Here is a 144,179-nt window from a genome sequence, read left to right as displayed (position 1 = left end):
GGGGTCACAGGGTGGACAGCCATGCCTGGCTTTCGATGTTGGTGCTGGGGAACACAACTCATCCTGATGTTTGGACAGCAAGCACTCTTATCCACAGAGGCATCACCCCAGCCCCCAAAATATTTTTTAATTGGTGTAGGAAATATTATTCACACTGGATGTATACAGTAAATTTTCTGATTTAAAATTGATAGAAAAACCAATCTAAACAACAAAAATGAATCTTACAGAAATAACAGCTGTGCTGAGTAAGCCTCCCTGAGCAAAGCAGATATCCTCTAGAGGCTGATTGGTATATTAAAAAGAAAAGTCAGAAAAGCATAAACAGGGCCGGAGAACTGGCTCTGTGTTCAAGAGCACTTGTTGATCTCATGAAGAAGCAGCCTCAGTTCAGCACCAACGGTGACTGACAACCATCGCTAACTCCAGGTCCAGGGAAATGGTGCTTTTTCTGACCTCTGCAGGAACCAGGCACGGATATGATGCACACACATACATGCAGGCAAACATTCGTACACATGAAATAAAACCAATCTAAAAAAAGAAGTCAAAGGCATCATATAAAACTTTATAGTGCCATATACAGTAGATAAAATGAACGTTTTGCCTGTAAGAAACACACAAAAGATAAAACAGAAACTTACAAAATCAACACAAATTCAGTTCATGGGAACACATCCATAAAGGTAAAGTCAAAACAAAACTCTTCTGAATGAAGCTTGGTTTTTGGTTTTCACTTTCATACAACATAAATTTTTACATATATAACAAAGTAGAATTAAATCAGAAACCTGGGGGAAGGAAAACTCAGTAAAGTCAGAAACCATTCTAACTAACTTACTAACTATATAGATATATATGCATATCTATGTATAATTAGTAACAATCACACATAGAGGAAATAAACCCACACAATTAGAACACCGTGCTAATGGACAGAGTGTCAGGACAAAGAGAATCGTAATGTAATCTTAAATTTGATGGGCGTATTGTAGTTATTGGTTCTGAAAGTGCGATGTACGGTAACTAGGAATAACATAACAAATGGAAAGACACTGTTAAGAACCAGAGGTTCCAGAGGCTCAGCAAGTGAAGAGGTTGTTGCTTAAGCCTAGAACCCACATTTTTAAAAATGCCAGACTTGACAGTGCATGCACTCATCTGAAAACCCAGCCTCCCTTAAGGGCGTGTGAGGAGAAAGAGAAGGATGGCCGAAAGCTCATGCACCAGTGAGCCTGACACAGGCACAGTGAAGTACACGGAGAGACCTGTCTCAGGCGAGGGGCAGTAGAGGGCTGACACCTGAGGTTGTGAGGTTGTCCTCTAACCACCACAAGCTCACTGTAGCATGGGTGCGTACCTTCATATACACATGCACACATGCATGCACATACACACTCATGAACAAGAAGTTCCAATGTAAAAGAAAAAATACATATAAAATGGAATGGGCAAAGGGGGAAAATCCTTTATGTTTATTTTAATTAGAAGTATCAATATGACTGATAAAAGTATAATTCTAGCTTAATTTTCTATTGAAAAGGTCTATAACACTCACCATTCAAAGGAGCAGCACTCTGGATAAATAACTGGTTACCAGATTTGTATCAGTCTTGAACATTCACCAGCATGAATGAGTTCCCACAGAGATGAGCTTTGGAAGTGAAGCACTGGCTGCATATAGAAGAAAATAGTAATGATGGCCATGGACTTCACACAATCAAAGAATACCAGACACAGACGCTTTGGAAGACAGCATGCCTAGACTATTCCAAGCAGTCATTGGCAAGAGCAGTGGGAAGCAGAAGATTGTTCTAGACTGGAGGAAGAGTACAGATATATTCAGAGAAACAAAGAGATAACATAAGAATATCCAAAAAGTATCTCTTAGAAAGGGTATCAAGTTTACTACATTTATATGATCCTCATGGAGGAAGCACAGCCCCAGAACCTGAATTTCATTCTTGGGACACACATGGTGGAAGAAGAATCAGCTCCCCCCACATCTAAAGGGCTTTTCAGTGTGCCATGTTAACTCTGTGGGTTTCTGAATTATGTCTGTGAGGTTGTCAGTGCTGGAATGAGCTAAACTGGTCACATCATCCAAGAAACCCTCCTCGTTCGTTAAGCTAAGGGCTCCAGAAAAATGTGTGTGTTGGGTCCAAGTATCTGGTGGGAAGCAACATAAACTTGCCCTAAGGAGTAGAAAATGGGATTGCTGAAAAATGTCTGCCAGGAACCAGCATGCAGTCGTCAAGAACATGGGCAGAGCATGATGCACGCCTGTGATCCCCACACGCAGGAGACTGAGCCAGGAGAGCCAAGTGTTCAAAATCAGCCTGGGCTATACAGCGAGACCTTGTCTCAAAAACATCAAGATGTTGCTCAGTGGCAGAACTCCACTTCCCTGCTTCCCTCACTAACTCAGGATTTACCACAAATCCCACCGGCCTCTGGGCTCACCTGCAAGAAGATTCTTGCCATAACTTGTTGAGAATTGATATATATAGAAGGAGGCAGTCTCCTTCTATTGACTGATTGACTGATTGACTGATTGATTGATTGATTGATTGATAGGCCTGAATGTCCTATAGTTTAAGAAGCAAATGAAGTAACTCCCCCACCCCCATCCTTAATTGGAATCTGCTTTAAGACCTAATGTTGGAGTCTAGGAGATTAAAAAGTCTCTAGTTTTCACCTAGAGTTTGTTTGCCTTCTGTAACAAAAGACATTTGTTAAATTGAGGAAACCAGCCTGTTGCTTTTGTTTACTAGAAGCAGCAAAGGAAACCAAGAAGTCTGTTTTTAAATAATTGTTAGCAAGCTGTATCTAAACATAAGCACACAGGATACAGATATTAGATAAATGATTAAACGATTTGGTAAGTTAAAAAAAATCACTTGAAAATTAGAGGTGAGTTCATATGAATGTCACAATAGTGTTCTTGTAACTTAGGGGAAACATGGCAAGAAATAGTCTCCTTTGGGTCTTTATGAAGAAGCCATTAGTCCCGACAAATGACCATATGGTGCTATAAAACTGATTTAATAATGTTTATTTGATATTTTCTGGGTTTCAAGTGCCTTTAAAAAGCAGGGTATACTTTTATTTGGGAAATCAAAAATGCAAAAAGACCACATCAAGTTCCCCAGTCTGAACCAGTTCCCTAGTCTGAACTGCATAGCCAATATTTTCTAAGTGGGATGGGGGAGGTTGGGAGAGTGGGTGAGTGATCGGGCTCCCTGCACTTCAAAGGGGGTGCTGGGAAGCAGGTGGGCTGCCCTGTAGGGAAGGTGAGGGACAGTTGCTGTGTTGGAATGCACATGTGGCCAGGCAGCAAATAAGGGTCCAGGAGATCAAAAGGAAACCTGAAAATCACAAGTCACCCCAATTTGTCCCTCTCAACTAGGATTACAGCAGCAGGCAGCTGAGAGCTAGCACCTGATCCTTTCAAGGTCAGGAGCCAGGACTCCAGTGTGTCTGTGAAGGATCCAAGGCAGTCAGCTTCACTGCTGCCAAGTACAGAATCCAGGGCAGCTGGAGAGATCAGCTCCAAGAGCTTCAAAGTTCACAGAGGAAGCTGCATTCCACAGGCTTCGGGGCTTGTCTGAGCATCTCTGTAAGCCCTGTTCACTTACTAATGCTCACCAACAGTAACGGATGTTTTCCCAAACTAGATTGTCAATGCCCAGGTTGAACCAGGTCAGCTTGTGTCCTTCTGCCCTAAGCACAGTCACACACACGCAGCAGAAACATTTATAAATCCTTTTGTGTATAATGGGATCCAGTTCCAGCACCTTACTTGTTAAGCCCTTGGTCTCTTTCCAGACATGGAGGAGATGACAAAGGGGGGTAGCCCTCCTTAGGTTGATTTAGATTTAATTTCCCATATGCAGCGTTAGCAGAATCAAGAAGTGAATGGTCACCAAGATATAGCAAAAGGCCTGGTGGGAACTATTTCCTTGCACCTTATGAAAAGAAAAAAAAAAAACCCTAGTCATTGATTCCTCTAATTAGCTTTGTGAATACAAGCAATTCATAGGGTACTCTGCCCTCTGGTTTCTCCCTGTTTAAAAGCTCATACTCCCACTGGTGGAAATGAAAAATGTTGACTAGGTCAACCCAACGTCTTAAATGGTGGCTCAAGGATTAAAGAATCAGTCACTGTTTTGTTCATGTGTGTCTTAATAGATCCCATTTCCAAAATTAAATTTTTGATTGACTTCTACAGTTTTTCTTTAACTACTAACATGGAAAACATGTAAAATGTAGTCACAGTTTGGGGTCCCTCGAAGCAGAGACCCTCCAGGCTGAAAATAGTTATTTTCTTTGAGCTGGAATCACACTTGTGTGAATAATATGAGCACCATTACACAGGCCTCTTCCTCCTCAGCAAGTGCTAAAATATCTGGATGGGTTAGAGTAAAAGTAGACTTAGTTCTGGGGCTAATGTGTGCGGTTTATTACATTTCATATCACATCTTGTGTGGTTCAGTGTGTCCATGAGCAAAATTTCACAAAACAACAAATCTAGTCTAATCTAGTGGTTAAGTCATATTCTCTCTGCTCCAATCTCTAGTAATGTTTGCTTATTTGATTTGATTACAAAAGAGAAAATCCATAAAATACTACTACCAGAAAATTTCAAGCTGTGATTGCTCAATAAATGTATTCATTCAGTTGTCAGGAAACACAGCAAATCATCTGGCAGAGAATTTATGTTGTCTGACTTGTGGGGTTGAAGGTGAAGTCACAGCCAATGAGGAGGAGACACCAGTCCTTGGTAGGGAAACCCCATCACAGGATAATCAAGCTTGCTGTTGGTAATGTCTAAGATTTGTCTTTAAAGATAACAGGGTCTGAAAAAAATCTAACTCTGTCACAAAGATCTCTATGTGGGGGTTTAAGTGCCACTGACTCTTGGTGACTTTCATAAAAGGATTTTAACTAGGAAGATCTCATCATTAAATTCATAGGGTGGGGTGAGGGGCTTGGCAGGGACAGCAAAGGTGCGAGGTGACACAGTGTCACAGTGACATCCCTGCTGGCCATTGTGTCAGGGACTTGACAGCACTCAACCTGTCGTGGTTTCTACCCACATTGTTCTCCAGTATTCCCATAGACTCTGTTAGGCTTAATGTGCTTCTGACAGATGCCATCCCTGCTTGTTTACCATGTTGCTCATGACTACCCTGACAAGTACAAAATATGGCCAAGGAAGAAATATGTCAAATACAGCAACATAAATGGGGATCTGAGTGGGAGACTGGGGAGGAAGTGAAACCGCTGGGAACTGGCTACTTAGCTCAGGAGGTGGTGCAGCAGCTGACTAAAGAGCACAGTCTTATAGCTTGGGGTATGAGGCTAACGCAAGCAGGAAATGGAGAAAACTTATTATGTTGGCCTATGCTGCATAAGACTGTAGTTACACACACACACACACACACACACACACACACACACACACACACATACAAAGTGTCTGTGTGTGCACATGTATGCATATATCTGAGCAAGATGGTATCTTGTTTGAAAGAAGATTCCAGTACCATTCAGCTGCTAAATGTAATATTTCTGGGCTTCCTCTGTACCTGTGAAATCACATCACTCACTTAGCATCCTCTTGAGTCACTGGCGACTTTTCTTCGCATCCATTTCAACAGAGCACTAAGGAACTTGAGTCCCCATCTGAGTACTGGATATGTATCTTGTTGCTAAAAGGAGCATGTGAGGAGCCTCCATTCTCTGCTCTCTCCTCATAGGAACTGGGTTTTCTTGATTCAAATCACGAGCCCTGGCACTCAAGTGCTGGACAGTCTAGGTATAACCACCTGGTCCCTCACTTTGGTTGGCACTATCAAAGTCGATGTCATAGCCTCTTACTGCCCGCCTTCCTTTGCATTAGCTTGGAATGAACAACCCCACAATGCTTTGCCACTCACACAGTCCAGCTCACCTCAGTTCTCTCTAACTTTCCCAGTGTCATTAAGACAAGAGCAGCTGGGGCTCTAATGGTCAAGGGTGTGCCCCCAGAAGTGCTAAGACTAAGCAAGGGATTTTTTTCCTCAGAAAACCATTTTCTAAAGCTTGCTAGCTCATGTGGCCTTTTAGCAAACAGCCTTTGAGACAAAACAGCCAGCTGCATTGGTATCAGATGGGAGCTCGCCCGAGGTGCCCTGCCTTGAATGGCTCTTGGCAGAATCATTCCTAGTCCCTCACCTGTACTTCTCTGGATTGTTCTCCCAAACAAATACATTCAAATATGAGTTTTGCTGGCTATATTCCCTCCAGAAACTGACCTAAAATATCCCTAATATTTAAAAATACATTATGCCCAACCTTCATCTTAGATCTCAGCCTTACCTCTTAACTTCCCCCACGTTGAAGATGTCCTACACATTTAAGGTGTATCTGCCAGCTTGAATTCATACTGAAGGAGGATAGGATTGCTAACCCATGGTTCCATTTTGTTTCTCTATGCCTTGTTCTTTCCAGGGCTGTTCTTCCCTCAGTTTACCATGGAGTCCAGGATCATTGGTCTGATAGGCCAACATTGGGAAAGGGTATTTTCTCAGTTCGTCCATACTAAAATTAAATGGGTTTGGGTCCAGATTCTCAAAGATGTGCCATACAGGAACTGTTTCTACTTGGAAAGCCCTTCAGTATTTACAAACTGCCTTTTCAGCCCTGTACTTGTGCATATGTTGACAAATTTCACTCAGGTTTTGCCATGACACACGCAGCTTGGTTGCCAGAACCATGGCTAGGGGTAGTGAGGAAATGAAGAATGGACAGACACACAGATATGTGTGAAGCTGGGAACCGATGGGGTTCTTCTACCACTACCATCATAATGGGGAAGCTCAGTAGCTGCAGCAGAGCGGGGAGGTTAGGTGGTCTTGGAAGGAGGACTCTCTGGGTGAACAGTCTCAGGCTGTAAACATCCAGGAGGAAGCTGCTGTAGCTATCTTGCCTGGCCCACAGTCAGGACAAATCTCTCTCACCCACCAGTCCCACAGCCGCTCAGACCCAACCAAGTAAACACAGAGACTTATATTGCTTACAAACTGTATGGCCGTGGCAGGCTTCTTGCTAACTGTTCTTATAGCTTAAATTAACCCATTTCTATAAATCTATACTTTGCCATGTGGCTCGTGGCTTACCGGCATCTTCACATGTGGCTTGTCATGGTGGCGGCTGGCAGTGTCTCTGACTCAGCCTTCCACTTCCCAGAATTCTTCTCCCCCTTGTCCCACCTATACTTCCTCCTGCCTGACTACTGTCCAGTCAGTGTTTTATTTACTAACCAATCAGAGCAACACATTTGCCATACAGAACATCCCACAGCAAGCTGCAGTTGCCATTCTTTGCACATACTGGTCAGTCCTCCATAAACACTCAGATTGGAACGAACGAGTGCCTTCTCACCCCTCCTCAGTCTGACTGAAACTGGTAATGGCTTTGTCAATTGTTCCACAGGTCTGAGGCCTTTGGAGTGCTATGCCCATATCAACATGCACATTCACTCAGGACTTCACTCACTTGGGGACTTCCTCCTCCACACCTCACCAAGGGTTGATAATGGCTTCCAACTCTCAACCCAAGAAGAGACTGCAACCTTTGAAACCATATCTGTCTTTGGAACTCATCCTCTAAAAAATCTCATTTCTCTTGATTAATTGAATATTAACTAAGGTGGTTGACAGTGGCAGATTCATCCCCATAAGGCACTATGCATCTAGAGCCTGCTGACTTTATGCAATTAAGAAGAGATGCCTGCAAATGTATCAGACACTGCTTCCTCTCATCATCAGGAACATTTCCATTTTCCCAAAGTATTGATGAAAAATAATAAGGAGAACAGAGTCCATGCGAGTTGGCTCTTTTATTATACATGTACTTTTTGTCGCAGGGGAGATAGTTACACTAAAAACTAATCACATGCCCACAATCTGGCACTGGGTTTGCCTACTTTTGTCTGGTTCCTACTGCTGTGATGAAACACCGTGGCAAAATGTCACTTGGGGAGGAAAAGGTTTATTTGGCTTATGCTGCCACATCACTGTACAGGAACACAAGCAAGTAAGGAACCCGGGGGCAGAAGCTGATGTAGAGGCCATGGAGGGGTGCTGCTTGCTGGCTTGCACTGTATGGCTTGCTAAACCTGCTGTCACAGATAACCCAGGGCCACCAGCTCAAGAGTGGCACCACCCACAGTGGGCTGGGCCCTCCCCCATAGATCACAATTAAGAAAATGGCCTACAGCCCCATCTTATGGTGACATTTTCTTAATTGAGTCTTCTTCCTCTCTGATGACTCTAGCTTGTGGCAAGTTGACATTAAAAACTAGCCAGCACAGGGCCATTATGGAAGACCCTGCCTAAAGTCAGTCTGAGCTGTATATGGAATCCTATCTCAAAAGTGCAAGGTCTGGGAATGTGGCTCAGCATTAGTGTACTTACCCACCACACACAAAGCCCTGGGTCTGCTCCCCAGCACTGGAACATGACGACAAAGCCCTTATCATGCTTTAGATCTTCTGTGCCAGAAATTCACACAAGTCACATGAGCATGCCCATGCTTGCCTAGATTCTCAAGTCTGAGGCTGTCACGTGATCTTGCAGTTACTTACTGAGGCCATTATGCAATCAGGGTGCATTTGATTGAGGTCCAGATAACACGCCTTTGTCCTGCCTTATCATGCACATATTTGAACCCAAGGACATAGCAAGACGGAGGAGAGTACAGAGAATGATGACTGTGCAATCAGCCATTCATGCTGTGCATTTCCTGCATTTGAGCAAAGTGATGTCCATAGCCAGTGAACCCCATCCACAAGAGCTTGCCCTCTTGAGAGGTTTTCATCAGGCTAAGAACACACTGCAGGTAGATTATTGAGAATATACCTCTCCTCTCCAATGGAAAGCAATGTCCATCCCAGACTAGACTGCTGAGAGCAAATAAAAAAAATAAATATAAAATAATTACAGAGACGATCCAAAGCAATTCCTCAGTAATTTATGATATGATTGGTATGGAAAAGTCACATACAGACTCACAAGGTTTACTTCAGAATATCTGCATCCCTGCCAGGGTCCTCAGTTCCCTGTTTAAACTGGAAATAAGGCAGTTTCATAATCTGGTTTTTCAATAACAGAAACCAACTATTTTGTATTAAGCTGTCTTGGTGGGCCAAAGCCGGGGATATATTAGCCCTTAATAATATATACAAATCCCATTCACTTCAGTGGAGATAGTTCTGTTTGTGGAATAGTTTACAAAACTGTACATCTTTTTGATTGTCCCAATAACTAGGGAGCTATACTGATAGCCAGTGAGAATAGCGACTCTAGACAAGCTGACAACACAAGAATGCTGTGGAATAATCCTTTTGGACACTGTGAAAATGTGTTGCTCTAATTGTTAATAAAAAGCTGATTGGCTGATAGCTAAGCAGGACTTTCAGGGCAGAGAGAATTCTGGGAAAAAGGACAGAGTCTTGGGAGTCATGAGCACATGCAGAGAGAAGCATGATGAACATGCCGTGTTGAAAGAAGGTACTACCACATGGCAGAGGTTAGATAGGAAATATGGGTTAATTTAAAAAATAAGAGGTAGCTAGTAACACACTTGAGCTATTGGCCAAGCATTTATAATTAATAGTAAGTCTTTTGAGTGGTTATTTGGGAGTAGCTGCTGGGACACAGAGAATCTCCACCTCCACAGAAATTTGTCCCATGTTCCTGAGAATGTTCAAATATTGATCCACTTCCATGAATAAGCAAAAATACCCTATATTGCAACTGTCTATAAACACTCAAACTGGGATCTATTGCTTTTTATTTATAACAACAATGCTTCTTTGAAAACTCAGAAACCTCAGCGGATACGTATCAACTGAAATGGGAACACCAGTATTTTTACAGCCGCTAGGTCCAGATCGGTACAAACTAGCTAAGGCTCTCCAGTGTGCCTCTGCTTTATTGGGGCACCAGGAGTCTCTGGCTCTCGTCCTTTGCATTGGTGTTCAGAATAGAAAGCTTTAGTGCTGAAGGTACAGAGGCCTTTCCATGCAGGTCTTAATTCAACATCTCGTCGTGCATTAGACTTGACAGTTTGGAAGCCACCGCAGAACTTACTATCAGACTCACAAAGCTTTCAGGATAATGAATTTATATCATAGTTTGTAACCTATAATTAAGTTGTCATTTCTTTTTATACTAATTCCTAGCAGAGTAAGTGGATCACAGAGATCAAATTTTCCATCAGAAGGGTAATTACCAGAGTCAGGGCTAAACATTCATTTTAAGTTTTATTTTAAAATTGAAAAATTTTCACCTGAATATGTAGTATGTTTTCCACAGTACCTAGCTATAATACACATTTTTTTTATATTTTGTGTATATATGTATGTATGTATGTACATATGTATATATGTATTTGCATGCTCCAGTGCATGTGTAAAGGTCAAAGATCAACATGCAGGAATCAGTTCTTTCCTTCTACCATGTGTGTTCAATGGAAGGAACTTGAGTAGTCAGCTTGGCAGCAAACTCCACATGTGCTGAGCCGTCTTGCAGGCCCAACATACTATACTTTCAAGACTCAATATATAATCCATAGATGGTTGCGAAATATCTTCCACTTCAATAAATCTACTTACAAGACCACAGTTGTACATTTCTTAGCAATGGTCACTTCAGAAGACTCTGTGGTCTGTCCAGTGGTCCTCAGACATCCACCTTTGTCTCTCTGCACTGTTACAGTGACTCTGAGGCATTCATGTTGCCAGTGTCCTGACATGGAAAGCAAAGTGGACAGTCCCATCTGTTTCAGCCTTTTCAAACAGGACCTCTCAGAACACAATTCCATGAGCAATGATTTCCCTGTCTTTAGCCACGTCTCAGGATGGTGATGAACCCCTAAGCCCAGACAGACCCAGTACCCCTTGTTCCTTCTCTTGACAGCTCAGTGGCCTATGCTATCTTTAAGGATTATTAAAATAGTCTGACTTTTTCCTGAAAAATAATGTTCTCGTTCTAAGTAGGCAGGCATCCTTAAAGCCTGGGTAGGCTTCTAGTCCCATATTAATCCCAAGTGAAGAACTCCCATCCCAAGTTCTTTAGCACAGAGGTGCAATGCTCAAAGGAAACCCTCAGAATTCCCTCAGCAGCAAGAGGTGTTCTTTGGTGTGTGGTCTTTGATGAAGGCCTCTGGTTGGAGAGCAGAGCACACTCAATGTTTGAACTGTCACTACACACTCCTACTGTTAAGTGTTCTATTCTGTCATCACTGGTTAGAGCTGCTAGAAGGAGGTGACAGAATGGTTGAACTCCTAACATTAGCCTTCAAGCTTAGGGACTACTTCCTGTGCTCCACCCCCAACCCCAGGTGAGGCCAACAGGCTCAACACAATCAAATCCTGAGTGCTACAGGCCTTGTGCACCAACAGGGTCCTCTGGGTGTGTGAGAAGAAACGGGTTTACAGTAATTTGCATGCCTATGCTTTTTAAAGAAAGTGCAATTCTCAGTTTTGTCAAACTCTCCAATCACAGGGGCAAAGGTGAAGATGGGCAGCAGGGTCACACTATGAGCAAAGTGCTGGGACTGCAAATGAGCTCTGTTTATTTATGGATTTCCCAAGAGAACCTTAGCGCTGTCTGCAGGGAGGAAGACAGCTGAAAACAGAAGACAAACTCACACAAGCAATAGGAAAGGGCAGTTAGATGTGTGTGTGTGTGTGGGGGGGGGTGCCAGGCATATTTTTATAGTTAGATGTCTCATCAACTGGTATTATTTCTGTCAGTTTATTTAAGATGTTTTCTTAATCCTTCCTAAAAGCCCACTTAACCAGGAACAAAGATTTGCCCTTTCCTGTTTTCTCCAGATCAAAGTATTTCTCTCTAGCTACAGTGTTACTTTGTAGCCCAGGCTGGTCTGAACTTGGGCCCTTCTTACCTGGGCCACCCTTTACTGGGGTTACAGGGGTGCACTACCATGCCTGGTGAGGTGGGGTGGGTTACAGGGGTGCACTACCATGCCTGGTGAGGTGGGGTGAGTTAAGGGGTACACTACCATGCCTGGTGAGGTGGGGTGAGTTAAGGGGTACACTACCATGCCTGGTGAGGTGGGGTGAGTTAAGGGGTGCACTACCATGCCTGGTGAGGTGGGGTGGGTTACAGGGGTGCACTACCATGCCTGGTGAGGTGGGGTGGGTTACAGGGGTGCACTACCATGCCTGGTGAGGTGGGGTGAGTTAAGGGGTGCACTACCATGCCTGGTGAGGTGGGGTGGGTTACAGGGGTGCACTACCATGCCTGGTGAGGTGGGGTGAGTTAAGGGGTGCACTACCATGCCTAGTGAGGTGGGGTGAGTTAAGGGGTGCACTACCATGCCTGGTGAGGTGGGGTGAGTTAAGGGGTGCACTACCATGCCTGGTGAGGTGGGGTGGGTTACAGGGGTGCACTACCATGCCTGGTGAGGCAGGGTGTGTTTCAGAGCAAGATTACTTCGACCTCAATTCTTTCCTATGCTAACTCACTCCTTTCTCTGAGAATCACTAATTTCTGTCTTGAGTGTGTATACCCAACAGAAAAGCAGAATATTCTCCATTTAATATCTTGAACATAGGGAGAATGGTTCTTGGGATGCAAGGTTGGGCTTTGAGAACTCTAGACTTTCTGTCAGAGAACACTTCCTAGGCATTTTAAGTGTGTGTTTTTAAAAAAGCATAGTAAGGCTTATAGAACAGATTATATTTTGATTTTCGCTTCAGAATAATTTTAGAATTACAAGGCAACTACAGGACAAAAGCCCATGTTGTACACTGTCCCGTATACTCAATTAAGGTCACGAACGCCACGATCTTTACTTCTATAGGCCTTTGGACACTTGTGCCTTTGCAAGGTCTGTCTGGAAAGCTTCTACCACTGAGCTACCTGACCCCCCACCTTCTTTGTATTTTTAATTTTGAGACAGTAAATTGGCCAGGCAGGCCTTGAGCTTGCAACCCTCCTGTCCAGTTTCTCTTAAATCTTTTGTAATAATTACTCTTGGAGGACACAGGAGGATGGGGGCAGAGAAATGGGCAATTACATGAACATCAGTGAAAACTATATTATGTGTTGATTTGGTTTACAATCTTCAAGAGAGATGTAAGTGGATTTTATTCTTCAGGTACCATGGTGACTGGCAGGAAGTTATAAAGCTGGTGACAGGTTTATGAGACACCACATATTAGTAGTAGCCCCAACTACAATTTATGTAAAATTGTCCAAGTCTATCTCTATACATAGGTCCAGAATCATGGCACATTAGCACTGAGTGCATTAAAGCATACACTAGTACTTTGGTGAATATTTAGAATATGTTTAAAACTTGATATTATCATAACTGATTTACTTTGAAGAAGGAGAAAGAAGCCAGATATGACATAGCTGTAATCCCAGTACTCAGGAGGCTGAGACAGGAGGATCTTGAGTTCAAAAACATCCTGGGTAACATAGTGAGATGGTATCCAACAATGGCTCCCTGAGATACACTCCATGCACACATCAGCCTGCTGCTTCCCAAGAGTTCTAAGGCCAGGAAGAGAACAGCATGCCCTGGAGCCCCTTAGTCAGCAAAGTCCAGAGACCTACCAGTTATTTACCAGAATCTCAGGCTTCACCCACCCAGCTGACAAAAGCCCCATGGTGTGCTGCTTTTGAACCAGTATACCTGGAGTGCCAAGGTGTCTGCTGTTTCAAGAGGGTCATCAGGTGATCCTGAAATACATCAATATGTCAGTGCATCTGGACCAGTACCCCAGGACATGTCCTCTGTGATGCACTGGGGCTTTCTATGCTCTGAGCATCAGCCTGTTTCCTCATCCTCAGACCACTCCTCAATCAAATGGTGAGCCAGAGCAATATATTTTATTGGCTCCACACCAGGCTTTAGAACATAGGTTCCACATTAAAACCACATCTGGCTACCTCTCTACGCTACAAAAACTTTGGAACATCACAAATACTGCAGTCAGAATCCAGGCTTTGGAGCTGATGACGGCTTCTGAGTATTGGCTTCATCATTAGCATGCTGTGGCCATCAGTAAATACAGGGACTTCAGCCATTAAACTGTTACATTATCCATTTCACAGTATTAATTTTTTATTTTAATAGTCTTATTGTGATTTAGCTACATATGGCATGATTCAAGCATACAGATTAGGGCTTGCAAAATGGCTCAGTGCACAGAGGCTCTTGCATGCTGGTCTGACAACCTGAACTCAATTACCAGACCCCACAAGGTGGCAGGAGAGAACCATCTCCTGAGAGCTGTCCTGACTTCAATGAGCACTTTGACATGTCTGTCCGTCTGCTCCGAGGCTTGATTTCATGTCCCTCCCACCTCTCTCCCATTTTCTCACCTAAACAATGAATAAAATGAATTAAAAACTCAGTTTAACAGCATATTTACAGAACTACATAATTATCACCATTACCTAATTTTAGAATATTTTCCTCCAAAAAGGAACTTTGTATCCATTAAAAGTTACTTCCTGTTGCTTTTCTTGCACAGACTCTGGACAAGACAACCCACCTTGCATCTCCGTAGAGTTCCTCCTCTGGAAGAGCTCACTGAAACAGAACCGTGCCTTGGCTGGCCCCTGAGACTGCCTTCTTTCACTTAGTGTTTTCAAGACTTTTCAACACTGCTGAGGAGCATCGCACTGTGTGAGCGTACACCTTGTGTACCCACTCGCCTGCTGACATTTGTGTCCCTTCCATCCCTGTGCTATTATTACAACTATAGTGTTGGAAAACATATTCGATCCAAGGTTTTACGTGGAGGCAATCTTCACTTATCATGGTACAAACCTAGGGACAGAATTACTAGCTCTTAAGATAATCCTCACCAAACATTTTGAAGAAATGGGCAAATGGTTTTCCAGAGCAGCATTTCCTAAGCCCACTGGCAGCCTCTCTCTCTCCCTCCTTGTTAGTGTTTATTAGACATGTTACTGACTATAGAGCAGTTTGCATGGTGTTTTCATTTGTGCTCCCTGTAGTGTGGACCATCTTCTCATGCATCCTATTTGTATGTTTTCTCCCTCTTCCTGCCCCACCTTGAGAAATATCTATCTAGACTCTTTGCCTATAGTTTTGCTGGGCAGTTTGTCTTTGTCATTACTGAGTTGCAGTTCTCCACAACTCTGGACACAAGTTTCTTAACATACATATGTCTTGCAAATACTTTCTCGTTGTAGGCTAGTGGTTCTCAACTTGTGGGTCATGACCCCTTTGGCAAACTCTATCTCCAAAAATATTTAAAACTCATGAGAGTAGCAAACTTACAGTCATGAAGTAGCAATGAAGTAATGGTATGGTTGGGCAGTGGATCAGCACATTAGCAGGCTCAGGACCGCTGCTGGAGGCTGTCCTTTTCCTTGACAGTATTCGCTGAGCCACGGCATTTTTACTCTGATGAATTGTTTACTTCTTTTTCCCTTAACTTCTTGTGTTTTTAGTGCCATATCTCAGAAAACGTTGCTTAGTCAGGTTAAGAATGACTCCCATGTACTACGGAATTCTGTTGAAAAGCGATGGGACGAGTGTCTATGAAATCTGATAATGTAAATGTCAGCAGAAAGTAAGCAAGCATAGCAATCAATACTATCATTCAGAAACTTCCTCCAGTTCTGCCCTCCAGCTCTATCTGGGTGGTTTGGGTTCCACACCAATGTGCTCTTTCAGCTTTTCCCCTGGTTGAACTGGCTGGGTCTTTGATTTTAGTTAAGACTATTCTTAACCTACTGTCTCTGGATACCACAGAATCTTTAGAGAAAGCAAGGGATCTGTCTCCTTGCTTGTGCTGGGTTCTGGACTGCCCAGAAGAGGGCAACAGCTAACTAGAAGAGCATCCCCTGGAGAAGAGAGCACTGGCCAGACAATGCACATCATCCCCTGTGAACCTGTTCCCCTGTGGATGCTAAGTGTTAAAGGGCACAGGGTTTTCAATGAACTTAAGTTTTCTCAACATGTGGTATATCATGCTGTTACCAACTTCCCTTATCTCCCCCAAAAAGTAACAGAAGTGGCTTTCCTGCCATACTTTCACCAGAATCAGATCTCGAGAAATTACTACCCTGGGCATGGGGTTGTATCTCTCTTCAGATGAGACTTTCAAGTTCATATTTTACCTACTTAATTCTATAGGTCACTTGCCTTTTGGAAAACAGCAGTAATAAGAATCAGGATTAAATTCACTGCGTATGGTCCAAAGCAGAAAGTCCAGATAGCCCCTAACTTATGGTTCTGCTTTACAGTGGTACAGAAGCAAGATTTCAATAGAAAGCAAGCTCAAAAATTTGACACTGGACCCCTTTCCTATATAGCACCATGCAGTAGTACATGGTGATGCTGGGTGGCAGTGCAAGGCACACCCACAGGCCAGTCACACGGTTGCAATGACCAACAACACTCTGTGCGATGGGAACATTAATGTTTGGGAGGTCAGGTGATTAAGCACATTTTCAACTCACAATTACTTCAACTTAGAATGTGTTCAGTAGGACACAACCCAATTTAAACCAATGACTATCTATGTACTACCTGTCCATCTATATCTACTTGGCATTGTGGGAAAGCTTAGGACCCAAAGCAAACTTTCTATATACCTATGTTTGGGTATCTGATGTTAGCTCCTAGGGTGTGGTGGTATTGTGTTCCCCAAAATATTGTGCATGCTAATGAACTTATCTGGGGTCAGAGACAGAAGAGCCACAATATTAAACATAGAGGATAGGCAGTGGTAGCACACACCTTTAATCTTAGCATTCCAGAGGCAGAAATCCATGTGTTCAAGGATACAGCCAAGCATGGTGACTCATCACACCTTTAATCCCAGGGAGTGGTGGTAGAAAGCAGAAAGGTATATAAGGCGTGAGGACCAGAAACTAGAAGCATTTGGCTAGCTAAGCTTTCAGGCTTTGGAGTAGCAGTTCAGCTGAGACCTATTCAGATGAGGACTCAGAAGCTTCCAATCATAGGAAACAGGATCAGCTGAGGAATTGGCAAGGTGAGGTGGCTGTGGCTTGTTCTGCTTCTCTGATCTTCCAGCATTCACCCCAGTACCTGGCTCAGGTTTGATTTCATTAATAAGAACTTTTAAGATTCATGCTACACCTAGGGTCTTCCCACATTCTCCAAAAATTACATCAATATTGCAGCTCATGAAGGCTTTGCTAATCAAGTCAATTTTCATATTACAAAGGCCAGGTATGTAGCAAAGTATGAAAATTTGCTTGCATTTAGAAGGCCCTAGGTTCAAACCCCAGAACCAAAAAGGTAGGTGGGTAGGTAGGTAGGTAGGAAGGAGACTGACTACTCACAGTGAGCAGCTCGTCATGGGCCACTTTTTGACCCTAATGTCCCTTATAAAAACTCTGAATACAAATGTCCTGAGATTCTGAGCTTTGCAGACTCCACATAAGATTCACCGTCTCAAGCTACCAGTGCTGGCATAGGGCAGGGAGTGCTCGTGCTTGCCCCCAAAGCCTTGGTGTAGTTTGACCAGTGCTCTTGGCTTAATCCTTAATCCATGTTAAACTGCAACATCCCCAGCATGCCCAGCTGGAGTGAGTGAGGGACTTCTCTGTCTGTCCGTCTTTCTCAGCCTGGACAGCTGGGCAGACAGGGAGCCACAAACAAACAAAGTTAGAAGATGTAAAATGTGGTGAGAAAAATAAGATGTCAAAAAGAGGTGCCGAAGGGCTTTGCTCACAACTCATCAGTTTCAGTTCTTTGTATGGGATTAGCAGCTTGCGACCACAGGGCACAGTTCATGTTTATTTGTTCCTTTGATGTCTCGGAAAAAAAAGAAAAGAAACAGCAGCTGCTGCTGAAACTCTTCCAAGACAATCCCCAGTGTAACTATTCCACACCAGGCAGAGTCCTAGACCTGGGCTTTTAGAAGATCTTCTCCGAAGATGGCTGGACAGTGTAATAGTGCCTACCGTGGTCTCACTTGTGAGGTGAATTATCTACCATTAAGCCTTAGCTTTCCAAATAGCTTGTCCCAATCTAGTTATCTCTCAGATGTCCTGATGATTCATAAATTCTGAGGCCACTCTGAAGACAATTCTATACCATGCTAGGCCTTGCCCATGCCACCTGCAAACAAACACGGGGTTGCCGTATAGCCATTTGGGGCTGGCGGCTCTATTTATGCCTCAGATTTTATGCTGTATTTACGCCTATGTGTTATTATAACTGTTGATTGTTCTAGGAAGTATCTCTGCTTCCTGATCTTCGGAGCTGTCCATTTTCTCAGCGTTTCCTTCCCTCCTCACCTGCTCAGGCTTGTGCTGTGCTAACGGCTGTAGGTGGAAGTTTCTGTCCTGCCGGGTCCTGCAGCCATTCCATTCCGGTCCTGCAGCCATTCCATTCCGGTCCTGCAGCCATTCAGTTCCGGTCCGGCAGCCATTCAGTTCCGGTCCTGCAGCCATTCAGTTCCAAGAGGCTTATATTGATTATAAACTGTTTGGTCTCAAGTATCCAACTAACTAGCTCTTACACTTAAATTAATCCATAATTCTTGTCTATGTTTAGCCACGTGGCTTAGTATCTTTTCTCAGTCCAACATTTTCATCTCACTTCCTCTATGTCTGGCTGGTGACTCTGTCTCTGCCTTTCCTCTTCCCAGCCTACTCCTACTTCCTGCCTACACTTCCTGCCTGGCTACTGGCCAATCAGCATTTTATTAAACCAATAGCAGTAACAAATCTTTACAGTGTACAGGAGCATTATCCCACAGCAAACAGCCATCTGTGGGATGTCCAAAATGGCTTCCAGGGAACTTGCTCTCCTTCCTCTACCTAACCTCAAACTTTTGAACTTACGATCTCTTTGTGCTAGCCCCTTAACTTTCTGACACCATATGTTCTCAGCATGCTGGACCGCTTCTTCATGACCTCTCCACTATAGCCCTCACCTTTTGGATTCAAAGCAATAGGATTTGAAAATCATCTAATGAGCAACAGGCACCCCACTCCTCTCTTAGTGGTCTACCATGCTGAGTCCCCTTCCTTCTCTTGGGGCATACTCCAGGCTCTTAGTCCTCATGCCCTGGGAGTTCAGCTCTGGCCTGTCTCCTCACTCTATCTGTCCTCTCAGTCCAGCTCAGTCCCAAACCAAACATATGTTGATCTTCTGTTCCTTCTTCTGTTAGTGAACCAGCTTGGAGATTTTGTTTCTTCTTGAAACTGGAGTTCTAAATGTATAATCTTCATGGAAGTGACTCAATAGTTTCACCTCTGACAATTATTAGAACTTGCTTGATTTCTTTCCAAATTATTGGAATGCATTAAGAACTGATAGTACAAAGAACATGATCCATCCCTGATACTTCCTAGAAACAGGCCCACTAATCAATCAATACAAAGCAGTGATGATATCACGGCCCTCAGAGCACTATGGTATCAGCTTCATAAAACAGCCAGATACTGACGTTCCTCTCTCATAGCCTAAACAAACTTTACTGTCCTGAGTTTATCCAGTGTTATTCAAAATCCAGTCTTTTTCCTTGCAAGATAGGGTTTCAATGTGGTAACACTTTACACACTATTCACCGGAGTCATGAGAACCACCTGGGATTCAGATCCACCAAGTCTCAGCATCGCGACTTTGCAGACTGCGTGCACTGCCTCTATTCCTAGCCTCTCTAACTGCAGAACAGAGTAACACTAACCTTCACCTCATGGTGATGAGACATGCAAAGCATTTGAATGTCAAAACTCATACCATCCAGTATTACTGACAGTCATGAAAAGATGATCCATCATCAATCACAATTCTAAAGAGCCACTCTAAACTTGCATTAGAAAATACAATGCTATTCTTATGAAATGCAAACGGAGTCCTACAAAGTTTAACCTCCATGATTACACCTTAATAGAAATTAACTGACTCTAAAAATAGAAGGCTAAATCATTGCACTCATCTCTACACCAACACCAGACAGTGGCCTCTGTGTACTGGCCGGCAGGAGGACTGAAGGGAGACATTTAAAAAATCTTACTACTTGCAAACTAGATATTATTTTACCCATGTAAGAAAATGGCCCAAAGTAACTGCATAGTCAACAAAAACTGAAGAAATCCAGATAGCTCTGCAAAGGATACTGCAAACATGACTTAGAAATAGAAGCAAGTCAAGCATGGTAGCACATGCCTTTAATCCCAGCACTTGGAAGGCAGAGCAAGGCAGATCTCTGAGTTCAAGGCCATCCTGGTCCATAAAGCAAGTTCTGAAACAGTCAGGGCTAAACAGAGAAACCTTGACTCAAAAAAATTAGAGAGGACAAACTAAGAAAGAGAGGGAAAAAGAGACAGAGAGACAGGAGACAGAGAGAAAGAGAGATGAGGAAAGGAGGGAGAAAGGAAAGAAAGGAAGGGAGGGAGAGAGGGAGGGAGGGAGGGAGGGAGGGAGGGAGAGGGGGAGGGAGGGAGGGAGGGAGGGAGGGAGGGAGAGGGGGAGGGAATACTCACAAGACAGCCATCTCAGGCTGACAGAAGAATGACTCCTGGAGAACAGGCAGAGAGAAGGGTCAGGCCTGCATACCTAGAGACTCCGTGTCTCAGGCTGTGCTCAGTCAGTGACTCACAGCCACTCAAGGTGTGCTCTTGTCCAGGGACCTGGCACAGCGAAGGCTCCTGCTGGTGAGAACTCATTTTGGCCCCATCTCTGGGCAGCTCCTGAGTAACTGTCCTGTGGCTAAGGCTTTACAGCGTGGGAAAGTCTGTCCTGAGACAATGTCCCCACTATTCCTTCTTTCTAATCACCTGGGCAATGTGGTGTGGCACGTCCTCTCTCACTCACCTTAGGGATTTCTCTTCTAAGAACATTCTAGTAACCTCTGCCTAAGAATGATTCTTTTCAGTGACCAGAGTCACATAAGTGGTCAGAGAACACTCTGTGATGAACAGCAGAGTCCGACTCTTCTGCTCTTTTTACACTTGGTGCAACTGCTTATGTGAACTGTGAATCACAACCACAGTTAGGAAGGGATGAGGTCTCAGCACCACTAATAAAGGAGTAGCTTTCTCCAAAATTACCCAGTCAGCAGAGGGGATTAATTAGTGAATTTCCCCCCAAGACAGGGTTTCTCTGTGTAGCTTTGCGCCTTTCCTGGATCTCGCTCTGTAGACCAGGCTGGCCTTGATCTCACAGAGAACCACCTGCCTCTGCCTCCCGAGTGCTGGTATTAAAGGCATGTGCCACCACCACCCTGCACTTAATTAGTGAATTCTTAAAAGCATTTTTTTTTTTTTTCGGTCCAGCTCTAGTTTGTCACCTGAAGTTAGGAAACCCACACATACTTTTGTCCAAACTGTAGTTCACCACTGGAGGTAGGGCACACATGCACACTCCAGAGGCAGGGGTTAGCCATTTGAGATTGGGAGCACTCATACTTCAGCCACAATTCCAGTCATTTGAAGTCTGGAAGGGCATCCTGATTCTCACCCCACACCATGTGGCTCAGGGTATCAGCCGAGCACCAGTCCCACACTCAGTCCCCACCCACCTTTAGTTCCTCTCTATAGCTCTTCCTCATTTACCTAACAGCAAGGAAGGTCCATGCAGCAGACCCGGTCAACTTCCTCCATATCCCATCGTCTTTCCTGGGCCTCTCCCAGGTTACAGTGCCTGTGCCTCAGCCTCCTGAAAGATGAGATTGTTCTTTCCATTGTTTGAGTTCCTACTTGACCTCTCTCTTCAGTCCACCATAAACTAAAACTTGTATCTATCTCACCCTTCCTTTTTGCTTTGCTTCTACCATTGTTCCTCCTGTCCGGCCCCCTCCCCTAGTTCCTATCTAGCATCTCAATACTGATCTTCCCACTGTGAATTTTTCTTTTTTCTCATTTTTTTTTAAACTCATAGTCACAATAAGTGATATACTAAGCAGTATACACAGTGTTATCCACATCTTCCACACAACTGGTGTTTAAGAGATGACTGTTTTGTGCCGGGCGGTGGTGGCGCATGCCTTTAATCCCAGCACTCGGGAGGCAGAACCAGGCGGATCTCTGTGAGTTCGAGGCCAGCCTGGACTACCAAGTGAGTTCCAGGAAAGGTGCAAAGCTACACAGAGAAACCCTGTCTCGAAAAGAGAGAGAGAGAGAGAGAGAGAGAGAGAGAGAGAGAGAGAGAGAGAGAGAGAGAGAGAGATATGACTGTTTTATAGTCAACTATTTTCATAGAGGATAGACTGCTCAACAGTGACTTTTTACAGACAGTCCTCAGCCTTCAGTGGGTGCTGGAGATGATAGAGCCTGGTGCCCTAATAGTCTAGGAGAGGGAAATATCATCTCATCCCTACTACAACCTAGTCTTTCATGAACATTGTAAACACATCCACTAAAAGCTTAATGGTGACCTGGAAACAACATTCTAATCCCAGCTGGGCTGGTCCCAATGTAAAGACATCAGGAACATGGAAAACCAAGGTAGTCTGTGTCCTCCAAAACCTACAAGCCCACAGAAATGGCCCCCAATGAAAATGTACCTAGACAAAGTTTCAGACACACAATTCAAAAGAATAGTTATAAATATGTTCAAACAACTCAGCCAAGAAGGATATATATTTGTTAAAGTTGCTTACTGTAGCGTTATTGTGACGATTGATATAATCGATATGAATCTAAATGGTACTATCAAGCTCACAGTGCTCATTAAGAAGTCCATGCTTTACAATGCATTGTTTGTTCCACGTGCCTTGACACATCACTACCGACACGTGTTCACCACTATGATTTCAAACTGGATCATTTTATCATCCTAAAGATTCAGTGTTTCATATAGTCATCATTCCTTCTATCTTACCAAATCCCCAGTAACCCTCTGAAAGTCTCAGCAATTAACGCCATTTAGAATCAGGCTAGGTGCGTATCAGTAGATGAAGTGATGTTCAGGTATTTCTGTGGATGTTGATTTATTAGAATTCTCCAGGGATATACCCAGAAATGGTATCACTAGGCCATATGGTAGTTCTATAGTTAATTTTTTGAGGACCCTCCATATTGATTTCCATAAAGGCTGAACCAATTTGCATTCTCATCAGCAACTGACATCAATATCATTTGTTAATGTTTGTTTTGCTAATGATAGCCATACTGACAGGGGTGAGGAAATCTCTAGGTGCTTCTAACTTGCATTTCTTTGATGGCTAAGGATGCTGAAAACTGTTTTCACACTTATTGTTCATTTAAATATGAAGACACAGGTAAGTAAGAATAAAAATGCTATACCACTCAAACACTAATTAGGAGAAAGCTGGATTTTATCTGTTAACCTAAGACAAAGTAGACTTTAAGAGAACCAGTATCATCTAGATAAGAGGCCTAGTAAGCTACAAATGTGCCAATTCATCATACAGACATTATGAATAAAAACTAAAACATGGATGCATCTAATAAAGAAGTATCAAGGACACTATGATGCATAATCTGATGATAGAATTACATGGAGACAGAATGACACCAGTAGGGCTGGAGAGATAGCTCAGTAGTTATATACTTACTGTTCTGGTACAGGACCTGGGCTTGGCTCTCAGCACCCATATCAAATGGCTCACCACCATCTGTAGCTCTAGTTCCAGGAGACTCAATGCTCTCTACTGGCCTCCAAGGGCACCTACACACTTGCGGTGCACATACTTATGTTCAGATACTCATGCATGCACATAAAACAAATACATTTCCAGAGTGACAACTGTAGTTAGGTAATTATTCTTTCTCAGTAGTTGTAATTCTGAGCATTAGCAGGGATGCAGAATTAATGCATCATAAACTGCTGGCAGGAATATAACATGCTAAATCTACTTTAGAAAGTTAACTGGTAGTTGCTCTTTAAATTATATAAGTATTTGCACATAATTTAGAAACACTACCCTGAGAATTTGTCAAAAAAAATGCACACATATGTCCATAGACTTGTATATGAGTACTTATTCTGACATCACCTGGTATACTTTAAGACAATCCTGACACTAACATGAAAGCTAGTCTCATACTCTACAGGCTTAAAACACGATCCAACCAAGACTTATCTTTATGTCTGATGCCAGCTTTACTTGTTAGTAAACAGGCCACCGGAACTTTGGGTCAACTGGCTATAAATCCCACAACCTTCTGAGGGGCACTGAAAGTTCAATAGAGTGAATCCAGAATTCAGGAAAACACCATGTCTATGACTGTAGTATTACTATAATGGAAACAATCAGGGCCAACCAAAAAAAGAGGTGGCCTTGGAGGTTCTGCAACACAGAGTTCTATGAGACTTTCTGTGGAATCAGGCCATTATCCTTGTTGTAGGAAATGCAGCAGGGCCCAAAGAGAATTACATGTGCTAAGATATTCCACCACCAAACTGAAACCTAAGCTGTTTGCTTCTGAGAGTTGATCTTCATAGAAATGAGGAAAGACAGCTAAACCAAACAAAGTCAGCAAGATTGTGTTTATATCTTAAAATGGCCAGTCCACTACTTATTTAATCCTACCTCTACTTTCCCTGCCTATAAAACTTCCCTGATCTCTGTAGTTCACCAGGAACTCCTTTTGATTTTGCAGACAGGATGCTGCCCGATTCATTTTTTAAAGAGTCAATTCAATTGTGAAACTATTGAAATTTTGTTCTTTGTATCCACTTTGCACAATTAATGTGTTCTCCACTCAGGAAGTACAAACAATGCTGGGGTATCCAGACTTCTGCTGTGTGATATCTTTCTGTATGCTGTGCATGTGTTGCTCTGATTGGTTGATAAATAAAGCTATTTGGCCAATGGTGAGGCAGAATAAGGTTAGGTGGTACATTCCAACTGGAGAGAGGAGAAAGGAGAATGGGGCAGACACTGTGAGCCGCCACCAGGGGAAGCAAGATATGCAAGTACCAGTAAGCCCTGAAGCCATGTGGCAATGCATAGATTCATAGACATGGGCTAAGTTATAATAGCTAGCTAGCAAGAAGCCTGAGCCATAGGCCATCCAGTTCATAATTAATATAAACCTCTGTTTACTTGGGACCAAGCAGCTGCAGGATGTGGGTGGGAGAGATTTGTCCCGACAGCAGGGCCTGGTAAGACCAGAGAAACTTACTACTACCAACTTCTTCTTGGGGTTTCATTTTCACTGGCGTAGCTGGATGGTCATGAAGGTCATCCTTCACCCCTTTCATGGTTTATCTTTCTGAAGAGTAGTTCCATCATACATCATCACATGAATAACAGACGACTCTTAATATCCAGGAAAATCTCAGGATGTAGAGTTCACTCTTATACTCATGGCAGTTTTATTCATAATCATCCAAACCTTAAAAATAACTCAATTGTCCTCCAACTGGTGAATGGATAAATGAACTGTGATGCATCCAAACAACACAGATGAAAATGTTTCTGTTAACATTACTGTTAAAGTCACTGGGGAACTGGGAGGGGGTGTCATATTCCTCTTTGGAAGCTGCTGGTCAAGTTGTTCTTGCTCAGAGAAATAAACTCCCTCCATGCTCATGCAAATGGCCTAATTCAATTCAGTGGCCAACCAACAAGCCATAAAAACAGAAGGGGGGGGCGGTTATTGGAAAGAAAAGGGGACTGGCAGGAGTAGGAAGGGTGTAAGAAAGAATCATGGTGAAAGGGTATCATCAGATACATATGACAAGAAATACTGAGTCTAGAGGTTCTCAAATGTTCTGTGAGACTGGAGGGAAAAGTTATTGAATACATTAAAAAAGTTTTTACATTACCAGAATTTTAAACCTTTAGGGAAGATAAACAAAAACCCTTCCTTGAACCATTTAATCAACATAGAGAATTCAGTATTTAAAAATGGGCTTTCCAACAGGAAGAAACAACCAAGTTTCACATGACTAGAAACTTTAATATTGCTATTTATTCACTTTAGGACAAATGCCTATCGTTATTTTAAATGGAAATTATCAAACCCATATAATTTATCCAAGCACTCTGTTTAGTATTACCTAAGCTTCTTTATATTTACATATCAAATTATAAAGACTTTGTATTTTATTTTAAAAACCAAATGCTATTAGCACTCTTCTTGCAGTTATTTGATAACATACATATCCAGCCATTGAGACCAATAGGTGGGCTAGCAAACTTACTCACTACTGTTTTTGTTGTTTTGAGTCCTAAAAATCATTTGGTTCTCTTAAACTTAGAGCAATTCCACTTAAAGTGGCCCATTTATGTTTATCTGTCTCTGTCAAACTTAAGACAACCTGCTGAGTGTGTTGGTACATACTTGTAAATGGAATACTCAGAAGGCTAAGGCAGAGAGGTTGTGAGGTGGAGAGAGACCAACCTGAGTTACATAGTGAGAGTCTATCTCAAATATTTCTTACACATGATAAGAGTTTTAGCTGAGTCTTGAGTTTCCTAGAGATGCTGGGTGAGTTTAGTGATGGGTGCCTTCCTATTTCAGGATATATGAATGTTCTGCTTGTAACACTAAGCATCTGCCCACAATCTGGTTCATCTTTTTCCTTCTGAAAAAAAAGAAAAGTCAAACTGCTCAACAGACTACAGGTTAATATGAAGTCACACAAGCTAGCAGCAGTCTCTCAAATGTGCCAGCTCATTCCTGATCACATGTACATTCTTAATGGAGTCATTATAAAACCAAGGACAAGTGCCCCAAGTCTTCAAAACTACAGGAAACAAATTGCACATTTTTTTTTGTAAATCTCTATTTGCATCCTTTTCTACTTAATAGTTAGTCTGTCTTTTCAGATTATCTTCAGTAGTGCAGAGAAATGACCAGTTTCTGTACCTCATTAAGAGGCTGAGAGACACTGAGTGGGTCTGGCGGCTGCAAACACAAGGTCAACAACTACCCCTGTAAAGGCTACTTTTCCAAGGACAAAAAGCCTTTTCATTTACATTCACATGTGCAAACACAAAACTCACTGACACACACACATGCACTTTTACAACTTCACCCATAAGTCAAAAATCCAAGAACAAACTTACCAATTTGCAGGAGATGAAAGAGCATGGAGCTACTTGTTTTCCAGCAAACATAAAAAACACTTTTCTTGATCAGTTTTTAAAGTTCACAGTACTTTCTATGTAAGGCAAATAGATGATTTAACCACATATAAAAAAAAAAAAAAACTGCTACAGGCTGAAACATCAACAACTAAATCCTGTGGGTGAGACCAGCTGTTGTCTGAGATTATTAGCCCTCAGGACAGGCAGAAGAATCAGACAAACGGTTGCTTGATAAGAGGATCAAACCACAAAAATTGGCTCTGAACCCTCCTCTACCAAGTAAGAAATAAAGCAGCTTTGCATTAATCAAAACCGGAGCCAAGTTTACCAAGACCCAGGGAGACACAGGGACTGAGTGATGGAAAACAGAGTCGGCATGGACTCGTCACTGGGGACAGCTGTGCCTGGGGCCAGTGAGGGCATTTTGTAGTACCATCACCTCACATCCCAGGAGGACATCTACCCACCAAAGGAAAACTCAAAACAGAAGCATTTAGGAATGTGTTTACATGCAAAGAATACAGCAAAGGAATTTTCAAGCTTTAGGACAGACTCAAAACGTAAAGGCTACTAGGCATTTGAAAAAAAAAAAAAAAAAAAAAACAAAACCAACCTTCTGTAAACACCAGTTACTCAGTTATTAAGTAGTAAGCTATGGAATAAACGATCAATTTTCTCTTGTAACTTTGTGTCTCACACTTCCGTGGACCTGGAAAGCCAGCATATTTTTTTGTGCCCTGTTCTCCCAGTGTGGAGTGGTTATGATGTGAAGGTAAAGGAAAATGCTTGGTGCTTCTGCCTTCACCACCCTACTCAAGGCAGTTAGGGATTCACTTACCTTTTGTTAGGGAAACCACAAGCTCTCAGCCATAGCCCTATCCATGTTGCCAGGATGCCTGCCACAAGTATGGAAACCCGGAATGTCCAGTGCCGGTACTGACTGAGAAGCCAGACCATCGGGGGTTGGCTGCTTTAGTATTTCCCAGCTGCAAAACAAGCAAGTCCTACCTATAGACTAGAGAAGACAAAACTGCACCTGTACCTTGTAAGGCTGCTGACACCATAGATTAACTGTTCGCTCTGGTAATCTTCATTGGAAATAAATGTCATTCTTCCAGTTGCTTGGACTGCAACAGACATCAATTTCATCTTCATGTAATTTGTTTCTGCCATGTTTCCACTTGAGGGTGTGGATGCTCCAACACTGTACAACTTCTCATCCCTTCCTTGGAACAACTGCTAACGAGGTGGTAGAGCTGGTCTGGCTGTTGCCCTGAAGGAAGGGCTGCCGGTCAGGCTGACCCCTTCTCCACTGTCTGAGAACTTTTTGTTGTAGGAATGGTCTGACTAATAAAACAGCTCATTAAACCTTGACTGTATGAAAACCATAGTCCATATAGAGCAAGTTTCCTTTGAGTCTGGACTTTTGGTAAAAGTCAGGAAGCAAGGAATGGGATGGCCTTAGGCACAAAGTCTCAAAACATCTCACATTTTGTCCTAAGTCCTTGCTGGGAGAATTAAGTGCACCTTGTGTAACTTCCCTGAGAGGAACACTGGCAATTTAAGCTTGTCACTCTCATACTTCACGAACAGCTTTGCTTATCTCTTGTCTCGTTTACTTACCACATTACTGTGGTCTGAGGCTTCTAGTGAGAACCATGGGGACTTCCAACACATGCTTCTATTGTTTTATTCCATTCTTAATATGTAAAAGATCACCCCAGCTTAAAAGATCACATTTAATATATTTCTCATATACTACATTGATAAGCTTGACTTGAGAAGTACAATTTTCATTCTGAGCTCCTACAAAACTTCCTGAATCCAGCACATTGTCATTATATACATGAGTTAACGTCCAGCACAAACATTTTAGAAATCAAAATGTGTGTTTTCCTTCATGAATTTTCTGGTTACTACTAGCTTGATTCTAGCAGGACAAAGAATTCTATGGCAAGCACCTTTCTCATTTTCTTGAGGAAACAGTCAAGCCCCCTTCATTATTCTGGTACTCAGCCAAATTCCACTTTAACATCTGCTGTCCAATCAGCTCTTTATTTATTTACCATATTTTGTTTTCTCTCAAAGACTGGGCATTTTACAAACAATTTAAAAAATTATTATGTCCCAAATCCACATTTTTTTGTTGTTCCAGTACAATTCACATTTCCTAAGCAAAGACACTACAACTCTCCAGTGACTAGCCTAGCTCAACATTGGGAACATGATCCTTAGCTGCTGATGTCAGAGACTGTGTGATCAATGGGAAAGGGGTAAGCCCAGGGAAAGCTTTCAGAGGCTCTCTCAGAGCCTGGTACAATGCTCTGAATGTGACTACTGCAGCATTCTGTAGAATACTATGGACAGTCCTGTCAGAGCACATCTTAAAGGGACTGATATTTAAAGTATTGTTCTAAGGAATATTACACCAATTCATAGTGAGGTAATAGGTATTTATTTGATGTCCAAGCAGTCTGTGGATCTAGACCAAGAGGCTATACAAAACCAACCAAGCACTGTCTTTAGAATAGAACATGTCTAAAATACCAGTCAAAATGTGAATTTCAAATGACATAAAATACAACTTGCTAATGGATTACTATTTCTCCACCTTCGTCTTTTGGAAAAAATCACTATATAATTTTAGGTGACAGGAAAAGATAAAGTTTCTTGAAGACTGTATAGCCAATGGTTTACCTCATAAAAGAAAAAATTAAATCCAGCTAGTTTTAACTATTCAGTAGCTCATCTATATTCCTGGAACTGGACTGCTCAATTTCCAAATTGAAATTAAAGAATAGAGATTGTAAAAACAAGACTACTGAGCAAGCATTTTTAAAAATAGCACATATTGCCAAATAAACTCAATGAAAGTGTTTGTTAATACTTTATTAGTATTTTCTAATGGACAGAACATAACACAAACCAAATCAAAATTTTAATCTTTGTAGTTAATAAAAATAACTGACATTCTGATGATTTCCCCTTTGTTAAGGAAGGAGAGCAGTGATAGAGCAGTTAGGCACAATTGACACTTATGTACAGTGATATGCACAGGTAATTTTCTAACAGTTAAAACCCTAAAGTGTGCTCTGTATTTCTCCCTTATCATACAGGAGCCATGCTCCCATAAGCAACATTTTATTAATAAAGAATCTGACACGAGTGACAAAGACTTTTAAAACAAGTCCTTAATTAAGGTGCAGCAACAACAAATCAAGTTGTTGGATTAAGAAGACACAACTATATTTCAAAACATTAAAAATGTACTTATTTTACAATTACTCAAATAAACATGCATTAAATGAAAATATTGCACAAAATTAAAACTTTAGATTGTGAAATTTATGTTGTTCTTAATTTTTAAAAAATTGGTACACTTTCAGGTCACATTTAACTGATTTATTTCCCCCCAAATATCTGCAGTACAAACTCATAGTGATCAAACTGAAATATTCAAGAATTTTTGTTTGTTTGTTTTAAATTAAGGCTAACGAAGTGCATCCATTGGTCAATGGCACAATTGTTTCCAGCAACTACATGGAATACCCTAATGATAAGAAATAGTCATCTGAGTGCTATGTTTAAGTTATACAATCAATCAAATTTTAGGTGAATAAGCTGTGATGGTTTCTAATTAGTTACACATTACCTGGAAAAAAAAATCAGAAAACCCAAAAGAATGATTAATTTTGAAGGTCCTTGCCTAAAGGCACCACTGACTTAAAAGCATTCAGAAACTTATCATCAGAGGACATAAAGCTTCTTCGTGTATCTGCTCTTCACACGTGCAATAAATGCACGGCATACAACATCATTAGTACATGTGGCCCACCGCATTTGGCCTCGGGTTAAACACTCTGCACAGCTGGACCAAGTCACTCAGCAGGTTACCTGCAGCCACACCACGGCCCTCCTCTCCGCTGTGCAGACATTTCTGCTTCTGAAATATAAACTCTTCTCAAAAAATTACTTTAAAAACATTTACTCAAATGGTGGTGTTTTTACTCTCTGTTCTGTTTTGGTATGATTGCAGTTGTCTTGCAGGGCTGTTAGAATGTGCATTTTATATGACCTTTTGTCCCCCTGGATAACAGTCAAGTTTTCTCACTTTGTATAGAAATGTATTTCACATGTACACACTAGGCTCTTGCATGAATCCTTCTGTATATACTTAAGATTTATTCATGTAAAAATATAATTGAAACGGGCAGGGATATGATGTATGAACATCACTGCTGCTTGTGGCCATGCTGATGCTCCCTACAGATGTGTCTGACACATCCAATTAAGCCTGGGGCCTGGGGTAGAGGGAGGGGCTGGCAGGGCAAGGACAGGATATATGGCGAGTACAAGAAATAGTTCTTCCACCAGAGAAACAGAATCGTTTCTTACTTGCAAGTTGCAAGCAAAAGATTTTACTTACGTAATTCTGAAAGACATGCAACACATGCTGAATATATGCATACTACAAATATGCACAACAGCACTGATAAACATCATAGAGGTTTACAGGAAGGCTTCCCTCTGTTCACAGGCTTTCCTGGGTGGGAAGGATCTAAGTGAAGCAAGACACGAGTATCTTGCTCCAATCTTAAAGCTCCCAAATAACTGGGATATCAGTACTCTGTCCTTTACTGTGAGCACCCAAACGTTCTTTTAATACCAGGATACTGGCTCAGTGGTCTGAAAAGTAGCTTTACTATTTTAAGGTTTTAGTGTTTTAAATATTTTTAAAACAAAAAGAGCTAATATATCCAAACCCTTAGTCATTGGAAGTATTTAAAAGTACAGAAATCCTGCATACATGGGATATGAAGACTTCTTAATGGACAAAATGGGGGAATACTAGGAAATGTAAAGGCTTCAAAACTAGAAAAGGTATTTTGTTTCACTGATATATAAAATTATATTAGGGAGTTAAATGTATACACCAAAGGGTTTTGTGTACTAGCTTTATTTAGAATTTTACATTATGCGAAATATAAATAAAAGCATATTTTAAAAAATAGTACAGTTCTGTTTTCATTATTTATTTTCATATATGTACACATAGTAGAATTAGGCATTTGTATGTTTACATAGGACTATAAGCTCATTAATCCTTTGATTTGCTATGTCGGTAGTTACCTAAGGCATGTCTAGATCATATGATTAAAGTTATCATATGGTAACTTTTAATAGAGTACTGTTTAAATTTCCAATTTTTAGGACAGAATGTATTTGGCAGTTCTTACAATAAATAATTCCCCTTCTATATAATCAGTAATCTGTTAAAAGATTTAAAAAATTTGAACTTAGAGCTACCACATGCTTCTTCTGCACAGAATGCCAAAGGAAAAGTAGAGAGTTGAATACCTTAAGAGCAAGCTGAGCCCTTAAAGCACATAAAAATCAATGAAAATTTATACCAATGAATAATAAATCCAATCAAATTCTAGTTTTGATTGGTTCTATTTTATAGTGCTTTACTTTACACAACAAAACTGTAATTTTGGGAAAGGGTTATTTCCTACACTGAGGGCATTCTGTCACTTTTCCCAGACCTTGAAACATCTGTTCTAAAGATCATTCACCTGCTGACCCACATGATATCAAAATGCTGACAACGACCCACAAGATCACCAAGGGAAACAGACCTCTCCCAATCACGTACTGCAGTCTCCAACTATTAACCAAACTAGTGACCTCTGACCCATTGCTCTGTGCTTCCCTTCGCATTCCCACATATACTCTGGCACTTCGTCACTGGTAGAGAATGCTGATTCGTTTGGAACAGAAGAGAGCAACTCCATTCTTGAATGAGATGGGGGCAGTATCCTCTCAATGCTGCAAATTATGCACCAAATCATTTAAGACACAGGAATCTCTCTTGGTATTGGCTGGGTTACAGATGAGAATGAGAAGACCCAGTCTTATGGATGTACTAGTGATCTGTTTTGAGACACTGAAAGACTGTTGTAGACGCAACAGTATGTGAGTTACACCCCGAAGAGCTGTCCACACCGTCAGTCCTGGACAAGAAGAACACCAGCTTTATAGGCTGGAGTGTCACCTTTTCTGTAAAGAAGGCGCTTGAGTACTTTGAAGTTTCTGTTTATATTTCTGCATCTGCTTTGACCTTGAATGAAGTTTGTTGAAAAGTTCACGGAATTTATACTGTGGAAATAAGGTTTCTAAAAAGCCTTCTAAGAAGACATACACCATTCTCCTATTTAACTGGTTGTGCTGAAACATTTCAAAAACACGAAGAATACCTTTCCGTGTTGTTTCAGCTCCAATAATGTGCTTCAGTTCATCTGTAGAGAAAAATATACATATTCATTCTTCAGAAAAAGGAAATACATGCCTAAATGATGACCATAAATCAAGACTCTACAAAGCACACAGCAGAGCAACTCATAAACAGTAGGTATCCAGTTAATGAGCTATGTATAACAGTCTTAAAAGCCTCTGCGAATCTGCATCTAGCATCATCTACCCACTAACAATAAAGACACAAAGACAACAAGACAGAGCAAAGTTCAGAGCCATACTCCCAGTTCTCAGTTCACAGTCACAATCCTATCTCTTCTTTCCCATGTACTGCTCACTCTCCCCACCAACCACTGAACGAAAATTTCTAATAATCAATATCCTTATAGCTATACAGATTTGTAAGACTTTAGTAAGATGTTCACAGTGTGGAGATGTTTACAGTGAAATAACAAGAAAATGTCCTTTGCAGAAACAATGACTGCAGTAGATTTTGTTACTTGGACAAGACAAGGATGGGGAGAAGGAAATTAAGGATTATCCCTGGTAAACAGAACTTAAAAAAACAAATCAGAAGTAAATAAAAAGTGGTAAGAAATGAGAGTAGAGAAACGTGTCTGAAGTTTAGAACTCCTGTACAAGAAAGTAAAGAATGGAAAAGCTGCCAGGTGGTGGTGCCCTTTTCCCTTGAATCCCAGCACTCTGGAGGCAGAGCCAGGTGGATTTCTGTGAGTTCGAGGCCAGCCTGGTCTACAGAGTGAGTTCCAGGACAGCCAGGGCTGTTACACAGAGAAACCCTGTCTCGAAAAACAAAAACAAACAAACAAAAATAATGGAAAAGTTGTCATGACTATGAGGTCAAGTAAGTGTGGGGCTTACATGAACACCACCAAAGTACCACAGACAGAACACTGGATAACTGCATATGAGTGTCTTGGAACTATTCATAAACGCCCTAAGAATAAAACAAAGCAGTATTTTGCTGTTAAAAAGAAACAGAAAAATTTAGCAGTTTGCAGACGTAGAATGTATAATATTAAATAAGCAAGGTCACACAATCACAGAGAGAGAAAAAAACCCTGTATTATCCCTCATACGTGGAATCTAGTCAATAATGTATATATACGTAAACAAAGGTACATGTCTGTATTACCTAACATGTAAAACAAGAAAGGCTAAATATTAGATGAGGAAAGATTGAAAGCGGGTTACAGACATGAGGTATGAAAGATGATATAAAGCTGTTTTTCTAGTTCTAATTCTGCTGTGGATTTTTCTTTTTGTGGTAGATAAATGCATAAAAACATATTCAATAGTGAAAGAACAGCTATTCTAACTGTACAGAAATTCAATGAAATGTATAGACTCTGGATCTGGTTAATTTTGGTGTATGATGTTTACTTGCAAAGTTTTTAATATTAAGTTTTTAAAAACATACAAAAACTTGTAACTCCCAAAAGGTCTGTATCTAAACAGAGATACACTATAATTTAGCACAAATATGTGACTCTAATACAAAACATAGGATTAAGTGTACATAAAAATCACAGTTTTCATCTACCCTCAACTTCTTTAGGTCTTTGCAGCAAGGCCTTCCCTGGCAATTCTCTCTGCAGCTGAACTCACCTGCCGTGACCTCTTCTCTTCTGCTGTATTACTGTTCTCTTTAGATCTGATCACTAACACACTATGTTTATTTCTTTGTTTTGTTTGTTGGTTCCCCCTCAAAGAACATAAGCTTTAGGAAAGGAAAGCAATGTGCACAAAGCCTAGTACGCAATGCGGCCCAGGTCCAAGGCGTACCATGTGACTGAGAGTTCCTGCGGCTGGTCGGCCACAGCACAAACTGCTGCTTTATGGGGACGCTGAGGAACAGCCTGTGTGACTGTTTCTTTTCACTTTTCCAAAGTGCGGTTTCTTTACTTTATGCCACCATATTTAACCACATATGGGAAAGTAACAGCAACGTGGCAGATTTCTAACTTAAGATAGAAAACTAAACACTGAAAATCTAATTTTAAGTCATAAAAAAGTCAGGCATACTAGCTGATACTCGTGTCTTTAATCCCAGGACTGGGAGGCTGAAGCAGCATTACACTGAGGCCAAGGTCAGCATGGACTACACAGCAAGTATCAGACCAGCCTGAGTCACAGCATGAGACTCCATTTCAAAAATAAGAAAATGAAGGAAAGAAACAAAGTAAAATTGTAAGCAGAAAAGCAGGTAACAACAGATGAAAGAACTTATAAATCCATCTTGTCCATTCCCTATATTCACAATTAAAACAGAGGTACAATATATCTAGGCATTTATTTACAGCTTTGCATTTTTAAAGATACTCGTGACACAGGGACAAAACTACCATCTCCTTCTCCAGGCCATAAAAGCCCACTGGTCACAGGCTCGACAAGTAAACCTATGTTAATACAGTATCACAAATAAATACTCAAATAAGACCAACAGAACACTCATTTCAGTTATGAGTTAATAAGGATTAATAATTGACCTATCAGTTAACTGCATGTAAATGGACATGCATTCTAAGTTAAACATTCTTTCTCAAAAATTCAAATTTCACTTTGTTTTTAAGTTGGGGTCTCATGTAAACCAGGATAGTCAAGTGTTAGGAGTCAAAGCATGTGCTGTGATGCCTACTATATGCAGTGCTGGGGATCTCTACGGCTTTGTGCATGCTAGGCAAGCACTCGCCAATGAGCTACATCCTCAGCCATACTCATGCCTTTCTTTAAAACAACAACAGAAAAAAGCAACAGGCTGTCCCCTAGGCCATGACCTACTAGTCCTAAGTCACACTCATATTTGCATTAGTCCATCCATCTGTCATGTTGTCTTTACATAATTTTCAAAACATTTCAAAGCAGCAGAGTAAGCTTTTTATCATTCGAAGATGAGTCAGAATTCTGATACTCACTAACTATAAATCTTGGTGGGTGACTTGGAGCTGTTTCCTTATACACAAAATGACAAAGTTACTAGTGCCTGGTTTCAAAGGGCTGTCAAGAGGATTTGTAAGCAGGTATGAGAAATGCCTGGCATAGTGCCCAGTAGGTAGTAAGCCATCATCTGGTAGTCAGTATAATAACAAAAATGAGCTAAACTAGCATAGTGTCAATGTCAAAAAGTCAGAAGAAATACAAATAAATCAAATTTTAATCAAATGTGTTCACTTACCTGGCATAACTGCAAATAATTTTGTTTTTCCTGCAATTCTTGTTCTCATTCGGATAGCTTTATCTCTGCATGGAACAGTCTCTGCTAAAATGCCATTGGGCCAAAATGCATCTCTATTTAAGAAAAATTAAATAATATTTGTAAGTAGTTTCATTTTCTAATGATAATAGTTGACAACTTCATTATAAACTGCTAAAAAATAAAGTATTCAAACCAAGATGGCATTTCTAAAATTTTACATAGACAATAACAAACATTATCTAAGAGCAGTATTCAATTTAGGCATAAAAGAATATAGACACAAAAAAGCAGCAGATAAATTCTGGCTCCCTAGTACTTCACAAACACTAATAAAATGGAGTATGTGGATCAACACATGACAGACATTTAAACTCCAAAGTGGGCGTGTGCTAAGTCAACATCTTATTCAAATCCACCCACAGCGCCCCAAACTTGGAAAGCCTAGCAGCTTAACAGCTAGTCTCTCTTAGCCATGCCATTCCAATCCCCATCTAACTCAGCCAGCATGCATCTCAAGCTGATGCCTATGATGTATGCCACACAAACAGCATATTCTCCATCTTCCAAGGATTTCAATCCTGCTTCTTGCTGTCTGGCCCAAGGAGACCTGGATTGAAAAAGAGAAACAAGGCTCCCTAGAAGACCAGAGTCCACCTTTGACCCTGAGGCATCCTGTCGATACTGTCTTCTACAGATATACTAAGCCCTGCCCATCGCTATTGGACATGCCTGCAGAGAAATCATCCTAATGTGCACTAGAAACACCTCGGCTGTAAGGAGATAAAACCACCTTTGTTGTGAAGACCTTCTACCTGTTAAGACAATCCAATCAGCTCTAGAGAAAGGATCCACATGGGGTTAAACTTCCCCAGCTGAGTGCAATCTACACTCAAGGCTGAGAATCACGGCTACAGGAGTCACTGGCCCTAACTACATGAACACACCAGGGCCGGTAGTCCGACTCTGGAAACGATACCGTACAAAAGGGAGAAACTTAGCCTCTGATCAGAAAGGAGATTCCTCCTTTGCTCTGCCCAGAGCCTTTGGGCAAATACTTCCCTTCTCTGACCCTCTACTGTCCCTCAGCAAAGTGAAGGCAAAATGCACACCTGATGAAAAGGATAGGAACCCTGTGCACTGCCTGTCTTCACACTTACGGAGGGCTCACTTCTCTATTTGCTTTCTGTGCTCTTCTGAAGAAACTGCATCTTATCTCTCCCTCCTCAGTGACTGACAGAATGCTCTGAATACATTTTGCAATATAAACTTAAAAATTACTGTGTCAATGTTGTTTTATTTGTACTGTCCTCAAACATTAAAGATTAATGTGTCAGATACAATTTTCTAAACTCTTCACTTAGTGATTTCTATGATAAAAATGTTAAGTTTTTGAAACAGGGTTTTCAAGTGCCCAGGCTGGCACCTGAATTCACAACAGAGTCAAGACTAATCTTCAACCTCTGATCCTCTTGCCTCTACCCCAAATCCCGCCAGGCCCAGCTTTCTAATACTATTTCAGTGATCTTAAAGCTGTTCTATGTGATAAAATCTCACCTATCATTTTAAAATGCTCCCTCTGCATCTCTGCTAGTCTAGTTTAGAAAAGCCAACAGCTCCACAGAACAGAGGCTTATGCGTTCTCACGATCGTGTGTGCGCGTGCATGGCAGGTACATCTGGGGAGTGGGCACAAGGGCCACAGCACACAAGGAGGTCAGAGCACAGATGCAGAGGAGCAGACTCCTCCTTCACCCTTATGTGGACTCACAGGGTCAAACTCAGGTCGCCAGGCGTGTGCCAAGCGCCTTTACTGTCCAGATTATCTCACCAGCCCCAAATATGTATTATAAGCTCCTAAGTCTTTGTTCATCCAAACCAGTGTTAAAACCAGGAAAGAAACAAAACCATGAAGTTAAAAGACAAGTACGTATAGCAATGCTAAACTCGGTACTACTATGTCTTAGGATATACCTGAAACGCTTCACCGAGTCAGCTACTTGTTCGGGTGAGGTCATCCAGTCAACATGGTCAACTATTTTTCTGAAAGTTAAGAAATTTGAAAGAGTAAGCTTAAAGTCTTAGCAGGCAAATACAACTGACACAAGTCTCACAGTAACACTTTGAGTGGCGATAAGCTTCTTCTAAGAAGAGGAGAGCTAATGATCTTTAAAAGCTCCAAGGAAAAAGTGCCTGGTAACACTGGGCCATTCACTCAGGGAAGCGAAGTTCACGGACAGTCACGTGGGCTCTAATGGAAGCAGACAGCTACCTGTTAATAGTGTCACCATATGTGGCTCGAATAAGCTGCTGGAGTAGGTTCTTGATATTCCTTCGCAGCCACTGGTTTCTCTCTTTTAAATCAAACACCTCATCCATCAGAAGAAGCATTACCCTAAGTGGAATATTATCATCCACCTGGAAACAAAATGAGACATAAAAATCAGGATCACTGTTTGGCTTCGTACTGTGGAAGACCATTTGTACTGAACAAACAGCAACCACCTAAGATGTCGGAGAGTACATGACATTAGAGTCTTTGGATTTTAATTCAGGAAAAACCTGTCTAACAGGTACTTTTATAGAACACAGAATTTTACAACCCTGCGATGTTAAGTAAATTCTAAGGCTGTAGTTTAAAAAAACTTCTCAAAGTCGATTCATGATGATAATCTTACAGAAATATGATTTAGTTCTAACTTTTAGCACTCTGGTAACGTATTATTAAAATAGATAATCATTTTCTGGTAATTTTTTTTCATAAAATAAAAAGTATTTTGGCTGGGCGGTGGTGGTGCACACCTTTAATCCCAGAACTTGGGAGGCAGAGGCAGGTGAATCTCTGAGTTCAAGGCCAGCCTGGTCTACAGAGTGAGTTCCAGGATAGCCAGGGCTACACAGAGAAACCTTGCTTCTTAAAAAAACAAACAAACAAAAAACAGAATAAAAGTATTCTTATTATCTGTATTTAAACAGATGAAACAAAGAATGTTTTGCTTAATTAAGATGTTTTGTGTGCGCGCGCACACATATACAACTATTTTCAGGGAAAAAGAATTTAAAGTATAACCCATTAAGTAATTAAACTATCATTATAAAATGAACAATTTTATGGAAATTTTATGCTTCAATTGGCACAGTTAATATTATGTTATTAATATTAGTATATTTTATATAATTGGTATAATTAATTAGTGAATACGGTTAGCAAACCTAGAAGAATTTAATTAGTACACCTAAAGCTACTATAATTTTTGCAGACTTTTTACCACATATTGCTCTGTTTGGGCATTTTTTATCTTACTGACCTTTTGCTTGTGGTTTCTAATTTTGTGTTTTTATGGCTTTGGGGTTTTTTGCATGTGTGGGTTTCTTGTGTTTTTTATTTTTTAAAAAATTCTGGGTTTTGTTTGCTTGCCTGTTTGTTTTCTAAAGAAAGAAAGGGAACATAGCTTGTGGAGTTGGGTGGGTAGATTGTGGAAGGACCTAGAACAAGTCGGGGGGGGGGGGATGGGGAATGGGATACATGATCAGAATATGTTATATGGAAAGTTTTTATCAGTTAAAAAAGAAAAAAGAAATTAATATACTTTAATCATGAAAGCCTTCACTCAATAGTGCAAAATAATAATAAAAACCAGCTGGAATGCTTTTATGTGAAAAATTATTCATGCCAGTAGAAAATAGTTACTGATTTAGAACTATATGTAATGGCTGATCATTTTATAATTTTTGATACTTTGATACTCCTTTCCCTCAATTCTGTAACTTAAATAATGAAAAAGGGCATGGGTTTTAAAGTTTTACTACTATGTTGCAAGCATTTGATTAGTATAGTTTTTATGCCATGAATGGACAGTTTATAACTTAAACACACACGGGGGGGGGGGGAGGGATATGATTGACTCATTTCATTATTGTGGTAGAAGAAATAATGCTCAATTATGTGATTAAAATAACAACATAAGTTTGCTAACAAGACATTATGAAAAAAAGTTAAACTATAAAATCCACATAAAAGATGCTTACAGATATTGTTAAACTCATGAAATATTCTAAAATGACCTTGAAGAAGCAAAAAAAAAAAAAAAAAAAAAAAGACAGTTTATTGTAAACTAATCTATCTGGAAACTGAGAAAGGAAATTGTAACTTTAAGATAAATCTGTCTAAGAGACCAGAGCCAAAACAGATTCAAAAACACATAAAAACGGAATCACACATATAATATATAAGATAAGGAAAAAAACAAAACAGTGGCTAAGATGGACTTTCAGGAAATGGTGCTTAGGCCAGCTGAATGCTCATCCAATCTACACATACAATGAATCACAGATAGGGTGCAAACTGAAATGCTGCCATGGTAAATCGAGAGGGCCTGTAAAGGAAACCACAGGGCAGCATCACTGTGACCCTAAGGTAGGCCAATTTACATAGAGTGCCTTGTGGGGGCATTTCAGATATACACACATACACATGCACACATAAAATAAAGAAAACTCATACTCAGATTCTATGCAGCATCCACACTAATAAAACACACAAAGCAAAGACAGCTGAGCCAATAGGAAAATGAGTAAAAGATTTGGATATCCATAAGGCCACTGCATGAATGGCCAACATACATGAATCCATGAAGCACAACCACAAGAAAGAAGGCTGAGTTACAGAGATACAAATGTTGGCTCTCGGCAACAGGCAGACTATGAAAACTCTTGTGTGCCGCTGGTGACAACGAACGCGGCACAGTCGGTTCTGGAAGAGTATTTCGTAGCAGATACTAAAGTTTAATCTACAGAATTTATATGTATGTTCTGACTCAGGTCTTGAATTTCTAGGTAGAAGGATGTGCATTTATCTTTTTTAATTTTAAGATATGGACTAAAATGTTTATAGAGTTCTATGCACAATCCGACATTCAAACTTACCAGATTCAATACACATATTAATAAAGACACAAACACTGAGAGAGACAACAACAGGACACGGCATAGAAGACCGTCACAAAGCTCAACAACCACCAACAGACTAAGGGAGGGTACCCTCTGCAGTTTCCTTCACAAGTACAAAGTGTGAAGACCAGGGGAAAAGAGTGGTAAGTCCATGGCAGAGAAGAAGGTTAGAACAGCAAGGGAGGGTTTGGTTCCTAGGGCCCTGGTAATTTCTGTCTGTTTGTTTGTTTTTTTAAATTAAGAGCATTGATATCAGAAACATGTTCAGTCCATAAGAATTCACCATGTTTAACCCAATATGGGAACCCGAATGAATGAAACATGCACAATTATTTAAAAAAATCTGCCAAACATATTAAAATAAAATTACAGAATAAAAATTAACTCACATTATCATCAAGTTGAGCTGAGACTCGACAATGTTCAGGATCTGAATCAGTCTTCGTAATTAAAGGAGGCACCTATACATTTAAAGAAATAAAAAGTTAACACACTAGCACAGTGAAATAACCTAACACCACCATAAACCAAAACAAACACCAGCATTTGATTTGACTTTTGGTGCCACATATTAACAAAGCTTAACATTCTAAATCTGAAACTCAACATGGCCAGGGGACAGTGCTGCAGTGTGCTTCTACTTTAAGACCTCGTGAAAGTATGTTAACAGGTTTAGGCAATTAACCAGTTATTTGATGAGCAGGAAGAAGGAAAAACCAGTGTTAGCTGAAAAATATCTGGAAACAGACCACGTGTTTTCAAGCCCGGGAAAGTCGGTGATGTTTTCTGCCCCAGGTCATCTGAGGTAGGACCAGCAGAAGCAGTACTGCCACTCATTTCAATGTTCCCTTTTCACAGACACACGTAAGGACAAAGTACCACTGAGAGGACAATGTGAACACAAAAGGAACTCTAACATTAAGGAAAATCTGTGTTCAATAAATATGTGTACATGTCATTCAGATTCACATGGAATTAGATTTTTACCTATGTTTACAACAACTCAAGTGTTAGGTTTATGCTTTGTCTTTTACAGCTTTGATAACATCCTTAAAAAACAACTACGTCAAAATTATTTTAAAACTGTAAGTTAAAAATGCAACAAAGGTATTCATTCAGTAGAAGCCCACTGTCTAGGAATGTAATAAGAAAGCTTCCTGTCACTTCTGTACCGCACAGAGGTATGCACATGAGGACACACCCACACACTGACCAGGGGAGGACCTCCCTTGACTTTGATCTGATGGTTCTCCACTGTTTGAATCAGGAGAAATTGAGTGAATATTAAGTATAACTTATTTACAAGTACAACTTATCTATTTGCAAAGAAATCTACACCATTAAGAATCAAAATAGTTCAGTGTAATAAGTTGATACAAAATATTAACTTTGTTAATTTTAAATATTTATTGCAAATGAATTTTTAAAAATCTACTACAACAGATTGATTGAAAGGATTTTTTAGTGTCAGTTTCTGACATAAATTTGCCCCTTTAGCTTTTCTTTTTTATAGATGTATGTCTGAAAATTTGGGGAAGTAGCTCAATACATTTTAGCTGACAAACAACAATTTGCTTTACATACCACTGGGAATCCTCTTACCTTAAAGAATGACTGCTTTATGTCTTGACCTAACCTCTCTGACATTCTGCCTACGTTGTCTGACATTTTTGTCACTCCCTCAGCCAAGCTATCAGGAAGGGATTTTACTGCATTTGAAACATTCCTCATAGAGTTGCGAAGTGGATTTACAAAAGTGTCCATCTAAAGCGAAAAAGAAATTATATTCAGATCAGTTACACAACTCAGAGGCAAAGAAAATAGAGAGTGCAGCCATGGGAAGATGAGACAATTTTCTAGTCAATGATATGCCATTCACTGCATTTAAAAAATTATACACACACACACACACACACACACACAAACCGTTGACTTAGTGCACCTTAACCTATATCTAATAATGCATGTACATGATTTTAAAATGTGACTGGGGAAGATAGGGTTAGGACAGGAATTTTAACTTAAATTTATACTTCTCATTATGGGCAAAAATGATTTCGCATCACAATGTAACAGTAGAAAAAAGGTACATCTAAGTGAAAGAAAGGCTGCTTGGCAATTATTCTATTAATCGTTCTACAGATTTTAAAAAAAAAGAAATAGGGAGAAGTAATAGTCTCTAAGATACTTCTTAAGTTGTGAAAAGTCTCTCATAAAATGCGTATAGATGAATCTAATGGCTACTTAGGAGAGTCTTTAGACTTTATTAATAATTACAAATATAAAGGCAATTAACATATATGTACTACTGCTGATTATTTAAAAAGACGATGTATATTGAACAAAATTTCTTTTATCTCGGAAGACTTATCAATTCTTTTGTTAAAATTAAAATAATCCTAAAACGGAAAATACCTAAGAGAAGACTGGAACACATCCCTATTAACATTTAAGGTTGGATAATGAATGCAACCACTCTGCAGAAAGAGTATGAAAATATGCACATGCATATATGTATGTATACACACACACACACATACACTTTACTATTTTAAAGTCTATATATAGAATTTATTTTTAAAACATTCAACTTAGGAATGTTAGCACCCATTATGTTGTAGTTTAAAAAAAAATGGCACTATTAGGAGGTACAGCCTTGTTGGAGTGGGTGTGTGTGTGTGGCCTTCTTAGAGGAAGTGTGTCACTGAGGGGCTGGGCTTTGAGGTTCTCTTTACTCAAGCTATGTTCAGTGTGGCACACAGTTCACTTTCTGTTGCCTGTGGATTCGCTTTTTCTCCAATCCAATGTCTGCCTGCATGTCACCATGCTTCTCATCATGATGATGATGGACTGAACCTCTGAAACTGTAAGCTACCCAATTAAATGTTTTCCTTTTTGTTTTTTTTTTTGTTTTTTGTTTTTTTTTTTTTTTTTTGGTTTTTCGAGACAGGGTTTCTCTGTGTAGCTTTGCGCCTTTCCTGGGACTCACTTGGTAGCCCAGGCTGGCCTCGAACTCACAGAGATCCGCCTGGCTCTGCCTCCCGAGTGCTGGGACTAAAGGCGTGCGCCACCACCGCCCGGCTCCTTTTTGTTTTTTATGACAAGGAAGGACTTGGAAGGATGATAGGAGATTTTCTGTTTTTATTTTAAATTCATCAAAGACTTCCAACAATGTGCAAAGGGTTACTGCATATCTTCCTAAATTCTATTATTTCTGCCTCTGCTCTTATAATTAACTGCAAACATTTATTAGTTATCTGCAAGACATGTTTAAACACAGAATAATATCTTACTTGATTTATGCCTTGGCTTAAAATAAAGAGTTACATCTTCATTTCTTGAGAAAACTAAAGTAGCAAAATGAGAAGGAATACCATGAAGGTTGCTAGCAAAGAAGGAACAGGACTTTGAAGGCCTGTTTACAAGGCTTCTGTTCATACCACAATACATAATTCCAAAAACAGGTCTGGTTTCATATTTTAAATGAACTAAAACACTTTAAATAATAAGCATTCCACTCAGCAGGTAAAAATATTTTCAGAACACATCCTATTTAACATTTTTTTCTCATCTTTAATTCAAATAAAAGACATTTCCTCCCTATAAAGAACATTTCCAACTCAAAAAATAAATAGCTTGTAACCTATTTTAGGTTTTACTTTAGGTTTCCTAATGGACTAAGTTTGTTCCCTTGGTTTTCCTTCTTTCAAGCTCCACTAGATCATAATGTGAGTTTGTACATAAGGTAAGAGGAACCAGTCTGCCTGCGTCTTAGGCTTGAAAGTCATTTTATAGTCAAAGACAAACTAGGCTCATTCCTGTTTTGATAAAATCTGTTTCTCAAGGACTGGCTAGGCCCCACCTGTAACTTAACTACAAATGGTTCTGTGCTCCTGTTGTGGGAAATGGCAACTACATCTTTTTTACAAAAAGTTGTTACAGCCATCTTGCAACCTTACCTTTGTTTTAAAAGGTTGTCATGACCACCTTACAGTTAAGTTTTTGTTTCATGCTGATGTCTCCTCCTGTAATCCCACCTATTTTGCCCACCAAATCTGCCACTGGAAACTCCCTACCCCTGAGCAATAAAAACCTCTTCCTCACATCCAATGCTGATCTCTTGAACCCCACTTCTGGGGAGAGACAGCCAATGTACACAAATAAAAAAGCTTGCTTTAATGAACCACTTGAGTAATTTGGCCAGGATGATTTGGATTGGTGGTCTTTCTCCTCCTGTCTTTGGGATTAACAGATCCTCCAGGCAACAGTGCAATGATTGAAGACACCATGCCAAGATGCACTTAACATATCATTTTAAAACACGTGCAAATCTGTAGTTTTCCTTTATCAAAAGGGAACCACGAAAGAGTATCTGTAGAGGAGATTCAACAGCATACTTACCTTGCGAGCAAAGTCACCTTTCCCTTTACTGTAGGCTTTGTTCTCAAGGAAATCAAACACACAGTGAGCCAAAGCTGGGGATGCCTTCATCATCTCAGGAGCTAAGAGTAACTAACAGGGAGAGGAAGGGAGGTTAAGATGGCAGGGCAGTGGAAATGATTTTTTATAATTTCATTTTATAAAAAGTGAAGACTATAAAATACTTTAACTTGACTCTATTTTCTGACTCTACAACTTAAACACATTAGAAAACTGTGTTGTTTATATAATAATGCTCAAGATTAAAGTTAAAGAAAATAGAATTTTAGGATACACATAAACAAAAACATAAAAGTTCAAAACAAAATATTGCTTACACAAATGCTAATGAACTTAATAATCTAGCTTTGATCCTTCTACAACACAAGTTGTGATACAGTGAGTTCAGGAGCTAAAAGTACACAGTAGAGCCACTTTTAAAAATAGACTTATAGTACCTCATTTGGGAAAAGTCATTTTATCAACTATACAAACATAACTGATAGGGATCTTACTAGAACTAAAATTGACTATTGACTATGTTTGAAGCAAAATGTCTAAGAACAGCTTTAGAAATGTAGCATGTATGCCTTCAGCTTTGAGCTGGGAGAAAACAAAAGTCAGCAGCCACACCTTTGCCTCCTTCTCTTCCTGTCCTTTCAGTACACATAACAAGGAAGTACAACTGCAGCTTTAGAGCCAGTCACAGGTGGGGATATTTAAGAGACGAGATTAAAAAAAAAACACTTCTAAACTAATTATTCAGTATATTAGCTTTTAAATTTCACTAGATTCTGAGGGAGGAATTTACTAAGTCTTTTTCTAAAAGAGCCATATAGTAATTATGTAGGTTATGACCACAGAGTCTCTACTATAACTATTCAAATCTCCTGCTTAAGAAAGAAAGAAAGAGAGACAGAAAGAAAGGAAGAGAGAGGGAGGAAGAAAGCGAGAAAGAAAGATTAAGAGAAAGAGAGAGAGAGAAAGAAAAGAAAGGAAGAAAGGGAAAGGAAAGGAAAGGAAAAGAAAAGAAAAGAAGAGCGCCAGGCAACAGATAAAAATTCCTGGTCGCAAACAGACACTTATCTGTTGGCTGCAGTTTGCAGACTCCTCCTGCAGAAGACAGGGAGCTAAGTAGTGGGACACTTACTATCAGCTGTAGTGATGCCTTTCTGAGACATGCAGAACAACGCATTACAAACACTTGCTAGGATGAACTGAAAAGACTCATTACTCCACTTGGGTAATTCCTGGGTATTCAGGTGTAACACTTTTCTCTCTGGGCATTCTACTAGCCTGTGCAATATGTAACTTGTAAAATATGTTTTGTTATTTCCTAGGAGGAAATTTTATGACCAACATGGTGGATCCAAGAAGCATCTTCAGCTATATTCCTCTCTTGAACTATTCAGAGAATAAAAAAATGTCCTGGTTTTTGTGGTAACCGGAAAAGTGACTATGTATTGAATTGGGAGCATGTAACTGTTGGGTATACCATTATGATATATCTAGTTACAATAATCTGAAAAACATGTTACACATGCTCATGTAAACATAAGGAAACAAGTATTGAGTGCTTAAAAGAAAATATCACTAAATATAAAAATAGTTAATAAACTATTAAAAAGACTACATGTCACATTTGATACACTCCTCAAAATTGGTTATCAGTCCACTACTACAGCAAAATACTCAGTGTGGTTTTGTTCTCACTGCTAATAAGGCTGGAATAGAGTCAGGGTCACAGGCATGCTAAGCATATGCTGCACCAAACATAACTCAATAAAGAAATCTACTCTACGTGTGTATCATAGCAAATGAAACCGGTGGGAAATAACAAAATGCCCTTACCTGCAAATAGGCATTTAAATCCTTTTTCCTCTTCTCTAAAAAGTCTCTGTCCATGTTGTTAAAAGTCTTTTTACCAGGGAGCTTCAATATGCTGGACAGATTTTCAAACTAGAAAAGAAAATACATTCAACATTTCTTTTTTTTTTTGGTTTTTCGAGACAGGGTTTCTCTGTGTAGCTTTGCGCCTGTCCTGGATCTCGCTCTGTAGACCAGGCTGGCCTCGAACTCACAGAGATCCGCCTGCCTCTGCCTCCCGAGTGCTGGGATTAAAGGCGTGCACCACCACCGCCCAGCGAGGTTATATTTTCTTACATAAAACATCACAAAAACATTGCCCCCAAAGCCCAAAATACAGTTCCCCTTCTTTATCATGATGAAGAATAACAAAGGTAGGTAACTGATGAAAAAGGACATTCAGCCATACGAAGTTTCATTTTGGTGTTCTAATTGTCAGATTATTCAAAATTTCATAGAAAAACAGTAATACCTTTCTTAGCAACCATTTGACTCATGAACAGAGTATTAAAGATTTAAAATTTTAATCAAAGTTATGATATTATGGCTTGTTAAAATCTAAAAGACTAATTTAATATTAATGACAATAAAATAATCACGGTATTATATTTATAAAGCAGAAAAGACAAATTACTAAGTATAGACATCAACTATATTAAACTCTGTATACATCTCTAATAAGCATTAATAATCTTTCCTCATCACCATATGAAAAATAAGCTCATGGATTACACTATGAAAAAAAACCTAAGAGTCACCGTCATGTTAAAGCAATACAGGAGTCTAGCCTCACAGACTTGGTGTTTAGGTACATCTGAACGGTCCATGACAGTAACCTCCTACACCTTCTCAACACAAGCTGTTACTACAGCGGTTGCTCACATGGCCTAAGGGCAGGGACTTTACTAGGACGGGGCTGGTCAACTGCCAGGACCTGCAGCCTTGGGCAGTTTCTTCCCACTTTCCATAGTAAACACACTGAAGCAAGCAAAGCTTTTAAAACCATCCTTTGTTTAAAATATATTATCTCTACAAAGAAAACCAATCCTTATTGCAGAGGGGGGCAGGTGTTCAGAATCATGTGGATCTTCAACACAGTGAACTAGCTCACCTTTGTTTAGAGTGAAAACATGAACAGGTTCATTGTAAAATAATTCTTTTCCTTTAGTCATTATCAAGAAGAAAAAAACAGGCAGGAGCAATACATTGAAAGTACTGTGTAGTAGTGATAACTCACAAATCTGGTGACATATAAAGCCAGAAGAAACAAGTCTTCATTGAATATACTAAGTAAAATAGACTGTCTGGTTCAATGAACCATCCCCCTTTTTTAATAAAAAATTACAAAGTGGAAGTCAACATCCAATGCTGTTTTAAAAAACTGACAATTTCCTCAAATATTATTTATGTGTATGACTCTAACTTACCCACTTAGTTTCCTTTCTTACCAAAGAGAAAGGGTCTGAAACCGCATTTCTCAAGCCCACTTGCTGAAGGCCTCACCTCTAGTACCCATACTGTAATCATATAGACCAGGTCTTTAGTGAGGTAATTAAATTAATCCGAGACTTCTGGAGCAGGCTGTAAGTCAGCCTGACTCTGTTATCCTCGTAGGAGGACAGCACACATCAGGAACGCACACATACAGGGAAGAGGCCATGTCCTTGTCTGACGACTGAGAAGCCTTAGGAGAAGCCAACCCTGCCAAGCCTGGACCTCAGGCTTCCAGCTTTTGGAAAGATTGTCATTGTGTGATTTACCCAGTCTCAAGTATTTTATGAACACAAATGCCAGTTGTCATTAAAATAAGAATTTCCCCATAAACTTTAAAATGTTAAGAAACTACAACAATAACTTAACATCACAAAATAGAAAGTCTGGATTTTAAAGACACAATCCTTTGTGAGTTAACTGCCTGTACATCAGTATTCTAAAATACTGTCACGGGAAAAGGCGATAACTTTTATATAGCCTATCAATACATACAGAAATATTTTAAAGAATGAGAAAAATAGAAAAATGTCCAAACAAGTAAGAATTGGTACATAGTAAATCAGAATGTCCTCTAAAAGGACTCACATACTGAATATAAATCATAGACACTCTAAGCCCAAAGAGTTTATCTTTCAACATTAAACATATTGGGTTTAGATTCTTAATACAGTTCTAGAAATTTGATGAAGCAGGTTTGAAACTATGCTATGAGAAATTCAAAATGTGTAATACTCAAACACTTAATGATCGTATTCATTTGTAAAATGAATATTTAATAACATCATTGACATCAGTGTGTGCACTCATCCAGACTTCACTCAGGGAAACAGAAATGCACAGTATCTACAGGAATGTATATTCCTAGAGTCAAGACACTGCCTGCCTGGTTCACTGTTATTTTCCTAGAACTGAGTAGAGTCAGGCACATAAGAAAAACTTAATAAATCTTTTTAAAATAAATGGTCAGTTCAAGCCATTTTTAAACGCATATAACATTCAATTTTTAACTCTTAAGTGTATCAACCTTCTCCATAAATGTAAGACTATTTATTAAAGTCTTTAAAGAAAATAAATGATAGTTCATTTACTTAGATTTAGAAAAAACATTATTCACTAAATTAAGCAAACTGACACTAATTTTAAAATCATTTATTTCACTTTTAAGCACTACTTATTTATTTGTGTTAAGAGAAAAATTGTAATTATTTGTTCACAGAAAAATGTTCTATAAAACCAAATTCCCATTAATTTGCACTAAGTGAAACTATTCTTGGCCATTAATAATTTTTAAAAAACTTATAATTGGTTCAAGTGCATGACAGAGCTACATGAGCTGCCTGCTTTTAGACACTGATCTAATATATAAAAAGTAAGCAGTTTTTCCTCCAATGTGAGCTGTAGAGTCCTTCATAAAAGATTCTTAACGTAGAAAAATATAAAGGAAAAGACATGTCCAAAGACAGTTACTTATTTCATTAAAAACAGTCCTATTAGTGATGTTCAGAAGTTGATCAACATCTCCTGTTTTTAATCATTTCAAATCTCTAGTTTATCTTCCTGTATCTGCTAAATATTTTAATGAGATTATCATGGTACCAACCATATTTTTCCAAATACACTAAATGAAAAGGACATTTTCTGATTGCTATAGTACAAAGTCATTTGAAATCCAATTAGGTGTTATCTTTATTTTACTGGCTTGATATTACTTAGATAACTAAAATTCTGAATCAATCAAAGACTTTCTACAGTGAAAATATGCTCCACAGATTACCTATTCCATCTCTTCTGGTATTGTTTTTTTCTAAGTCAAGGAGAAGAAAAAATAGCTTTTCGAAAATAATGAAGAAAAACAGTTTTGTTTTCATTTAACTTTAAAAGTCTTTATAGTTATTTCTACAAAATAAGATTAAATTTATTAAGAATTTAAAACAGTATTTGGTTAATGTCAGGTTCATTTTAGACTGTGGTTCAAAATAACTTAAGCAGGTTTTAGCAACACTGTTGGATGGAAGTACCATTCAAAATAACTATCGCTTTAAACTACGCCTCCAGAAACCACCACTGTGTTCAAATGAGTCTCCTTCCCTGCGGCAAAGCAGCCCCTCTGCAGAGCACAGGCTCTCCTCCCTCCCCCCATCCATCCATATGTTTTCCCTCTCAGGTCAGAAATGACATTCACTTAACTCCTCCATTTTAAACTACCACTGGTGCTTTGGTATTACTCCACAATGAGCAGACTGGTTCAAGTTTCCACATCTGATTTAGTGGCTCATTGCTTAAAATCATGGCAATTATATAAAAAATCAGTACCTTATTTTCTCTCATTAACTTTATTCACTGTGAACATCCTTAGAGAAATGTAGATCCAAAGCTGAACCAAGAAACAGTATAAGGGCCACAAGTTTTACAAACCTCATTACCTGCTCAGTGATTCTCATGTGGAAGTCATGGAAGTCACTGTACCGCCGATAGGTTTTCCACATCTCCTCGGTGTTTAGACTGCGCCGGTGGACAGTGATGGCATATAGCGCATATGTCTTGCCATGATCATTACAAACGCCTGCCACAGCATATGGGTCATAGTCAGCATATACTAGTCATTTCAAACAAATGAAGAGGAACAAAAGACACAAAAAGGAGGGAATGAAGAACAAAAACAAACAAACAAAAAAAGACAACATGAAATGAAGACTTTGAAATGACAGACAACAGAATGGTAGCAATGATGGAAGAGATTCCAGTCCTCTGTGCTCCCATGACTATGGTATTATAAGCAATGACTACAACACAACATAAGACAAGTTAAGTCTGATGATGCCACTGGCCACTGGAATCTCTTCTCAAGAGCTTCTATTCATTTTTAAGAATATTGTCACAGTACTATTCAGTATACCAGGAACCCAGAAACCAAGCAATAAGCTTTTACTATTTATTTATAGTTAACTAAAATCTGTTCAACTAAAGAACAACAAAAAGCCACGGGGTAAAGCTTATCTCCTGGTAATTCTTTTCTCAGAATTACCAATTACATTCAACAATTTACAGATACGGTTTATTCTGGGAAGTTAGCAACAACAGCAGCAATAAATAAATAAATAAATAAATAAGGTCTTCATCCTTCTGACTTTCCACACACCATACAAGCCAGGGGGCCTTTAAAGGTGAAATCTGTTTCTACTTTGTACTAATCTTAGATAAAGAGAAGAACTCTTAATCATGCTCTTGTCTTTCTAAGCTTACTGTTTTACTCTAGAGCAGTGGTTCTCAATCTTCCTAATGCTGTGACCCTTTAATACAGTTACATTGTGGTGACCTCCCACAATAAAATTACTTCACTGCTACTTCATAGCTGTAATATTGCTACTATTATGAATCATAATGTAAATGTGATATACAGGATATCTGATATGTAACGCCCAAAAGGGTTGTGACCCACGGGGGTTAGGGGGTTGGGTTGAGAACCACTGTTCTAGGTCTCCAAAACTTTATTACTTTCTTTTCATGTTTATCTAGTGTGTATCTACATGTAGGACTGCAAGCATGTGTGTACATTCATACAGAAGCCAATGATAAGCATCAGATATCCTTCTCAGTCTCTCTACTTTTTGTCTGAGCAGGGTCTCTCACAGAACCTGGAGTTAATCACAGATTTGACTAGACTAGCTGACCAGCAAGCCCCAAGGATACTCTTCTCTCTACCTGTCCAGCCCTGGGTTTCCAGGGGCATGCTGGATGATCTAAATTCCAATCCTCTTTCCATGGATGCTGGAGATCTAAATTCCAATCCTCATGCTTCGGTGGCAAGCACTTTTCCAACAGAACCATCATTTTTCCACATAGCCTACGGCATCTGTAAACTTTTTTTTTTATCCGTTTTTAAAATATTGCCATGTGTCGCAGGCATCAAGGCTGTTTAGCCCCTCTACTCCAGTTCTTAATTGGGTACTCATCTTAATTACAATCATTGTGTTTTTTTATTTTACATTCTTTTCTTGGTTCTTTTCATTCTTGCCTTGGGACTTATTCTTCTATTTTTCAACATATTCAAGTACTATTAAGATGATAACTTCTGATTTTTCAAGTATACAACTTTCCCTTATTGTGGCTCCTATTTCGTCCCGGAGCTGCTTTCTGAAATTCACCTTTAAGCTTAGGCATCTGGGTGCCCTGGCTTATGAAAGAATGCACCAGGAAAGCTGTTACCACTATAAGTGGTTTTCACACAGCTGGCCCTCTGTATACTTAAATTCAGCCAACTGAGCATTGAGGATAGTTTTTAAACATGCTCGTACTAGTATGTACAGATTATTTTTATCCTTATCCATAATCTCTAGTCAATACAGTATATCAATTGTTTATATAGCATTTCATTGCATTGGATTATCAATCTAGCAATGATTCACAATATATGGGAGGATATGCACAGGTCACTGCAAATACTCTATGACTTCATAAAAGAGAACAGAGTATCTGTGGATTTTGCTCTCTGAAGAGGTTTGGGAATGAATATGCCATGACTCTCGAAGGGCAACTATAGCTCTCTCTGGATTGATAGACTGGCATATATAATAACTAGAGAACAGTGAAATGCAGATACACTCATGTAGGCACATAAACCAAGGCTTCACTTCTGGGGGGATATCAGATATCATTCCCTATGATGACCTTCGCATTCTCAGTCTTTACACTTGAATCTAAACTAAGTTTTCCTTGTTCTTGTTCACATCAATCTGTCCTTTCTGACACTGAAAGGGCACAGTTCTGCTCTCCCTAAACTAAGGGTACAAAAATGCCAACTGAGATACACCATCTTATTTTGTCATTTAGACAACAGGACAAGTGTTACTCCTTTTTTCCACGGAGAAAACAGACTCAAGGATTCCAAATGCAGGAGCCGAGCAAAAGGCTCTTTATGTTACTGTGAGCCTCACTAGGCGCCACTGTGTCTTCACTGCCCAGAGCCTGCTCTTCCTCATGGCTATGGCACCGTATACTTTTCCGTACTTTTACAGCACTGCCGTGTGCGGAAGGCATTGTGGCAGTTCAGACTACTACATCAGCTGAACTCTAACACATAATGATCAATTACAATGACCCGTAATTGTGAAAAAAGAAAAGAGAGGTTTTAGAGCTGACTAAATGTTTTACTGTCTTTCAGATCATCTAGCAAAGGAGTTTCTGTGTACCTTCTTAGTAAATTATTTCAATACCATAAAGGTAGATAGCTATATTGGCAAATATACATGAACAAAGCCTCAGTCTAAGCTTTTTACGATAACTTTTCTAAAATTTGCACTTCCTACTTAAAATTGTCTTTCCTCCCCTTTACATATATTACCAATATTTTTATTTGACCAATTTAAATTATACTGATGATAATATTAGTAATAGAAATTCTTTAGTCATCACATTCTACATACACATTTTTGCAGTATGCACTGCTCACATTTTACCATCAACTTTCTCTTACAGACTCAGTCGTATCAAATAGATGACTTTTCCAGTAAGTTAAAGATTCAGCATTTCTAAACACTGTTGCCAGATCAATAAAGGATTGGCTTTATCAATTGTGTTCAAGGGATATTTGGAAAAGATAATGTAGAAGCCAATCAGGCAGCTCATCAAAACCAATTATAAATTAAGGAGAACAGCAAGGAACAGAAGAGACAGAACATGTAGAAAAGTACTTTTCAAAGGATAATCGAGATTTGTCACAATTGTTAGGGAAAAAAGACCAGCCAGGTGCATGTACAGCAACAAGAATAATGAGGTTAACATTTTTAAATTTCAGAAAACAGATAATCTTGATTTAAGAAAAAGAAAACAGTAGAGGTCATGGACCAGTCTTAGAGCAGCAGAGCAATGAACTTCAGCTTTATGTTCAATAACAGAAATGTTAAGGACATGAGATCATGGATCAGTGTCCAGTTGGAAAAATAAATACTGAATAAGCATCCATATATGATGCCTGTCACACATAAGTAATTACTAGTAGTTAGTTACACTTATAGCTATTTCATGAGATAGGCATTTCTATCAAGGTTCCACTTGACAGGTGAAGAAATTCCAGTAGCTAGAACTGAAGCTACAGAGTGAAGGTCTGAGCCAAGCAACTGGTCAAAGCTATGCTCGTAACCCCACTATATGATATTGCTTTCCCAGAATTTCTGTATGTTTTAGTGAGAGAAAAAACAATTTATTAAAAATGTTTTGCCTTATGCTTTCATGCATTTCAAAGAATAAGATACTGTTGAAAAAATAAACAACTGATTAAACAACTAGAAAATCAGAACAGCCTAAAGAGAAATATTAACATCAGAGACATGGACATGAATGTCTTCTTCTAGACATAAAATTTAATATTTCTAAGAAATAAAAAAGACTATTACATGAAAAGACATCCTTAAATTTAGAAGACAAGCCAAGAAAGAATTTGAAGACTTTCTTTAGTTTTTTAAAAACTGATGGAAGGAAAAGGAGGGACAAATGCTTCAACAGTTCAAAGGAAAAATAACGAGACCTCTACTTTAATCGACAGTGCGCTCTCCAGTGATGTCTAAACGGAGAGGAACAGATGTATTCACTACAGGTGAAAGGTGAAAAAACACCTGACACAACTTATTCCAGAAATCTAGCAGATGTGAGGATGCAAATGAGTCTTTAGCTCCACTGATAATAAGAAAGCAAAGCCATACTTAAAAATGCAGATCATTACTTTTCAAACTAGATTATGTATCAAAATCTCTTTTTAAAATCTAAAATGTAAAGTAAATGAAATTTGAGACAGGTATCTCTGTATAATACAGCATTAAGTACTCCTGCACTCTAGGCACAGAGAGACACCAGGGAGAAAACTACCATTTCTTCGTTTTATTTCTGTTTTTTTTTTGTTTTGGTTTGGTTTGGTTTGGTTTGGTTTTGGTTTTTCGAGACAGGGTTTCTCTGTGTAGCTTTGTGCCTTTCCTGGATCTCGCTCTGTAGACCAGGCTGGCCTCGAACTTACAAAGATCCACCTGCCTCTGCCTCCTGAGTGCAGGGATTAAAGGCGTGTGAAAACTACCATTTCTAATACTCATCAGCATTACTTGTGACTGTCACAAGGTCCTAGGTGGCTCAACCCATGAAAGTATCTGTGAGGGCCTTTGAGGAATGTGTACAAGTTCTGTCTATCCAATTATCTCTGCCAACTCTTAAGTACAAGAAAGCAAATACAGATTGGAGAGTTCTGCAACAAAGAAATAGAAATTATGAAAGGGATTACCAGCAAGATTCAAGTTCCAAGAGGAAAAGACTGGCTCTAGAATTTCTTTGAAATGATAAAATGCTTAGAAAGTAAGCATTTTCAAATGGTAACAGTGGCAACCTTAGAGAAGAAAAATAACCAAATACACAAGCAACCAAACGTCACAGGACTTAGTGAAGAATTTATTTCAAGACAACAAAATCAGAAAATATGATCATAAAACATGCTGAATGGAATAATAAATGTGAAAGTAACAGGGATGTGACAACTGACCGTACTTAGGAGTAGTTGCAGCATGAGGCTACTTACCAGTGTCAGAAATGTAGGCATGAAGTTGTGCAGAATCATCAGAGGACACATTGGAAAGGTCATCTAAAGACTGGAAGAAAAATTAGGGGATAAAACTTTACAGGAAGAGTACTTAGAATTCTCTGTCAGAGTATACCACTCCTATCTCCTCATGTCCATTTCACACTATGTGCATGGCCAACACCTGGACCAGGATGCTCTGCGTTTACACTGAGAGAGCTGATGAGGACGCTAAGCTCCTGAGTTCCTGGAACTTGGGAGACTGAGGCTGTAACCTTGAGTCTCAAATTGAAGCAAAAATAAAAAAAGTAACCATAAAATCAAACAATTTAGTAACAACATATCACGATAGCCTCTTCAACACTTATCCACATACAATAACTTATTTTCAGTTATAGACAATATAAAGGAAGTTAAAAATAGGAACTCTTTACAATAAAAATTGTAAGGTGAAATACACTACAGACAGATTTATATTTGTTACCACTGTTGTTAACAAATAATCAGTTAATTTAGATTACTTAGCACAAAAGGAGGGTAATTACACCTGCATCATGGAGTATGTGAGATTAATGAGAACACATGTAAAATATTTAGAAAACTGCCTACTATAATAATTAGCCATTATAACTATTTACCAAATGGAAGCAAGTCCAGACTAAGACTTTTGTTAGTAAATTTATAATTCTACAAACAAAACCATTAATGATTGATCAACAATTAATTTAACTATTAAACTAATTGAAGTTAAATTTTAAATCCCTTGGCCACATACACATGCACCCCCCCCCACAAGCATGTCACCAAGGCAGACAGGGCACACAGACAACCAAGCAAGGCAGCCCAAAGCTGCTCTTCAGACCCTGCCTGCCAGGTTCTCCTTGGATGCCAACAAGGACGGCAGGGCTGGGGTGTCGCGCCACTCTGATATGACTGCTACACTCTATCTAAAACCGTCCGTACAATGTGCTTATCATCAACACCTATTTTCCTACTGGGCACAGGATTTGGTATTTAGCAGGTAGAACGTGCAATTTGCCATTTGGCTCCTACAAAAACTCCTTTGCACTTAATCTCTGATAAGATTTAATGCATTAATAACAATGCCACACATTTGTGAGGACATAGAATAAGTGAAAATATTTTGGAAAGAAGTAAAACACATATACTTTAAGTGTTCATGTGGTGCACACAAAAATGTTTCTTTAATAGAAACAGCACAATTTAGATATAAGATTATTTTACACATCCAATATCTACCTATAATTTATAAACTATAAGTTCTTTCAATAACACAGCACAAAAAAAATCACAAAATAATTTTTCAAAAATAAATATAACAATCTTCTTACATATCATCAAAAAATGATAAAAATCTTAAATATTGTTGCAAATATCATGTACACATAAATATAAAATAGACTATAGCTGGGCGTGGTTGCGCACGCCTTTAATACCAGTACTCGGGAAGCAGAGGCATGCGGATCTCAGTGAGTTCGAGGCCAGCCTGGTCTATAAAACAAGTCTCAGGACAGGCAGAGATTCTACACTGAGAAACCCTGTCTTGAAAACCAAAAAAAAAAAAAAAAAAAAAAAAAACTAGACTAAGAAATTCCAAATGATAGAACAGTATTAACTCCAGAATTACATTCAATTTGGCAATTTGGAAAAAGTAATGTTTGATAAAAGAAAATTGTGATTTTTTTAAAACAGTATGTGAATATTGTCCTAAAATAACCACAGTTTATAAAGCAATCCTTGAGATAACATTCTTAAATTTCTTACAAAGAAAAGAAAATGGTTCATTTGTTTGTTTGTTTTCTAATTTTATGTTATGCCAACATTTAAACAGAATTTTTTTCTCCCTCTTCACTGTTTTTACAGACTGCTATCCAGGTTGACAAAGAAGTCTAGGATTCAAATGATCCTCTTGCCACAGTCTCCAGGCGAGCTGGGCATATCGGCAAACTTTCTTTGTCAGCTCAGCGAACACAATTACAATGTCACTGGTAGAGCTAGCAGGAATAATGTATCCGCTAATCTCAACAGGGTGATGTGTCAAATAATCAATGCATTAAGTATCTTCACTGCTTAGTACATTGCAATTAACAACTATGTTCAGTTTATAATTCTATTTAAAATTCAGCAAGTCACTAAAGTTTTATTTCATATCATAAAACAAATCTGAGTGACTCCAGCTATATAAAAGCCGGAATTTAAAAGATTTATGAGAAAAACAAAACACAAGTAAATGACTCCCAATGTAACTTTTGATTTAGAGATTTTTGGATTCCTTTTAACTTCTAAAAGCACCTACTTTAGACACAAAGAAAAAAAAACTCATTTTACTGTAGATGTAACCAACCGTCTTATTAAATAAGAAACACAGAGCCAATACAGAGATAAAAGCCGAGATGTCAGAGCAATAGCTAAGAGCTTAAAACCTTACCCTTCACTGTCACTGTTGCCCTACCTCTCCAAAAGAGACCTACTTCCTGTGTGTCTGTCTTTTCATAGTGTTTCTGTTCTGCCTTCTCATTGGTCGTAAACCCAACCACATGACCTCCTAGTCACTGCCTGTCTGTACAGACCTCCAGGTCTTCTATGGTTGGTATTGAGATTAAAGGCTTGTGTCTCCATGATGGCTGTATCCTTGAACACACAGAGATCTGCCTAGCTCTGCCTCCCAAGAGCTGGGATTAAAGGCGTGCGCCACCACCGCCCAGGTTCTGCTAAGGCTTGCTATTTGCTCTGACCCCCAGGCAACTTTATTTATTAACATAGGAATCACATTTTAGTACAAATAAAATATCACCATATTTCTCCTTTTCTATTTTAATAAAAAGGAAAAAGATTATAACTAACATAAAAAAAACTATATACAAAAGTACAATAACTATATACAATATATACAAGTAATAAATACCTAAACAATGTCTAGTCCATTCGTATTTGACAAATTCAGAGAAAATAATTCCATTACCTATCCTATTTTGGTAAGTCCAAAATGTACCTAATTCAATTTCTATCCTAACTAATCTTCAACTATAACTAACTAATCTTCAACTCCCTCAGAGACCCAAGAAGGAAATAATATTACCTAATAAAAAATAAAAACAGGAAGTGCGTGCAAGCAGCTTCCAAAAAAAAAAAAAAAATGTGAGTTGACAGAAACAGCCAGCTGCCTGGACAGTCAGTCACCTGAGGTTTCTCCACAGTGTTGGGGCATCATCTTCAGCCTATATGCTTAGCGTATCTGACAGACTCATTTGTGAAGTAGGATGTACACAAAGTCAACAGTTCAACCTCACATTGGGTGAGAGCAGTCCATGTACCAGAAACACCTGAATTCCACTAGTGTCCTGTCATAATTCAGGATTTTAAATTCTAGAAATTGTTGATGGTTTTTTTTTTTTTTGAAAACTCTAGCTACAGATATGGCCTCACTATATAGCCCTGGTTGGCATGAAACTCACTATGTAGAGTAGGCTAGCCTTGAGATCACAGAGATGCCCTGCCCCTGCCTCCAATATGCTGAGATAAAGAAATTGATTCCTTTATAAAATTCAACTGCAGCTTTGTAGGTGTGATCTAATCCTCATTTCTTAAAAAGGAAGATTCAAAGTCATAGATGCCTCACAAACTTAACATTTCTTTAAAAGCATAACAATGTCCTTTCATTCTATAGGGCAGCTTGAAGCTTCTTATGTATTAAAAGCCTGTCACATTATTTTCAAGTTATTTTACTAATTAAAGTACTCATAAGTAATACTTACCAAATTTATGCTTCCTGTAGGAGACCCATTAAAAGATTCTACAAAAGGAAAATAAAGCATAATATGCAGCAATCCAGCTGAATATACAGCAAAAATGTACAAAGCTGTTGCTTTATGTAGGTTTAAACATTAATAATGCAGCTCATATAAAAGCAGGGCAACAATGAAACTGTTTTACACTTCCAAATACCTAACCTTTTAAATCTCCAACTATCATGTAATTAGACATTTAAATGAAAATACGCATACACCTGACAGGCGCACACAAACAAACTCACATGTAAGTAGCAAGTAACAGTAAGTAATCGTTTTACACCTTTGCTCATGTATCACATGGCGCTGTTTAATGCAATGCAAGTAACTCAGAGTGAAGACCATTAGGTAATTACAGAATTATTTTCTTATTTCTGTCTCTGAGTATTAAAAAAAGATATAAATAATATCACTCTTCAGTGTGAGATACAAATACATGGATCTTAAAAATATCTAATAATCCATTGTTTCCTCATAAATTCAGCATAAAACATTACCGTTTAGATTCTGAAATCACTGTATGCAATGCCATTTAATTAAGCAATAATGATGAGAAAATAATTTTGTAATGAATGTTAGGAAAGTATATAGCTAGGCTTGATGATGGATGCTTACAAAGAGCCAGAGAAATCAAAAACAGAAAAGGAGAAAAATGTGCACAAAAATGTCGAGACTCACAACTTTGTATGCTGACTTAAAAAAAAAAATTTTAAGCCTTGGAGGAAAATGCAAGTGTTAGAATGATAACAAAAAATGTAAATAAATGTTAGCAAATAAGTCAAGCAGAGATTAATAACACTAATGACTAATAACAATAATCCCTTCTTTGCTCTTGGGTTTGCTACATATCTAAGCAAATGAAACTTTAAATTACAGTGTCTCTGCTATGGTAAAATACTACTCACCCACAATTTAACGTTCATGTACCTTTTCCAGACTTTACTAATGTATAAATGTGACTAGTTCAATGAATCTTCAATTAGACTGCATTACTTGTACAGTTCTAACTAAGAGGAGCAGGTGGTATTGTCTTCTATCCTAAATAACTTGCTATACAAAGAGCACTTCTTAGTTTCCCAGACTTCTGATCAAAAAACAAAATGGGAAACTTCATCTAGAAATACTCTTTGGTTCATAAGCAGATGATTCCTACAGCAAATAAATATGCTGACTGTCCTCCTTATATGATTAACACTTCCTACCCTTCTGTGGTCTGGCAATCTCTTAAGCCTTGTGACCAGAGAAAAGTCTCAAAAATAAGTAATAGTACAGAGAGACATAAGCAGTAAGAACTCAATGTGAGAATGCTAGACCTATAATCTGAAATATAAAAGACAATAAATCTGACAGACATTTAAAATTATGTTGCATATTATACTATCTCTCTAATATCATTTTAAAACTGGCTTTCAAAACTGAATATTTTCTGTGTGTAAAATGCATAAAAAAATATCAGTTAAGACAATAAGGTATTAGAAAGCAATGAAGCATTATTCTAAAAGGACAGACACATAGATGTGGGCAAATAGATGGCTTAGCAGATTAAGGGCAATGGTTGCCCTGGCTGTTTGAAACCAAGAACTCACAAGGTGAGAGGAGAGAACTGACCTGCAGGTAGTACTCTGACCTCCACATGTGTGATACACGCACACATACATGCGTACCCATGCACGCACACACCCCATACATGTATTTTACATATACATAATTACAAACTACAGCAGTGATTTAATCTGAAGTCACTCAGTAACTGATATATGAGAGAAGTCTATTTATTTTAGAACAAAGCCAATTAAAAAAATCTTAACCAAATTTATATTTAAAGTAAGTAGAAGATTTGGACTGACTGGCGGGAAGGGTGACTTGAGACAATAAGCCAATCCTACTCACAGAGAGCATGTAGGTACTATCAGCATCTCAAATCATAGAGCACTTAGGGTATTTGATCATGATTCAATTTATCTTGTTCCATTCTGGGTTACACAACAGATCCACTTCAAAAATATTAAGAAAATTTCCAAATGGATGAAATGAATATAAGCGGAACACTTTACAATAGATATTTTAGCATAGTGAGCTGAGAGCTGCTTTTTCAAATCTCACAAAAGGATCTATCATTTCCAGCAGTAATAAGAAATACAGATAAACTGTACAATCTTGCTATGCCTCTCCTCTACAAAGCACAACATTTCAAGAAATAAACTACTTCCTTAACTACACAATTATAACTAAAGGGTTAAGCACTCCTAGTAGATTAATGTATCTGTTTTCAAGTGATCTTGTCCCAAAAGCCTATGGATAAGTAAACGGTATAATCAAAAGATGTCCTTGAGGCAATTAGTTCTAAATTTTCCAATTTACTTTATCTTTACATTGCTTATTTATTTAGAATATCCGAGAAAGCTGTTCAAATCTTAACAAAGCCCCAGAATTTTATCACAGTAAAATGACCGCTGGATGGAGGAATTCATGTTTGAAGGCCTCTTGCTCCATCATGACATGTTAGTTTCCACTTACACAACCTTTACGCCTGTGCTTTAACTCAAAAAACATTTCACACAGAGAATTCTGTTTAAAAATGATGAGTGAGTTATGCTATGATGATGAAACATTATTCCAGATTTACAACTGACAAAAATGAATTAAAGCAAATCAACTATAAGACATAAGCAGTAATGAGGAGAATGAAGGTAAAAATCTAAATAACCTCTGACTCTTCCAAATGCTTATCATACTAGAACATGTCGCTCATTCTCAGTATCATCGTTTAAAAAAAAAATAGAAGATTGAAATAAATTACTTGGGTATCTCTAGGTAAAAAAGCACCCTTAATGTGTAAGCTTTAGAAAAGGACACAATTAAAGGAAACAGCTACCACACTGTACACTGCTTTATAGCCTGGGGCCTATGCTCAGCGGCATTACTTCTTTCCTCATTTACTCTTCACAATAACCTCACCTGTCACACAAAAGTATCACTTCATCATCACTGATCAGCAAAATAGAAATCATCATAAAAATATTCTGGATGACCCATATTAAGAAAACATTCTTAGTCTCACATTCCCTTATATCCTTTAAAATATATTACAATTTACATTTGGAGTTTAGAACCATCTTTTATCATGTTTAAAAAGGTCATTCTTTTGGTAATCAGAATGCACACTGAGACACCCCCCACACACACACACACACAAACACACCTTTTTATCTTACCTCCATCCCCATCATCTGATCCTCTGAAACTAGGATCTTTTAACATGTCAAGCTCGGCTAACATCCGTACATACAGTGCATTCTGCCTGAAGGAAGGATAAAACCTTTCATCCCGTAGCATCAATTCATATACCTGTGGAAATAATTGAGGTATTCAAAACTTAATACATATTAATTAATGATTTTGCTACATAAAGTATCACAAAAGCTCTATTCCTGTTTTTCTATAATGTATCATTATTTAAAAGGTGTCAACAATAAGACAGTTTAATAACTAATATGATATTCTAGACCTTGCAGTGACTAAAAGGTTCCTACCTTAATATAAGTTATGTGATATTATGCCATTTTTATGCTCTGGGAAGTAGTGTTTTCTAAGGAACAAATACATATATGAAGGTTTATATTAAGATGAATTTTGAGGCACGCTTTTTTATATATAGATATCTACATACTGAATTCTTTTTTTTTCTTTTCTTTTCTTTTTTTTTTTTTTTAAGATTTATTTACTGTGTATACAGTGTTCTTCCTGCAGGCCAGAAGAGGGCACCAGATCTCATTACAGATGGCTGTGAGGCACCATGTGGATGCTGGGAATTGAATTCAGGACCTCTGTCTGGAAGAGCAGCCAGTGCTCTTAACCAGTGAACCATCTCTCTAGCCCCTACTTACTGAATTTTTAAATGAGTATCTGGCTGTTACTTCAGATTAAACAAAGCAACACAAAATAAGAACTTTTCTCAATGGCCATTCAATGAAATAAAAAAGTCATTTACATTCTTGCAATAGGAGTTATTACAACTCTAATATCTTTTTAGCAATTATTCTACTTAAAAAAACCTATATGTACACAGAAATACTTTTTCAAGAAACATGAAATATTAATACCTTTCTTTGAATGTCATCAAAGATTTCTGGAGTTGGATCTTCATGATTCAAAGTATCTGCTAATTTTGCTACTAAATAATCATCAACAATAACTCTTGGAGATGCCTAACAGAGAAAAAAAATTAATGATCTTTGTAATTTCTAAATACAAGTAAACAGTAAAAAATTGGAGTTAATAACAGACTCCTATAATTTAGAGTAGCTGGTAGGTAAGAATCACTGGTTTCCCAGTGAGACACTGCAGTGTTTAAGAGAGCTAAGACACAGCCAGAGCATTTGTTCATCCTGTAGACTGCAGGACACTCACACAGGTCTTTCCGTCTTTTTGAAGAGTTGTTTACTTTGTGTGTCTAAGTATTTCTTCTGTGTATCACATGTATTCCTGGTGCCAACAGAGTTCAGGAGAGGGTGCTGGACCCCGGAACTGGAGTTCCCGGTGGCTGTGAGCTGCCCTGTGGGTGCTGGGAAGCCACCCAGGTCCCCTGGAGAGCACTCAGTGCTCTCACCTGGTGAGCCAGCTCTCTAGCCCTGGCAGACAGACTTAATTCTTGAATTTATGGAGCAAATTTCATCTTTGTAGGCCTTACTCCCAAAATTTAAAAAAAAAAAAAGGAGATAATTCTACATGAGGCTATCAAAATCACTATTAAGGATTAACAAAGATTTACTTAAGGCATAGTTGTATAGTGTTTGGCACACAAGATACACTGTATCAGGAGTTAAATCAGTCAAGCAATCAGTAGTTATTTAAGTACTATAGGACTAATTTGACACCAGATAACCTTCTGAATAGCTATTAAAAGACTACCATTATCCTAAACTTATTTTAGTAACCAATGCTGCAGCAAAGCTCCAATGTGATGTGGGAACAAAAGAAATCTTGAAGATGAACGTGTTGCTAGAATTTTCATTTCAAAACATATGCAACCGATGCAGAAACACAAAATCTGATCTTTCTTTTTATATGGTACTGGGCCTGAGCTGAAGGCCTGTGCAAGCTGGACGAGCGCTGAACCGCTAAGCTCCACCTGCAGCCCTCTGCTGCCTCCTTCTGCACACCCCATCTCTTTTATCCTTCTGATTTCTGCCTATCAGGTCCCCGAATCCCAGTCTTGACTTGGTCATTTAGTATTTCCATGAACTTACACATACTAATTAGATTTTATAAAACTGATTCCTCCCTTGGACAATGAGAATAAATATACACAGGAAGCCTGTCCTTAGGATTAAATAAGGCAAGGTCACTGAAGCCATCACACCCAGTATAGTAAGTATCACAGAGTATTACGAATAATACTACCAAAGACAGAAAACAGGGACGACAAGAGACCCTTACCTTCTCAGACAAATACTGTTCGTAGATTCCAACAGCGGCTGCTCTTAGCAGGCCTTTGGTTTGGTTGGTCTGATGTTTTCCATCTCTCTGACGGCTTGACAGAACCTCCAGCTGCTGCTGGGCTGTAACCCGGTACCCTTCCACTGTCATCCAAAAGAAGAGGTGAGCTTGACCTCCAGTTTGCTGCATATAATCTACCAAACCAGAGTCACAGCAACAGTTATCAACGTCACACTTTTAGGTTCATATTACTGTATGACACATAAGAAGAGTTCCAGTTTCAAATACCCAAACTCTGTATTTCACATACTAAAGTGGACCAGAGAAAGCCCATGAGCCCTCAACCCTACAGAAAGAACTATGGGCAACAAAGAGATTGGGAGACACAGTCTTCCCCAGGGAAGAGCACACCACCTGGTCATCCAATACTAAATGGTCAGCCCAGAAAACACAACTAAAAGTAATATTATACATAAGGAATAGAGTATTCCTTATGTATTAAGGAATATATCTGTATATACACATGTGTGTGGAAGAACAATTAATAAAAAAAGAGGTCACTGATTTGACAGCAAAGTGGGGTGTATGGGAGGGTTCAGAAGGAGGGAAGGAGGAAATGATGGAATTATACTAATCTCAAAAAAATAAAGAAACATAAGCAAGGGGTTTAGTAAATCTCTAATGTCAAAAGGTAAATGTAAATTGGTTAAGCTAAATAAAACAGGAGAAAGCTTTGTGTAATTGTTTTTGAGATAGAATCTCACTAGCGGTTCAGGCTGGCCTGCAACTTAAGAGCTTTCTACCGAATCCTTCTGCATATAGGCATAAATCACTGTGCCCAACTTAAAGCTTTTTAGTATCATGTCTTGATGATAAAATTCCTAGTGAACGTGCTACATAAACTTTATATAAGCAACTACATAATCAACATTCAATTTTTATTCTGAAAAAAGATTAGCAATAACATAATTGTATAGGTATATTAAAATTACGTTTAGCATTGTATGAAACCATATATGCTTTGTTCACATAATGATTCAAAGATTTAAGAATACTGGAAATGTCTACCAGATAAAAGTAATTTTAATGTGGTATTAACAAAATAATATGTAAGTACTAAAAAACCCATAAAAACAAAGTATCTCATTCATACATGAATATGTTATTTTACATATCATGTGTTCCCAATAAAGTATGATTTTTTGTTTTGAGACAGGAACTCCCGTAGCTCAGGTTGGCCTTGGAACTGCTATACAGCTGAGAAAAAGCCCTGTTCTCCTAATCCCAATGTTTCCACTTCCCAATACTGAGCCAATAAAGTACTGTTTCTCAATGAATTTAATTCACACTAAACTCTCCTATGGTTTATTTTTAAAATAGTTTGGCAAATGTTCATTAGTTATGAAAAGCATTTATTTATTACCAAAAAAATAAAATGTCTACCTCTATGGTTTCTAGAGGAAAAAAGATAAGCTGGGTGGTGGTGGAGGTGGTGGTGGAGGCAGCGGCGCACGCCTTTATTCCCAGCACTTGGGAAATAGAAGTAGGAAGATCTCTATAAGTTTAGGGCCAGCCTGGTCTACAAAGTGAGTTCCAAGACAGCCACGACAGTTACACAGAGAAACCCTGTCTCAAAAAACCAAAAAATAAAAAATAAAAAGAGGGTGGGGGAGGAGAAGATGAGCTCAAATTGGAATGCAAAATAATAACCATCCAAATTCATTAATATCTTAAACTATTAAGCTTCAAGCAAGGTAGCAGAGTAAGAAGCCAGCAAACTCTACAATGAAGTACAGGCAGGGTCTGTCTAATGGAACTCTGAAATGAAAATTCTGAAAACCAGGCTAAAGATGTGGGGAATTAAACTCGCTGAAGTGTAAAATAGGACAATCAGTGCAAAGTAAGTATAGTGGTTCTTCAAAAAAATGAGTAAGAAAATTATGATTCACTAATTCCACTCACTGTTATATACCTAACAGAATTGAAAGAAGAATCTCAAAAGGCTGCTTATGCATCCATATACATTGTAACCTCATTCTCACTATGGACGCAACCCAAGAGTGCAGTGAGGACGAATGGATATGCAAGGATACTGGGGGAGGAGAGGGGAGCACACAAGCACACGTGTGCGTTTACGGATGTGACAGCCTTAAAAAGGAGGGAAACTCTGACATATGCTGTAACATAGAAGAAACCTGAGGATATGCTAAAAAATTAAGTCCATCACTTTAATAAGTACAGAATTCTGCCTTATAACAGAAGAACCATTTTAGAGAGATAGATGGGGGATGCTTCTACCTTAATAATGTATTTAATATCACTGAACTATACACTTAAAAGTATTAAGTTTTAGAATTTTTGGGTTACTTGTATTTTACCACAAGTTTAAAACCAAAAAAATTTAATGTCAATATTATTTAAATAAAATTTTACCTACCCATAAAAAATTGTAGTGCAACATTGTCTACAAGAATGCTGTCCAAGGGGACTGTACAAAGTTTCCCAAAGTTTGCTGCTAGCTTCACAGTATTTATTTCCTACAGACACAAATGAATACAAGTTAGCACTTTAATCACCAATCACTAGGGCAGGATGTTCATATAAATATAAGGAAAATGCAACATTCTATCAGAATGTGACAAAGACGAAGATTCCCCTTTTCATGCATGTTGGTTTCCAATAAAATACTCTGCTGAGTGACTCTAAATCCCTACTCATTTTAAGAAATAGTTATCAAATAATCATTTAAAATATAATAAGAATTCATTTCCTCTAATACAAAATAATCTATAGCATTGTATTTTCATGTATTCTCTATTTCCACATATTCTAGTGTAAAACAAACACTACAGGAAATAAAGACAAAAGAATATGCTTGAATGCTTCACTTATTCAAAACCACTCATTACTTTCATTTTGTTTGGCATTTATCTAATAGGAAAACACTTCCAAAGAGCAATGTTGCTTTTAACAAAGTAAAACCTCTGCTACTGATAGAGAAATTTTATTTCTTTTCAAATATAAATAGTGAACTACACAGGCAAATCAACCGAACAAGATAGCTACCTACAAAGAGAACTTTGATTAGAGAAAAGGTTCAAAATGTAAAGAGCATTAGTGCCGGGCACTGTGTTGGATACATTCTACACAATGCCCTGCTGGGTACGATCACCCCTGACTGTACAGACAACGGAAGCAAGCATCAGAGGTTGGTTTCTGTCTGCACTGATGGTCCACTGTGGGCAACACCATCACAAGCGGGCTGAGGCTACGCTGTGTAAGAAACTAGCAGCAGTGAGCAGAGCAGGTCGGGAAGCAGCACTCGCTCATGGTGGCTTCTGCCCCAGGTCCTGCCCTGCCTGCCCCTCATTGTGGATTGTGGCCTGGCAGTGTCAGACGGAGTCTTCCCTTCCCTAAGCTGTTTTATCCCAGCAGCAGAGCCAAGGGAGACGACCCATGAGAGCACATGGTGGCCATCAACCCGTCCCTTCTGCACTCGTCTCCAGTCCCCTCCAATCGGCCTCCATGCCACCTTACTCAAACCCCGTGAGCTGGCAGCAGAGCAGCCCACGTGCTGTAGTGTTACCTGGCGGGACAGTCTTCACATGAGATGCTGCAGTGCGTGTGCTGATGCCACCACACACACTACCAAATCACTCTCGAACTGCTAAGCAGTCCCTCAAATCAAATCTCCACTGCTTCTGACAGCCATTACCATTTGGGTGATTTGTACTGATTTTTGTGCTAGAACCTCAAGTGTTTCTGAAACAGTTATCACTTTCACCGTCTTGTCATTTAAATTTCACCTACTATCACTTAAAGCAGACCTTATTCCTGACAGCTTTAACAGCCCACATCCTCTAACACCAAGACCCATGTCCATGGCTCAACAGAGAGCTGCAGGCCAGAGCACTGCACGAGGAGAGCACTGCACAGGGAGACTTCCAGGCAGTGCTACCACCAACCTTCCTGAACTGCTTTACGACGAATCTGTCAAGCTCTAGCACATGAATCTCTTTGGGACTGAATATGCTCAGTTGGCAAAGTGCTTGCAAGCTTCAGAACCCGAGTTCAGATCCCCAGGATCATATAAAAATTCCAGACACAGAAGCTTGTATCTGCAACCCTCACCCTGGGGTGGAAAGCGTAGAGACTGGGTTATTCTTAGAGCTCAGTGGCCAGCTACTCTAGGTGGCAGGCAGGCGAGCTCCAGGTTCAGTAAGGGATCCTATCTCACTAAGGTAGAAAGCAACCGCGGAAGGCACCTCTGGCCTCCACGTGTACTTGAGCATGCGCACACACTCTTCTGTTTAAGTCCTGTTGTAAATAGTTCCATTAATTAATATCCTATTTTTGTCACACGCCAGGATTTCAGTCACCATGAAGTTTACAACTAGGTGTTATTTCAAAAGTATTTTATACTTACTTTGCCTGACTGTAACCGCTGTATTCTTGAGTCACATACTTTCTTTACAAATAATAAGCTATTTATTTGATTTTTAATAGTGTTAATATCTGAAAGAAAAAAATTCATTATAAGCTAAAAATTGTAGTTTTTCAGAAATACTTAACACACACTTACTATAATTCAACAAAATAATCAAGACAGCAATTTTGCTTTAATAAAAACTATGAAGTTGCTTCATAAAATTATTCATTGACTTTAAGTCATACCTACTACCTCTAGGGACAACTGCAATCACACCACCTTCACGTTTACTCTAAGAACATGTTAGTACAGTAAGGAAGACTTAATCTGAGTACTGAAAACCAGACATTTCCGGTTTCACTTAGGCAATGGAAAGCTTTCCTAAGGTAGACGACAGTCCTCGGAGAGCACTGTCGGAAGAGTCACTTGCCGTCACCAGCTGTGTCTAAGGACCTAAGGTACTGGAGCTCTTCGGCCGCCTTATCTCGGACTGCTTCCAACTCGCCGACATTGTCACTCAATTTAATGATGTTCATAAAGGCCTCGTAGTTACAATTTGAATCACGGATCTAAAAGTAAGGTTTGAGAGAACAGATAGGAGAAGGTTACTTCCTAAGAACACACTTCAGCACTGCATGACAGCTATGGGCCAGGCACCCAAAGGAGACAGCAGTGTGTTCAAGCACTTACATTAAAATGGATCACACCAACAAAACACATCAAGCTAAACACATTACATCCCGAAAAGCACAGACTCATGCTCAGAAAGAGTGGTGATAGCAAGGAAATCAAGGTGGCTGGAGCTAAACCAAGACGACCTGGACACCAGAGGATGAGCAGCAGGAATGGAGTAAGAATCCTATAGTATAAGGGTTTGAGTGTCGTACTCTGAAAATCAAGAAATCCAGTCACTGGGTTTAAACTACAAACAGTGTGACAATCCAGTAGAGAGGAAAAGGACAAAGTGTGGGAAAACATGGCAGCAGCAGTCATGGGGGTGTGATAAGGAGGGTCATAAAGTTCCCTGTGCAATGGTTTACAGTTACATCTTTTACAAACAGTATCAAAAGAACTGGCTAACATAACAGCTGAAGTGAGAAATGAAGAGCACTAAAACTACCCTAAAACGTGTGGCCTGAAGACCAGGACCAGTGGAGCCACCACCAAGCAGGACAGAGACAGCACTGGAAGAGCGGGGTCAGGAAGCTCTGAAGCATCCAAACGTAAACATAAAGTTTGCTTTTTCATAGGAAAGGCAGGGATTCAGGAAAGACTAGGCAAATACGTGATTTTCAAGTCACTGACACCGAGGCAACACTTAAGACCATGAAGCTGCAGGGGAAGCACAGAGAACAAGTGTGGATTGAAAGAGGAGCTATCCTAGATCGAGCACACTCAAAACAGCAAAAGACTAAGAAAGGCCAAATTTTAAAATGGGGGGAAAAAAGCGTGGTGTCATAACCAGCCAAGTGTTGACACTTCCTCCAAAGAAACATCACCTCCAGGAGGGAAAAGGTGGCTTGTGAGCCTCAGAAGGTAAGTAAGTCCCATGCCTGGGAAAGCTGACCCTTGGAAGTTCTCGAACCCCCCCCTCTCCCCCTGCCCAGCTTTAGGAGCAGGCTGGTTGCTGGGAGAGGACAAGACTAGTCCAGACCAAGAGACTTTGCAGATGTGCAGAGCTGCCTCTAAGACCTGCAGTTGTTTGAGTCATCCACCATGTTGGGGTGGGCTGTTCAGTTATCAAGAGCTTTGAAGTCACCCCTGTTCCTTCTAAGTCACCCTCTGCCCACTCCCCTATTAGCAGTTCCAATAATAATTCATTGGTTTCTTTTCTATAATTATTACTTTGGTCTGCCATGGGTTCCCTGTCTGAAGTAGACATATGCATGTTGTGTCTCCCAGGAAAGTTTCCCACACAACACCAAGACAGTGTTTTGTAAGGGTGGAAGTGATGGAAATATAAAAACAGGAAAAAATACAAAGATTTCAGGGCAGATTAAGGATACAGATGAGATGAGCAGTCATGAAGTTATAATGAGGGTAGATGCCCCCAGCACAAGCACATTCAGGAACTACTGGGGAGGAATGGAGAGTAAGATTCTATTAGACTTAATCATGGCTATCACACGGTGAGTAACAGAGCACCACTAAACGATAATCCCAACCACTGTGACTGATAAAACACTTTCAATGAGGAAAAGCAACCGAGCTGTGAAAAGGCAGCAGACCGTCTGAGACGCTGTCCCTCTCACAGAAAACCCAACAACGGGGACTGCAAAGGACAGACCTCAGAGACAGGCACAGCCACGGCACGGACACTCGCTCTCATTAGAAACCAGACAGCAAGTAGACAAACTGACATTTCCAACCACACATCTTTACAAGTACTAAAATAAAACTGTCAAACACTCTAGAGAAAGTGAAAGTATTCTGGACTCTTACAGTAAAACATATTTTACGACAAGCTAAGGCTCAGTGAGCTTGAAGACACTGATGCCCATAAACCTTGAAAATTATACAGATCCTACAGGAAATTGTTCAGAATAAAATAAAATAAGAGCAAACTGATATTTAGAATTATAAAAAATTAGGATTATTAAAAATGACACATAAGAGTTTATTTTTCCTTTGGTGTTTTTTTAAGAAATTATGATACAAAAAGCCTAAGTTGCACTAATGAAGAAATGATATGTGTGTATAGATATATAAAGGAGTCCGCAGGACAGGGAGGTGGATGATCTTCCTGGCAAGGCTCGCAATGGATATGAGGGAGGGAAACAGTGTTCCATGCATATGCGGATGAAGTGGTTCATTCTAATTTTTATAACAACCACTAAAACAGCAATAGTTACAAAAGAGAGGAGGAAGAAATATTAGCCATTTGGGCTACTAAATCAAATACTAAGTATTATAGTTAACTAATAAAAAGCAAGAAGTGAACCCAGAAAATCAGCACATTAAAGGCCACACACTTTTAGGGCCAGCAAGATGGGTGTCCTCAACATTTCATATAAGGAATATGCAACCTGTATAAGAATTGTTCAAATTACTCATCTCAACATATATAGGCAGTGAAAGCCACAACTTTAAATAGTAGTAACACCATAATAGTAAAGAAGGTACTAGAAATGTAGAGAGTACTTTAAAAATAGCTTTTCCTTCATTTCTTTAATATACTGTTGGTTAATCATTCTGATCTCGAAACTGTTATTACTGCTAAAAACCTGTTTCAAATACAAGTCACAACTTCAAAAGGTACTTACCATCCATATGACATATTGATTAATATAATCAGGATCACTGAGTTGATTTATTAATGGAAGAAGAATTCCTCGTGCAAGGATTTCCTAAAAATAAATTTAAAAATAGATAGCTTAATCGTCTTCTCCAATCTACCACAGTGTAAGCTTCCCTAAACAACAGTAGAGTTATGATACACATGGAGTCACTGCAGCCTAAAAGGCGAGCCACCATTCCCATACATTAATGAGATAGAAGTATCAATACCAACTGAAACATATTTCTATGAGGCTCATACCACAGGAGGGAGCCCATGCCTGACACTGCCTGGAGGGCCAGCACCCAGAGACCTAGGATAGAGAACCAAACACAACTGGCCAAAAAATAAAAATAAAAAAAGTCAGTGAAATGATTCCTAATGACATTCTGCTATACTTGTAGACCAGACAGAGCCTGGCATAATCATCATCAGAGAGGCTTCATCCAGCAGATGGATGGGAGCAGATGAAGAGACCCACATACAAACATTAGGCAGAAGTAGGAGGGAGAGACTGCGAGGAGTGGAGGGAAGGGAAACTGAGGTCAGGATTAATATATGAGAAAAGGAAGGGAGGAAGGAAGGGAGGGAGGGAGGGAGGGAGGGAGGGAGGGAGGGAGGGAGGGAGGGAGGAAGGAAGGAAGGAAGGAAGGAAGGAAGGAAGGAAGGAAGGAAGGAAGGAAGGAAGGAAGGAAGGATGGATACAGATAGACAGGCAGACAGAGCAAGCCACATCTCTATGAAACCAGAGGGGAATAAAAATTAATAAAAGAATACCTCTGGAATACTAGTATTTGTGTGAATTTTTAAAAGACAAAATATTAGCATAAAGGTGTTTTTGGATCCAAGCATCTATATTAAATGTATTTAAAAAGAAAAGAACACACTACTTTCAGAACTGTCCACTTCAAGTGATGAGATGGAGCAAGTACCATGTACTATCAGCAGCATGGGCTAAACCTGGGTAGCTGGTATACAAATGTCGCCTCTACCTGACTATTTTCCCAATGAAAATGGGAAAAATTAATAATAGTATCAACTCATATACTCTAGATACTGTCCCACTCTTAGCAGTTTTTATGCTCTTATCTACTAAAACTCTGCCCCCCTTCTAATGTTTTACTCAAGAATCGAATATCCTTGTGTCTTTCCCATCATGCATCTCCATCCCATTCATTTCCCCATCCCTTTGTATCTACCCTCTGCCCTTGCAACCTCCCCTCCACAAAATAATTTTTTTTTAAAAAAAGGAAAAATCAATCTCGTCATGGAAGCTGTAGTGTGACACAGTGAGTCTTACAGTAAACCCTTCTATCCATACATCTTTACTTTCAAGTGTTCATTGCAAAGAACAAATAAAAAGGAAAAAATAAAAACTTAAAATTTGCATGTTAAAAAAAAAAAAAGACTCAGGGCGGCTGCAGGATATCCCAGAGGAGTTCCGGTGAGGATCCAGTGATGATAGTGAACCAGAAACCAGAGATCTTGAGCCAGACCAGTGACTACTCACTGAAGTGAACAATGATAGTTACACTGACTGGAGGAAAGGTACACTGTGTGACACACCCGGGGCTCCCCGTGCTACCAGGATGGGGAAAGAGCTGCTGGAGAGGGGAGATGGAGAGGGGGAGATGGAGAGGGGAAGATGATGGAGAGAGGAAGATGATGGAGAGGGGAAGATGATGAAGAGAGGAAGATGATGGAGAGGGGAAGATGATGGAGAGGAGAAGATGGAGAGGGGAAGATGATGGAGAGGGGAAGATGATGGAGAGGGGAAGATGGAGGGGGGAAGATGATGGAGGAGGGGGAGATGGAGAGGGGAAGATGGAGTGGGGAGATAGAGAGGGGAAGTGGAGAGGGGGAGATGGAGAGGGGAGATAGAGAGGGGAAGTGGAGAAGGGGAGATGGAGAGGGGAAGATGATGGAGAAGGGAACATGGAGTGGGGAGACGAGAGGGGAAGATGATGGAGAGGGGGAGATGATGGAGAGGGGGAGATGATGGAGAGGGGAACATGATGGAGAGGGGAAGATGATGGAGAGGGGGAGATGGAGAAGCAAAGACAGTTTTTTGCTTTTTGTTTTGTTCTTGTTTTTGTTTGCTTGCTTTGTTTTGTTTTGGTTTCTTTTTTTTTTTTATTTTCTTGGGGGGAGCACTGCAGGGGTGAGGGGAGGATTGGGAGGACTGGAAGGGGAGCAGAACTGGAGTGCCTGATATGAAATTTCCAAAGAATCAATAAAGAGATTATGTTTTAAAAAATCAATTGACCTATCAAGTATGCCCTGATCCTTTCAGCTGAAGGCTTTTCCACTTCCAAGTTTAAAATGCATCTGTGCCTGTATTTACAGAATTTGTCTCTCAGTGGTTTTGCTGTTGTTGTTATGTCTTACATTTCTCTTACACAATAGCACTACCGAGAAACCCTTGGTGTATAAGTGAAATTCCTCAAATGACCTAGTCATTTACACATCTTTAAAAGTACTTACTACTCCTCTAGGCTATTTAAGTCCAAGATGGGCATCTACTTACATGAATAGAAATGAAGGCTTAAGAACTTAGAACTGATACTGCTAACATAGAATTTTTTTAGTGGGTATTAACCATCCCCTGATGCCTGTGATAGCTAAAGATATCAAAATTCATTTTTTGAGAATACTGGTAATGCTAACTTAATACAATATATTCACTTCCTAAGTAAAAGACCAATTGATTCTCTTGGCAAATCTCTTATTTATCAGTACCATTTGTTTTCATATATATATATATATATATATATATATATATATATATTCAAAGACCTCTTTTTCTTTCAAGAAATATTTTGTATAATCCTGCATGAATAAAATTTTGCTGACAACTATTACCTCATGATAAATTAATATATTTAACAAGCAGTAATGCAGACACCAGTACTTTCTAGAAATTGGGGTTCTTTGCAGTTCTAGATTATAAGGAATATAGTTAATTTCTAACTTTATATTTATTTATTTATTTTACTTCTAAGACAGGGTCTCAAGCAACAAAGGCTGGCTTCCAACTTCCTATGTAGCTGAAGATGACCCCGGGTGACTAATCCTCCTGCCTAACCCTCCTAGCTCTTGATGTTACAGGCATGAGTAACCACACTAGGCTTTCTAACTGCTTTTAACATTCTTATTATATTTGAAATTCCTTTCTTCAAATTCTGTTTATGACCCATGTGTTCAAATTTTAAATGTACTTTGTAAGCAGAAAATCCAATCCCCAAAATCATTTTTCAGAGTTGTTTTTTCAAAATAAAAAAACACATAGGAAATAACTGTGATTTTAGGTTTATTATTTAATATAATCAGCGGATAAGTCTTAGAAAATTACTCTGCTCTTCTAATTCGCTCCATAGAGTCTCTGGCTGTTAAAAGGTTCATCACAGGACTCTATTCACCACAGCAGGTAGTCTCTGGCTTGCAATTCTGAGTTTAAGACCCCCAATTCCTTTCACATTTATTACATTTGTGGGCGCGCGCGCACACACACACACACACACACACACAACTCAGCACTTGTGAGTTCAGAGGAAAACTTGCACGGTCTCCTTCCATTGCTGGGAGTTCCTCCACGCAACAGAACAACAATGAAATCGATACAACAGAAAGAGCTCTCCACCTGTTGTGTAACCTAAGCTAAACGTCTGCTGTCAAAATCTGAATCTAACTACTGAGACGAGAAAACTACTGACACAGGACTAAAGTGCAATGAATGAAACTGACTGGTTGAATGCAGCATTGTAGTAGACTAGATTTGACCAAAAAGGATGAAATAGGGCCAAAAAGCACTCTATCGTGAGACAAATCGGCTGAGCATCCTGCATCATTTTAAAAAACAGCCTCACTTCACAAAGCGCAACTCCATTCCTGGCTCTGCAGTAGCGTGTATGTCAGTCACACCAGAGAGAAGACCAACAGACTTTCATCCTTCATCACAGCAGAGTCGCTGGTCTGTACCTGCTACATACCACATACTGTGTTCAACACTACACTCCCAACAATAGAGATGATAGCAGTTAACAGTTCATTATGGAGAAAAGTACCAAGTCAACAAACAATAATATATTTATCAATCACTTTGAATGTGGTAAATACTAAGAAGGAAAACTACTGGGCACTGTCTTCAGTACAGGAAAATACAAAGGAACTTAAAATTCAGTGGTCACAAAAGAAATCACTGATGAGGCATATTGAGATACAAAAACTGAAGATGTGGCTAAGAGAGTAACAAAATCATTCTGAATAAGATGAACGAAAGTATCATCAACTATCAGTGAGTGGGGGAAAATAGTACTTCTTGGGGAGAAAACAAGTGTTAACTAGAACTGACTGGTGACAGCTTTTATCCTCAACCAAACTCTAGTCAGTTACTAGAACTCTCTTCCAAACTAGACCTCAACCTTTCTTCATCGTTGTATCTTACATTTTAACAGAATCCAACCAAAGGTGTTTCGCTACAATGCTTCCACCCTCTCACTATGGGATCAAACTTCTCATCCTCACTCTTTGTATGCGATCGTCCTGGCCTACCTCTAGCAGGAATCCTAATGAGGGTGTCTCACTACAGCCACCCCTATATTTCATATGCCTCTGTCAGTTAGCTTCAGTCGTCAACTTGATATAAACTTAGAGTCACTAGGGAAGAGGGAAGTTCAACTGAAAACCATCTGAATCAGACTGGCCTGTGGCCATGTCTGTAAGGCATTTCTTAACTGCTACTCGATGTAGGAGGGCACAGCCACCATGAACAGAGCCTGACCTATAAAAACAAAGTGAGCTGGCATGCTGGTGAGGATGTAAGGTAAAGGGAACATTCATCCACTCCTGGTGGAGTGCAAACTTGTATAGTCACTCTATAAACTGGTGTGGCAGCTTCTCAGGAAGTTGGGAATAGATCTACCTTGAGATCCAAAAATCATTCTTGGGAATATACTCGAAGGACTCTACAGCCTCCTACAGACACTTGCTCATCCATGTTCACTGCTGCTCTATTCCTATAATAACCAGAAAGTGGATACAGACTAGTTGTCTACCACCAGATGAATGGGTAATGAAAACATAATGGTCAAGCCATTGACTATGAATTTCCACTTGTTTTTCCTATCCTCAGAACTGGTTCTAGTTCTATAATGGAGCTTTATTATTTCCCCTACTTTACCATTCCTGAATATAATACCTTTTTGGAGCTTTACTACAGACTGGGTTTTCTGTGATATTATGTCATAAAGGCCAGAGATAAAAGTTACATCATATAGGACCTCCAGAAGAACCCCAGATTTGAAAAACTTGCTTAATAGCTACATTATATTCAAAAAAAAAAAAGATTAAACTGCAGACATAACATAGAATCAAGAATCAAACTTCCATTCTGATGATGGGGATTTTTTTCTTTTTATGTGTACATGTGCCTTTATGTGTCTGCTACATCACGACTGTGGGTACCCTCAACAGCTTAAAGAAAGTACTGGCTACCCTGGAACAGAGTTACAGGTGGTTGAGCAGCAGATGTTCTTAACCATGAAACCATGCACTTTCATTCCGAACACTTAGGAGTTTAAAAGGTAACTTAGTTAATCAAATAGCTATTTCACATGAGAAGCGATTCAGAATGACATGGAATTCAGATGAGAAGTTTGGGCTAAAGATACAAAGTTAAAGCTCATAAGCACTTGGACGTGTTTGAAAGCACAAAATGTGTAAGTGAGACCAGGGCTTGGACTGGAGAACTTAAATATTTACAAAATTAGGCAGAAAAGTTCAAAAATAATGTAGATCTGACTCTAGTAACAGACATGATGAGAATGAACCCCCCTTTGGAATGATTGGCCCAATATTTGGCTTTTACATGAACAGTTTGCCCTATCACACTCTTCCCATGAAAACACGCCACTCCCTTCCTATAACTGTCATCCACACACCTGGGAATTAATAAAACCAAGCTACATAGATGCTGGAAACTGCGGTACAGACTGAACAGCAATATAGGCAGAAAAGCAAGGTTGCAGCTGCTGTGCACTTGGCAGGAGAAAGGCTAAGGGGTTATGAGTTTGCACGTTAGGAAGATGCACTTTCACTCAACCCCCGCTGACAGGATATGCTCTTCTCATTTCATTCATAAGCAGCAGCCAAAGCCAGATATCTGCATTTATGCAGTCTTACACAAAAGACTTAAATTAGAGAATACAATTTAAGAGCCTTGCTCTCATCTTAGTCATGCTCCAATTGGGAAAAGCCAATTCTATTTTACAGTTTCTGTCTCAAAATGTTACATCTATCTAAGCTAATTTAAGAAAAGCTGTAGAACTGAAGAAATTTTTTAAAAGTCTATCTGTCTTGTTGGCCAACAGGTCCTCATGGAATGCCCTAAACATCACAAGCCAGGGCTATTTGGTGCTCAACACAAACTGATGGTAAGGACCTATTGTTGAAGACAACACTTAATTATGTCATCAAACATGAAGAGTTAAGCCAGTGTCCAACTAGAAGCTTCCCCCCTAATGACTAACATTCAAAGTGCTGGAAGGTATTCTGCAAGCTACTGGAGAAGGACCGTGACACTCAGTGTCACCCACTGCAAACCCTGGGACTTACAACAGTGATGTGCATGCCTGCATGAGGAGATGGCACAGATGGCACAGGTGTAACCAGTCACTTTCCACCTAGATTTAAGACGGACACCGGTAAATGGACAAGAACCTGAGAGTAGATAGATCACGACGTAAAGGAAAACCTACTACTATTCTTCTGCTAAAGGAACATAGCAATAAGGTGACTCCTAATGACATACTGTTATACCCACAGATCTGTACCTTGCTCAACCCATCCCAGAGAAGATTCTTGTTGCAGTAGAATGGAATTAGCAGAGACCACTACTGGATAATGTGCAGAGACTGAGTCTCTGGATCACTCATTCCTAAAGTGATGCATTCACCAAACCCTTCCTCTCGGAACTAAGGAAGCTATGCAAGGGAGGAGGCAAAAGGATTTTAAGAGCCAGAGGTGATGGATGACTTAAAGGAAACACTATCTTCCAACCACAACAGGATTTACATATACGCTCAGAGACTGTGGCAGCATACACAAAACCTGCACAGGATCAAGAGACAGGGTCCCAGCACTGTAAGGGGGAAGTAGACACAGAGTCCCACCTCTAACCAAGAAACTATGTGTAACTGATGCCATTGGCAAAGAAAAAATCAGTTTTCTCCAATGGAGTCTCACTGGGTATAATAACCACACTCCAAGGAAGGCCCCATGCCTAGAGGGTGTTGAGCAACACAAAACACACTCAATGGTATTTTGTGGACATTTTGTTTTGTTTGCCATGATTTGTCATGATGGACTATTTTGTTGTGGTTTTTCCCTTTTTGGGGATTTTCTGTGTTTCTTGTTTTTTTGTTTTGTTTTGAGAGAGACGCAAAAAGGAACATAAAGTTGGGTGGGTAGGGATGTGGGGAGGGTCACAGAGAGAAAACATGATGAAAATATATTGTATGAATATTTTTTTCAACTAAAACAAAGTCTGTCTGTATTATAACCAAATATTAAAGCATCTAGCTCTAAGGCAGTTCTCAAAGTATTGGCCAGTGACCCCTAGGGAATTCAGAAAAGGGCCCCAAGATCATTTCTCCCATTCAAATACTAACCAGGCCCAACCCTGCTTAGCTTATGAGATCAGACAAGATTGGGTGAGCTAAGGGTGGTATGGCCACAGACCAAAATCCTTTCTCACAGAATGAACTGAGTCAGCACCCATTTTCCTGATACTAAGACCTCACTTACGTTCTCACTCTCACTCTCTAATAAGCATACAGGAAGATTTTAAAACGGACCAGATGGCATGTCACTCATCTACCAGCTAATGAATTTGTACTTACATGCTCTTCTGTTTCAGCATTTTGTTTTTATATTTTATGATACATACATATTATAGATGAAGAATTCACATTTTAAAAGCTCCTTAATGCTTCAATAATTCTGCAGTTTAACTGGATCTTGAGGCCAAAGGTTTTGAGAACTACTGCTCTCAGTCCCTTTAGGTCATGATTTGGTACGAATTTACGCTTACCCTGACAAAGTATCGCATGATCTTGTTCTGGAAATCTCCAGGAGGTAGCAATAAATATAATAAAACCTCACACAAATCCCTTAGGAATCCTAAAAACAGAAAAAGTAGCCATAATAACATTAGAAAATCTAAAGTCTCTACCTACTTTTAATACAAGAAACATTTTTAAAAGGTTCATGTTCATAAGAGCTTCCCACTTTCGTACCTGCACACCGGTGTTCACTGCTCTCCAAATCATTACTCTTCGTTAATCAAACTCACATCAGTTTGAACCAATCTTATTAATCATAAGAAATTTTAATGACAAAGTTGTTTTCCTCTAAGACAGTTTCAATACACAATGTACTTTTTACTTCTATTATGTATTATCCTTGTATAATTAAAAGGTTTTGTGCACGTAAAGATAACCTCTATTACTTATTTCAGGAAAAAAGAAACACTTCTACAGTATCAGCACGTACTATCAATGCAGGGCTACACTCTTCTCGTCTACTGATGTTAAGAAAGCGCTCCCATGCACATACCTCACTCCATTGTATGGACTTGTTATTTAATTGTTATTTCACACAGTACTAAAGGCAGTGAAAACTAAAAATAAAAAGTATAAACAGGAAAAAAGAAAAAAATGGGAAAGAATAAAATCATAGAAAAGGCAAGAGAACAGTTTAGCATGTCCTCAAAACTGAAGAAAATCACTTCCAGAACTACCAATGCTTCTTTGTGGTTATTCTCACACAGACACTTCTTAGGAAAAAATTCAACAGCTAATCCCATGGGTAAAATTACATTCCAAATAGTAAATGTCTAACTGTGAGACTAAACTGAAATAAAAATAATAATAATAATAATAAACCTCTGGTTAAAACTTGTCTAACATCCCATCAAGTGAAATTTTACCTGAACATCAAGAAACACTTATTGCAGTAACTAGTCAAACAAATAAAACAGCACATAATAATCTAAATATTTTATTTGAAATCAATTAGAAAAGAGTTAGGAAAACAGGTATACTCTTAGGGTAGAGATAATAAATTGAAGAACAGAACCTACTATAGTTCTTAAAATGTTCAGTGTTCTGCCGTTTAAAGATAACCTTCAGAATGAGAAAAGCATGCAGAGGCTACAAGTAAGAGTTACAATAAAGTCATGTCTTCTCTATGCAAGCTGTCCTATGCAAGAACGATGCCACCTAAGATTTGCTCTGCTAACTTGTCTCTAACCTGAGACTGTTTGCAAAAGAGTTATATTAAAAATAAAACCTTCTTCATCTTTCGGAGAAGTGCACACAAGATCCCGGCAAACATCCTTCTCCATTTCAACTTCAACTTCAAAAAAGGTTTCTACCAGATCCTCTGCTGTACCTAGAACAACAAAAACAACTGAGAATGTACAAAGAGATAAAAGATTCTGAAATCCTAACTTGAAATGAAATAAAGTCAGTACCTTTTACTTGATCATCTTTTTCTGTTGCCCTCTGTTGAGCCTTTCTGAATACTCGTAGGTGAGTGCCAAAGTCATCTACAATGCGTGTAGTAAAATAAGGCTGCCAGTCTATTTCTTTTGACCTTATAGAAAAAACATTATATCATTATATAAATGCTGACATGAGTCCGATTCCCTGGAGCTGGAGTTATGGGCAGCTACAAGCTGGTACTCGTGGTGAGAATTGAAGGTCCTCTGCGAGAACTGCGGGTACTCACAAACACAGAGCACCCCTCCAGCTCCTCCAGTTAGATTCTGTTCCTTAATTATTTTTATATCTTAGATTTTACTACACAAAACTCTAAGTATATCAGCTCTTATTTCACTTAGTCTTATGACAATATATTTTAATTAATATCCAAAAGCATAAAAATACAATTTACATTCTTAAAATTGGTAAATATAGTAAATTTTTCCAATTAAACCTGAAATAAGCCTGCCCATGGGTACATCATGTAATTTCTCAGCCCAGATACAAAATACCTGAGATATCCAGAATGTTTCCATTTGCTTAAGAGTATTTCAAACACTTTGTGGTTTCTTCTGAATCCATTCTAAATTTTCCACTCTTTCTTTTAGTTACACAACCTATGTTCTGAAACCAAATGTCTAGGATAAATTATTTCTTCTTGCATATACTAGCACTTGAAACTTTGACCACTAAATAACAAGACATACAGAACCATTAGGCTAAAAGATGATGGTAAGTATAACATATATAAAACTCTTCAGAATATAAAATGTTGAATATTAATCTTATGAAATCACCTAATATTCTATCTCAACAGCAACAAACTTAAAAAAATTTCAGTAAAACAAATAAAAACAGCACATAATTCTGTTAACACTTTCAGGAGCATATCTAGAACGAACAAAAGTAAGATATGCTCCTGAAGAGGCTAGGCCATGAGAGAACCCAGGGCCATGGGGCCAGGAAAGAACACATTCGTTGACCACTGACAACAAACATACAATGAACAACTTGTGCACATGTTCATTTCACGGCTGGCCCTGCTTATTTCTTTTCAATCAGAGGCTTTGCAGTATAGCAAATAAGGCAGTCTTGACAAAGAAAGAAAAGGCAGAGATTGTGAGGCCAGGGGGTGAGTGGCACAGACAAACGCACACTCTGCCTTTGCTGGTGTGCGGCTTCCCCAGCAGCCTGCCGCTCACAAGGAAACCTCCATAACATCCACATCCAAACATAGCTGCCACGAGGAACACTGAAGAGCAGTGATGCACTGAGGAAGTACAGATTACCTTCCAAGACAAACCTCATCTATCCTTGACAAGGCCCTGCTCTAGTCTGACAGACACGGGAAGACGAAAAAACTGCATCTTTAGGAGCTGAGAAAGGATCAAGGCTCAAAACACAAGCACATGTTTAAGCATGCAAACCAACCTGGCAGCAATGTTATGATGCTCTATAAAATCTAAAATCAAAAGTTAAGCCCAGCAGTCACCAGAGGTCCTTTCCCCATTGCCCTTATTTAAAGAAGTGAATTTAACTCAGTCATGTTGACACACATGGACCCAAAGCAAGCAAAGCTGGAGGCTCTCAAGTCAGCTGGGGCTACACACTGAACTACAGACCAGCTTTGACTACACAGTGATATGCTGGCCTTAAAAGCCATTTAAATCACAATCTATGTGAGCAAGCTTCAGTTCTGTAAAACAGTGAACTCAATTATTCCATAAAAGGTTCCTTCTAACTATTTTGTAAGAGAAAATAATATATAATACTTCATATCTGTTTTCCTTTAAAGAACAATGCCATTTATTAATTTACTGAATTGTTCCAAAATTAGAAGTCATTTCAAAGCCATCAATTCATTGGAACATCTGACATATAAAATTAGTAAAACCATCAAGTAATGTAAATATCTATTCAAACATTTAAATCTAGATTTCTGTTTTTCAAAATAGAAGTATGATGAGGGTGAAAAAAACAGTACACTACCTCTGTTTTTACTTTCTTACAATTATATGCAAAGAGAAATTTGAACTCCAAAGAATACTGTAAGAAGGACAATATCATTGTTTCCCATATAGAAACAGGAGGCCATACTAAAAATGTTTATTATCTGTCTTGACAAAGGCAGAAAACAGTTTAACAATAGAGTACTTTTTAAAATAGTGCATGATAAATATGAAAGAAATGAGATATGAATATTAATAAAAGCCATTCAGCTATACATTCATGACTCAGCTTCCTAGAGAACTCCTATCAACTGCTCTAAAGTTATGACCAACGCCAAAGCTCTGTTCACTTTGTTTACAATGCTCTTCCACATAACACTGTGCTAAAAAACACCTGGGTTATTATACAGCAATCTGACTAATGCTGTTACTTATTAGGTAATAGTCCATGAATTTAAAAGAGCATATTTTCTCTCTTTCTCTCTCTGTATCTGTCTCTGTCTGACTCTCTCTCTCTCTCTCTCTCTCTCTCTCTCTCTCTCTCTCTCTCACACACACACACACACACACACACACACCACACACACACGCACACAAAACACAACCCCCCCAAAAAAAACCCACAATGTGCCCTAACATAAAGAAACAAGTACACATGCCCTAGCAGCTTATATACTTGGCCAAAATGGCTGCAAAAATAAGGAAGTTACCAAGCCTTGAAACAAGATGATGGTATTTTTACTTCAGCACAATGCCAGAACCAAATGACATCACTTTGCATGCCCTCATCTATGTCTCCAATGCTACAGTCTTACTCCTCAGCACTGCTGTTTCTAGGTCTCCCACACCTATGACCTCACAGCTCCCTTCCACTCAGTCTTCCTACAGCAGTCAGTGTTATCTTTATACATACAGATATACAAATAATAATAGAAAATGAAAGCCTTACAAGTTCTCCAAGACACACCCCTTATTCCAGTGGGTACACATGAATATAGTCTCTCCAATCTTGAGGACCTACACCCTTGCTTACTTCGTCATCTATTCCAGTTTTCCTCTCTGTCAGTTCTGTAGACTGACAGGCTTTCCCTGCAATTCTCAAACTTCAATGGATTCTTCAAATACGTCTAGGTGCCACTGAACAAACAAGTCCCTCTGCTTTGCCCATCCCTAACCACTCTCCACATGTGTCCCTTTGCTCTCCCACATCTACCTGAAGAGCCCACTCCCACTTCACACAGAGCTATCTGAAATGGCAATGCCCCATGTTCACTGACTCTTACCTGCTCCACTTACATGTTCTGCTAACACCACACTTTACATTTCCTATTGTACAAGCTACAGTTAAATGTTTTCATTGTTAAACAAAAAAAATCTCAGGAACACAGAGTTTAATTAATCTCTGTGGGCTTTATTTACAGTTGTACCCCCAGTGTCTAGGTAATATGCTCAACATTGGTCCTCAATATATAATGACTTATTGATCTTTCTCAGAGCCAAAACACTGTAACAGGTGCTTGAAGAATGGCCATATGCAACACATGAGCACTTGCCTCTTTCTTCTTTAAGGTCTAAAACAGCACAAACACTGAAAAACTCTTTTTGCACTCAAGCTACTTAATGGCAATGCCTTTAAAAGAAAAAGAATGTCACTGAACTGTCGGCTGTATGGATGGCATCAACCACTCTGCTTGTTCTGTCAATTCTAAGCAGGGTTAACACAAAACAACACCAAACCTATTATTTTTAGAAAATATTAGACTGGCACAGATAGCCTTTATTAAAGACTCACCAATTTATTAGCTATGAAATTCTGTACACTAGATCACATCCCAGGATCTGTCTTCTCTAAGACTTATAGTTTTGTACCTATAATTATACCAACCAAACAACAGCCCTGTAGACCAAAATGGCTATCTAAATAGTGTACCATCGCATAAGGAGTCAGTTCTACACTGTGAGATCTGGGTTTTCCGAAGGCCTTGGATCTCCACACAATGAGCGCAGTCCTCAGATGAACGTGCACAAGGCAGCAGTGCCCATAGGAGCAGCAACAGCAGAGAGCATTAACCAGGCTCTACACAAGCAAGGCATGAACCTTAGGCTAAAGTATACCCTTCAAGGTAAATGGGATGAAGTATAAAAACCTGAACTCAGGATATTAACTATGTCAATAAACAAAAGTTTTATTAAAATTTACCTGTGAAGTGAAACTCAGTCTCAATGAATACATATTAAAACTTTTTGTAATAATTAACACAGAATTCACAAAAGAAAATTTAAAAAAATGACTTTAAGGACAAAATATTAAAAAATTAGTTTCCAAATCCCTCTCCAAACAATAGCAGCAAATGAATTGTTCTTAAGGAAATATCAAGTGTGGTGGTGCACTCTTGCTGTACCAGCACTTGGGAGGTGGAGGCTGGAGGGTCAGGAGGTGAGCATCCTCCTCAGCTACAGTGATCAGAACTGGCCTTCCTCAGCAAGATGGCCTTGGTGGTTTGGAAGAAATGACTCCCAAAAGAGGCGGCACTGTTAGGAGGTGTGGCCTTGCTGGAGGACGTGTGTCACTTTGAGGTCTCTTATATGCTCAAGGTATCACCCCATGTCTCAGTACACCTGCTGCCTTTAGAACAAGATATAGGACTCAGCACCAGCACCATGTCTGCCTGCATGCTGCCTGGCTCCCCACAATGACCGTAATGGACTATAATGGAGCCACCCCAGTTCGATGTTTTCCTTTAGAAGAGTTGCTGTGGTCATGGTGTCTCTTCACAGCAATAGAAACCCTGACTAAGACAATGGTCCAGTGGATAAAATCATCTTCTTCCAAGACTAGACCTGAGTTCAAACTGTTACCCATATAGAGAGAAATGACTGTTCTCTGGCCTCCACATGTGCACTGTTCCATGTGAGACACACACACACACACACACACACACACACACACACACACACACACTACACTAGAAATGTAATCTAAATAGAACATCTGTATTACTCTCTTCCCCAAGGCTTGGGGACCATCAGAGAGGGAGCAGGGCAATTTTAAGACCAAGGGTAGGAGGAAAGTCTGCAGTAGACCAGTGTCTGCCAGAAACGACAGAGCAGCAGCACACACGGACCTGGAGCTCCAGGACTGTATGCACAGGACCTGCTCACATCAAGCCAGCCACAATTTTGTCTTTAATTTTAAAAAAGGATAGAACATAAAAAAAATCATCTTGGATACTCTTTATTACTGATCATCATATGTTTAATTGCCTATCTACAGCTATAAAGGAAAAATATCTGATTTATAAAATGCAATTTTCCCCGGGCGGTGGTGGCGCACGCCTTTAATCCCAGCACTCGGGAGGCAGAGCCAGGTGGATCTCTGTGAGTTCGAGGCCAGCCTGGGCTACCAAGTGAGTCCCAGGAAAGGCGCAAAGCTACACAGAGAAACCCTGTCTCGAAAAACCAAAAAAAAAAAAAATGCAATTAATTTTCTTCTTTAAATTTCTTGAATTAGCTATATTTAGCCAGAAACTGAAAATCCAAAGATCACTGTCAGTATTTCCTGCATTTATTTTTAATGTTACTGTTATACATATTTACAAAAATAGTTGAAATTATACAACCCACACTATTTTGTAAGACCTTCATTTCAATACATTTTCTATATAATTAATGTTTATGAAATGTCTTAACGGTAGAGTTGGAGAGAAGGCTCAGCAGTTGAGGGCACTGACTGCTCTTGATGACCAGGGGTCAGTTCCCAGAACCTACACAGCAGCTCACCATTGTCTACAACCCAGTTTTAAGGGGATCTGCTGTCCTCTTTTCGCCTCCCCAGGTATCAGGCACATGGTGCATATACATAGATGCAGGCAAAACACCAACACACTTAAAAAAAGTTTAAAAATGTTTAAATGCCTCAATGGTGACCAAGGTCAAAGGTGAAGTAAACTTCTTTTTTAACAAGACAAATAAAAAGTATTAATACGGAATGTCCTTCACCTGTGTCACAGGCAGGTAATTACACCAATTAATTACAAAACTGTGAGAGAAGTACAGAAAAATGAGCAGAACTGTCCAAATGCAGACAGGCTCTCTAGGTCTACCTGGCTGACCTGGAATTCGCTATGTAGACCAGGCTGGCCTTGAACTCACAAAGATCCTCCTGCCTCTGTCTCCTGAGTGTTGGGATTATAAGTGTGCACCACCATGTCTGGCTTCAATATTTATAAAGCAGAAGGCAAAGTAGAGCCAGTAATAAAATACAAGTAACCTTACTTTAAAACAGAGTGAGGGTATGCCTAGACACTTCCTTAATGGTGATACACAAATGGCTAGTAAGTACTTGAGAGGATGCTCAAAGTTAACGTTCAGAGAAATGCAAGATAAAGCCAAAATGAAATGATATCTCACTCCTACTAGGTAGTTATAATTAAAATTGACAGACAATAACAACTATTGACAAAGAAAAAATATGAAGTTGGTAATGAGAATGTAACACAATGCAAACAGTTGGAAGAAATTTGCATTTCCTCAAAATATTAAGTACATCTATCTAAGAGAAATGGAAATATTTATTCATGTAAATAATATGTGATGAGAATATCCCATGGTAATAGTCTACTATTCTATTTACCTTTTAGTTAAAAATCCCCTTTCATTTGAAAGCTATTTTTCCTATCGTAATACACGACATATCTGAATTTTTCTGTATAACTATAAGCAGCAATCTTACCTAGTAGCAAACTGAATGAGTGCATTTTGAAGAGTTTGCCTAATTTCAAGAAGGAAGGACTCATCATCGCTTAGTGTGTAATACCAGTACTGGACATAATCCCTCAATGAAAACTGTATAACCTACAGCAAAACATTAGGGGAAAAAACAACTTTTTAGGATTTAAAAACTTAACAGCAGCAAAAACCAAACAACAACAACAAAACACTAAGACAATTACTTGCCAACTTATATTCCGCTATACATCTTAAATTGTGATAGTAAATTCCTGTCTTCACTACCTCATGTTAAAAACTGTCTCAAAATGATGTTTTGATACCGCAGCTCACGACTTCCAGTTCTTAAGGAAAACAGCATCTATGACTCAGGTGGACAGTGTGGAAAGGGAATGCACTCTCAGCACTGCAAGGAGTGTGAGGTGAGACGTAAGCAATGCTGGTGGACATTATCGTGAAGAGGTTTCTGAGGACTCCCCCCCAGGTCCACTGTGGCTGACTACAAAACTAACGACTCTCTGTCAATACCTTTGATGCAGCCGGTATTGCTAGTCCACAGCATCGAGATTATGATTTACACAAGTCATATAAATTAACTACAGGTTCAAAGTATAAAGTACATGATCAGAAAAAATCTGAGAGGGAGTATCTTTACCTACTTCTAATTAACACTTTTAAACAAACCAGAGATAAGCATCTTTAAAGAAATAAAACTAACTCAAAAGTCTAATTTATCAAACCACTGAGCTTGATCAACAAGACTGTCACATTAATATTTTAAATTATGAAATTACTAGACTATCAGATGTCAGCAAAACTTTTTTCTAATACAGATTAGAATAATGGCTATCATGTTAAATAAACCGCCTCATTATAGGGACCCAATAAATAGAATTATTAAGTATAAAATTCAAAGACAGCATTATCATAAAATTTCAGAACATTAAATAGCGAAGAGGTACACCTTAGTATTTGCAAAAGAAATATATCTCAACTACAATAGTGAAACTCACTTGCTGGAGAGGCTCATCAATTATATGGGCACCCGTCAGTCGTCTGTCGATCTTAATAGTCCTGGCTTCTCGTTTCATTTCTTCTAAGCACTTAAGGAAAACCATAATATGTCACTGAGTATTTCCTTGACTTCAAATATCTCCAGTTTGCTTCAAATTGATTTCTTATTACACTTTCCTGTATTTTCCAGCCAATAAATAATTTGCTAATATAAGTATAAGCCAAACTTGATTTCTCAGGGTAACATTATTAGATATCCAGGGAAAAAAATCTATTACCATTTTCTACGAATTCGACAGGTATAGTAATTGCTACTGTTCAACCAACCCTCCAAACTAAGAAGTTAATGTTTCTGATCTGTCAATTTACTATCTTTACTAATATTCTCCATGTTGTTCCCTCTCCTTTTCTAGGGATCAAGAGCATATTAACTATCAAATGAATTCACTTTAAAGTTGATTTTTAATTTGAGACAATTTTAAACAACAAGGAAAATGTAGTTCACTACTTTTAGTAGTCATTAGACTGACCATTAACCTGAGGATATGGAGAAAGGAAGAGAGAACTCTTAAATAAATCTAAAGATCAATACATAGTCCTGTAACAAATAACACGCCAATAATTGGGTCCAGGCAGACAATATAGTTTAACATTATAATGAAGCTGAGAGTCCTTTCACCTAGTGAAGAAGCAAAAGAAAAGGAAATCACAGATGACATGAGAGATTAAATGCTGTGGATATCATTCTATATAAATAAAACACTGATGGCCAGTGACCAGACAGGAAGTATAGGCGGGACAAGGGGAGAGGAGAATTGGGGAAACAGGAAGAAGAGGGAGAGACACTGCAGCCACCGCCAGGACAAGCAACATGTAAAGACACCGGTAAGCCACCAGCCACGTGGCAAGGTATAGATTTATAAAAGTGGGTTAATTTAAGATATAAGAACAGTTAGCAAGAAGCCTGCCACGGCCATACAGTTTATAAGTAATATAAGCGTCTGAGTGATTATTTTATACGTGGATTGTGGGACTGTGGGGCTTGGTGGGACCTGGAGAAAAGCTCTCCAGCAACAATTAAAAAAAGAAAAAAAGAAAAAAACAAAACGCACAGACCACTTACAGCCTAAGATTTAGCAGGAGTTTTTACAGACTTCAACAAGCTCCCTTAAAAATCTTGAAAGTAAGAACCCAAACACTACAATATTTTTATTAGGCCACCTCATTCATTCATTCATTCATTCATGATCTCACTATATAGTCCTGCCTGGAACTCACCACATAAACTAAACTAGGCCTCAAACACAGAGATCCATGTGCTTTGGCCTCCCAAATGCTGGGATTTAAGGCAATTAGAGGAATGTACCACCACAAAAGGTTAGACCACATTTTTGCTGTTTCATTTCACAGTTTAGATGTGCAAATACTTATTTTTGCTCTAGAGTGGTCACAGTACTCAGTATAGAAACATATTGAGCTGTCAGCTGCCTAGAGATGGAGACAGAATCACATACCCTAGGTATGTAGTAGGCTAGATCACCTAGGTTTGTCTTACACATTCCATGGTACTCAACCGATAAAATGCCTTAATTAATAAGAATGCAAACTTATTGTTAATGTGTAAGTATATATAAAATGCATGTTTTAGGTATAATATGAACCAGTAAGTTTTCTTTCATAGACTATATTTTCAAATCATATGTTTTAAATAACTAGTCAAAACTATTTTGTATCATTTATGAAAAATAGATTATAAATATATGACTAGTCTTGACGTTATCACTATATAAAATCTTAATTCTTACAATGCTTTCTAGTCTCTGTTATGTATCTTCCAAATGAATGAAAACTATAGATGGCTAGGAAAGAAAAGGCCTAATTCCTTAGAGAGTCTTGTAAACAAAATCAAAGAATATGTACTAATGGAAGTTCTAAAGAAACAGGAAAAAAAAGAAGAAGTTTAGGTAATTAAGAAAGTTGTAAGTATTCCATCTAGCTGTACCACTCCATGGGATTTGCCTTCAGGAAGCTGCGTCAGTATTCAGAGATGTCTGCGTAGCCATGCTTACTGTAGCATTATCCAAGATAAAGTCAGGCTACACATGAATGACTTAGAGTAGACGCGAAAGGAAGTATTACTGCACATAAAACAGAAGAAAAGCAGGCCATTTGCAGGAAAAAAAATGGACAGATCTTGAAAACAATGTATTAATCAAAACAAGGCAAACACAGAGGTCTTTCTTGTATGTGGAAGCAAAAGACAACAGAGAGTGCAGAGAGACCATGAGGATGAGGACGGGACTAGGAAAGAGAGAAGAGTCCAAAGAGCGGACGTGATCAAAGCATGCTTCTATAGAAATTTCACAGTGAACCCACTAATGTATATAATTCATATGCATGAATAATAAACAGGATGAAGAAAAATGTTGTAATATGTATTTCTGAAATACCAGTTGATTAAAATAAAATACTCAGAATAGAGTGGAATTCTTTCATTTCTATAATATAAACTAATACTGTACACGACTTACTTCTTCAGCCACATTTAGTAGTGAAGTGACTTTAAGGTTAAATTACTGGCATCAATTTCAAACCATTTGCCTCGCCACAGAAAATGAGCCCTCCATCACACAAAACTTGAAGGTATAGGAACTATGAGGCCTATGTAGCCACAGGATGCAATACCTACTTCATTTATAAATTAATACTTTAACAGAAAAATAGCATTATTCAGCATGATAAAAATAAGACCTGAGTTCTTAAAACTATAAACACTGTATAGTTTAATCGCAAACTATGCTTTTCGAAGTAAATAAACAAAAAGTGTACATTTTTCTGATTCTTATTCAATTTACTTCTCTCAAAACAAATATTCATTGGCATTCTTACAAATTATATAAATGACAGTTTGATATTGAGAGGAAAACAAATTAAACTAACCAATTTCTATCTTTCCCTCAAAATTACATTCCCATTTGTTTACATATAACACTAAGAAAGTGTTCAAGATGATGTTTAAGCTCTCAGGAAGTTCTCAGGAAGATCAAGCAGCCCCCACGAGTATGTGAATGACAGCCTTGCTGGGCCATCCAGATGGTAACATTGCCGCCAAGAGGTGTGCTGTGGCTTTCCCATGCCTGTGCGTGACCTACCTTAGGGACCCCAGATGATGTTGGAGGAAGAAAGGAGTGTTCACACTGCTCTAGGTATTTTTCTGAGTTTGTTTTCCCATACAGGAGAGTAACCACTAAACCCCTAGAGGGAAAAATAAGTACAGATTAAAAAAAAAAGTGTTTCTATACTTTATTATACTTATTACTGAATATACTGATCAGACTTTATGAGTTACCATTTCTTAAAATTAAGTCTAGAAATTTAGAAAATCAAGGTTGACAAGTTTTGTTAGGCTCTGAAGTTTAGAACAGCCAGCAATAGTGAATTATATAGTGTTTTTTGAAGTTGTACTGAAATAACTTTTATTTAAAAACCCCAGGTAGGCAGTGACAGTGCACGCCTGTAAGTAATCCCAGGACTCGAAGGGCAGAGGCAGGTGGATCTCTGTGAGATTGAAGCCAGACAGGACTATGTAGAGAGACTCTGTCGTGAAAACCCAAAACCAAACCAAGGGCAAAGGGGAGGGAGTCAACACAGAAGGAGAGGGAGGGAAGAGGGTGAAATAACATGGACGCCATAAGAAACCATATCATTATTTATTTACCTAAAATGACATATCATACATTCCAGTCTCTGTGTGTGTGAGTGTGTGGGTGCATGTATGTGTGGGTGTGTATGTGTATTTGTGTATGCATATGTATGAGTGTGGGTATGTATGTGCATGAGTGTGTGTACTGTGTTTGTGTATGTATGTATGTAGGAGTGTGTGTATATATGTGTGCATGTGTGAGTGTGCATGTGTTTGAGTGTGTATGTTTGTGTGTGTGAGTGTGTGTGTATGTATATGAGTGTGTGTGTGTGTGTGTGTGTGTGTGTGTGTGTGTGTGTGTGTGCATCTTCAGAATTCGCAATACATATTACCTGTGGAATGGCAGATATTTTTACTAAGATTCAATATGGTCCTGTTTCAGTTTAATCTGATTATTAAAAGCACTTACAATAAAGTAATTATTAAAACTTGTATTCTTAAGAGCATGACTGATAAGATACTAATCTTAGCCTATGATGCAACAGTAAGAAAGCAAGTTCAAAGAGCACTTGTGATTACAAATAACTGGTTAATGCTTGTATGTATGATGTTTAAATAAAACTAGAAGCTACAACTGGCTGGAGAGATGGCTAAACCATTAGAGGCTAAACGCACAGTCAAAATGTAGGGCTACAAATGATTCAATAACCCAACTAGCTCGGCATTGTGGTTCATGCCTTTAATCTCAGCATTTGAGAGGCAGGTAGATCTCTGAATCTTAGGCCAACCTCGTCTACAAAGTGAGTTTGAGGACAGCCAGAGCTGTTAAATAGAGAACGCCTGTCTTGAAAAGCCAAAATAAATAGATAAATTGATAAATCTACCCAATATATATAACAAAACGTCCTGAAATAATAATGTACTGACAATTTCCCATGATTTTTTTTTTAAAAAAAAAGCATTGTGCTTTTCTCCCCAAAAGTATTTTTCTTAATATTTGTAAATGAAAGATTAGCTTTAACTGTCTATATCACCATCATTTTAGACAGGTAACTACAGGACTTTAACACTTGTTGAGATTTTTTTTTAATCAAAGAGCAGGATGGGTTGTCCACAGGAAAATATATTCCTGTCAAACATACACATTAAGTAAATAACAAAAACACATCTTTAAAAACTTAGTAAGAATTTAGTTAATAAAAAAGCAGAGTCAAACTAGCAAACAACTTTGAATTTATGATATGTCATCACTTGACTTTAAAAAGAATCTATTTTGTTGCTTAAATTTACAATATATTGAATGATACAAAGTTTCACTGAAGGGACAATCCGTCCTCATAATCAAGGCTACAAAAAGGGAAGATCTAATTCAAAAGATTATGAACTTGTAACCAAAACTGAGCATTTCTGAGAATGTCTGATGAGCTAATCCTCTCCAACTGGGTTACAGAAGAAACAAAAGACCCTGAGGACAGGGCCCTCAGGAGGTTCAGCGGGCCCATAGAGAATCACACTAATTCATGGCACAGCATTAGCCAGGAATTTCAGACTCCATCCTATGATTCTAAGCATTATCTAAAGAGGTTTTACTAAGCTCGCCACACCTTCCAAAAATCTATCTTTATCTAAAATATTTATAGAATTCTAAGTATCCAAACTATTGTTGGAAGTTATTCCTTGATAAATTAGCAAATTCAGAAAGGGGTCAATAAAACTTCTAGTAACTCTGTAATGAGTAGACAGTCACCCTTCTGTCTCTCAAATCCGTCTTTAATTTATTGTTAAGAAATCCTGGTGGAGGTAGTGTACACCTTTAATCTCAGCACTCAGAGGCAGGCAGATTTCTAAGTTTGAGACCAACCAGAGTGAGTTCCAGGACACCCAGGGTTACACAGAGAAACACTGTATAGGAGAAGGAAAAAGAAAAAAAAAAAAAAAAAAAAGACAGAGAGAGATCTTGTCTGCCATCTTAGAACTCTCATCTTTGTCTCTAAAGCTCAAATTTCCTCTCTTTTGGTGGTGGGAAATATTTTGAAATACTTTCCCTTCAGTCTTGAAAAAGAACTTAATTAATAAGTTAGAAGAATCTCTGTCTTTTAGATTCTAAAATTTAGAGACGCATCTCTTTAAGAAAAAGAGTCTTTCCAGTCAGTAGAAGCAGCCCTGACCCTGAGGGAAAGGACAACTGTTCAAGTCAGTGTAGCAGAGATCTCCTCCAGCTTTGGACCTGCATATTTGGTTTCAAACATTCTGTACCAATGTTTTCATTATCAATTAAGATATTCTCACTCCTGTGGTTGAAATCGATTTATTTAATTATTTCAGTATAAAACACTGTATCTAGACAATTACTAAGAAAATACTGAACCTAAGAAACTACAGTTTTGTGGAGTCTGTGACAGAACTGCACAGTAATCTCTAGTGTGCTACCCAGAAAATGACCAAACATGACTTTCAAGCCTCAAGCCTGAAGGAGGTGCTGGGTAGTAGGTGCCATCAGAAGCCACCTCTTCAGTGTCTTACAGGCTCTTATGTCATTGTTGACATGTACAATAAGCCAAAGCACCTGAAACGCCAAAGTGTTTTGCTCAGAAAAACTGGTCAGAAACTCCTCCAAATGTTTGGAAGTTTCAAAAATATTTTCAAAAAAGACACAGGAAGTGTACATCATACACTAATTACATAAAAATGGACTTTCTAAACACGCACATCAACAACAAAATACTCATCCAGCTGAACTGCACTGGGCAGTGTTTCACAGGCGTGCTACCATCTCCATCTAGAGTCTCCTTACAATTCTAGTCTACACCAACTGTTCTGTATACAAAGCTTAATAAAGAGGCATGTCACCATCCAGAGTCTCCTTACAATTCTAGTCTACACCAACTGTTCTGTATACAAAGCTTAATAAAGAGGCATGTCACCATCCAGAGTCTCCTTACAATTCTAGTCTACACCAACTGTTCTGTATACAAAGCTTAATAAAGAGGCATGTCACCATCCAGAGTCTCCTTACAATTCTAGTCTACACCAACTGTTCTGTATACAAAGCTTAATAAAGAGGCATGTCACCATCCAGAGTCTCCTTACAATTCTAGTCTACACCAACTGTTCTGTATACAAAGCATAATAAAGAGGCATGTCACCACCTAGAGTCTCCTTATAATTCTAGTCTACACCAACTGTCCTGTATACAAAGCCATAATAAAGAGGCATGTCACCACCTAGAGTCTCCTTATAATTCTAGTCTATACCAACTGCTCTGTATACAAAGCATAATAAAGAGGCATGTCATCATCTAGAGTCTCCTATAATTCTAGTCTATACCAAATGTTCTCTATACAAAGTCATAATAAAGTTTGTCTGGAACCATCTTGGTAAAGGTTTATCAATTCAAATGAAATCTTAAACACTGCAAACCAAGTAACCATAAAGAGAACACTATAAAAGCAAGTATTTATCTGAACTGTCTGGATCAAAGTAAAAACATTCATCAGAGGGTACCATTATTATTTGACATCTAATCAATGAACTAGTATCTCCTATAATGTAAAACTAGATGTGTATCTCAGCTGATCATAATATCACAATTTTATCTTTAGTCATTGAAACTTCATTTTTAAAGATAACCACCACCACATACAAATGGGTATCTTAATTTTACTTGTTTTTTTAAACTTTAGTGAACAAAATTTGATAAAATAGCATTCATGTATAAATCATACTCTGAGTTCTCATTTTGTTTCAATTTTAACAAAATAACACATAAATTATAAAATCATCGTTGTGTATACTTACCCTCCCACAAAACAGAGGATATAAAATGCCAAATAAAATATTACAAAGGGTCCAAAGGTTACTAGGAAAAGGACGACACCAAGGCTTCCCCATCCCCATATGGATAGACTGGCCTGAAACAAAGCAAAGGAACAAAAGTGGGGAGAAGTTAGTAAGAGCCAAAGAAAGAACTCTTCATTTGAGTCAGAAAAACTTTTAAGTTGTTTGTAATTTCTTCTTTTAAACACTAATGAGTCTACATTTCTCTCTTATACATTTATAGTATCATTACAGAATGTATTAAAATATTTACTTTTGGAAATATCATATATCAATACACAAGAGATTTACAGAGCTCATCAACAAATACTGAGAACAAAAAGTGATAAGAGATAGTTATACAAATTACTCAATGAAAAACTTGCATGAGAGATCAATTATTTATAAAATAACTGAATATTTATATTTGCAAAAGCATAGAGAAAAGTTTGAGTATCAGTCATTATTATTAATACTACTTTAAAATTCAATCCCAAGAATTATAACACAAAGAAACATTTTAATTAAAATTTCAATGTACATAATCTATCTCACTGAAAATTATGGTATCTTTGTTTTATCTAAATGCTACACAGAAATTTATGAAAATGTACTTGAGAAAATTGCCCCACCAAAGCTAGCCACAAGTCTAACAAAGCATTCCCAAAGTTTCCGGCCTTTAAAAAGAGAAACTAGTCATCGAGAATCACCCTGTTCTATCTAGTAAAAGTATTCCTTTGTTAAGGGCAAACTGGATTTCAGCAATTTAAGTCATAATGAATAAATAAAGACATTCAATTCAAAAAGTTTCTCCATCAATTTGCTGTGTACTGTGATGTACACAAAGATGGCATTTGTCTCCTGTTATCAAGAAGCACAGAGAAGAATGTCTTATAAGACAAAACAATTAGACACTGAACCAAGAAAAAAAAGGGATAGAAAGCATTGCAAGATGTTACACTAAACAAAATTTAATGACAAAACCCAGACAATATGTATTATGGACTGTGAATGAAAGGGTTGATGCCTTCATCCACCAGCCACTGACTGCTTCCTATGTGTTAAGCACAGTTCAAGGAGCTGACACAAAGCTCAGACTTGTCAGAACAGCACAGCCTTCATGTTCATACACGGCCACAGATTACACTTCCAAGGGAGCAAATGCAGACAAGCGAGCACACAGTCCGTCAGCTGGGATAGCTCCTCCAGAGAAACCACCAACTGTGACCGGCTCAGCAGCTCTACTGACTGGAGAACACACGAACAGAAAGCTTCCCCAGGGCTTATTTAAGGGACAGTATTTCCATTTATTCATGTCTTCTGTGCTCTTCATCAGTCTTTTTGCCATCACCACTGCCCTGCTTCCAGAAGTAGCACAACTATTGCTCATATTTATTTATTTTTATTATCTGCATCCTGGCCACTGATATCTTTAACCAGAGCCAGAATGGCTGTTAATTAATTTTCTGTCCCATCTTCCCATTCTCTTCCTTGACTCAGATGGGAACAGAAGTGGTCACCTGTCCTTCCTCCTAAGAACTCAAAGTAGGACAGTAATTGGAAATAAAGCAAAAAGCAGCCTGGTACCTCTGATCATCACTGAGCTTGGCATATAACACCTACACCTCACTGCAGTACCGCCCGATGCCCAGCAACAGCACACAGCACCTACACCTCACCTCAGTAACACCCGATGCCCAGCAACAGCACACAGCACCTACACCTCACCACAGTACCGCCCGATGCCCAGCAACAGCACACAGCACCTATACCTTACCACAAGTACCCATCAAAAAAAACCAGTTTCCCAAGGTCCTCCCAAACTCTGTCCGCAACCTCCCCCAGGAGCTCTGATAAGCTCTCCAGAAAGGTGAGAGCAGACATGGTCCAGGCACTACCCAGCCCACCTTCTCTAATGCAATCTGACTTTATGTTAGCAGTATTACCCCTTCTGTTTATAGATTTATGCTTGCTCATTCCAGAGCTCAATAACTTGTTGATTAACAACATCCATACATTTTTAAAACAGTGAAATGGCTGTCACAGGACAAAAAGGAGCCTGTAACTGGAGGACAGGAGAACCTTCACACATACTTCTTTACCAGGTTATTTGGTTCTAATTATAGAAATCTATTTAGTCTTACGTTTGAATTAGATCTTCCTCAATTAAGCAAATTTCAAGGGGCTGGCAAGATGGTTCAGTGATAAACGTTCCTGCTGCCAAGCCTGAGGACCTGAGTTTTATCCTGGGATGCTCAAGCAAGAAAGAACCAACTCACACATGCTGTCCTCTCCACATGCATGCTGTGGCATGTTTGTACACACACAAAACAAAGAATGAAGGAATGGACAGATAAAAATGCAGTATCTGATTTTTTAAATAAATTTTCAAAGAAGTAACCACAATTAATTGGTATGACTATACTCAAGTCAGGCTGCAAACTAGCTATGCGTATGGTCCAGGCTGGCTCCAACTCTGAACAACCCTCCTGCTTAGCCAACTGAGGGATGGAATTACAGGGAAGTGTGTAGCACTATGCCCTCAAGTTTTCATCCTTCCAGGTCTCTAACTTCTCCTTTGAAAGACAGCAAATCATTAAAAAAAAAAAAAAAAAAAAAAAAAAAAAAAAAGCCTTCTCGTTCATTTAAACAAATTTTGAGAACCACTATAATGTACAAAATTCCAGCTATTTAACAGTAAATTAATGATACTATATACACATAAAAAGTCTACAAAGCAATGCTTTGCTTAATTAAGGAGAGAAGTTTTGTCTTGTTTTTATTTATTCTTTTGCGATTTCCTTGTGTGTTTGTGAGTATACTTGGACCTCACCCTCTGCCCCCACACTTCTTCTACCCTAGGCAATCACTGTGGAGAACTGTAACCCCAGACCCAGGGAAATCTAAAACCCTAGAGACTAACAGAACTAAGCATGTCCAACTAAGTCAGTCAAGTGATCATCTGCTTTGGTGTTAATCACTTACAACTATCTAAGAATTTCCAATTAAAAATTCCTTATTGAAACATCAGAACAGAGCATTGTCCACAAAAGACTGTCACTGAATATTTTATCTAATGCTAGCTAAAATTTTAATTCTAATTATTTCCTAAAATGATCAAGGATAATGAAATTTAGGATAATTTTGTACTATGTCAAAAACCTTCACAAATTCAGACAAGTATTACCTAAAAATTAACTAAAGTGAATGCCAAAAAATAGAAATAAATCTACAGGGCTCATTTACATTAAAATAATCCTTAATATTTTCCCTTTTTTGTTTTCTACTAAACACAGAGGTCAACCCTGAAGTCTCTTTGCTGGTTTATCTAGAAACCACTCAGCTGTAATCTGGAAACCTTTGAGGTCATCCAAGGCTTCTCAAGCTTCAAGTACATAAGCTTCAACTCACAACATGGGAGCTGAGGCAGGTCCCAGTGTTTTTCCAAACCTGTCAGAATGGTTTGGACTTTAGACCCAATGAGATTATATAGTTACAAATCTTCCTAAATTTAGTCTCCTCTAAAATCTAAAAGGTTCTGGAAATCAAAACTGTACTAAGCACTCTACATACTACTTCATTTATTCCTTGGAACAACCTAGAAAATAGTTAAGTAGATGCATATACTGCGAAAAAAAATTTATGAGCCCCAGAGTTAAATGACCTAAGTTCAAATTTCAGCTTCACTATTGATTAGCTGTGTAATCATCACATGCTGTCATTTCCCCATCCAGGTTACACTGTTACTGTGAGGAACAAATGAGTCTGTGCTCCACTGGTCAATTTTAATGCAATCACTATTCTTCTTTCTAGTGTAACAATATGAGTGGTGGTAAATTTGCCCAGCACACAGGAAATCATGGAGATGATCCCAGCACAGTTCACAAACAGGTGAGGTGGTATACACCTGTAATCCCAGCACTCCAGACAGGAAAGCAGGAAGGTCCAAGTTCAAAGTCACCCTCAGCTACAGTGAGTTCAAGGATAAACTGGGCTACATGAGGCCATGCCTCACTTTTAAAAGAAAGTGTGACATGCATACATATTATTTTTATGGGTGTTTTGCCTCCATGTGCATCATATGTGTGTCTCATGTCCACAGAGACCAGAAGAGGGTGTCAGATCCTCTGGAAACTGGAGCTACAGACAGTTATGAGCTGCCATGTGGGTACTAGGAATCAAACCCAGGTCCTCTGAAAGAGCAGCCAGTGCTCTTAACTTCTGAGCCATCTCTCCAGCCCCCAATGTACATTTTAATACATTAAATGAAGAGGGTAACCAAACAGACAGGGCCAAGAATCTTAAAATTTATACAAATTCAATGCCAACCTTAAATTATACATAGTTCAACAACCAAAACAGCACTAAAAATGGCACTACCACAAGCCTAGTCTGTCTTCCTCCAACCTTATTTTATCTGTAGTAAGCTGGAAGCTATTCTCTAGGGATTTAAATTGAATGTTATCTTGACAAGAGACCCAATCTTCACTTAAGATTATAATGCAATCAAGGTCTGGTATATACAGGCCAGTTCACTAAATGTTAATCCATTCACCAGCAAAAAGGAAAAACAGACTAGAGGAGAGAAAACAAGGGACTGAATATGGAGACAAAGTATGAAAAGAGATCCTACATGGAAGTGCTCCTCTTCACCTGACCATATGGCTTCAAGCATCACACAGTCCTGCCAGGACAACCCATGCCAACACTCCACATCTCCATCCTCCTCCTCCCCGGGGAAGAACACATAAAAATAGTAGTGATCTCTCAGCTAACTCCACATACTCTGGCACAACCTAGCTAACTGCTATGCTTTTCGGGGGCAGCCACACAAGCATCTTAGGTACTGATACCGAGTTAACAGCCAATCTTCTCTTTCCATGATCAGTAACAGAAGGACAAACATCCTCGTTCACTGTCCCCATTCAAGGTACCTAGTGTACCTCTGGAAGGCTGCCTAAAGATGGTGACTTGGTACCAAGTTTTAGATACCGCTGTGGAGTAGGCAGGGACAGAGGACAAACATTTTGGTCAGGTACTTTCATCTGAATACCCTTGGATTTTCTCCTTACCAACTGGAGGGTAACCACAATAAGTAAGTTATACCTTATACATATACTTTGGTTCTTTGGTAATAGAACTACTTCCTTTATACACTTCTAAGACAATTACATTCATACATGTAGATGACTTCCAAGTCTTTACTATTTTTATTAAAAAGCAGTGACAATAAATGATCTCTCACAAGCTAAGAGGGCTCCAAGAATCTAATAATAAAGAAAATATGAAAAACCGAGCTGCTATGAATCAGGGGGTTTTTAAGAATGCATTTAGTATTGCTGTGTGTGTACCAGATGTGTCCGTGCACAGGGTCAGAGGACACTCTGTGCAGGGGACATTTTTCCTCCACCTTCGCATGGGTTCTGGGGATAAACTCAAGTTTGTACAGCAGTACCTTTACCCACTGAGCATCAGATCGGCTCAAATTCTGTGTTTTTTAAACTAGAGTCTATCAGTTTTAGAATACCTACACCGAGTGTAAAGTTATAGCAGGTAAACCATACTGTATATTATTCATTCAAGATACAAACTAGGTTAGGCTTCATTCTTCTTCCTTGCTACCACAATGTAAGCAGCAGAATCAACAAATTAGGGAGGGACCAGAAGCAACTACAGTACTAAAATTAAATTAGAAAATCACATTTCCTCAATGCTTTCTGCTGCAGAAAGAATCTTAAAACTACATAAAATGCTTATGGGGGTGTGTAGAAATAAACAACCCCGACCGACTTCCCACAAACACTCTTTAAGTCAAAAATGCAAAACTGTTTGCTACCATCCTCTGGACTTCTGACAAGAGGCTTAACAGACAGTGGGGTACAAAACACACTGACCAAGAAACTACTAGAAACCTGGCGTGGTGGTGGTGGTGGTGGTGGTGGTGGTGGTGGTGGTGGTGGTGGTGGTGTTGGTGGTGGTGCACGCCTTTAATCCCAGTAATCGGAAAGCAGAGCCAGGTGGATCTCTGTGAGTTCGAGGCCAGCCTGTGCTACAGAGTGAGGTCCAGGTCAGGCACCAAAACTACACAGGGAAACCCTGTCTCGGAAAAACCAAAAAATAAATAAATAAAAAGAAAAATAAACTACTAGAAACCTATTTCTCTATCATAATAACTGTCAATAAAGACTTTTTAAAATAAATTTTAACACTCAAAGATTTTTTTTTTTTTTCAAAATAAATTTGAGGACTAGAGAGATGGCTCAAGGGCTAAAGGCACTGGGGGTCTTCCAGAGGAGCTGTGTTCGAGGGTTCGATTCCCATCTCCAATACAGTGACTCACAACCATCTATAACTAATTCCAGGGACTCTGACACCTCTCTGCAGCATGAACCTTAATAGGCCTTAATAAAAACAAATCCGAGGCCAGGTATGGGAAGAATACTGGAAGATCAGAGAACAGAACAAGCCACAGCCACCTCACCTCGCCACTTCCTCAGCTGATCCTGTTTCCTCAGACTGGAAGCCTCTGTGTCCTCATCCCAGTGGATCTCAGCTGAACTGCTTCTCGAAGGCCTGAAAGCTTAACCTGCCTACTTCCTGGTCCTCACGCCTTATATACCTTTCTGCTTTCTGCTTTCTGCCATCACTTCCTGGGATTAAAGGCTCACTTTCTGGGATTAAAGGCGTGAGTCTCCACGCCTGGCTGCTTCCAATGTGGCCTTGAACTCACAGAGATCCAGATGGATCTCTGCCTTCCAAGTGATAGGATTAAATGTGGGTGTGCCTCTATTTTCTGCCCTCTGTAATCTAGTGGCTTTCTGTTCTCTGACCCCAGATAAGTTTATTAGGGTGGACAATATTTTGGGGAACACAGTATCACCACACCTCTGGCTTCCCTGAACATCAGACGCGCAAATGGTGCACAGATATATATATACACAAGCAAAACACTCACATACATAAAAAAGTAAATACATTTTTAAATTTTTACTTAATGTGCAACAGTGTTCTGCCTGCATGTATGTCTGAGCGAGAGTGTCAGATCCCCTCAAAGTGGAGTCACAGATACTTGTGAGCTGCCATGTGGGTGCTAGGAATTGAACCCAGGTCCTCTGAAAGAGCTACTCTGAACTGCACAGCTCTCTCTCCAGCCCCATAATTTTTTTAAAAAGACTAAGTTTTTTAACACTCTCCAAAAAACAAAACACACACACATAAAAAATGATGACGCCCTCACCTCTATGTTATGTCACAAACATTAGTAGATGCTACTAAAAAAATGCTTACTTAGTGGTGGGGTGCTAATCTCCAGTGTGAGTTAACTATGTGAGTTAACAGAACCCATCATACCAAATGATGATGATGATAATTGATCTTATTTTGAATTAACTATCTCTATCAGAATATTTATTCTAATTATTTCCCTAAATAAAATTGTACACTCATAAAATACGCACAGCTATCAGTCATCTAAAAAGAGAAACTTACAAATGCTCCTTCTTTAGAGGTCGTGATAGACGGGTTCTGTCAGACAGTGGGACACGGGGACAGATCTCAAGACAATACAGTTCTACAGACAGGACCTGGCACAGTACCAACACTTCACACACTTATGAAAACCACACTCAGTGAGGATAATCACACTAGAGAAACTCCCTCTGGTGTTTTCACAGCACGGTACACTAATGATGGATCTTTAGTGGAAAAATATCCGAAGAATGGCAACCAAAACACTTCTTTTGAAAGAACCTTTAAGTATTTTATCTTTCAGTAAAAAGTAATGCTGGCAGGTCCAACCAATACATCAAGACTGTCTGACTCAGAGTCTAGGGTAGAAATATTTTTAGACCCTTCAAGCACCAGAAAGTTACTGAAGACGCATGGAGAGGACTCAGAAGGCAAGCTGAAGAGCCCCTGGCCCACCAATGGCACAGTTAGAGCATTGGTTGTGGTGATTGGATCCCAGTGATCTGGATCCCAGTGATCTCTTCTGAACTGGCAAACAATCCTGTCACTATTCTTAAAGAATAGTAACAATTTTTTAAAAAATTATGGGGCAGGAGAGAGTTAAACAAACACCAAGGCAATCAATGTTGATGAAAATACAGGTTTTTAAGAAATATTTTAGATAATGATGGATGCACTGTAATTCTTAATGAAATACATGTCTAGCAATAATCTAGCTGTTAACCCTTGGGAGAAAAAGCAGAAACAGACGCCTTGTGGAATAAAGCTATACAGATATCACTATCTGTAAAAAGGTGTTACCGGAAAATGTCAAGTCAAACCTGAACCTTACTTTAAAAATGCAGAAAACTGAGACAATGTTACAGATGCCACGGAGATGAATTCAGAAAGGGCAAAAATGGAAGAAAACAAACCGTTTCTTCAACAACTGAAGCTCACGGGAAACAGAATGACAATGGACTAAAGAGCAATTTGTCGATAAAAACAGCAATGTGCTGACATGACTCAAATAATCAATCGTAAACAAGCACAGTGGAAGGAGGAAGAGAAAGAAACGCGAATCTGGGAGTTCCAGGCACTGTTAGAATGATGACATTAATAAATTACTACTTATTTTTAGTTAGTATAATGATATTACATTTGTTTTACCAAAAGAAATTTTTAATGTATTTTCAAGATGAAATCAAACACCTAGAATTTTCTTCAAGATAACCTTCAAGGTTCTTAGCGGAGAAAAAGTACAAGGAGGAAGCTACACCAGGCCATGGCTGGCAAGTGCCTAAGCTGGCGTGAGCTCAGGTGCTCAGTACACTATTTTTTCCTACTTTTCTGTGTAAAATCTTTCACTGGAACATTTTTAAAACACAACAATCATAACACTCATTTGGACAATTAAGTACACTTTTTCTCAAGTAACCACTGCAGGGAAATAAATATGTTGCATCTTTACAGCCCAGGAAACTCGATTTGGGTTAGACATTTCCTATGATTACTTAATAGTGGTGCAACATACACGAAGCTATTCAACTAAGAAAAAGATGATTTTAAATGCAGAACTGTTGGGCGTAGTGGTGCAACCTTTAACCCCAGCACCTGGGAGGCATAGGCAGATCTCTGGACAGCCTGGTCTACAGAGTGAGTTCCAGGACATCCAGGGCTACACAGAGAAACCCTGTGTGGAAAACCAAATAATAATAATAACAACAATAATAATGGCTGAGTACTGAGTTCTAATATCTTGTTTTATGTATAAGAAAGAAGACATTTCATCTAAAAACTACTGTCTTTCAAAAGATTGTTTTGGAGGTTTCAGACTGATTCTACAATAATTGGTTAGGTATGTGTCAAGCCTTAATGTTGAAAGTATAACCAAATAGCTTTTGCTTGCAAGGGAAAGAGACTGAAAATATAAACTTAGCATGCTAGATTGTGCCAGAATCTCGGCGTTCGGCAGCTGGACGCAGAAAGTTCTAGAGTTCACGGCCTGCCTATCCTATGGTAAAAAGGAAGATCGGGAGAGGCAGCCAGACTGCTCAGGGGGCTAAGGAACTTGCTGCACAAGCTTGGCTACTCACACAGGAGAGAACCCACCCCAAGTGTCCTCTACCCCACGCACCGTGACACACACACACACACACACTATACACAGCGAGGAATTCTGTAAACTGATCTATCTATTCCTCTTTCATATACTACAGCCTGACCACAGCTCCCCTCCCTCCTCTCCTCCCAGTCCTCCCCACATCCACTCCTCCTCCTCTCTCTCAGGGATATCAACCAAACATGGAATAGCCAGTTACAGTAAGGCTGGGCACACACCCTCATATCAATGCTGGACAAGGAAACCCAGCAGGAGGAAAAGAGTCCAAAAAGCAGGCCCAAGAGTCACGCGTGCAGCAACAGAGAAATGCCACAAATTGAAAGAGGAATTGTTTTTAAGAGAAGGAAAGTTGGTGCTTCCAGACTTGAAGCAGTTCTCAAATTCCTTTTAAACTGTCCTCAGAGGGCAGTTTCAGGAGCTGGGAATGTTTCTCAGAGAGGAGTGCATGCCTCGTACACACGAGAAAGGCCACAGACTCAATCCCCAGCACCAAAATAAAGGTGAAAGAACACAAGACACTTTTGCAGTATGATCAAAAAAAAAAAAGAAAAAAATACTAGTTTTGTTTTGCTAAATGAACATGTTGCCAAACTGCCTTCTAGACATTTATGCTTATACACAGAGTCGTTCTGCTCCCAATCTTAGCCAGAGAAGCTTCTTTGTGCAGTGGGCAGCAGTTGGAGCAGTGACTCATGAACGGTTAGAGCACTGACAGTAAGTTAATGCTCTGGCTCCGCCCTAAACAGGATGTGGACTCCGACACCAACACCCTATGCACCCAGTGAAGGCTCCCCGAACATCACAGAGGGGGGCAGAAGTAATGCAAGAGCCAGAAGGTGGGCGAAGTGCTGGGTGAAATGCTGTATGCTCGACATGGCACAGCACCAACTCACGGCCTCCCTGCAGGGAGCGTTCCTGCACAAGAGGACGCCAGACAAGTCAGCTTCACAGCAGGCCACCAGCAGGTTACAGAAAGAGAAGAGGAGGAGACAGAGAACATGAAGGTGAGAGGAGGCCTTCAGAGTGTCTGAGGCAGTGGAAAAGGGAACTGGAGGTGGTATGACCGAAATATATCAAAGGATAAATAAAAGATAAGAAAAAAATCAACCTCTTTCCAGGAATTCAGCCCGTCTCCTTTCCACTGCTGTCAAGAATATTTCAAAATATCATAGTAGACGATGCTGGCTTGTGTTTATTACCAAGAATTTAAAAGCTGAGAAAGTTGGTCCATTTCATTTTTCCAACATATAAGTTTTCTTCCCTTATATTCCAATTTCTAAATAAATATTTAAAAGCCATCTCAGATTGATGTTTCTGGCTTTTCTCAAAAAAGAAAGATAGAGAGGGAGGGAGGGAGGGAGGGAGGGAGGGAGGGAGGGAAGAAGGAAAAGGAAAGGAAGAAAAAAGAAAAGAAAATTCTGGCTGGGATCTCACTAAAGCTGTACTGAGACGGAGCCCAGCAGCAGTGTCCACCGGAGAACGAGCATGATGTGCAGCAGTCATGGCCCCACATGTGCTATGAAGGTTTACTTGGTGCTGAGTCTAATTTGGTTTGAAAATGGTCTCTCACTAGGTTATCCACTCGGGCCTTGAATTCCTAGCCTCAAGTTAACTTCCTGCATCAGCCTCCGGAGGAGCAGTCATGCTGCAAAGATAAAATTTTACTCCTGTTTGATTAAAGAAACAAGACATTTACCTGTACCTAAGATACAGATCATCACTGCATAATTACATTCACTGCATTCCCTATCTCTGTTATCCCCTTCCTTAAAAGAAGGGATCAATGAATATCCAATTACTAAAAGGAAATGTCAGGACCCTGTTAACCCACCCTCTTGGAGCTCGCTCCTCCTATCAGTTAGCAAAGCCTACCCATGTTTCCCTTAGTATCTCCTGAGTTCCCCCTCTTCACTGTCAAAGCCTGAGGCAAACCCTTTCTTGTAGGTACCAGACTGTAGGATGGTGGTGGTTGGAATGAGAATAGGGCCATAGGCTCATATATTGGAACATATGGTGCACAGTGGGAAGACTGGAGGTAGGAATAGGATTAGGACATGCGACCTTGTTGGAGGGGGTGTGTCAGTGGAGGGAGGTTTTGAGGTTTTAAAGGCCCACACCAGGCCCAGTCTCAAGATCTCTACCTCATCTTCTGGATCTGATGTAAGCTCTCAGTTACTGCTCCACTGCCGTGCCTGCCTGCCTGGTACCATACTTCTGCCATGATGATCATGGACTACCCTTCTGAAACTATAAGCCCCCAATTAAATGCTTTCTTTTATAAGTTGCCTTGGTCACGGTGTCTCTTCAGAGAAATAGAACAGTGACTAAGACACTGACTCTCCTACATTCTCCTTATTGTTAAAACACTCTTTGATAAAGATTATGAAATACCTGCCTTTTCCATGAGTTAAGACCAGTTAGTTCTCCTGCTTCTGTTTGCTGGTTGTATTACTTTTCCACTCTAGCAATATTCTCTCTTTAGCACATTCTCTTCAAGATCCAACACAGTGTTATCTTTCATGCAGAAAGCTTTTCCTTTTAAAAATCTGTGCTGGGTAGTCTAATGTCAACTTGACACAAGTAAAATTATCTGAAAACATGAAATTGAGAAAATGCCTCCATAAGATCCGACTGTAAGTCATTAATTACTGATGTGTGAGGGTTCAGCCCATTGTGGGTGGTGCCATCCCTGGGATGCTGGTCCTGGGTTCTCTACGAAAAGATGCTGAGGAAGTCATGGGGAGCAAGTCACTAAGCAGCTCTAGATTCCTGCCCTGTCTGTCCTGACGTCCTTCAGTGATAGGAATTATAAGCCACATAAACCTGTTCATCTACATGATGCTCTGGTGTTTCATTAAAGCAACAGTGACCTAACTAGGACACCCAATGTGCCTCCTTACACCCTTAACTTTAAAAGTCTAATATTTTTCATAATGTAAGGTATGGAGGAAGCCCTGAGTGAAGTCCTTGGTTTATGTGTACTTTTACATGGGTATAGCCTGGTGAGGATTCCAAGACCAACTGGCCCGTGGGAAACTGGCCAAGCCATTACTCATATGGGTCAGGCTGAAGAGAAATGGCAAAGCTTCTCTCAGGAGTCCAAGTATGACGACTGTTTATGAGTGACCGATGAGTATGTGAAAAGGTTAACATTTTTGCTCCCTCCTCCCTGATGCCTACAGCCTACAGAGACCTCCTATAGAGACTAGCCAACCATGTTCCATCCTGTACCTGCTGAAAGAGATTTCAAGTACCCTTGTAGAACAGCGCCTGAACCCAGCTTCACTGGCCGTGTGTGCGCATCTGTCTTTTCTTTATTCCACACCACCAAGCCCGTGGGAGGAAAGGAACATCCAACAATGAACGAGGCCATGAATTTGAAAACGAGCAAGGATGCAGGAGGTTTGGGGGAAAAGAAAGGGAAGGGGGAAGAATGAAATTATATTATGATCTCAAACAATTTTAAAAAATTAAAGCTAAATGCATCCAACAAACTTGTCTATAGATCTCTACTTAAGAACAAAGTGAAAAAAACTTCCTTATTCTTTACTCCGTACTGCAAAAACATGTGTATACTTATTTAAACTGTCTATTCCAATTCTTTCCTATATTCTATAGATAAAGACCCTACAGTTTTCAGTGAACATACCAAGAAGCTCCTACTAAGTGGTATATATCTTTTAGGTGTTTTTTCAGAAACAAGTTATTCCAACCCCAATTCTCATATATAACTTAGAAATGATGCAGTATAACAATTTCTCCTTTATTTCTATATTTCTATACACTTTTATTAACTGGATCATACAGTAGAAACTAAATATTTAACCATGAATATTTAACCACTTAGCAAAAAATAATGCAAACAATGTGCTAAAAATTAGTTTATCAGTCAAACTATATACAAAGACAGAAATTAGAGAATCTAAGCATAACTAAAAATAAGTAAAAAGTAATTTTAAAATAGAGAATCCAGTACCAACTGTTCACAGGCTTTGAGGATGCAGACTCTGATGCCTGCCATCCTAGGCTTGGGATGATACTTAGTCCTTATCCTATTAGAACTGATAAATCTGCACCTAAAGCTCGGGTAGCCGAAGAACTAAAGAGCCTTCCTTCCCATCCTGCTTCCCCAAGGTTGCAGTCTACAGCACATTGAAATGATGACCGGAGTTACCAGAAAGTCATACCATATAGTCTAACGTAACAACGCCACCCAGCCCAGCCAAAGAAAAACCTGAATTAGTGTCCTTGCCAACACTCTGAATCCGCACCTGTAACACAAACACTGCACACTGCACCCCAGAGAGTTCACTAACAAACAACCACTGGGTTTAAAAGGTGAAGAAAATCTATAGCCACCTAAATGTCAGGTAATGAAAGGAATCAAGAGTAACGAGAAGCAGCATAGATGCTCCTCAGTTTTCAACCTGCAAGTAAGCATATCTAAACTATGAATACCAACTTACATACGGCCCACCTATCACAGTATACTTTGGACATTGGTTAAACTCCATAACCCATCACAAGCTCCATCCACCTGACACCACAGCCTCAACAAGTTATTCTGAGCTTCGTAACTTAAAATACATTGAAATTAAGTAACTACATACAAGATCATCTAACTAAACAAAATAGGGCCAGTGAAATGCTTTCAAGTCAAAGTACTTGCTGCCAAGCTTACCAACCTGAGCTTGCTTTCTGAACCTACATTGTGGAAAAAGAAAAAACGACTATCAAGTTCCTCTTCCGTCCAACACGTTATAGCATGTGCATGTGCACACACACAAAATAAATGTAATAAAAGTTTTTAAGTATAAAATGTTTAATCATGACATGCACCTTGCTTAGGAAATGGGTTTTAATTACTAGTTAACATGGTGATACTATAATTATGTGCAAGTTGTGGTTTCACATAGAGTGCTATTTTCTTATTTCTCCTATAAGTATTACCAAATTTACTGTTTTACAGTTTATTTTATTCTGACTAAAAACACTGAAATTGTATGAAAATATTTTGATTAAAGTCCTGATTGAAAAGCAAATTCATAGTCATCCTATTTACTTAGGCCCATTCTTAAAGCCTGAAAGTATTGGACTTCTAAAAGTTTTTGTTTTTAAAGGAAATTGAAGCAATCTACTAACAGTCATGTCTGGTGTCTCATATTTTCAAGTTCAATGGTACAAAAAAATCAAGTTACGTGTAAAATTAACAAAATGGGTTGGTTGACGAATTAGGTGGTGCATGCCTGTAACCCAAGCACTGCAGAGAACTATCAAATTTCAAACCTAGTCTAGGCTGCACAGAGTTCTAAGCCAGCCTCAACCACATAGGGACTCTGCCAAATAAATAACTGTTTTTCTTTTATCAGTAAGAATCAGCATCCATCACAAATTTCCAGTTCCATACAGCTTTTCCTTTAGACTAAGGTAAGCAGTTTCTTTATAAACTTATTTCAAATCACCATGCATAAAATCCTAATTCAGAAACAGGAGAAGTTTGCTTAGATAAGATTACTTTTCACTCTTTCTTAAGTCCATACTAATACACATTGAAAAAAGTAAAATCTATCGAATCTGGGACTGAGCAATTTAAATTATTCCTGGAAAGCAGCAAATATAAAGTGAAACCGTTCTCTACGCTTTGCAGGTCATCGCTAGGCACCGACACAACAGACCCCAAAGCAGCACAAAAGGGAGAAGAGCGGGACCCGAGGCCAAACTCCAGCTCTGAGATGCTGCAGCCTTGCCGGTTCTTGTCAGGACAAGCAGCCGGTAACCACTCCACTCACTGGGGAAGCTGTGGGGCAACAGCCCAGATGGCAGGTCTCTCCTTGGATCCCATAGAAACAATCCACACCCTTTAAAGAGGACACAAGCTAGAACTTGCTAAGATGGTCAAAGCATCAAAGGTTTAAACTGGCACCTGAGGACTATGCATCCACCCTGGAACTGGTGCACATGGTTTTTGGACTACTTCTGAATGTAGAGCACCTGTTACCATGAAGCAGTAAGTTTACTGCTATCAATCCTGCCCCCTACTCTAACCACAGTCCTTGCTCTTCATCCAATTTCCCACGTTCTCTCCTTTAGGCTCACTCTGCTCCATGGTACAAACACTCCCACATTACCAAGAATTTCACTATCTTGCATAAGAAAAAGCTGCTTCCTCTGAAACCTTCTCCAAGACTGCTTATTCTTTCATTTGTCACTATTATCATAATTTGCACTTATCACTATCATCTCAACTTTAAATCACAAGCCATGAGCAGTTTCCTACAAATACACACATACACAAATACACACACAAACACATACACACACACACACTAGTAATATCCCCGCTCCTGGATAATTCTTGTTCATTAGGAAATACTTCAGGAAGGGAGAGGTAAGAAGGAATTTTAACATTCTACCACCAGGTTAGGCCACCTACAAACTGCATCCAATGAACTGAGGATGGGAACCACGGCATCACAATTTCCAATGCGCAGCACAGTTAAGGGCATTGGCAGTTTTAAAAATTTTCCAGGTGACTGCCATCTGCAATCACATAAAAACTACTGATTCCTAAAGCACAGCTAACCTTTCATTGCACATGGATACATGGGATCCAAAACTCTTTTTATCCCATATACTAGATAACCTGAGTCCTCTCAAAATACACAAGGAGAATCCACCTCACACTCTATTTTTAATAAGCACTTCCACATCAGCCAACATTCACTGCAACTCTACGTTAAGCACGGTAAGGCTAGCCACCCCTTTCACATTGTCTTCTGAATAGGAAACGCAAAGATCTCCCATTTTATTCTCAAAGCCCTCTTGCTTGAAAAGTTAGTTGTGCTGACTGCCCTACAGTCCACTGTCATTAAGAGTTCCCAATAGCTGGTTATCCTACTTTTCCTTTTTGTCCACTTCTACGGCATTCTGCTTTCTAGGCTGAACTCCAAGGTTCACCACTTCAAAGTCTCTCTTGCCAGTATCCTCATTTATCACTGGATGCTGGAACTGCTTGAACTTTCCCATGGTCACCAGATGCAATAAGGTTTATGAAGGCCTAACACTGAGCCTACTCTGTTCACTGTGTGCCTCGTGGCATACAGGCAGTAGATCCTAAAACTCTGTGCTAAGTTCAAGCACAACCATAGACAGACCTGACAAAGCACTCTAAGGAAAGCTTGGGAACCAAGACTCTCTTCCTCCAACTCCCAGGGATACACCCTCATCACCTCACTGCCCTTCCTGAGAACATACCACCTTCTGTGTACTTCCAGCCCATTCGCCCTCGAATTCTGTGTTAAATCAACTCAGTAAGGAACTACTTTTTCCTGAGCAGAAGTGTAACAATAAACAAGAACAACTTAAAATTAGACAAAGATTATCAAAGAAGACAACAGCAACAGACTGGCTCGTTTTTTTCTAAATTTAATGAAAATTCTCTCATACGCACATACACAAGAAAATAATACAAAAGGTGATTATTTAAAATAGAAACACTAGGGACTATGAAGATGGCTCAGGGAAACTGTTTGCTATACAAGCGTGAGAACCTGAATTCAGATCCCCAGGACCCACAGAAAAGGCTGGACATGGCAGGGTGTGTCTGTTCCCAGTACCAGAGATCAGACAGGCAGATCCTTGGGCCTTGCTGACCAGCCAGTCTAGCCTTATGGTGTGCTCTGGGTGCAGTGAGAGATACGGTCTCCAAAACCAAGGAGAAGGGGTAGCTTAGTGGTAGAGTGCTCGCCTTGTACGCATCAGCCCCAAGTTGAATCCCCAGCACTACAGAAAAAAACACCAAAGTGGAGAATACTAGAGGAAGATACCCAATGTTGAACTCTGACACACACACACACACACACTCACTCACTCACACATACATGCGCATGCACACACAATGAACGCACATACACATGTGCACACCAGAAAAATAATACTTTCAATACCTCTATATTCAAGAAACATGAAATTTCTACACTTCTTTATTCATCAAGTAGCATAGAATTTTGAAAAAAACAATATAGTGTAAGCAGTATTTTGTTACTTTTCAGTGGGACAGGCTACTTTTCCGACAAAAAAAAAAAACCTTAAGGCATGTTTTGTATCTTCAATTAACTACCAACTTTTAGCATGCAAAAAAACCCAAAACTTTAGAGCAAAAGAATATAATTTTTTTCACTTCTATGATAAAGAGGAAAACTTTTAAATCAAAATGGTTTTTAAAAATGACTCTAAAATATCATGTCAACATTTGTCTAGACATAAGTTTTTCTAAGAATTTATATGCTTTTTTTCTATTAAACATACTTAATTTGGAACAAAAGGAGTTTCTATCAAATGTCTTCTGGACATTTATTATAATAGTCTATTTTTTTCTCCATTAGACAATTAATAATTATGAGTTAAATTAATGTACTATCCAGTAATTAGACATCTTTTCATATCTTCAATGAATTCTATTTAATTGTACAGAATAGATTTCCTTTAATGTTAAACCAATTTCATTTGTAATTTCACATGAATATTGCAGTAAGATATATTAGATATATTAAGTGAAAACATATTATAAATTTGTATATGTATGAGCCCTTTTAAGAGCATAAACATACCATATTTTTTATGACTGCCTGCATGAAGAAATGAAACCTCTATATAACAACTCAAAGTTTAAACAGAAGCAATTTTCTGAATTAAAATGACATGATCTCCAAGTTATGATACTTCCTCACCTAAAATCAAAAAGAGAAGGAAAAAAAAGCTGGATTTTCATGAAGATTTTTTTAAATGATGATAGGGTTTGGAGAGGTGGTTCAAAGGTAAGAGCACACTGTGCTCCTACGGAGGACCTGAGCTCCATTTCCTGAACCCACATGGCAAATCACAGTTCTCTATAATTTGTTCCAGGGACCCTAACAACCCTCCTCTGGAAGCTGGGGAACACCGGGGGCTTTCATAATGATCACCATGTAGTCCTTAATTGTGATGTATTTCTTAAAGTCAACAACAAAAGCCAATAATAAAGCTGTCCATGTGACCCTGGTAAGAAAAACTCTGTTTAAGTACAAATAAGGACAGCCTGAGCTATCCAGGGCCACTTGAGTGCAATCCACTTGGTGGTCAGGTTTCCTTGTGCTGACATTCCCTGTCTCAGGACCTGAACCTGAGCCTAGGCTGGACGCCAGCAGAAAATTACTTCTGAATAATAGACAGGGTTTTGAGTCATTATGTTCTTTAGTGTCACGAAGAAATTGTTTTAATAGAGAAAAACACTGTTCAATTATATTTTTCAAGGCAAAAAAGAAAACATCAAAAATGAAATTAAAATCTTGTCCATGTTTCTCTATCAGTTCCTACTCTATAATACTGTTCTCTTTAGATTTTCTCTGTGTAGTTCAAAAACTGTAATAAATATGTGATTTTGACATAACACAGCACTATGTTTGGCCTTTCTAGTTAGGCATACTGCCTACTGTCTCCTTGTCTGTTCAACTTGGGCCACATTATATTAGCTAAAGATCCTTCAAACATCAGCGCCGTTCTCTGTCATCATCTAACTCTAACAATAGCTCAATTCCAAGAAAATTAACCTCAGATACTTTAGCATAACTAAAGTCAGTTTGCACAACAACAAAGCTCCATTTACCAGTTGTGATGGTAAGACAGTTGTTGTGAAAAGAATGTCCCCCACAGACACACAGATTTGAATGCTTGGTCACCAGGGAGTGGCACTATTTGGACGCGTGGCCTTGTTGGAGTAGATGTGGCTTTGCTGGAGGAAGTAAGTCACTGGGGTGGGTTTGAGGCTTCAGATGCTCAAGCTAGGCCTAGTGTCTCACTCTCTTCCTGTGGATCCATATGTAAAACTTCCAGCTCCTTCTCTAGCACCATGCCTGCCTGCATGCCATCATGCTTCCCACCTTGATGACAATGGACTAAACCTCTGAACCCATTTAACAGCCCCAATTAAAAGTTTTCGTTTATAAAAGTTGTGGTCATGGTGTCTCTTTATAGCAATAGAAACCCTAAGACAACAGTGTTCCTCTCTAAGTACCCAAAACTTGTACCACAGCAGTTCATGGCACAAAGCAAAATAGAACATATTCATAAAGGACCTCTGTTTGCCCTTCACCGACACAGACTATAACAATGCAGGATACTGGGGCTGAAGAGATGGCTCAGTGGTTAAGTGCAGAGGACTCTAGTTCAGTTCCCTGCACTCACTTTGGACAGCTCACAAACACCTGTAACTCCAGCTCCAGGGACATCAGACACCTCTGGCCTCCAAAGGCCCCTGCACTCACAAGCACATAGTCACACATATATACATTGTCTTAGTTAGAGTTACCATTACTGTGATTAAACACCAAGACTAAAAACAACTTGAGGAGAAAAGGGTTTATTTGGTTTATGCTTATATATCACTGTTCATCACTGAAGGAAGTCAAGACAGGAACTCAAGCAGAACAGGAAGCCGGAGGCAGAAACTGATGCAGAAGCCATGGAGGGGTGCTGTTTACTGGCTTGCCCCAATATTTGCTCAGCCTGCTTTATTAAAGAACCCAGGACCACCAGCCCAGGGATGGCACAACAGGCAATGAAGAAAATGCCCTACAGGCTTGCCTACAGCCTTATCTTAGGGAGGCATTTTCTCAGCTGAGGCTGCCTCTGCACTAACAACTCTAGCTTGTGTCATGTTGACAAACTAGACAGCATATACATACATACAAATTAAAAATAATAAAAATAAATCTTAAAAAATACAGACTACTTCTGGCACTTCCAATTCTTAGTTGATGCTTTCTTTTTTGTAATATCCATTCAAAGGGAAATCATTTCTTTAATGGTAAGTGTTAGAATTCCTAGCCACTCCCCCAGCTACATGGCCAAGCCTGTGCTGTCCAATAGCCAGGCAAGATGCTTAGTCATCCCAGGGCCTTACGTCCTACATAATCCATATGCTGTGTGATCACGTAATCTGCCCGCAGTGTGATCATGTAATCTATGCACATGCATGGTATAGCTACATAAGCCTATATGAGCATGTGGGGGGGGGGAACGTATAAAAGCGGGTTCCACCTATTCCTTCTCTCTCTTCCTGCACAGTCATTCCATCGGCCTATGCACACCCCTTCTATTCCCTTCCCTTAATAAACTCTTATAGTGGGTTTTGTTGTGCCTCATGGCTTCTCTCACATGGTAAACAGCGCCATTTAATAAATAACAGTAAGTGGACAAAGTAAGATTGGTACTGTGCAACCTAACACTGATGCCCCTCATTTCTTTCTTAGATAACAGGCAGACTTTAACTCAGCAATGAGCTACCACTTACTATTAGCTCAGGACCTTTGCTAGCTTTTAACTACATCTAACTCTGAGAACCCTTTAATGAGTAAGTTACATTAACAACTATACTCTAGAGATACAGAGAAAGAAACAAAACAAAACAAACAAAAGGACATAGAAATGGTCAAGTCACAGAATGAAAGAATGAACTAAGCCTGATTTTAAACTCAAGGCATATTTTAGACTATTATTTTGCAGACTGCCAAGCACTTTCATTTGATTAATAGGGGACAGGTATATCTCTGAGGTACAATAAATCTGAATAATCAAAAGTAATTTAGCAAGACTGAAAATTTCAATTAATTATAGGAAAAAATACAAGTAAACAAGTTGGCATCTTAAACTCCTTGGTACTTTTTAAGAATCTTACCAAGAATTTTCAGGTATTAAGGTAACTTTCAGGGTATGCTCTAGAGCTAGGGAAGTTCAACATAAGCTTCCTTTATAACACTAAGGCTAAAGATAGCAAGTCAATGATCCTGACTTAAAAACCAATGGGTTTCATTTAACTCAAAGATGAGTCTTTTTAATCAAGATAAATGACTCTTCAAGGAAGAGTCGTGCAAAGAAATTACACTGAACTGCACCACTTAAGAAAAATATAGACGGACAGGAAGTGGTGGCGCACGCCTTTAATCTCAGCACCTGAGAGGCAGAGGCAGGCAGATCTCTGTGAGTTTGAGGCTAGCCTGATCTACAGAGTGAGATCCAGGACAGGCACCAAAACGACATAGAGAAAAAAAAAAAAAAAAAGAAAGAAAGAAACTATAAAAACTATTTTATTTTATTTTTTTCAGCTTGCAAATAAACATGAAAAACATTTCTACACTCAATCAAATAAGTATAACACAAAATATAAAAATTATGGATGTTAAATATTCTGTGGAGCCTTTTCAGCTTATTTGAGGGGAAAAAAAGGGTGAAGGCTGGGGAGAAAATTCCCAGAAAGAACACTACAGGCCTTAAATCATGGAGGAAGAAGAGAAGCAGGAGTGTTGTGGGGAGGGTGAGCAGCACACACAGTGACAAGAAAGCTGAATATACAAAGTTAAGAAGCAGATATGGATTCCCACACAAGACTTGATACTGTCTAGAAAGTTACTGTAACAGAAACACCGGGCTCCCTGAGAACAAAAACCACTTTACTATTACATGAGCCTGCCTGGACATCTGCTGAATAAAGAGACTGAAATCATTTATATGTTTAAAAATCCACAATTTCTATTTACATAAGCAAATATTTGCAATAACTTGGCCCTTTACATCATGCATATTGGAGGGGTTAATTCTACTGCTCCTCACCTTGCAGGTCCTTATAACAACGTCAACAGAATTTAATGAGTTGTAAAATACTCATTGACTAAGACTTCTACTTCAGTTGTTTGGAATTACTTCACATGACCTGTATCAAGCAGACAAGAGCCACAGCAGTTCTATCAAAACACCGCATGACAACGACACTTTGAGAGTGTAATGTGAGTGAGTGTACTATAATTTTCTCTTTCCTTTCATAAAGCTTTTGTGGACCAATGAAACATAACTGTTAACTAAATTTTCTGATTATGACCAATTTATATTATATAGGTGTCAATCTTCTTGATTTCCACTTGAAATTAAGTATAAATCTAATTCTTAAAATTCACACTTGAAACATAATGCTAAGTTTAAAAGTTACTAAAAAACTGACAAAGGACAATATGAGATTATCTGGCTCAAAGAGGACAAGGCTGTTCAGCATTTTAGTCTCTTCAGTGAAACACAGACAAAACAGAAAACAACTCAAAGCAATAAATTCTAAGTTTAAGAAATAAACCACTTGCTATTTATATCCAAAGAAATAATCATAAAGCATAGTATTTACTCAGTGTCAGTTCTAAACAGGGCTTAGCATATATTACTTCACTTAACACTCATCAAAAACCTGTGGGAAAAGCACTATGAATGAGTTTTATAACTCATTCTGAGAAAACTGCAGTTCAGAAAGGCTAAGTACTTCACCAAGGTCAAGAAATGTTTAGAATGACAAAAATTATATTCAGACTCAAATAACCTGGTGCCAGCCATCCCCCTAACCAAAGCACACATACTTCTTAAGAAGTCACTTTGTGATATGCAGAGAGCATCTTAGCTACTTTTCAATTGTTGTGACAAAACTTATGGCCAACGCCACTTATAGCAGAAAGTGTTTAATCTGATTTATGGTGTCGGGGGCTAGAGTCCATGATGGCAGAGCAAAGGCAAGGTGTCAGGAATAGCTGAGAGCTTGTATGTGGAACCACAAACAGGAGGCAGGTAGCACAATGGAATGGTCCAAGTCTTTTTGAACCCTTAACAAACCCTTTTTGAACCTAGTGACACACCTACTCTAACTTTCACTTCCTAATCCTTTCCAAACTTTCCCATTAACTGGGGACCAAGCATTCAAACGTATGAGCCTATGAGCCTATGAAAACCATTCTCATTCAAACACCACGAAGCATTAGAGGACTATACAAGCATAACCTAAGTCCATAAACATTCAAAAGTTTTACATGAGTGTTAATTATTTAACTTTCTAAGCTATTGGAAATTCATGGGGGGAGTGGGCTTTCCTCCATTATAAAATAAAATTTAACAAGCCATAAAATATTCTCAAAGCTTATTCATTTTTCTAAAACCTGTATGTAATTAATATGCACTAATTAATGCTAATAATTTCTAGCTATTGTTTAGTTCTGTACCTTTTATGTATTCTATTTTTACTTTATATTTTTATATTTATATTAATTATTTATATTTTCCCCAACCTCTCTCTAGCCAAGTTCCTTCTAACAGGATCAGACTACTGCAGTATTCTGTGTTGAACACTTCAGGAAAAAAAAAAAAAAAGCAAGAAAGCAAGAAAAGGTAACATAAAAACACTAATCCATTCTACAACAGTTGCAGTCTGGTTAAACATCAATGCTGTTTGTTATGAGAAGAAGAAAAAGGAAAAAGCATATCTCAAGTTCAGAAACAGAAATCAAGAACAAACTACAAAGTACCTTATGGCTTGTAGAAACACTGGGTAACATACATCATGACATCTTGAAGTCACATCATTACCCTATAAAATTTATGTAATAATTGAAACATATTGAAATTCTGTTTCACAGTTATCTCTTCCACTTCAATCCATTTTACAACCTGAAAGCCTCAAGAGATGGTGACCTGAAAGGCCATGTTTTGCATATGTTTGTTGTCAAATAGCAACAATAAGAAAACTTAAAAACATACAATGCAAAGGATTACATATCTATCTTCTTCCAAACCACAAGCAGGCTAAAAATAGTCTCAATGTTTCAGGAACAAAAGCAGATAAAACAGAGCAATATCCAAGGACTTTTCAAAAATATGAGAGTAACGTCAAAGAGTCAAGATTCACCTTAGGTTTTTCAGAAATGCACGAGACTGAAGTGTCTCAGGAAACTGGAGGAAACAGTTATCAAGTCAGCAATAATGAGCTATGTCAGTCGGCACACACTGGCTTCTGCTACTACACAATATGGTATGGAGATCATCACGTTAGCTTCCCCAGCTGAACAGAGTAGAAACCGATTATCAAGAGCAAACTCTCCTGGTACACAGTACTCTGTAAACAATGGGTGAATAGATGGACAAAACAGCCCAGCAGTGCTCTGTATGACTAAGAAGCCTGCAATAGAATCCAGAGACTGATAGCACCTGCACATGTTGGAAATGTGCCTGCCCCCAAATTTCTAACTCTAAAATCAATGGTTATTTTTATTCATACATACTCGTAAACATAGCATTAAAAATCATCAAACTGAAGCATTCAATGAAGTCATGAAAATCAGCCTTTTTGTACTTTTCTAAACAAAGCCTTTACAGAAGTATCTAGATCAGCAATAAAAATTGTAGGAACTCATGAAATCAGAATACCATGTAGTCAAAGACACAAGATAAAAATCTACCTCGTCAAATTCATAGTTTATTAAATAACCTGTTACGGTATTTTTCTCTGTCCGAAAAACAAAGACATTTACCTTCCTAACTGAGACCCTCCCTGCTCACCTGTTTGTTTCTTTTCTTTTTTTTTCTTTTTCTCACTCTTTTTTATCCGGGGGGAAGGGAGAGGTAATCCAAGTCTCTAGAAACATAGTGTTCAGGCCATGTACTTAACTATATAAGATTTCTAAGACAAATAAGAGCCAATCATTAAAAGTAATTATTGTGATACCTTAAGTTTATTGTAGACAATCTTATCTAAGTTATTTTCCACTCATATTAATTATTCTTGAGGGGATGTTTAATATTTATTCTGTCAACACATACTTTAGTGTGAAGTACCCAATTTAAAGTTCTGTTTAGACTACAGGGACACAACTTTGATCATCAATCTAAGGACTCACAGTGGTAGGAAAATAATGAACATATAAACAAACAAATAAATGAATGAAAGTACGTGGAGATCAGACCAGGGTGCAAGTATCATTTTCACGAGGGTAATGAGATTTGGCAGTCTATCAGTAAAATGTGATAAGACTACTCTAAGGATACTTAAGAGTCTTTAGCAAAACAAAAACAGATTCAAAGGCCTGACAGGGTTAGTTTAGTGGCAGAGAGCAGCCACTAAAAAACAAACACAGATTCACAGAAGTCCTCTCTTAGAGCACCTGCAGCAGCAGAGAAGACAGGACACACCCCAGCTGTAAGAGGCTGAATCAGAGCATCCAATGCACTAACAGCTAGCTTCACCTGGAGTTGGATGGGTAAGTCAAGTCATACTCTACTTTGAACCACATTCTCCAACCTCTTTTCTCTTGATTTCACTCTTTAATAAGATTCCTTGTTTCATTTTGACAAAAGAATTTAAGGCTTCAGTTCTGATGGCCCAAGTGGCACAGAACTCAATTGAGCCATGACAGTGAGGCTTCTGAGCACAAGTTTCTAGTGTGACTCACATCACCAGATCTTACTCGAATTCTTCTAACACAGGGTAGCCATACTCCCACTTGGTAAACAAGTCTACCTTCAATACAATTTTAACTAAAGCCTTATAAATATTATCTACAACAACCAGTTTCAGTTTTCTTTTTTGTGAATTTACCAAGGTATTATTATCCCAGTTTTACTCAGAAGGAAACGAATGCTTACAAAGCTCAAAGGACTACTTCAGGATCCCATCTTAAACAGGGAATTGTGACTCATCCCTTATAATGCTCAGCATACAGGTTGTCTCACTCCTGCAATAATATTAGTAACAGACTTACGTATACATTACCATTATTCCAACATATGCATTTGCTCAATTACAACAATTTGTTAAAGGTTTAAAATGATTTAAAAGCTATCATTTGCTTCAATTCAAGGTTCCCTCTTCTAAGTATTTAAGACAATATTATCAAAATAAAACTTGACTCTGAAATTTAAAGTTAATGCTAGAGTACTGTCAAGTGAGAAATACATAATAGTTTGTGAAACCACAAAATTTCAAGACACAGTTTTTTAAACCCATAGTCTGGGAAGCTTGCTCAAAAAAGAAATCTGTGAAGTGGCTTATCTTCTCCATCAAATGGCTCATTAGTGCCAGCACAGGGAAGCCTGAAGGGCAGAACCTAGTTTCTTCCTTTCTAGCTCGTGCTCTCTAGTTTTCACTGCTGCTTAGTTAACTCACGGATCCCGCCTATCGCAATCTACTTCACATATCCCCTCAAGACTTTTACTGTGCACTAAAAATGACACAAATCCTCAGCAAGCATGAGGACGACACGTAGCGGGAGGATTAAATTAGAACATAGCACCTTTACTATCTGTGAAAGTATGCAGAGAAGTGCAGGTAGTGTTACATTAAGAAACGTACAGCAAAACTTCCTGCAACGACCATGTATGTATAAAGGTCTGAAAACTCTTGAAACTTATTTCCTACTCCCTGCCATTTATTTCCCCAAGATAAACTATAGGAACGTTTGTAAATATGTAGCAATTAATATTGTAGTGCTTCTCATCATAATCCAATTACACAATCCTTTATAAATTTGTGTGGGAATTGATCATCAAACTTTGGGGTATAAGGTCAGGGATGGAGCACTTACATAACATGCAAAAGGCTTGTTTAGGGTTGTAGGTGTTATCTAAAATATCACCTATTTTGCTTTTGTTTGCAATAGTATCACCTCTGTGTAGACAGGAGGCATGTGACACAGATCTATAACCCCAACTCAAAAGGCTAAGATTGAAGGATCTAAAGTCTAAGGCCAACTTGTGCTATATGCTAAGACCCTATTGCAACAGAAAGGAATTAGAAAAAGAGAATATAGGCATGGTGAATTAAAAATAATAAAAATAATCACTTTATGTTAATGTCCAACCTCTGAAAATGTGTAAAAAATACAAAAGTCAAGTCCCTTAAAATTCTTGAATATATATATATCATTATTATTTTCCAAATAAAAGTACACCTTAAGGGTTTTTGTTTTGTTTTGTGTATGTGTGTGTATGTGCACACGCATGCACAAGCACATGATGGAGGAAAATATGCCTGCCATAGTATACTCTGGAGATCCAAGGACAACTTTGTAAAATCAGTTCTTTGGTCTAGGGATTAAACTCAGGTCAACAAGCTTGTATGGCAAATGCCTTTATGTGCTGGGCCATCTCACAGGGCCCCAAATAGAAGTTCAGGGATGGGGAGCTCAGATCCCCTGCACCAGCATATAAGACAGACCTAGCAGCACAAATCTGTCTGTCACTCCTCTGTGGGGGCAATGGACACCGGCAGATACAGGGGCTCACTGGCCAGCTAGCCCAGCAGAATCAGTGGGGTCCAGGTTCAGGGAAATTCTGTCTCATATGTAAGGCAGAGAGCACTAGAGAAAGACACCCTTCCAAAACCCCTGGCTTCCACTTGCAGAGGCAAGCACACACCCATATGTGCACATGCCCACACACACATGCATGTATGCATACAAAACCACATGTGTATGCAATAAATAAGATAAATAAATGTTAAAGGTAGAAAACTCACAGAATGGTAGAAAATATTTGCAACCATCGTTCTAGCAAGGGGCTACAGTTTAAAACATAAAGAATTCAAACAATTTAAGAAAACCCATTTTAATAACGATCAAAGGACAGGAAAGACCTACTATGGCCAACATGGAAATGAAAAACTGTTCACCATGGGAAAAATGCAAATTAAATCTACAATGAGATATTACTTCATATCTACCTGTTAAAATAGCTACTATCGAGCCGGGCGGCAGTGGCACACGCCTTTAATCCCAGCACTCGGGAGGCAGAGCCAAGCGGATCTCTGTGAGTTCGAGGCCAGCCTGATCTATAGAGCAAGATCCAGGACAGGCTCCAAAGCTACACAGAGAAGCCGTCTTGAAAAACCAAAAAGAAAAAAAAAAGCTATTATCAAAACAATCCAGGATACCAACAGCAGCAGGAAAGCCAGCACAGCTGGCACAGAATAGGACCCACGGCCACTCTTCAAAAACAAAGCAGAGTTACTACACGCACCTGCAGTTCACACCTAAAGAACTTTATGTCAAAGGGACATGTGCGCTGTGTGCGTGACCACGCTGTTAATAACATCCAGACAGGTAATCAACTTAAGCATCTATCAGGACGAATAGAGGGATCGTTTACTACAAGACAGTGAACATGCAAGACACCATGCTAAACGAAGTAAACCAAGCAAGGAAAGAAGTGCTTCCAAATCTCACAGAGAGACCACAAAATAAACTCACAGCAAGAGTGACCATTACCAGAGTTCATCCAGCAGACATGGCAATGGTTGGTCAAAGGCTACAAAGTTTCAAATAGGGAGTTTTGAGGTGAGTGGCTTAATCCCAGCTCTCCAGAGGCAGAGGCAGGCAGACAGATTTCTGAGTTCAAGGCCAGCCTGGTCTACATAGTGAGTTCCAGGTCAGACAGGGCTATGTAGTCTGTACAGTGAGACCCTATCTCTACAAAACAAAACAAAGTAATATTCAGCTTAGCTCTTCTAAAGAGCCAAACAAGGAAAGTGTACACCAGCAAACCAGGGTCATTCCAGTGAAAGTCTCCACGCCTTCTATAAAGTCCTTTTCACACCTCTTCACATGCCTTGAATACCAATAAGCCTCCCGAGTTCTTGTTCTGGTTAGCAGCCTTTACAATGTCATTAATTAATAATTAAAGAAGCAGCTCATATAGTTTTAGGATTAATCGATCCCAAGAGTATTTCCACCATAAATACACTAATCAATAAAATCCAGCCATATTTTACGTAGTACTTACAGGCACGTATATGTGTACAGTCATGTACTTAAAGTCTCTAGCAGCTCAGGCCCTTCCGTGATGTGCAACCATCCACTCAGTCTCACAGCTTCAGCACATGTAACACGAGCATTTCTGGAAGTCTCCATGGTCACATAACTTTGCCATAGGCTATAACTGCATCACTTTCTTCCTGAGTCAATCACCCATGGAAAGCAATAAGCAGCCCTCCAGAGAGGAAACTGATTTCATTTTCTTTGAACAAGTAGCCTCCTAATTTATCTGAACCACAAAGCCTTTTCATTCTTTAACAAGCTGGGACTTCTAAAAGTCCTACCATTAAGGCCTTTTCCACCTATTTCGTATCTGTTAACCTTGAAGTAAAACACTACTTTATTTAAAATTCACTTAGTGTCCCACATCCACACGTGCGGCCCTTTCTGTCTCTCCCTCTCTGGGAGTTGTGGTGTCGTGTTTGAGGCTGGCCTCATGCGGCCCAGACTGGCGTCAGAACCACTCACTGGTCTTGCCCTCGAGTCTCCAGGTCTCAGGTGCTGGAGCTGCAGGTCTGAACCACCTCGCCTGCTCATCATCTGTGCACTCACAGAATGGCAACTGACTGACACCGACCAGACAAACCGCCTCACGCCGTTATTCCCAGAGTCAACTGAGCACACATTCCCCATCACCTACACCTTTCCTGAGCGGTCGTAACTACTCCAGAGTCACAGCCTAGTACAGCTTCTCAAATACAGAAAACTTGAAAAGTTTACTAATGAAATTCAGTGATATTTAACAAGATTTAATACTGAGAAAATTCACAGTAATTAAAACAAACTCTGACGTTAAAAAAGTCCCTATTTTGAGATGTAAAGTTAACTATTAATAAGCAAAAGGCCAGAAAATATTAAGCAAATAATTTTCAAACATATAAATTTTTGCAAATGTTATAGGAGAAACATTGATGAAAATTAGTGTGAAGTTTCTCAGTATTAAAATATTGTTAGATATCACTGAATTTCATTAGTAAACTTTTCAGGTTTTCTTTATTTGAAAAGCTGTACTAGGCTGTGACTCTGGGGTAGTTACGACAACTCAGGTCTTAACTGGGACCAAAAGAGAGGAAGAAATCTTAACTGGACATTAAAAAGTAGCTTCATCATCCCTGATAGAAAATATGAAGACACACAAATACAAAACAACAAGTCTTTCAAATAATTCAACTGCATTCAAAAAATTTTAAAGCAAAAAATGAAGCCAAAAGTTAAAAATAAGAACTGCCTAACTAGGCCTATACTTCCAATTCACACTAATATCTTTTACAGGTTTCAAAGTTCTATAATATACATATTAGTTTGCTTATTTGAGTAATTTTCTCTTTTGCCTTATTTAAAGTAGCTCTTAATGAATAACTCCCGCATTATCTCTTTTCTGAAGTTTCAGTTAAATATATAATTTGACAAATGTAAAACTGAATAGTTTCATATGAATGCTTATTATTGATATTATGATCATTTATCTATGTATGCCCATTTGGTTGTTTGTTTTTAATTAAGACCAACATAGTAACAATATGAGAAATGGAAAAGCGGTGGGGGGAAGGCTGGGGGGACAGGAATGGAGGGGAGAAGGGGAAGGGAGCAGGGAGGAAGGAGAGGGAAAAGAGGGATTCTACATTGGGGAGACACAGCACAGAATTCTGAATGAGAGGATTAAGTGTGACTCTTATTCTCTGGTTTTTAATCAAGTTATTCTCACCTCCTCAACCTGTTTTGTCAGGATGCTAATGGTGACAGTATCACCTACCTTAACTCCGCCTGCTGACCAGGGAGACCGCCTACTGCACCTGACTAGTAAGAGGGTTAGAAGAATCTCTCATGATGCAGTGCAGCACTGTAGATTATATTGAGATCTAATATTAACTAAGACACCTCCCCTAAATCCCAAGACCTGCCGGCTGGGGTAACTCACCACTTGCAGACACATACACAAAGTCATTTGTATTTTTAATGTTTCAAAATGGGACTGTTTACCAGGCTTAAAAAAAAAATAACAAAAAAGCTAAGTTCAGCAAAAAGTCTCAAGTAATGAATTCTCTTCTCTTCAACTGCTGACAACATCCAGACAAGGAAGTAAGAGGTTTTAAAATTGGTCAAGAAAGCTGAAAACTACTCACTGAAAGGCAGCTGAGGAAAGTGGTGGGTTCTGAACTGAGTCAGGAAACCAGATTTTTAGTTTCAACTCTTTCACTAACAATTGTTGACCTTGGACAAGTCTCTGGGCTTCAGTCAGCTTATCTATAAAATGTCTACTGAAAATCACAGATGAGATCAAAGTACAATTTAATCTGAGTTTTACTTTAGAGAGGCAGCCCAAAGTCAGGCTTGATAACTGCAGGGACTGCCACCAGTGGAACACACACACACACACACACACACACACACACACACACACTGCAACAAAGGACAGCTTACTACCATCTCTGACCTGTTTAAAATGCTTTACTGAAACATTAACTCATATAAAAATACATATGTTTAGAATGAATGTTCAGTCTATCGAAATCAAGACAGTTGTATAAGCAGAGTACTTTCGTTGTGAACAGATCAAAACTCTAAAAAGTTTTATCAAGTGGACATTTCATACTATACATTATAGACAACAGTGAAAAGTTATTAAAATAATATAAGACAACTTCTTACCGAAATATCAGAATAAAAGAAACTGAATTGCTATTTGCTTTTTAAATATATAACTAATGACAACTTATGATATAATGATGTTCTGTGACAATAAAGTAACCAGAAATTTTTTTTAAAAAAATGTAGAACTGGGAAACATAAGGTGAACTTCCATCTCCTAGAAATGTATGGTTCATCAGTTAACCATCAACCAGGAGGGACTCCCCAGGAGCATCATATATGCCAGCTTCTGGACACAGATGAAGTGCTTAGCTTCTTAGCTAGACAAGTTCCAAAGACTTGGAAAGTCCAGTTTGTCCCACTGCGTCATCGCTTTTAACAGGGTAAAAGCCACCCAGTCATCTCAAATCCTTTATCTCCTTTTTGGTGGGTGTAGGACTGCTTCCCAGTGATCATTAACACTGTTTATTCATCAGCTCACACACAAAAATGTCCAAACCAGTCCCTAGCATCGGGATCCTCACAGAACCTAAAAAGTGAGCAGGTTCTAGGGTTTCCTCAAATCCACAAGCGTCAGCTGTCCACACCTGCACAGACCATTCACACAGCTCTGTCACCTCCGGTCATTAAACTAGTTGCACCGATCAAGTTCTTCTCCCTCAAGGATTGCTAGTGCAGGCAAACTCCTTCAAAGTCTGGTGTCTGCACTGGACAGTGGGCACTAAGAAAAGGGAAACTGATTGGTTCATCACCGTTGCCCTACTTCCATTTCAGGTCAAATGAGAGACACTGTTCCACAGAGAGAAGCCAGGGGGCCACCCGCTAGTCAAGGAGGTGGATGACAATCTGAACTTTGGGATCAGGAGACTGCAGGAACGTGACGGGATGTGGGGGCAGAGGAGGAGGGCACGCGGCTCGCGAGTGTAGCTGGAGGAACCTGGCTCCCTTCGCCGAGCAGTCAGAGGAGAGGCGGGCGGAAAGCAGGATCGCTCGGGCCGGCTGCCACGGCCAGGATGCCGCCCCAGGCGGCAGGGGAAGGGCCCCGCAGCCCGGGGACGGGGACGGGGGCCGGCGGCGGGACGCGGGGGGCCACGGCCGCCGCAGGGCAGCAGCGGGGCGCGGGCACCGTGCAGGAGCGGCGGCCGGAGGAGGTGGAACTCTGCCGAGTCAGCACCGCGCCCACTCGGTGGCACTTGTGGGATCCCGGCGGCCGGGCCGGGCCGGGCGGGCCGGGCCGCGGAGCAGGTCGGGCCCAGCGCCCGGAGCGGCGTCGGGGACGGGCTGGCGCCGGCCGCTCGCCCGCCGCGCAGGTAAACACTGGGCGCCGCTTACCTCCGTTAACATCATTACACCCCGGGGGAGTGAGGTCCTCCCTAGCCTTGCCGCATGGCAACAGCCGCCGCAGCAGCGGAAACTGCCCGGGCCGCCGCCAACGGTGGCAACTGCTGCTTCAGTCCTGTCCCGGGCGGCGGCTTGACTCGGCTCCGCTGGCTTCCCCCCGGCCCGGCGGCTCGCGACGGACGCGCCGCCATCTTGGAAGAGCGACGTCCGCGTCCCCCCGCGACGTGCGCTCCCATTGGCCGGCGCGCCGGGCGCGGGCGTCTTGTGACCGTCTCCATGGCGCCGGCGCGCGCAGGGACGGGGGCGGGCGCTGGGCCGCACGCGACCCGGCTCCGGCGCGCCTGGCCGGGACCCCGGCGCGGACGGGGCCTGCCGCGGAGGCTGCGAGCCGCCGCGCATCTCCCCGACCCCGGGGAGACGTCCGCCCGCCCGCCCCGAGGGCTCGGGACGCTCGGCGGCCGCCTCCAGGCGCGGTGGCCGAAACTGCCGCCCGCCCGCCCGCGCCACCGCGCCTCTCTCCGAAACTTGGGCAGGAACTTGTCCCCGTCCTCCCAGCGCTCAGGGACGCCTGTGCTGGGCGCGACAGGTTGTAGACGTGATCCCCGCAGACCTCCTTCGCCCCTGATCCTGGCACAGATAGGGCTGCTGCCTTGCTGATTGGCCAGAACCTGCCTAAGCTTGAAAGTTTAGTGTTTCTTCCACCCTTGAAAATCCAGCAGCTTTTGCCCGATAGCTGCAGTCTCTCTCCACAGCTTTATTGGGATTTTTATTTTAAGCTGTATGTAATGTGCTTATGTGTCAGAGTAAACACATTTCGATAGATGTCTCTGTGAGTAGTCGCGAATTAATAGAGACTGAACTCTGAAATAATGTGACTGTAGCTCCTGAGACCCAGACGCCTCTCAGTCCACCTCTAATGTGAATAGTAAAACCTCCCGCTTCTTTTCTGAATTACTGTGAAGTAATTTTCCTGAAGAACCTCTGCTGTTACAAACGAATTTGCAAGGAAACTGAGAAGTGTTTGGACTTGAGAAATAAAACACTTGCATCGCATTCTTACAAAAGGTTTATGAAAGGGGTTGTGGAAAAGTAAAGCCAGCAGTTACTTCCTCTGTCCTGGAATCTTTGCCCTTAACAATGCTACTATTGTGCTAAATGTAATTTAAGGATGTACTCGTAAATTCTCATAACAGTCAGTAAAGCATTACAAACCCTGTATTATCTCCCTCTGTTGTGTCTACCCAAAGAAAAATTGATTTAAGCCATCATTTAGACTTTCAAAATTAGAAACTGCCTGTTCCATTCAATGTAATAGCAAAGTAGTTTTTTTGTTTTACTCTGCAACTTATATCTAATTTCTCTTTTGCTGGAACAAGAGCATTCTCGCTTCTTCAATACAATAAAATATATTTCCAGTGTTGGCAGATTAGTCTGTAAGTAAATAGAAAACAAGATTAAAAAGTACAAACTGCATTGATGCTAAGAGAAACCAAGAGAAGAAACAACAAAGAACCTGGAAACAGATACTGTTTCGACCTGTAAATAAGAATGCAGAAGGTTCATTAATATTTAAAATAGCAACTAGTGAATTAAAACTGTAATTTAGGTGTCTGGCCTGAGTAGTCTGTTCTATTTTCTCCATGGTTTTCCCTTCATAGAAGCAAGATACTTTCTCTCTTTTTTGCTGGGGGTGGGGCAGGGATGCTTGTTTTTTTTATTTGGTTTGGTTTGGTTTTTTGAGACAGGGTTTCTCTGTGTAGCCCTGGCTGTTCTGAAACTGGCCTTGAACTCAGAGATCTGTCTTCCTCTGCCCCCTGAGTGCTGGGATTAAAAGTGTGCTCCACCATCGCCAGGCTGTTTTCACTTTTTAAAAAAGTGGTAAATTAGGAGCCCTTGCTGAACATGCCCAAAACCTGGGTTAAATCCCCAGCAGCACATAAATCAGGTGTAGTAACAATTGCCTATAACCTCAGCTCTTGGGCTATAGAGCCTGGAGAATAGAAATTCAGGGTTAATGTCAATTAAAAATAAAGCAAGTTCAAGGCCGTTCCAGGATAAGTGAGACCCTGTGTAGCAGGAGGGAAGAGTGGAATTTGGGTGTGAGTATAAACAAGGTTTGCATTCAGAACTGTGTGAGCCAGGGAAGAAACCAAGATTACCAGCCCTTCCAATCAAATTTCCCAGCCAGAATCTTTTAGTGTAGCCTTAAAAATCCTGTTCTGATTGGCTTCCCAATCTCCACCTACCAGCCACCTCCCAACACCTTCCGCACAACTTATTTCTACTAGGCCTGCTCCCTGCCCCTGGAATAACTGGACGTCCTGCTGCCCAAGACCTTAGAGCAGTTAACTATTCAGAAGAATCTTTACCAATGCCAGCAAAGACACCTACCCTTGGCTCCCGGTTAAAGTGTTGCCCCTTCCCTACCTTCTCCCTTTCTTTGCTCTGTTCTCTTTTTCATAGTAGTTATGCTCGCTAGTTTTTTTTTTTGTTTTTTTGTTTTTTTGTTTTTCTGCCTTCTAGGAGAATGCAAGCTTCATGAAATCAGGATGTTCAGTGATGTCTCCTTGGTGGCCAAAATACTGGACTAGCATGTGGTGTAGAGTGGATGCCCAGTGTTTCTTAAATGAATGGTGAGCCATTCCCTAAGAGACCTCAGGAAAATACCCTAATGAAAACTAGAAACAAATCCTTTGTGTTGAAAATTGAACTAGTTAAAAACTAACATTGCATATTCTTATTTTGTAATTATGGGATCATCACTTCAGTCACTGGAGACCTAGAGGGTGCTCAGGATAGGCTGTGAACTGTGTATTTTCTTGGTGGTACTAGGAACCTAGGCCCCATTGTGTGCTAGGAAAGAGCTATAACCAATGAACTATATCTCTAGATGTCTTGTAACTCCTTGTTTTTATACACAGTCTCAGTGTGTTCCTCCAGCTGGCCATGAACTCACTCTGTAACCCAGGATGGCCTTGAGTTTTCAATCCTGCCTCAGCTCCTGAGTAGCTAGGATTACTGGCCTATACCACCAAGCCTGGTTTCTCTTGACCCTCTTACATATATGTTGCATATGGGTCAACTTACCAGCAAGGAAAGCAATAAAGTAAAATACATTATTGCAGAAAGTTTTGGGAATTGAGTTATGTACCTGGAAAAGAAAATGCTTACAGAAGCAAGTAACTCTAAAAATTTAAACAATGTAAGCCCCAGTTTAGAAAGGGCCACAACTGCATTCCATGTGGCCTCAAGGACATCCTGCTCCTATCAGTTGATTAGGAGGAAACCTGAGATGGGAGGATGCTAGGCTGTGGATAAGACATTTAAATCAAAACAAGCTTTCTTAAGAAGCACATGATACTGCAAGCGGTTTGGTCTGGACAGCTTGTGGATCAGCCTCACACTGGAGAGGATGTCACAGAAGAGGGCAAGGCGAAAGTTAAGCCACTGACCTTGATGTCTAAGCCTCCAGAGACTGAGAATATCCATTGCCAGTTTCTTTGGTTTTGAAGCAAAAACTATTTCTACATATTCAGCTCTCCACAAATTGAATCTGATTTCATTTTGAGAAATTGAAAAACTATATGCCTTTAACTTCCCAAACAAATTGCATCTATCCAGCAATTTTCATGTTTAAATTTTAGAACCATAGGCTAATTTAGTTTTATTTGTAATTCATTATTATACAGATGAGCAGTGTATAATGTAGTATTGTAATATATGTATTCACTTAATCAAATTAGCAAAATTTTATCTTTTATCATCTTTAAGACAAAACCTTCAATATCCTTACTTCTAACAAATTTGAAACAAGTCATCCACTGATGATGTACACTGTCCTCTATCTACTGAGCGTTAAGTATTATATTTTGATTAACAAAGTCCAGTGCTGTGGATATCGCTCTGTATCATTAAATGCTGATTGGCCAGTAGCCAGGCAGGAAGTATAGGTGGGACAAGCAGAGAAGAGAATTCTGGGAAGTGGAAGGCTGAGAGAAGACGCTGCCAGCCGCAGCCATGAGTACCAACATGTAAGGTACCGGTAAGCCATGAGCCACGTGGCAAAGAATAGATTAATAGAAATGGGTAAATTTAAGATAGAAGAACTAGATAACAAGAAGCCTGCTACGGCCATACAGTTTGTAAGCAATATAAGTCTCTGTGTGTTTACTTGGTTGGGTCTGAGCGGCTGCAGGACTGGCGGGTGAGAGAGATTTGTCCTGACCATGGGCCAGGCGACCAGGAAAACTCTAGCTATAGTCCAGAAACAAGTCAGGAAAGCAGGATTAGAGTAACTTATTGGCCGCAGACTTAAGAACAGACAGCAGGGCATCCCCATTCTGTTAGAAGTTAGTCGGATAATTCAAATCTCAGAGCTGTAAAGTCAAGCTTTGAATACCCAGCAAGGATATACTGGCCTAACTCAATACTAAGACAGAACGAAATAATATGGGGCTTCTGCTATCAGCACATAAAAGCCACAAAATGGTAATGTTCATATATCTCTTCAATAATAGCTCTAAAATAAAATTACACTAAGATCTATATAGAAGTACATATTACAAATATGTAAAAGCTAATACTTTAGTCATACAATAAGTTAATGGTATTCCAATCAATAGTTTTCAAAACAAATACTTTGCCTGGGAGTTGGCTCAGTGTATAAAATACTTGCTGTTCAAATCCTAGCACCTGAGTTCTGATCCCCAGAACCAGTGAAAAGCTGATCTAGGTAGCTCTGATCCATAACCCTGCTATTCCTCCAGGGAGAAGTTTGGAGGCCAGCTTGCCTGGAATCCGCATCAGGAAAAACACCAGAGACGACGTTGCCTCCAATGAAGCAGAAGGCAGGGGCTGCCGCCCATGGTCCTCTGCCCGCACATGCCATAGCACATGAACGTGCCCCTCCTCCCATGCATTATACAAACACAGAGTTTTGTTTGTGTATTTAAAACTGCAAAAGTTAGATGTAAGCCGGGCGTGGTGGCGCACGCCTTTAATCCCAGCACTCGGGAGGCAGAGCCAGGCGGATCTCTGTGAGTTCGAGGCCAGCCTGGGCTACCAAGTGAGCTCCAGGAAAGGCGCAAAGCTACACAGAGAAACCCTGTCTCGAAAAAACCAAAAAAAAAAAAAAAAAGTTAGATGTAGACAACGTTTAAGCATTTTATTCTTAATTACAGAAACAGTTGTTCGGTGCCTTATAGTGCAGGCATAGTAGCGGGCGGTTAGCATTTGACCGAGGCCTTACAGATCCAGGTTTCACAGGTCGCTTACCAAGAGCACGCAGGACCTCACTGGAGTGGAGGTTTGTCACTGTGAAGTGCTTCTGTCTGCCTGGCCCTGCTCCTCGGAAGGAAGTCACAGTGTGCAGTCCATTCCTAGAACATGGAAATGTGTGCTGCTCTTTGCTGGGGACAGTGCGTTAACAGTTACTTGGAATTATTTTCCATGAGAGAGTTGTCATTTCTGTATTTTGAAAAACTTGTTTGTTGTGGACAATCTCGTACAAGTAATGAATTTTAGTCACTTAGCATCTCCTTTTGTCCTCTTTCCTCTCCCCCCAAACCCTCTCCCTGCAAGTCCACTTTCCTGTCCTTTTGCATCTAACCCATCAGGTTTCATTGCAGTGTCTCACCCAAGCATGGGTGGGAGGTCTCCTACAGGAAACATCATGTCACTCCTATGGATATGGGCACACAGACACTTCTTTCATACTGTTAATTACAGTCCGATACTTCATTGTTCCCACTCTCTCCTTTTTATCCAGTGGAGTGCTTTTAGTTGCCCTTTGTCCTTTCCCAAGTTCCCATCAGGGTGGGATTCGGTGTATTTTTAGTTTGGTTCTTCCATTTTTTGTTTGTTTTTGTTGTATTTTTTTGTTTGGTTGGTTGGTTGGTTTTCCTTTTGGCTACTTCCTCTATTTCTGGTTGCATAGGCTCTAACTGGCCCTTCTTTGGCCTAGCCTACAATCAGCCATCCCAAACAAATTTCAGTTCTATTAATTGGGAAATAATACTAGAAACAAGACTTGGACTCTGGAAGTGATATTACTGCTTGAGCTGTTGTTCATGTTAGACCAGTGGAATCATAGAGCCAAGAAACTACATGAGTTACTTTCTTCTTGCTGTGGAAAACATCCTGATAAGAGCAAATTAGAGGTTAGTTTTGAATCACTTTCAAGAAACATGGCCCATCATGGCATGGTGTCATAGCTCAGCCTACAGCAGCATCATAGCATGGCATCATAACTCAGCCTATAGCAGCATCATGGCATGGTGTCATAGCTCAGCCTATAGCCCATTGTGGCATGGTGTCATAGCTCAGCCTACAGCCCATCATGGCATGGTGTCATAGCTTAGCCTACAGCCCATCATGGCATGGTGTCATAGCTCAGCCTACAGCAGCATCATAGTATGGTGTCATAGCTCAGCTTACAGCCCATCGTGGTATGGTGTCATAGCTCAGCCTACAGCAGCAGCAGATCGCAGCTTGTTCAATGTAACCAACCAGGTATAGAGACCCACCCTGACAACCTTTTCCGTCAGCTATCCCACACAGTCGTAAAGATTCCACAACCTTCCAAAACAGTGCTCTTGGGTGGACACCAACTGTTGAAGCATGTGCCTCAGTAGAGGACACTTCATATTCAAACCAGAACAGAAATACATGTATATACCCCCATTTGTATTTATATATAACCATCTATATCTATATTAAGCTAAGCATAGCTGGGCATGCTAGTACAACACTATAATCCCACCACTTGAGAGGTTGAGGCAGGAGTTTGAGGTCAGCCTGGGGTATACGAATTAATATCTATAAACTAACAAAGGGCATACTAATTTCTCCAATTCTAATTTATATCAGAAGGACCATTCTAGCTTCCTCTCCTTAATTATGTGCAATTCCTACTTCAGTAGTGAGAGACCGGCTTCCTATCATCTGTACTTATTTATTTAATTGTTCAGTTTCAGTATGTGTATAGAGGCGGAAGAGATAGTTCACTCAGTAAAGTGGTAATTTTGAAAGCATGAGGACCTGAGTGGGATCATCAGAACCCATGTACAAATGCTGAGCATGATGGCATGCATGTGTAACCCTGGCACTTCAGAGGCTGGCACAGCCCACTGGCCAGTCACCCCAGGAAATGGTGGACTTCAGGGCAAACAAGATCCTGAAAGGAGGACAGCACTCCTGAGGGGTGACACCAGATGTTGTCTCCTAGTGCGCACACACACACACACACACACACACACACTCACTCACACACACTCACACACACTCACACATACACACAAAAGCACATGCAAATAGTCACACACATGCATTTATAAATGTGTGTATAGTAATATCAGAATTATTGGCATGTACTCTCATGGAAAGCGTTTATCACCCAGAGTACAGAACTGACACCTAAAAAAGCTCTTTTACCGGCCTTAAACATTTCCAGAGTTACTTAGTTCAGCACCCCTTGTCCCATAACCTTCAGTGAGATCGTTTCATGTGTTTATAATACAGTTAGATTCCTGGTGGAGGTTTGCTTTTGCTCTTGAGATCCGTGTGATCTAAATGGTTTACTTTAGGCTTTTGTTTTGTTTTGATTTGATTTGTTTTTAATTTGTGAATGTTGCCTTTCTTCCTGTGCTGTTCCATGAGTCTTCACAAATGCTTAATGTCATGTACTCGGCTTTACAATAGCATACAGAAAGCTCTAGTGACCCTAAAACATAAGAGGAAGTACATGACAAAGTTGCTTTTACATGATTGTCTGTAGATCTGAGCAGCCAGTGATTTTATTGAATCAACTTATTCTCTATAATACCTAACCACCTAATGCTTACTAAGTTTTTACTGTGTGCCAGATTCTAAGTGCTTCACAACAACCCTTCAAGATAATACCGGTTATTATTCCCATCTTACAAAGAAGAAAAGTAAAGCCAGAGAGTTAAAATATTTTGCTCAACTTTATACAATAAATACAATACTACAGTCAATAGTTAAAGAAATGTGTATGCACATATGTGCATGTATCTTTGATATATATACATATCATTTTATATAGACACGTATGTAAATCATATAGAAGTAGATGATTAATGATTGTTATGTCTGTATTTATATTCAGATGCATTAAGGTGATACTTAAAACTGAAATATTTCAAACATTTTTGTCTTCAACTTGACATGAATCACAAGTGTGAAGACTTTGACCTCCTGTTTTTGTCTCTAAAGGAGGAAATGAGAAAAGGAATCAGTTCAGGACGAACTCTATTAGTCTCCCTATATAAGGCTTACCTCAGCTGGTTCCATGTTTACAGAGGAAGGGCGAAATCAAAGACTGCCATTATATTGCTTCCTGTCTTGGTAGCCGAACAGCTAGGGTTGCTGGCTCTTTGAACTGTTTGTTCTAAGAATTCTACTGCTTTCCCATAGCGATGTGTCAGGCGGCACAAAGTTAGTCTGCCATGCCTGCACCCCTTCATCAAAGATATTTTTGTTTTCAGTGAAATTTTTAAACTGAAAACTACTTGTAGTAAATAGACAAACAACTAAATGGAGGAGAAATCACACATGTGCCCCGAGTAATTATTGCCTATGGAATAAAAATAAAGCGAGAACAGAATGTTTGCAGTGTGGCCCTGCCTCTTGGTATTAATAGAACAAAATTCTTGAAGTGAGAAATCACCAGTTAAGTTTTAGTTTCTTTTTCTGTAAAGGTAGATTGAAACATAGAGTTAGAATTAGCCCTGCTCTACAGCCCATAATACAACTTGTTGTCATAATCACTGGACAAAGCCTAGGCCACAAATCAAAAGCTTCTCAAGGCTCCTTTCTGCTTTAAAACTGTGATACTCGCTGACAAGAAGCAAGCTGCAGTTTCTTTCCTATCACTTTCCTCAACAAGCACATTCATCACCACCTCTTACAAGCCACGCAGCTGCACAGTGCACAGGCTGCTGTGAACCGTTCTGTGTATGGTAATGAACCTGCATTACCACCTTCCCTTCAGATGAGACACCTCCTGCTTCAGGAAGCCATATGTGCAAATAGCCTGAACAGAACTCAGAAGAAATGGGGGAAACAAAAAAACAAAAACAAAGAACACACACACACACCAAAAAAAAAAAAAAAAAAAAAAAAAAAAAAAAAAAAAAAAAAAACCCTGTTTACATATAAGAGCAAAGTAAATAATTAAATAAGGGTGTGTGGGATCAGTCTATTGAATCTCTAAGGTCATTCACCTCTTTTGGATGGGTAAGATTTGTAATTTGTCTAGTTCATTAAATCAGCAAAATGCTGAGGGTTTCACATTTTATTTTTAAAAATAGATGTCCTTTTCGGGTTTTCCTGTTGCTGGGGAAGCGTTCTTTCCGTTGCTAACAGAAAGCTAAATGTTCTGACTTGAATCCTGTTTGCTTTTATTGGTAGGAATGCTAGACGGAATGATGAATGAAGGAATATATACTTTTTTCTGTTTCTATAATAAAACAAAACCCACCTGCTTTGAAATACATGATAGTCTAGTTACCAGGTAGTTCTTTAATAGAAGCATGGAATTTTCTCATTTGTTTATGCATTGTTTCTGATTAACCTGAAAGTGGGTTGACTATTCAAATGTAAAGATTGCAGATGGCTGCTGAATTCATACTGGGAACACTTACTATCACTCACCGTCTGGTGATTAGGGCTGTTAAAGAAGGCATTTCTGCTCTTCACATTTTTGCCTGACAAAATGTAGCCTCTAATAAGGAAATAGGAATAGCTGGTCTCTGGCTCTTACTTCCAATCCTGTAGTCATAGGATTAAAACACAAGCCGTCTTGTTCACCGTTCTGTAATTACAGTGTGATTTCTCTCTGTGTGTCTTAGTTTCTTTTCATGTTGCTATCATGAAATATCGTGACAAAAGCAACCAAAGGAGAAAGGATTTGGTGTAACTCACAACTCAAGGCACAGTCTGTTATGAATTATTGTGAGGGGGGGTACCTGGAGGGTATCCAAGAGTGCGGGGAAACGGGCTGGGCAGATGCATGCCATGCGGGCATGGTGGCGGCAGCGGCCAGTAATTCACAACCCAGACGCTTCATCCACATGGAGAGTTTGTTATAATAGAGAGATGAAGAAGAAGATAGGAAAGAGAGAGACAGAGAAAGACAGAGAGAAAGAAAGAAAGAAAGGAGAGCTTGAGGGTGTGCACCTCATGGGAGGAAAAGCAAAAGAGAGAGAGAGGAAGTGGAGGAGTTTTTCCTTAGAAGGAGGTTTTTACATCAGGATGCAGGGCAGCATCAAAAGAGTGAGATTCCAAAGGGTAAGTCAGAATATTAGCATCCCTCCATTTGGTTATAATAAAAAGAAGTGAGTTATGGAAGCAAGCGGGGAACAAGGGCACTGAATTCTCGAGGCCACTTCAAGCTGACAAGGGGCAAAATGGGCAGTGGGGAAGCCGGAGTCTCACACGGAGTGAAGAAGCTCAGCTGGCTGTCATCGTGGAGATCTCAGGCGTCCATTCCTTGAGGTCGCTAGGAGAAAAGATAGATGGTTATCGTTGGCCTCATGAGCTGGGCTAGCCATGGATAACTGCCAGAAGGAGTGGAACGGAGATGTGCCCTGGTTGTACAGAAGAGACAAGAGTGAGTGAGTGAGACATGAGAGCAGATATGTCCTTCACTGAGACATCACAGAAAACCAGGATCCAGTTGCTGGACAGGTGCCTGCCTGAGCCTGCAGAGGTGGTGACTTGAAGGATGTGTTCTTTAGGAGTACAGAAGCCATCACATCTTCCATTTCTCTGGAGGTGGGGGTGCATCCATCCCAGGTGGAATCCTCTGTTGGAGATTGGCGTCCTCAGAGCTGGTGCCAGCTGGTGCAGGGGCTAGTGTATCTGGAGAGCCCCTTGGCCCAGGCAGGGGAGCGAAACTGCAAAATATGCTTGAAAATGGGTGAGGTCAAAATGGGCTCTGGAGACTGTTAGTTTTCATCAGACCAAATTTCTTGATGCAGTAAGAAAACTTTTCTTAGGGAACTGTAGGTATCTGTAGGACAGCTGGAATAGATTTTTAACAGGAAACTTATTAATGGGCCGTCAAGGTGCTTGTTGCCTTGGGTCATTTAAACACTGTCAGATCTGAGAAGGATAAATTTAAGAAGAGGTGAGTCAGCTTTCCTATCTTCATATAAACAAACCAGGATATATTGAGAGCAGTCAATAGCAAAACGTTACATTGAAATTTGTTCTGTGAGTTTATCCTATCCAGTAATAAGGTAAATTGCGTCTAGACCTAGTACTAGCCCTAGGAGAGGGGGACCTGTGAATTTTACATAGAGAACTGAGAAGGCAGCTGAAGCAAAGCCTGGTCGTCAAATGGAATCAGAGATCTGAGAAGGAAAAATCATATTTGAGTACAGACCAAGCAGCTTTTGAATCTGTTAAAAATGACAGGGACCAGTCCAAACCCAGTTAGCCATACCTAGGTCTCCACATTGTTAGCAGAAGTATCAGAACAGCATCACTCTTCAGCCCATCAGGACCATGAGGTGGGAGTTTTCCAATAGAAGAGGGACATAGGGAAGACTGAGTTTATTTTATCTAGGCAAAAGGGGTGCAATCAATTCCCGATGTTCTGCTGTTTGTCCACAGTCTGGGCTGGGCCCTGGAGGCAGGTGTCACATTTGGGAAACTTGCCCAGAGGTCATTGTTGCCATCATCCAAATGGAGACATCTTCTTCAGAGACCTTGGGTCATTGTTAGGATCTGGGAGTCTGTGTCTGATATAATAAGATTTTTGAGTAACATTTTAAATGCCATATTCTGCAGATCTTTGAGTGTGTAAGGACTGCCTGTCTATTAGGTATAAATGGCTGGCTGTCAGCTAGTATTCTCTAAGTCTTCCATATCTTAGCAGCTTCAATAAAGCTAGGGCTTGCTGTCTCCTGAGAAGGCAAAGAAGAGTGACATGGAAAAGATCCCAAGGCCGAATGAGAACAGAAGAAAAGGGGCTTGTGAGTTAGGGTGCAGCCCAAATCTGAGAAAAGGACCCTCTGAGAAGAGGAAAAGGACCCTCTTGGTGGACCAAAAACTCCATCCTTGATTGATTTATATATAAATAATAATTTCTTAATGTTATTTAATACCTCCTTGGTTCTGCATAAGGGTCAAGTGTCTTATCTTATTGCAGAACCATTTTAATTAACAGACAGCAATGGGCATTAGATAGCCGATCAGTCCTCTAAGCCGGGGGTTTCCTTTTGACCCAAAATTTCAGCCTATTCTAGACAGGAAACATGGAATGACGTCGTATTCGCTTCTTAAACTGCTTCAAGCTGGCATTGGGGCATTGTTGTCAGGGCCCCCAAAAATGCTGAAAGGCCAATCAAAGGCTGGGCAATGGGGCATTTGTCAGAAGCATGTGGTTATCTGGCCTGGCTATAGAGATAGGAAACAATTATGTTTGGCTGGGCTGGTCCCCATCACATAGACAAGAGTCTCTGCTGATGTCCATAGCAGGGAAAGTGCTGCAGGTTGTGTCCACAACTGCTACTTCGATGTTTCTGCCAGTCTGCTGAAATACAGACTAGAGATGGGAGTTAAAAT

The 144,179-nt window shown here is 39.5% G+C and overlaps 1 protein-coding gene across 3 annotated transcripts; it reads right to left on the bottom strand.

Annotated features, from left to right (window-relative positions):
* Positions 1–29,920: 29,920 nt before the first annotated feature.
* On the bottom strand, positions 29,921–131,809 carry Snx13 (sorting nexin 13). 3 transcript variants are annotated; one of them, XM_028878426.2, is made up of 26 exons: positions 131,580–131,809; positions 98,430–98,542; positions 94,141–94,243; positions 90,988–91,077; positions 89,979–90,100; positions 83,288–83,409; positions 83,104–83,205; positions 81,845–81,933; positions 73,742–73,825; positions 70,909–71,047; positions 70,476–70,564; positions 68,487–68,586; positions 66,050–66,243; positions 64,714–64,818; positions 63,826–63,958; positions 60,578–60,615; positions 56,802–56,871; positions 51,670–51,842; positions 47,738–47,845; positions 45,869–45,979; positions 43,070–43,231; positions 41,857–41,928; positions 38,790–38,935; positions 38,492–38,560; positions 36,501–36,613; positions 29,921–33,351 (listed from the first exon to the last, which is right to left on the bottom strand). In XM_028878426.2, exons 1-26 carry the CDS (start codon positions 131,592–131,594, stop codon positions 33,104–33,106), a joined length of 2,910 nt encoding a protein of 969 aa, XP_028734259.1. In that variant the 5' UTR covers positions 131,595–131,809; the 3' UTR covers positions 29,921–33,103. The 3 variants fall into 3 exon arrangements, with proteins under 3 accessions (XP_028734259.1, XP_028734260.1, XP_028734261.1); XM_028878427.2 differs by having other exon boundaries at positions 51,670–51,809; XM_028878428.2 differs by having other exon boundaries at positions 66,050–66,192.
* Between the last annotated feature and the right edge of the window lie 12,370 nt (positions 131,810–144,179).

This window comes from Peromyscus leucopus, chromosome 14 (assembly GCF_004664715.2).
Source record: "Peromyscus leucopus breed LL Stock chromosome 14, UCI_PerLeu_2.1, whole genome shotgun sequence".
Classification (NCBI taxonomy): domain Eukaryota; kingdom Metazoa; phylum Chordata; class Mammalia; order Rodentia; family Cricetidae; genus Peromyscus; species Peromyscus leucopus.
The sequence above is the reverse complement of the archived record's forward strand: the minus strand, read 5'-3'. Positions and strand labels throughout refer to the sequence as shown.

Bases quoted from the DNA above. Each gene is read 5' to 3' on its own strand.
- Snx13 (XM_028878426.2), bottom strand. The intron at 90,101-90,987 runs GTGAGTTTCACT...GTTTTGCTGTAG, and splicing joins TTGATGAGCCTCTCCAGCAA to GTTATACAGTTTTCATTGAG. The intron at 66,244-68,486 runs GTAGGTAAAATT...CTGGTTTGGTAG, and splicing joins TGCACTACAATTTTTTATGG to ATTATATGCAGCAAACTGGA.